Source organism: Lucilia sericata, unplaced genomic scaffold (assembly GCF_015586225.1).
Source record: "Lucilia sericata isolate MDLA Ls3-8-SP2 unplaced genomic scaffold, ASM1558622v1 Contig000093F_arrow, whole genome shotgun sequence".
Classification (NCBI taxonomy): domain Eukaryota; kingdom Metazoa; phylum Arthropoda; class Insecta; order Diptera; family Calliphoridae; genus Lucilia; species Lucilia sericata.
Window position 1 is genome coordinate 509,863 of NW_023994125.1, and position 144,179 is coordinate 654,041.

A 144,179-nucleotide genomic window follows, 5' to 3' on the forward strand; every position below is an offset into this window, starting at 1 on the left:
GGCAATTTAAACAATTTTGGTACAATTTTTCTCTGAAAAGCACCAGTTTTTCATATTCATCGTTCCAATTTAAAATATAAATTTGCCACTACTGAAATGTTATGTATTGTTAAAATCAATGTTAACACTTGAAAACTAATAAAAATGGGAGTGTGAGGAGGAGGATAAACTATAGGTTATACGCCTGTAGGTGTTTCTAATTTAATAATTACCAAATTGTTTAATACTTTTTTCACATTCTGTCCCCATGTTTACTTCAGTTTGTTTTCATTTATTTTCCATTTTTGAGGACATAGTTTAGGGTTTAAAAACGTGTTTGTTAATTTTTAATTTACCCAAAAAAAATTCCATAAAATTATTTAAATTGATACAAAATGTTTTGGAAACTACATGTTTGCTGTATACTATGTATATTTTATGAAACGATGTGCTAATTACATATTGTGTGTGAAAGAAAGTTTTGAAGCACGTATTTGTAATTTTTGAAATTAAGAGTTTATTTTTACTATTGATTGAATTCTAAAATTATGTAATAAGTGTTAAAGTTTGGAAATTGTTTAATTTATTAAAAAAAGTTTTGTTTAGGCTGAAAATTTTAGTAATCGAGCTGCTTTATTAGAGGTTATATCAATTTAAAATAGAATTTAGATATTTTTGGAACCAAATATGGTAAACAGCCTCGAAAGTTCTATATCTGCGAATTGAAATAAAAATTCCTAACAATATTTCTCATCGATTTCTAATTTAATCTTCAATACTTGTTAACAATTGTATACAATATGTTATCATCTAACAAATTTCCAATCTTAACACTTGTTTTTAAAACCTTAATTTGAAAAATATCTTATCTCCTCCAGGGATTTGTTTAAAATAGCATGGTCATTTCATGCCTAGAGACTTTTTACTACCATAACATTCATTATAAAAATTGTGTGATTTTCTGACACTATTCAATGAACTCAAACAGTAGGAAAATATCTTTTTTGTACTTAGTAGACATTTCCTGGAAAAAAGTTTAATAATAATTTTAATCATTGTTTGAACTAATTTAATATAGTCATTGTTAAGTTGGTAAACTTTTCGGTTTATCTCTATTCTTTCCCCTTAGAGCTGAGGATACAATATACATATCTTTAATTTTTTTGTTCGAAGAGAAAAAAGGACTTTTGTTGGAATTGTTTCTTGTGTTGTCTTTTAAACCATTATATAGTTAAACCGGCACGTGATGAATTAGAGAAAGAGGCAGATGTTTGGAATATTGGATTCTTTTTGAAAGTGTTTTTTCATCATAAATTGAGTTTTTTCAAAAAACACAGATATCGATTTTTGGAGTAAAAACACTCTAAAACCCTCTTTCTATAAGAAAGCTTTTCTAAAAAACACGTATTTAATAAGTATATAAAGCTTTACTATAAAAAAAACTTATAAAATTTTTCTTTTCTTTCTATAAAAAGCTTGTAAAGTTTTTCTACAAAAGGGTTATAATACTTTTCTATGAAAACAATTATAAAGCTTTACTACACAGAAAAAAATATGCACAATTTTTTTCTTAACAATCGTTTGCTTAAATTTAATTTCGATTTTTATAAATATTTTTATTTGGGTTTATAACGAATTTGTTTGATGTTCACACAGAAGGAAAATATTTTCTAACAAACACTTTATTGAAATAAATTTAACTTTCAGTAAATATTTTTACTGATTCAATAAATGTTTTTGTTTGAGTTTTATTTTTATGTCAGCATATGGAATACAACAATAAAACCAGTTTTGGAATGTACTAAAATGAATTGATATAATTCTTATTTGGTTTATAACATTTAATGTATAAGTGTTTCAGTTTTCACAGTACAAAATAATAGTTTCTAGAATTAGAAACGTTTTCTTAAAAATGTTGTAAGTATATATGTAATTTTTTTTACTACTTTTAGTTTTAAATATTTTTTGTAAAATTTTTGTTAAAATTTAGTATATATTTTTTAACAAAATTTTTATAGATTCAATAAAAAATTTTGCTTATTATTATTGCCAAAATACAATAAATAATTTAACTGTTTCAGATAACATATTTGCTTGAATTTCAGTACAAATACTAATAACTTGTGTTATTGTTTCAGTAAAATAATTGTTTGGAAATGTTGCGATTATTTATTAATGTTTTTCGTAAATAGTATATTATTTTAATAAGAAAAATCCTGAAATTTTTTCAATAAAGAATTTACGAATTTGAGTACTTGATTTTACGAATTTCGTGATAGGTCCTATTTTAGTAAAAAAAATACTTGGCTTTATGAATTTTTTGTTTGATTTTGAATTCCATTTTTTTCTGTGTATATTTAGAAAATTTTCGAGAATGTTTATTAAGCATTTCAATAAAGAAGCATATAAAGCTTTTCTTTTTTAAGAAATGTTCGATAAATTTTCTTTTTATAGAAAACTTTCTGTGTATAGAAAATTTTCGATACATTTTCTTTTCATAGACAATTTTTGATACATTTTCTTTTTATAGAAAATTTTCGATACATTTTCTTTTTATAGAAAATTTTCGATGCATTTTCTTTTTATGGAAAATTTTCGATACATTTTCTTTTTATAGAAAATTTTCGATACATTTTCTTTTTATAGAAAATTTTCGATACATTTTCTTTTTATAGAAAATTTTCGATACATTTTCTTTTTATAGAAAATTTTCGATACATTTTGTTTTTATAGAAAATTTTCGATACATTTTCTTTTTATAGAAAATTTTCGATACATTTTCTTTTTATAGAAAATTTTCTTTTTATAGAAAATTTTCGATACATTTTCTTTTTATAGAAAATTTTCAATACATTTTCTTTTTATAGAAAATTTTCGATACATTTTCTTTTTATACACAGAAAAAAATGGAATTCAAAATCAAACAAAAAATTCATAAAGCCAAGTATTTATTTTACTAAAATAGGACCTATCACGAAATTCGTAAAATCAAGTACTCAAATTCGTAAATTCTTTATTGAAAAAATTTCAGGATTTTTCTTATTAAAATAATATACTATTTACGAAAAACATTAATAAATAATCGCAACATTTCCAAACAATTATTTTACTGAAACAATAACACAAGTTATTAGTATTTGTACTGAAATTCAAGCAAATATGATATCTGAAACAGTTAAATTATTTATTGTATTTTGGCAATAATAATAAGAAAATTTTTTATTGAATCTATAAAAATTTTGTTAAAAAATATATACTAAATTTTAACAAAAATTTTACAAAAAATATTTAAAACTAAAAGTAGTAAAAAAATTACATATATACTTACAACATTTTTAAGAAAACGTTTCTAATTCTAGCAACTATTATTTTGTACTGTGAAAACTGAAACACTTATACATTAAATGTTATAAACCAAATAAGAATTATATCAATTCATTTTAGTACATTCCAAAACTGGTTTTATTGTTGTATTCCATATGCTGACATAAAAATAAAACTCAAACAAAAACATTTATTGAATCAGTAAAAATATTTACTGAAAGTTAAATTTATTTCAATAAAGTGTTTGTTAGAAAATATTTTCCTTCTGTGTGAACATCAAACAAATTCGTTATAAACCCAAATAAAAATATTTATAAAAATCGAAATTAAATTTAAGCAAACGATTGTTAAGAAAAAAATTGTGCATATTTTTTTCTGTGTAGAAAGTTTTCGATACATTTTCTTTTTATAGAAAGTTTTCGATACATTTTCTTTTTATAGAAAATTTTCGATACATTTTCTTTTTATAGAAAATTTTCGATACATTTTCTTTTTATAGAAAATTTTCGATACATTTTCTTTTTATAGAAAATTTTCGATACATTTTCTTTTTATAGAAAATTCTCGATACATTTTCTTTTTATAGTAAATGTTCGATAAATTTTCTTTTTATAGAAACTTTTCGATAAATTTTCTTTTTGTAGAAAATTTTCGATAAATTTTCTTTTTGTAGAAAATTTTCGATAAATTTTCTTTTTGCAGAAAATTTTCGAATACATTTTCTTTTTATAGAAAATTTTCGAATAAATTTTCTTTTTATAGAAAATTTTCGAATAATTTTTTTTTATAGAAAATTTTCGATAAATTTTCTTTTTATAGAAACTTTTCGATAAATTTTTTTATAGAAACTTTACGATACATTTTATTTATATAGAAAATTTTTCGTAAATTTTTCTTTTATAATAAACTTTTCATAAAATTTTCTTTTTATAGAAAATTTTTCATAAAATTTTCTTTTTATAGAAAATTTTTCATGAAATTTTCTTTTTATAGAAAATTTTTCATGAAATTTTCTTTTTATAGAAAATTTTTCATGAAATTTTCTTTTTATAGATAATTTTTCATAAAATTTTCTTTTTATAGATAATTTTTCATAAAAATTTCTTTTTATAGAACATTTTTCATAAAATTTTCATTTTATGGAGCATTTTCCTAAAATTTTCTTTTTATAGAAAATTTTCGATAAAATTTTTTTTATAGAACATTTTCGACAAATTTTTTTTTGAACATTTTCGATAAATTTTCTTTCTATAGAATATTTTCGATAAATTTTCTTTCAATAGAACATTTTCGATAAATTTTCTTTCTATAGAACATTTTCGATAAGTTATTTTTTAAAGAAAGAATATTTTTCATAAATTCTATTTTTATATAAAATTCCATTCATTTCCAACTCTGTTTTAAAATATTTTCAAATTAAAAATACGCTGACACTTTATATTCTTTTATTTGTGGTTTTTCATTGTGTGTTCTTTATCTAAAGTCTGTGTGTTCGGAACAAAAAATCGCTCAGTTGTCTCGAAGGCATGAATTTAGTCTTAAAAGAAAATAATGAAGAAAAAACACACATTTTTTATGCAAATATTTGTTTGCGGCTTCATCTTCTTATTATAATCATTGGGGTTAATAAACAGTTGAAAGAAAATTATTATTTTCAGCAGCCACGATGAGAGAAGGTCGATACCAGCTGTTACACCAAAGGTGTAATAATGAAGGCAGAAAAAAAATAACAAAACTCCTTTGTGTTTTATATAAAAAAGTAAAATTTATTGATAACTTATTTACTAACAAAGTTGACACGGAATTTTTTGTTTAACTTTTACACTTTAAGTTTCATTTCTTTACTTTGCTTAAAAACTAGTTTACATCTTTTTCACAAGAAATTAAAAATTGACACAAAACTAAAAAAATGTTTAAACAAAAATTAAAATTAAAACTTTTAGGTAAACAAAAAAAAAAAAAAAATAAAACAGTAGAAAGACAGTATTGCAAATAATAAAACAAAAAAATAGTTTAACAAAAAAATATAATCCTGGCACATTTTTTTTTGTGTTGCAGCAAATAAATATATGCCTCATTGGATATAAATCTTCTACTTGTTTACATTTACAAGAAAAGTCTGTGCGAGTGTGTATGTTTAGTTTTCATCGACACTTTCACCATCGGCTTCTTGTACGGGTCCTGAGAAGATATAACTGTCACGTCCTTGAATGCCAGTACCAGCAGCATCACCCAACCAAGGATAAACATTGGGACATTCGCGACATGTCTCCATGTAACGGGTATCGGTAATATTTTGTTCGGGAATTTTGAAGGACAAAGCACAGGTATTCCAAATGTTGCAGGGTTTAGGGGCAACAGCTACACTCTTGTCACACTTCCAGGATTCAATGGTGTTGACTTCACGCAATTCCTTGGGATCGGTCATGTATTGCAACATTTGAGTGACGGTCAAGACATAAACGTCGGGACTGTAAAGAGTTAGTAAAAGAAAAAAAAAAAATTAAAAAATTAGTTAAATTGCTATTAAAATTAAATAATTTGCTAAATTAGGTTTTAATTTAAATGTTTAGAAAAAGTTGTTTGGTTATTCTTCCTTTCCATAGCTTGTTGGTCTTTTTCCACTCTAACTCTTTCCAAGTTTTATTTCCTTATTTTTTGCATTACTTTGCTTTGTGTTACCTCTGAAAGGATTTGTTTTACATTTAATTTCCTCTACTACAGCTGTCAATAATGTTTGCCCCGGAACAATGGCGATGGCAAAGGATCTGTCTTTTGTTTTTACTTCCAACTTGTACGAGTATGTCCAAAAGTTTTCTTTAACATTTTTTTCTATATGTTTTTCTGCACTAATTAAAAATTCCAACGAAAAATTGAACTTTGTTTTCTATTCTTCATATAGAAACTACTTAAAACGCTAATACTTCGTCCAACTTCCACTTCTTTGTATAACTTCTATTTTCCCTTATTCTTTTTTTGCTCTTTAGATTCTATGACAATTGAAAGACTGATGACTGCGTTTTAGTTATTCAAATTCTTATTTGTTGTCTTAGGAGAAGAAAAAAGCCAAAGAAATTACAATCAATATAGAAAAAAGGAAGAAAAACAAAAGCATCAAGGATATAAAAAGGAGACTTTAAGTAATATAATATAAATTTATTCAAGCATTCGATTATTTTTTGGTTTCCTCCTTAGTGGCTATATGTTAGAGGATATTGTGGAGTACAGCGCTATTGGTTTGGCTTTTAATGCGATTGACACAGATGAATTTACCTTAAAAATTACTTTATATTAGTTTGTAGTTTGTGTATAGTTTGGAGGTTTCCTTTTAATGTGAAAATTGCATTAAATTAGTTTAATTTGAATGAAATCTGTTTAACATTCAAAGCTCCATTGGGAGCAGTATGCTGGAAGCTGGAAGGATTATATATTTAGTTTTTTTACTTATTTTCTTTTTCCCCATTTTTACATTTTGTATGAAAAATTTTCGGTTTTGGAGGAGGCGGCTTAAATTTCCCTTTTTCCCCCTGTGGCTCCTCGCCTGTTGTATGTATATATTTTTCCCCACAAAACTCCTACATTTTTAAAGTTTTAAAGATATTTCGTAAAAAGCTTAGAATGATTTTCTATGTAAAGCTTTGAAAGTTTATTTATATAAAGCTCTACAAACTATCTATAAAAAGCCTTCAAATGTTTCCATAAAAAGATCGTACATCTTTTTATAAAAAAATTATGAAGCTTTTTTTAAAAATTATTATAAAGCTTTTGTGTATATATATGTAAATTTAAAGATATTTCGTAAGAAGCTTAGAATGATTTTCTATGTAAAGCTTTGAAAGTTTATCTGTATAAAGCTCTAGAAGCTATCTATAAAAAGCCTTTAAATGTTTCCATAAAGAGATCGTACAGCTTTTTATATAATAATTATGAAGCTTTTTCAAAAATGATTATAAAGCCTTTGTGTAAATATATCGCAAAGCTTTTCTATAAAAAAGCTTGTAAAGCTTTCCAATAAAAAGCTTATATAAATACTTTCTATAAAAAGCTTTTATATAGCTTTTCTATAAAAAGCTTTTATATAGCTTTTCTATAAAAAGCTTTTATAGAGCTTTTCTATAAAAAGCTTTTATAGAGCTTTTCTATAAAAAGCTTTTATAGAGCTCTTCTATCAAAAGCTTTTATAGAGCTTTTCTATAAAAAGCTTAAAAAAGACTTGTCTATAACAATTGTATATAGCATTTCTATTGAATGCTTATAAAGCTTTTCTAGAATAACCTTATATATGTACAATTACTATAAAAAGCTTCTAAAGCTTTTAAAATCTTGTCTACATAAATACAATCCTGTCTACGTAAATATTAAAGCTCTTCCATTAAAACATTACAAAAGTTTTACTATAAAAATCATTCAAAAGCTTTTCTACTAAAAGTTTTTCTACTAAAAGCTTACAAAAATGTTGTTAAAAAACTAATAGCGTTTCTGTTAAAAGCTTACAAAAATTCTGAAAATCCACAATTGCGTTACATACATATGAATTTGAAAAGCTTTTAAAGCTTTTTTAAAATAGTTTTAGGTATTGAAATAAAGTAAATGTCAAAAACAAAAAGTGTCCTGAAAATTTGTCTCTTTATGTAGTTCCCTGATTATGTACATTACAACCCAAAATAAACAAATTAAATACTTGTTTTTTATTAAAAAATAGAAAAACTAAATAAAAAGTTAAATTTTTAACTTCCACAACTTAAAGGACAAAAAAACGTCAAAAACAAAAAAAAATTAAAATGAACTTTTAAATTTTTCTACCCGACAAATGTTAAAACATGAAAACACAATAAGTTGTTTTGTTGCATGATTATAAAATTAGTTTCATTAACATTTCATACTCTTATTATAGCTTTTAGTATTTGTTTTAACAAAGATTTAATTTGTTTAATCTTTTGACTTTTTTCAATTAGTCAAAAACATCATGTTAAAAAATTAACATTAAAATATTCCAGATTTAATTTATTTACTTGCTGTCTCATCATTTCATTGTCACCCCATATCCAAAGTTTTCTTGTTTTGTTTGCCCTCCCAATTTTAACAGCAAATTATAAAGTTTTCAACTATTGTTACTGATATTTTCATTTCATTAAGAATTACACTGTCTAGAGTAGAGTTTGGCAGGAGAAAATCCAAAATTGAAATGAAAACATATACAGCAAAACAGTGTCCGAGAGAATGTTTTTTTAAGAGTTTTAAAAAAATATTGTTAATTTTCTATATAGTCAAGCTGTCATTTGAAAGGAAAAAAAAGAACAGTAAAGGTAAAATTATTTGAAATATTTGCAAAACGGGGAAGTATTGCTAATTTAAAGATATCAATCGGAAAAAACTTTTTAATAAAGCTTTTAGAAGCTTAATGGAAAATTTTTATAGCTACATTAAAAGCTTCAAAAGATACAAATTATTTTAAATTTTAAATAATGATTTTTGTTATTTTATATTTCTGATAGCTTTTTTACAAAAGTTTTCACATGCAAAACTTACAGAAGCTTTTATAGCAAAAGGTTACAAAAGCTTTTATAAAATGCTTCCAAAGCTTTCACACGTAAAACTTACAGGAGCTTTTATACCAAAAGGTTACAAAAGCTTTTAGAAATAGTCTTAAAAGATTTCGTTTAAAAAAGCTTTAGGAGCATATTAATTTTTTCTATCGTCTTTTAGTTAAATAAGAATTCGTTTTTCTAATAAAAAGCACTTATTATACATACTCAATTATTAGCAAAAGCTTTGAAACGACATCTTGTATAAAGGTTACAAAAGCTTTTATAAAATGCTTCCAAAGCTTTCACACGTAAAACTTACAGGAGCTTTTATACCAAAAGGTTACAAAAGCTTTTAGAAATAGTCTTAAAAGATTTCTTTTAAAAAAGCTTTAGGAGCATATTCATTTTTTCTATCGTCTTTTAGTTAAATAAGAATTCGTTTTTCTAATAAAAAGCACTTATTATACATGCTCAATTATTAGCAAAAGCTTTGAAACGACATCTTGTATATGGCATTCATCACCCTTATAGTGATTAAACAAATGAGTAAAAAAAAACATAGTTAATTTTCTTCCATGTCCATCACTGTTGCCAATTTAGCTATTTTCTCGTCAAATCTAGCGATTTTTAATCCCATTTTGCGGGGGAAAATATGATTTAGCTATTAGCGGGAAATCTAGCGATTTTTCTTTAGATTTTAAGGCATTTTTTATTCATTTATATGTTGATAATATCGCTTAAAAGTTGCTACGAATGACGATTTACATATATGTATGTATAAGTATAAAAATATGCATTCAATGTAAATTATTTGAGTTTTAGCTGTGTGTATTATACTTATTTTGAATGTTCTGAAGAACATAATTAGGAGCAAATATTTGTGCGTACAGGTAAAGTTATACGAAAAATTTTAAAAGGGGTATATTTTGTTGTACTCAAAAAACGAATATTTAATTATTCTAGTCTTTTAGTAAATGAGTGATATGATAATAAAATTTACCATAATTCTAAAAATTAGTGAACATTGGAAATAAGTGACGAAAGGATCGATCCATAAAGTCCTAAAAATTTACAACATTTCTAAGGCGTATAGGGCCGCATATCGATATTGCAGATAAACTTCCCACAAAAGGAGTGTATAATAATAATCTTGGGTGCCCCGGTAGGCTGTTGGTAGTGTGCTAGCCTGTTCGTCTGAGGGTTGTGGGTTCGATTCCCAGCAGAGATCCTGGTCTGCTACACTACAACGGTCGTATGGTTATCGTCACCCTGCTCGGTAAATTAGGTAAGAATATAATTTGTAATTGTATTGTAATGGAAAAATAAATAATACTCTTATGCTGAAAATAAAGGATCGATCCATAAAGGCCAGCATTTCGAAATTCAATTTATCTTTACAACATTTCTAAAGCAATCTGTATAGGGTCGCATATCGAAATTAACCTCAACTTGACATTTTTCCTAACCCAAAGTGAAAATATTTAACATAAAAAAAGATTATCTTATGTGTTTGTTATAAGATGTGTTTGTATCACTATCCCATTCCTACGTATGTATATAGATTTTAGCGATAAATCGCTGACTTTTTAGAATAATATAAAAAATCTGAAAAATTTTGCTATTTGTTTTCAGAATCATATAATAAATATTATTTTGACGATTTATCGCTAAATTTTTCAAAATGTCTTGAATTTAGCTATTTTCTAGCTATTTTTCAGTCGACTTTAGCGATATTTTTGGGAAAAAAGTTGGCAACAGTGATGTCCATAATACAATTGTTTTAAATCTCATATACAAAACATTTTTCAGTTTTTTATTTAATTTTTTTTTTGTTATTTAAAAAATGAGATTATTTTTTCAACACTTTTTTTTCTACTCCTCTACCGCTCATTCTCATTTCATTTAAACTTTTTTTTTGTTACGAGTAAACCATTCATTACCTCAACCAATTTTGTTGGTAAGATGATGACGATGGTGATGATGAGAATAAGGATGATGATGATGACGATGATAAAGTAAAAGCAGGAGAAAATGAGAATTCGTATAGGAAAAAAAGGCGATATTATCTGAGCATAACTTTATTACGGAAGTTTGCTTGGCAAACACCATTTTAACATGGCGGCTTTTGGTCGCTATATCCGTTATAAGCTATATGTACAATTTTCGTATCACTCCCCCTCCTGGTTTTTCCAATTTCTTATATAGACATCCTTACAATATTTAACTACATGATTTTTTATATTTTTTCTTCTCTACTTGCAGGTGGTGGTTTCATTTCATTTTATTTCGCTTTTTTCCTGCGAATTGGTAAGTTTTCAGTTTTTTATTTTTATTTAAAAAAATTAAACTTTTCTCATTAAAACGTGCGAGTTGGAGTTTACATAGGATGTAGTATATTTTCATCTTGTTTTTTTTTTTTACTTTTTCAAGTAAAATTAAACTGGTCAGTTATTTACACAATTTAGCTAGGGTTTTGTTTACCAAACAAGAGTTTGTAAAATGTTATATGTATATATTTTTTAATCAAAATTGAGTATTATGTTGAATTATTTTCGTCATTAAAAGATACTTACAGTTCTAAAGCCCAATCCAAGAATTTGTGTAAACCATTTTCCAAGGGTTTCGTTTGGAACCAATTTGTATGGAATGGCATCATGTAGGGAGCCTTATTTTGTTCATAGTAACGTGAGAAATCTTCTTGCAACCATTCGAATACTTCATTTTCATCCAAGTTGTGCAAGACACATTGATCCAAGTAGGGGCAGTGACCACCTTCGAAACCTTCTACGTAGTGAGTGTTAAGGGGTACTTCCCAAACACCGGGGAAAGTTTTTGAGGGACAGGTACCACTCTTGCATTCGTGAGAGATTTTGTAGTCCAAAGTATAGGGCCAGACGGGTACAGGTACTGGGGGCACAGTGATGGAACTGTCATAAATGTAACCGAAATCTTCCAAAACCTGAAATACAAGAATAAAATGAAATTTTAATAAATTTCTAAAAAAAAGTATAAAAACAAGTTTTTTAGGCTTTAAAAGCTTTAGAGTTTAAAAGCTTTTTAAGACCTTAAAAGCTTTAGACTTTGAAAACTTTAAAAAACTACTAAAGGTTTTAGAGAAACTTTTGTATGCGGTGTAAGATCTCTAACCCGAAAAACTTTAATGGAATATAAAGATGCTTTAAATGTTTTAAAGCTTTCGAATCTTTCTTTCGAAACTTTTTAAAAGCTTTAGAGAAAAAATTCAACATTTTCTTTTACAAATATTTTTTTTATAATTATATAGATCTTCTTAATAATTATGAAACAATTTCGCTTTTTTTTGGTAAAAAAAAACTTTTTTTTAACTTTTCTGAACTAATTTTCGTAAGTTTTATAGAAGCCCTTAAATATTTCAATTTTCAACTTAATTATAATTATTGAACTTTTGACTTCAACTGCATATTTTGTATTTGCTGTTAACAAATACACTTGTGTTTATGTTTAAACAACGTCCAAAGTTTGTTGTTGATTTTAATTTCTTTGTTTATTAACTTAAATGCATACAGACACAAAAAACACACACTCCTACATATTGATATTGACTCGACATGTATGGCTCCTTTGCCTGCAACTGGCGACAATAATGATGATGTTAATCAGGTGAAAATATAACGTAATGTTCATATACAATTTTATATGAAACAGGACAGTGGGTTAAAAAAAGAAACCCTCTAACAGTGGAATCTTGGAAGCTCAACACACAATAGAAAAACACAATTTTCTATATGTTGTCTAACAGGAAGTTTTAGTGTAGTCAATTAAATGTTATATATAATGAATATCAGCCAGTTAAAATTTGTTCTATTTTTCCTTCATAATCGTTTCCCAAATGTTGTTATTTACAGGGCAAATGTTCATTTTGCAAACATTTTACTCGTGTCATTTTTTCTGTTCTTTATTTCTCCATAAAATTAAAAATATTTATTCTTATTTACGCATACTATTTTTACATTATTCTCTCCTTGTTATAATTTCCTCCTTGCGTCATTTAATGTATTTTTAATTATCGATGAAAGTGTTACCTACTGCCATGACAGTACAGGTTGTTTTTGTTGAACGTGTGACCAATGTATGACAATGAAATGGGTGAATGAATTGCAGAGTTTTAAGGAATCAGTTCTCAGTTTAGTGCAGTCTATAGGCCAAGCTATAGACTGATTCAGTCTATACCATAGTGTAATCTAGACTATAGATTTTAGTGTGAAATATAGACTTTCCCATAGTTCAGATTATAGACCAGACTATGATCTGATCTATAATCCAGCACTGATCTAAAGTTCAGACTATATATTGATTTATAGTCCAGATTATACTGATCCATAGTTCAGAGTATTGACTAATCCATCCAGATTATAAACTATCTTATAGTTAAGACTATATACTGATCCAAAGTCCAGACTATAGACTGATCGAAAACCCAGACTATAGGTTAATCTATAGTCCAAACTATAGACTGATCTATAAATCAGACTTAAAGACTTTCAGACATAAAGGCTTGTCTATAGATCAGAACAAAGACTGATCTGTAGTCTAAAATGTAGAATGATGACTTTAGACTATAGATTTATCTATAGTTCTGGCTATAGTGTGATCAATATTACACACTATAGACAGATGTGGTATCCAGAATGGAGATTGATCTATATTCCAGACTATAGACTGATCTATAGTCCAGACTATAATCTGATCTATAGTCCAGACTATAGACTGATCTATAGTCCAGACTATAGACTGATCTACAGTCCAGACTATAGATTGATCTACAGTCCAGACTATAGAATAATCTATAGTCCAGACTATAGACTTATCTGTAGTCCAGACTATAGACTGATCTATAGTCCAGACTGATCTATAGTCTAGACTGATCTATAGTCCAGACTGATCTATAGTCCAGACTGATCTATAGTCCAGACTATAGACTGATCTATGGTCCAGTCTATAGACTCATCTATAGTCCAGACCAGAAATATCAATTTTCTAAGTACATTTGTTTTGGAATATTTAAAATAGAACAATGATTTTTTCAAATAAATATATTCTTTGTCTGATCTTCTGCCTAGACACGCCTGTCATTGGTTATAGTGTTTTTTCGCATAAAAAAGGTGAAAACATTCTTCATTAAACACATTAATTAAATACAAATGTACATTAAATACGCTAGTATAAAAAATCTGATCTGCTTCATATTTAAAATCGATTACTGGTTTTTAAACACATAATAGTATATTAAATCAAATTGAGTATGAAGAGAAATTTAAGAAAATTAATTTGAAATTAAAAAATAATTTAAAAGTTTTGAATGTCTTTATGAAAGCTATTGATAAAGATGGATTTATAAGTATGTTATTAAAAAAAATTCAATTGACCCATTTTTATCCTGCAATCAACGGGATTATTGATATCCTATTTTTTCTCTATGTGTATGTTTAAGGTCAATATGATATAACAATAATGCTTTTATTTTTCTTTTTGCAACAAGCAACAAAAAATTTTTATTCTTTACTGGTTTAAATTGCTGCAATGTAAGTTCAAAATTTTTTAAACAAATATTTTTCTATAACCCAATTACACATTGATAAATAATAATTGACAACTTGCATTTTAATAACGAAATTTCTATTTCACAAAAATTACTTTACATTCTAAGTAAACTTATTGTTGTATTATTCAGTATTATTTGCTTAAATTTTACATTTAAATCATCATCACTTTATAGGTTTACAATGAATGCATGTAATAATTGGTTAATGTCAAAAAAGTACTATGAAAGCAATATACAGAGATTTACAAAAGAAGAGTTTTTTAAATAACTTGATTACTTATGTGTTATCTATTCTTTCTTTCTATCTATCTACATAAATATCTGTAATGATAATTAAGTTAGATTTTTGAATGACATAAGGGCAACAATACATTACTGAACATGAAAATTGTATATGTAGGTATGTAACTATCTCTAAGTAAGTACATGCTACATGCATACATTAATTTTTTGTATACAATGTATCCATTGTAACACACACACATCAGATATGTATGTATATATATTTGCTTACAATATGGAATTGTGTTACTGACAAAAACATACCATCATAATAAATGCTGAAGTAAATTGTTTGTATATGTGGGTTTTAAAATGTGAGGGTATCTGGGTAAACTGGGTAGGGAAATCAGTTGATATCCTTTTTACCGAAATTTCGATTCTACAGTTTTGTGTTTGCATTACTTATTTACGCATGTCTTTACATTGAATATATATCAACTTATTTGTAATTGGTTTAGTAAGTGATTATTAATCACATTAATCTAAAGATTCAATAAGTTCAAATCTTAATCTGTTCACTTTATTTTTCTAAATCCATAAAGCTATCCTCAGAATTGTTCCAATCTTTAAAGAAGTGTCGAATGTTTGTAAATCTCTATAAACAAGAGATTGTTCCTCTCCGTCATATATAATACGATGACATACGTAATATGGATTATAAAACAACTATAATTAAACACATAAATTCACATGATTACCCAATATCATTTGTGAATTAATGATTTCGCTATTGATTTTGGATTAAGAGGTGCTTCGATATATTTCTCAGTAGATAGAATATTACATCTTAATCTAGATCTGATTCATTGTGAAATTTTTTTTTTAGTTCAATCAAAGGCTTCTGAAATGGTTTTACTTTTTTAATAAGGTAAAACTGTATACCTTATACCAGACTACGGACGATACTATAGTTTAGACTGTAGATGATACCATGTACCAGACTACGGACGATACTATAGTTTAGATTATAGAGGAGAATATAATTATGGCTACAAATAGACGAGACTGTAGTCCAGAGTATAGTCCAGACCATAGACAAGACTATAATCCATACTCTGGAACAGATTGTAGTTCAGATAATAGACAAGACTGTAGTCCAGAGTATAATCCTGACCATTGACTATAGTCTAGACCCTGGACAAGATTGTATTCCAGATAATAGACGAGAATATAGTACAGCCATTGGCTAGTCCACACTACAGACACGATTATAGTTCAGACTCTAAACAAGATTGTAGTCCACATATAAACGAAACTGTAGACAAGGATATAGTCCATACTGAAGACATGACTATAGGCGACTGTAGGTCCAGAATGTAGGCGATTTTATCGTACTTTATTGCAGACTATACTATAATCCAAACTATAGACGACAACATAGAAAATGCAGTAGTCTAGAGTTCAGATAATGCTTTAATGCAGACTATAGACTAGACTATATATAAGATTATGTTGCAGACTGTAGGCAAGATTATGGTCCAGACTGTAGATGAGTTTATCGTGCAAACTAAAGTCCAGATTATAGCGGAGACTTTAGTGCAAACTGTAGTCCAGATTATAACCCAGACTATAGTCTATATAGTCTATTAGTCTAAGGACGAGAATTTAGTGCTGACTATATATAAAACTGTATATAATCCAGACTGTAGACTACAGCAGGCTGTAGACGGCACTATTGTGCATTTTTATGTTTGCTGGGTTAAATATTCAAAATTTACATGATGAGTTTTAAACAATATATCACCATGTTTGAGAGCTTGTTCACACAAAAACAGAAAAACAACCAATTGACACTTTTACCACAATGATACATTTAAACATTTTTTTGGATAAAGTCAAAAAATAAAGGCAAAAAGTGCATTCAATTCTATATGAAAATGTTGGTAGAAATATCCACAATTTTTTTAGTTATTTATTTGATTTATACATACGCCATAATAACACTGCAAAGTGCAAAAAGAATAATGAACATTCTACACACACACACACTCACCTTGTATTGTGTATTACGGCCAGGTTTCAAAAATGGTGCACGCATACCAACAACATCATTAACAGAAACATTGGCGAAATGACGTAAAATTTCACGCATACCAATCATTTCACCAACCCATTCCTCGTAACCCTTATCCTGAAGACCCTGTTGTTGTGAAATACTTTCGGTGGCAATTTCATGACCGGCATAGCCAAGATGTTGGATCTGTTGGTAGTTGCTAAAAAGATAAAAAATACAATCGAAATTAATTATAAAAAAGAATATAATTAAGAAAAGTATTGCTGTTGTATTGTTTATAAAGAGAAGAAAACGAAAAAAGGATAATCATGGCAAATTTTATTTAATTGTTGTTTATTGCAATAAATAAAATGAATTTTCTTTTTTGGTAGCTGTTTTCCGATATAAAATAAAGCGAAAATAAATTGTCATCTTATTAAAAACTACATGTTTTTTATATGTACAAAGAAAAATTAATTAATTTTTTTATAAACAATTGGAAAATGTATGTGTTATAAGTATTGTTTTTAATGCAATATAGTATGTCTTGACATTAAGTGGTTTTTGAAGAATATACTTTTTTGATTTAATAAGGCAAAGGAGAGAGATTTTTTCTGTTGTTTATATGAAAAGATTTCTCTAAAGGTTTGTATATTAAAGTGTGTAATGTATACGTAATAGCAATTAATACATTTTTATTAAATTTATTAAAGTGTTTCTATTATCCTTTTCTGTAATAAGGATTATGTATTTAGCAACTTCCAACATTTTATTTAGAATTTTTTTATTAAGTGATAAATTTTTTCAAAGATTAATAAATAAGTATATTGTTTATAAAATCTATAAAAATTATTCAATTCCAATGAAATTTGAAAAATAAATGAGAAAGATTATCTATAATCTATGAGCCAAAATTCATATCATTTGATCAAGCGTTGCAAAAGTTGTCCATATATCCTTTTTTCATAATAATGAAAATTTACAAAGAAAATTGTTCTGGGAAGATTTCTTTTAATTATTTTGCTTAAACTAAGAAATATTATTAGTAAACATTAGCTAAAAATAAAACATTTGCAAAAGAAAAGTTTTCCATATATATATTTTTTTTTGCAATAGCGAAAAAATTGTGAAAATTTTTGGTAAAATTTAATAAAATTATTCAATACTATTGAAATTAATAGAATGAATGATTAATATTATAAGCCAGTTATAACCCAAAATTCATAGCATTTGGCCAAGTAATACAATACCTTCCCATATATCCTTTTTTTCAAAAAAGTATAAATATAATTATTTTCAACCCCTTTCATACTTATTTTTTAAACTAAGATAATATTTTATACTTAAATACCATAATACCCTATTTATCTAAATGAAGATTCTCCTTAAATTGCTATTATCATTATAAATTTAGCTTGTTTTTACACTAACTTACATGTTCGTGCAAGACTTTCTATCCATGGTAAGTTTTTTTCATAATATTTTTACTTACTTTAATTGGTGTTGATTTGCCCACAAAACACACACACACACCAGTTATCCTTGCTGTTATAATTTCTATGATTTCATAAGGAATTTTTGTAAGAATGTATGAAAAAAGATTAAATAATTTTTTTATTCTTGCCAAAATGTTGACATGTTAACTGACAATGGTAGCAGAAGAAAAAAAAAAAAAAAAACTAACTAAAACTGAGGGCAGGAAGTAAAACTGAAATGAAATCATAAAGTCAGACAAACAAACAATGGCTCAAAAACAATAAATAGCCAAAAATAAGCAAAATAGAAATAAAAAATAAATGAAGAAAACAAGTGGTGGCCAGGAAGTCAGGACGTTCAGAGATGATGATGATGACGATGTTGTTGTGTTCAACGTCATTATCAAACAGTAAAGTAAAAGTAAGAAATGCCAGGAGAGCTAAACAAAAAGGCAAAATAATAGCAACAGCAATATTAACAGGAATTATAGCAATAGAAACTAACAATACAAAAATTGTAACTACAACAATGATGATGACAATGATGAAATGATTATACTGGTTACAAAAAAGAATAAACTAAAACAATATACAGGAACAGGGTAAGACTTCAAACAAGAGGAAATTAGGAATAAATTGTTATAATTGTCAATTAAAATTTCAATTGATTGTGACACTTAAATCTTCAATTAATATTTTAATTGTTATTAAAGTATGAGGGGGAACATAAGCCACTATTCAGTGTCATTTATTTTGAAATACTCCTGGCTAAAAACCCTGTAGAATATAGAAATAAATTAAAATGTATATAATAGGCTATAGCCGACCGATTTGACACTAGTCAGAAGTATATTTTAGTGATTTACAGAATATGGTTCATTTTGAAATTTACGGTTCTAAAAATGTAATATCTCCGCTATTATTAGATAAACTTAGAATTAAAATACGTGCGCCTCTGAGGCACAATTGCCACCATTTTTGTCAGGAATACCACTAAAGAATAGAGACTAGAATGGAATCAAAAGTCACTGAAGCATATGCTTTTTCATCCATTAATGGAAAATTATAGTCTAAAGGGGTTCAAGAGCCTCTGGGGCACTTAAACCATCTTCTGTGGACAAGCTATTAGGTCTAGAGATACACAAGTTTACTATAAATAAATTATTGATTTTATAAATTGTATGCAAAGATATTTTCGCCCATAATAGAATAGATATTATAAGGGGATCAAAAGCCACTGTTCTTTTCCTTGATGTTCCACTCAAAAGCCATGTTATTAGAAATAGAAATTCGTGTCATAATTAAAAAAATAGTGGAGACTAAAAAGCCACTGGGACTCATGCACTTCTACTTGAAAAATTTGAATTGGAGAGAAGTGAAATGTTTAATAAAATTCGTCCTTTGTGTCAAACTTTATGGAGTTATTTGCAATTTATACTTGATGTTGGTGCGTATAGAACTATAATTTTTGAGTGTTATAAACATTAGTCACCGCTATAGGCGTGTAGGGTATAACAATGGTAATCAACTATACTAAAAGCCAGCTTGTAAGAGAACCTTTCCCTACATCTCATATTAACATGCAAAACAATCATAAGACTAAAACACAAACACAGACAAACATATACATAAAGAGGCACATTTACCCACATCCTTGTACACGTACATAAGTATATGCGTGCCCTTCTGCCTAATGCTAGTGCCCCACTATGGCTTACTTTATGCTTTAAGTTGTCTGTTTGTAAATTTCAAAAATGCCTGTATGTGAGTCCGGTGCGTGCATGTGTATACAAGAAATAAACAAATATTTCCAAATAAAAACACAAGAATTGTTATTTTTTTCTTTTTCTGATTTTGTAATTTTCAGCAAAAACTTTATTGTTGGTTGAATGCATCTAAGTTCTTCTCATCATGTTCATCATGTTGTCCTTAGGGGCCTTTGGATGGCTAAAACAAAAAACCCACAAAACTACAACAAACGTTAAACATAGAAAGTGAAAGAGGGAGTGAGGGGAAATAAAAGAACTTTAACTACCCAGCGGTAAATGAAACAAAGTACTTAGATAATATTCGATGACATCAGTATGACGTTCTAAGCGAGCAATCTAAGTACTTAGAGTGCAATGCATGCGTAATCCAACATATCATGCACTTTAATTATAACATAGATTACGATTTAAGCAGAGAGTTAGCTGCCTTTTTCATGTTGTTTTTTGTTTTTATATCTTTTAAAAAAACAGAACTAAAGTACCGTTTTATTTTTCTTTTGTATGTATAGGTACTACATGAAAAGAATAATATTTTTGTTTCAGTTTAAAGTTGATCTTTTGTAAGTGACGTTGTGTTTTGTTAAAAAAGTTATTTTTTTGTAAAAATTTAAAATAATTGTGGTGATCTAAATGGCAGAAACGGACTTAAAAATTGGGGTAAATTTACTTCATATATTCTAGTTTTAATACTGACAATTTCCTCTTGATTATTTATTGGTTCTCTAAAGGAAGATGACCGAAAGTTTCAAAAGAAAATTAAGATTCATTTCATTTATCTTCGTTAAAATTGTTTAATTATATTTTAATTGAATTAACTATAATACATGTTTATTATTTGATGATCATTTTTAAATAAACTTTCATAAGTTTAAAATAAATATAAAAAATATATATTTTTTCTATAACAAAATCGGAAGACATGGTACTTTAACTTACAAATGCAAATAGGATTGTAATCTACATACATTACATTCTTATTTGCAAGCGTTTATAGGCGTCTCATTAACTTCGCTTAGAACTCCACACATTATGTAAGTGAAATTTTAATTTGTCTTAATGAAACTGTGGCTTACATTCTAAGCGAGAGCACATCGATGAGGCAGCCTAGGACACTTTTATGTTAAATCTAAGTGGAAGAATAAGTGAAAGCATCACCACTGACTGCCACGAAATATCACTTAGATAAGCGAGTACATAATGTGTATTTTTACCGCTGGGTATTTGACATTTAGGAGAATTGTTAAATCCAAACAACACACATACGCATTCACACACACACACGCAACAACACATTAACTCATTTACTTTCACCAACTGAATCACAGAAAAACTTATGAACCCATCCATGTGTGCTCAAAGGGTGGCTATTGTTGCTATGGTTTTCGACTAAAGGCCTTCCTTATGTTGACTCCCAAAACTATGATAATAAAAGGTTAAGTATTTAATGGATCTTTCTGTAGGTTTCAGTTTTTCTCAGAAACATTTATGTGTAAATGATTATAGTTTTAAAAGGCTTTTTTGTTTTCTTTTTAATGAAAGACAGACAGACAGACAGACAGGCAGAAGCTAGAAGTAAGCTGGTAGTATGAATGAAATGCAATTTTCTTGTTTAAAACAAATTAAAATCTTAATATTTTTTGGGCTTTTACTACTATTAGGAGCAGCAGTGTGTAGTTTTGTATGATATATTTATTGTTTTATTTACAAATTTTTGTGTAAATTTCTATAAATTTATTTAATTAGAAGTTGTTTTTCAAACTAATGATGATTTCTTTAGACATAAGATTTTTATGACTTTTATATGGAACATTTATAATTAAAATATTGTAGACAAAAGTTGTTGTTTTGACTACAAAATGATCCATGTGTTTTTCAAGAATGTTAAAAAATTGTTTATTTCTTATAGAAGAGACAAAGAAACTACTAAAATTTCAGAATCTTTTGATAACTTCTTAAAGTTTAGTAAAACATAATTATATTCATTGGTTTTTCACCTCCTATATTATTGACGTGAAAGATTACAGGATTGAACAGTTTGTACAACTTAAGCGTAGGTGCCCTAGAGGCTTTTGACCCCCTCTTAGAGAATATATTTTCAGTTAGAGCCTTTTTTGGAGACAAGACAGTGATTTAGAATAAATTAATTCTGTTAAAGCTATGATCAACACCAAACTTTTCTGTCCTTCGCTCTAGGCCTTATTGGGTTAAAAAGATATACCGAGGGAAAGTGTGTTTTATAAGAAACCAGAAAACATATATCATGAGTTAGACTTTAAAGAGTCCGTTTCTGGTAAGAAAAAATATCATGTAAAATATTAAACTGCAAACACATTAGATTACATAGATACAAATTTTACACAATTGATCCTTTTATATATTACCTAGGACGTACAAAGTAGTCAACTGATATAAATTTAAGTTCCAAAATAATCCCAGAAATATTTATATTATACACAGTGGGAAAAGGAAATATACACGCTTGGTACCAAATTTACATTAAAGAGTTTATAATTTTTCAATAACATCCGTTGTCAAAATAACGCAAATGACAACGGATTGTTTGTCAATAGTGAGCTTACCACGTTTGTTAACATTTAGATAACGGATGTGTATAAAATTTAGATTTCGACAACGAATTGTTGCAATGTTGTCAACATTACATAGTGTTGTCGTTCGTATGTGTATACTTTGACAACGGATGGTATTGAAAAATTATAAACAGTTTGGTGTCAATCTTTTTCCCTCTGTGTAGTTTCAAAGGTATCAAGCCATGAATAAAACTTTTAAAAAGTTTTATTTGCTGTTGTTCATTTCTAATGTTTAGTCTCATGATATGACAGATTTTTCTGTGGCTTTAAAGAACTTCTAATTCCAGTCTCACTTATGAGATTTGAAAATGACACTGTGTTATTTTGATTATGTTTGCTTGTCTGTCAATTGTAGTTGGGTTGATAAGTTTAAATGTTTAATTAAAATAAACAAATGAAAGTAGATATATTGAACTAAGTATGAAAATGTAATTAAAAATTAAATTCTCGAAATTTAATTTTTTTTATAAAGAGATGACTTTAATAATCTTAAGTACAAAGGATCTTACAAAATAACAAATGTTAACTTTAAATTTCTTTCTACCTAAACATTAACAATTTTCAATTTGTTGCATTTGTTTTATAGCCAGCCACCTTTTCTTAATCTCTTTTTCTTAACCACTGCCAAAACCCTTCAAAACAAGCTGTTTTACATTAATTGAAATGTGTATTTTTTTTGGTGTGTTTATGTGAATTTTCATTTTCTCCAACTGCAGTTGCTAGTTGCACTTGCTACCAAACCCGAACTTAATTTGCTTTGAAAAGTTTTGTTAACACTACTTTGTTGGTTTTACAACATTGTTGTACGGCTTTCAATATGAGCATTATGTGGCTTTTGGCTGCCAGCAATAAAAACAACAAGTTTTCATTCAATACTTATTTTTACGAGAGTCTTAACAGCAATCACTAACAGCAACAGCAGCAGCAGGAATAGTTGTTGTCTTAATGACATTTTGAAACCTTTTAATCCTGAACAATGTTGTGTGAGAGAGAGAAACATGTTATCAGAAGGATTTAAAATTTAAAATATTTGAGGACTATTTTGTTTTAAGGTTGTAAATGGGTTTTAGGGTGTTATGTTTATTTTTGCTTAAATGGGTCTAATAAGAATAAATGAAGAATAAAATTTGAATTATCATTAAGAAGGTTCAGGTATTATTTTTTAAAGGACCTATTGGGAGGAGGAGTATTGTTAAGAATATCCCAAGTCTTCTTTGAGGTGAATTTAATGTTGAGCCAAGAATTGATCTAAAATTGTGAAACTGGCCACTCTCTGATAGTAGGAGACAACTTCTTTTACAAATTTCATATAAAAAAGCTTTACGCATGACCTGTATTTCTTTTTCTTGTCCACCTTTTTTAATATAAATTACCCGTGTTTTCATTAGAAAAGTTGTTAGTTTAAATTGCAGTCTGTTTGGAAAAAAGGCGCAATGTAGTAAATAACTCAAAGAAAATCGAAGTAAACTTCAACTAAGATTTATAACTTTTCTATGTTGTTTCTAAAGGACAACTATTACACTCAGAGAAAAATATTCGTATTATACCAAAAATTACAAAAAATCATTTAATAAGTACTTTTTTACAGAAAGCTCTTTTAAGACTAGTTTTTAAAGTTTTTTTTTTGTAAGAAGAAGAGCTTTTTGTTACAAAATAGCTTTTTCATTAAAAAAGCTTTAGGCTTATGAATTTTTAACTAAAAAAGCTTTAGGCTTATGAATTTTTAACTAAAAAAGCTTTATGAAAATGAATTTTTAGAAAATATTTGTAAAAAATATGAAAATTTTTTGGTGATATAAAACCCAAACTTTTAAACAAAAAGCTACACATTTTTTTTCAAAAATTATGAAATTATATTTTTCTTTTTTTACAAAAAGCTCTTACAAACAATTATTGTTCTAACAGAAAGCTCTTTCTATGACAAAAAAGCTCTCTTGCGAACAAAAAGCTAGTTTTGTAATAAAAAGCTATTTTTAATAAGATGTTTTTTGTGAAGCTCTTTTTCTTATAAAAAACAGTTTTTACACGAAAAAGCGATATTCCAACCGGAAACTTTTTCTGCAGTTTTTTTCCAACCAAATGTACTTTTACTCCACAAAAAGCTCTTTAGGTACTTAAAATTATTAAATCACGGTTTTTTTTATCAAATTTCCTAAAATATTTTAGTTTTAGAAAAAAGCTCTTTTTCGAATACATACTTTATCCCAAAGTAATAACTCTAATTTTTCTCTGAGCGTAGGTATCTTTACTCTTGTAATCTTATGTAGTCCATTGTAAGAATTTCTAGCTGTTAAATAGTTTTAAAATTAACAATTTAGTACAACATACTATTTGCGCATTAACTTGTTTTATTACGCCAAAATTAAAAAGTGCAAATAACAGCAAACTTTTGTTATTAAAACTTTTTTGTTGTATTTTCTTTAATTAGGCTTAAAAACCTTTTTACCATTCCATCTCCCAAAACAACATTTCCAGACAAAAGGTTTTTATTATGTTTATCCTTCCTTTTTGTACAAAAAAAATTTATTTAAAAATGTTCAAATCATTTTCACACTTCCGGTATTAAAGTTGTCGGAGAAAAAAATACAATAATTTTTCAGCAATTTGACAAGGGAGTGATGATAATGATGATTTTTCTGAAAGGTTGGTTTTACATTTTTTTACTTTATTTTCTATCTTTTTTCTATAACAAATTGTTTAACTTTATATTTCCTTAGTTGTTTTCATTGGCAGAGATTTAAATGTAGAAAAATCAAAAAAAATTTAGAAAACGTATTCAAAACGGATGTATGCGTAGCAGTAGATTTTTGGGTTAGAAAAAAGTTCTTATTTTGAGGGAAAATGTTTTTTACGTATAAAAACATAACTAAGTAGATATGTAAATATGAAAATCTGGGGTGGTTCTATTAACCCATGAGAGAATGAGGCAGTTTAAAGGAAATAGAAGGCATTAGCTGCTTGCTGTTGTTCTGTTTGGTTCTTTATATGGAGTCTATATGACACCTGTGTTGTTTAAATGGTTAAACATATGAAGAGCTTAAAAATACCATTTATTTGTACCGGAAAATGTTTAACAAAATCTAAAAACATTTTAAACTTTTGTAATGACCTCTCATTCTCTATGTAGCTTTGCTAAAAATAAAGCTACTCCAGAACAGCTGTTGTTTTTGGTAAGACTTACTGCCTCCTTCTAAACTCCCTCCCCATCACTTTCTATCATTTTTACAGTTACCTAAAGTTTATCAGAAAAAAAAAAACATAAAAACGAACATTCATCTCATAATGATGTTTGGCCACAACAACATGAATCCTTGTACAATAGGCTGATCCAAGAAAAAATTCAATATTTTTCAAAACTTCCATTTAAACATACTTATCAATGAAAGAAACGGGATAATAAACATATATTATAATTTTATGAATTTAGGACATTGAAAACAAAAATTTTTTATTAATCTTAAAAAAGGATATATGGGGAACTTCTGCAAGGATAAACCGATTGAACTGAATTTTGGTGAACAATGAGTCCACACAGTTACCTGTTCATATACCTAATTTTAAGTCATTTAAATAATTATGTAAGATTTTATAAAAAAAAATAAAAATTACAAACTAAATTTTTTAATAATAAGTTTGAAATCTAAAAAAAATCCTATTTTCTGGTTTAGACTAGTATTTTTACTCCTTCTACTGCATTTAACCACTCGTATAATGTTGTTATTAATTTAACATAATTTGAAAATTGTTGTAACTTCTGTTTTTGTTGCTCTTGATGTCAGAATTGGTGAACATATTGCGACGTGTTTTGCCATTTTAAATTATTCACCAAAAATTTAGTAAAAAGTAGGAAAAAAAAAAAACACAAACATAAAAACTAAAAACAAATTTAATTGTGTTTCGTTTTTTTTTCTCTACTAATATTTTGATTTCATTTAACATGTTGGTTATCAGGTTGATGTTGCAGTTGTTAACAAATTTCCGGCCACTAAGGATATTCATGCTGGTGTGCGTGTGTGTGCATACCAAAGCGTTCATGTGTACTCTTAAAGCATGTGTATTTGTGGTTTTCTCATCATCATGCAAAACTTTATTTTTAAACTTTTTAACTTGTTTCAAAATAAGAGATAAAAAAAATCCTAATGATTTTTGTTTGTGGTTGGTGTGTCTTGCATTAGTACTTATCCTTATGCTTCACATATAGTGGTTGAAATAGATAGAAATAAAACTCTAATTAGATTTTTTAAAGTAAATTATCAGATTTTTTCTTTCCTTTTGTGACATACTACACCGCACTGATTTCATGTTGAGGGATTGCATTATTTAAGTGACCATTAGGTGAGACTGTGTGTGTGTGACAAAGTATTTGCAACGTGTGTTTAAACTTTTAAAGTGAGTGACTGATGGACTAACTGTTGGTATGTGATGTTTATTAGGTGAGACAAAGATTGTTTTTTAAAGTTCGTCAACTAAATTAAGTATAAAAATAAATTAGATTTGGAATATACATTAAGTTAAGGAATTTGAAAGGAAGTTTTTTCTCGAAAGATTATGGAATTTAGTTCTAAATTTTGTATATTTTAAAACAAATTTTCATAATTAAAACATTTGAAAATTTTCGATTTCAAAAGTGTATAATATAGTCTAGTCTATAGTCTAGTCTATAGTCTAGTCTATAGTCTAGTCTATAGTCTAGTCTATAGTCTAGTCTATAGTCTAGTGTATAGTCTAGTCTATAGTCTAGTCTATAGTCTAGTCTATAGTCTAGTCTATAGTCTAGTCTATAGTCTAGTCTATAGTCTAGTCTATAGTCTAGTCTATAGTCTAGTCTATAGTCTAGTCTATAGTCTAGTATATAGTCTAGTATATAGTCTGGTCTATAGTCTAGTCTATAGTCTAGTCTATAGTCTAGTCTATAGTCTAGTCTATAGTCTAGTCTATAGTCTAGTCTATAGTCTAGTATATAGTCTAGTATATAGTCTAGTCTATAGTCTAGTCTATAGTCTAGTCTATAGTCTAGTCTATAGTCTAGTCTATAGTCTAGTCTATAGTCTAGTCTATAGTCTAGTCTATAGTCTAGTCTATAGTCTAGTCTGTGGTCTATTCTATAGTCTAGCCTATAGTCTAGTATATACTCTTATCTTATCTATAGTCTAGTCTGTACACTTATCTATAGTCAAGTCTAGAATCGTGGCAATAGTCTGGTATATGGTGTAGTCTATGGTCTAGTTAAAAGCACAGGCAGTAGCCTGTACTCTGGGCAAAAGTATGGACTAAAGTTTTCATTGCATTTAATTGCAAAGAACATTTTTTTTAATTTCTCTATTAAATCAACTTGCAAAAATTATTTAAGAAATTTCAATTAGATTTCTACTAAAATAATACCATTCAAATGTAATTTTCATATATTTCCCTTATTTTGTTTATTATTCTGGTTTATAATTCAATTTTAATTAAACTTATCGATTTACATACACACTCCTCCCACACACATACAACATATTTTGCTTTCACAAGAGCGCTCCACAAAGTATGCAAGAGTTTAAATTTATTTCTATAGTTAATTTTACATTTAGATGTTACGAACGCGATAATAATTGTTTATAAGCTTATTTATGTGTGTGTGTGTGTGTGAATAAACTTTTGTTTAACACTACTACCAACTAACGAAGCCAACCACCACCAAATATTCTTTATGTGTTGTGATCAGTTTTATAATCAAATTACAAAATCTTTTTCTATTCAAATGTTTTTAAATAAATATTCCTCTCTCTATTGTGTAGGAGCCATATTCCTGTATTTTACAAGGTTTTCATAGAATTTTACACATAAATGCTTCGCTTTTGTTTTATGATTGGATTTCAGTTTTCTGCGTTTTATTTTTTTTTTCATTTAAATTATCTGTTTAGTATCTGGATGTGGAAGAGAGAATATAATTTCTATATAGTGGTATTATTTTTAAGCTTGTATATTTTTATTTGTGTAGAAATGTTTGTAATATGCTTTTTTTTGTTGTTAACAACAATAGCATTAAGTTTGAAATTTTTTTTGAAAAAAACTGAAATGTTGTTAATTTGGTTTATGTTTTGTTTTTAAACAAAAACCACCTCCAACCACCTTTACAACCAACAATAACAACAGCAAGAACTTTATACAAATTTAATATTAGAAAAGTTTTGAGTTTATTTTTTTTTTATTTTGAACTTTACACGCGGTTTTTTATTTCTTACAGCTTTAGTTAAGTTTAACATATTTTTTGGCTTTTCCCTACAAAACACTTGTGATAAATGAGTGTGTCATAGTAATTGTAGCTTTAAGACATATTATATTGAGAATCCTTGTTAATTGTGTTTTGAAATCAAAGCGTTTTGAATTCGATAACTTTCTAAAGACCACAGATATCTTCAGGTATTTTTCCTTAGCAAATATTGCCCTGATGGTACGAACTTGCCCTTTAATATTCTCCATAGGTTTAGCATCATCTGAAGTAAGTTATGTTTATTTGTAAAATTTGAAATTCCCAAATGGTTCCAAATTATCAATTTTACTGAAATTTTTTTCTTTATCTTTTTTTATAATGATCAGATTTCTTTTTTCAAAAATATTAAAAAAAAATTATTTTCTACTGCATCACTGTGTTATTTGTAGTTTTTTTTCCAAATAAAGTTTTCTTTGTAAGAAAACTAATTTTATGCGGTTGTAGCCACAAATAATAAAAACAATTGTAGTTAATAAAAAAACTAAAACGAAATGACTTTTCTATTGAAACAAAAGAATATTTTTGAAAATTTTCTAAAGAAATAATTGAAAACTAATTTTACAATAAAACGGAAATTTAAATAAAACTAAAAAAGAAAACCAATACATATGTAAATTTTTACAATTATTTGCTACCAACAAATTTCACAGATAAAAAATCATTAAATCATCCCAAATTGTCTTAAATTAAAAAAAAAAGTTGTTTAAAACACTCTTGCGCCTTAAATACAAGTTCTTTAGAATAACTATGTTCTTCAAAATTAAATTATCATTAAATTAAGCTATTTTCAATTTTGTTAGTTATAAAGTGTCAGAAAAATTGTAATTAAAATTATTCGCGAATATTCGGCTAAAGTTTTCTTAAACAAGCACAATTTTAATATCATTAGTAACTATTTTACAACTATAAAAAATGTTTATTTGTAATTCCTTCAATCTATAGTATATTTTAATAATTTACATTAGTTTTTTTTTATTAAAAATATATTCTATGCTCTATTATTATTTATGAAATAAATTAAAAGATAAATATGAAGGCAATTTGTTATACTTAATAATATTTCATAACAAATCTACAATGCAAAGTCATTTTTCTTGAATGCACTCAATGGTTCTTTTTTTGAACATAAAAGGGAAGTAAACCACCATGAATAAAGAAATTCAAGAAAGTAAATAATTCACACGTTGTAATGAAAGGTAATCGAAGCCGTTCATCTTATACTTAACGACTAGCATACAATTTCTTGTTTTTTATATCTTTAAATAAGGATTATTTCTCCTTCACCACTATATTAAAATTTTTACTATAAACAAAAGAGTCATAGTGCAGTAAATCGGAAAAACAAACAAAATACATTACAAAATGCCATTAAATCATACATTTAAAGTTGGAGAAAAAAAACGAAAAAAATATTAACTACAAACCCATGATATATAAAAGAATTTTTCATAAATATCTTGCACTTAAAAATGTATTTAATCATTTCTTTCCCTCTCCTTTGTTTTTAAAAGACTTTCAAACAGTTTTGATTTTTTTTTTGCCTGACAAAAGAAACGTTTAAAAATTTTGTGTTTGTGGCACAAAGAAATCTTAAATAAAGACATAAATATTTGCTTCATTTTATTTTTCTTTTTTTTTCTAGAGTGAGTGTTATCACTAAAAGTTAGCAGATATTATTTATAGCAGTTATAAATTTTAAACAATTGCTGGCAATTTTTTTTTCCTGGAATTTAAAAGCACTTGCAAAATTTTTGCAAAAATATTTTGTTTGGTGTGGGTTTGTACGCTTTGAAATTAAGTTTTTAGAGTAGCTAACTTAATAAGAATAACACTGTGCTATATGGAGAAAAATTATAGATTAATATAAAGATCTGATTATAGACTAAAGTATAGCATAAACAATGGATTTATCTATAGTCACAGCTACAGACTAAACTATAGTCTAGACTTTAGACTAATAGTCCAGTCTAAACTATACTCCAGGCTGTAGACTGCAGACTGTAGAGCAGACTACACAATAAACTATAGTCAAGTCTATAGACTAAACTATAGTTTATACTATTGGCTATATACTAAACTATAGTTTAAAATATAGTATGTAGGATAGGCTAAACTATAGTCTTCATTATAGAATAAATTACAGTCTATACTTAGGACTTAGCTGTAGTCTAAACTATAGTCTCTTCTATAACCTTACCTATACTCTAAACTAAAGTCTATACTTTAGACTAAACTATAGTCTATACTTTAGACTAAACTATAGTCTATACTATAGACTTTACTATAGTCTATACTATAGTCTAAACTATAGTCTATACTATTGACTAAACTATAGTCTATACTATAGACTTTACTATAGTCTATACTATAGTCTAAAGAATAGTCTATACTATAGACTAAACTACAGTCTATACTAAAGACTAAACTATAGTCTATACTATAGACTAAACTATAGTCTATACTATAGACTACTAAACTATAGTCTATACCATAGACCATAGACTTTACTATAGTCGATACTATAGTCTAAACTATAGTCTATACTATAGACTAAACTATAGTCTATTCTATAGACTAAACTATTGTCTATACTATAGACTAAACTATAGTTTATACTATAGACTTTACTACAGTCTATACTTTAGTCTAAACTATAGTCTATACTATAGCCTAAACTATAGTCTATACTATAGCCTAAACTATAGTCTATACTATAGACTAAACTATAGTCTATACTATAGACTAAACTATAGTCTATACTATAGACTTTACTATAGTCTATACTATAGTCTATACTATAGACTAAACTATAGTCTATACTATAGACTAAACTATAGTCTATACTATAGACTAAACTATAGTCTATACTATAGACTAAACTATAGTCTATACTATAGACTAAACTATAGTCTATACTATAGACTAAACTATAGTCTATACTATAGACTAAACTATAGTCTATACTATAGACTAAACTATAGTCTAGTCTATACTATAGACTAAACTATAGTCTATACTATAGACTAAACTATAGTCTATACTATAGACTAAACTATAGTCTATACTATAGACTAAACTATAGTATATACTATAGACTAAACTATACTATACTATAGACTATACTATAGTCTATACTATAGACTAAACTATAGTTTAGACTAAGGTCTAAACTATGGTCTATATTAAGGCCTATATTATTGGCTTAACTGTGGGCTATAGTCCATGCAAGCAACTGAACTATAGTCTAGATCAAGACCCAACTATAAACCAAACTATAAACCTAACTATAGTACTGACTAGAGACTATAGTATAGTCCTGACCATAGCTATAGTCCTGATTATAGAATAATCTGACTCTGATCGGTATAACAAAGAATAGTTATGTTATGCAATAACCTGTATCTTGTTGCGCAGTGTAAATCATATACAAGACGTATGAGTAATTTACTAAGATTTATTATTGAAACGCATACATGTCGTATGAGTGATATTTATTTATACATATTTTTAACTCCAAATATACATATATATTGTGGTCTAATTTATGCAATATTATTAAAATTTACTTATTTTTTATAACAAGCAAATAAAAAACTTCAACTAATTAAAATAGAAATTTCTACAATAAGCAATCTCTAGACAATTGCATATCTTCAGCTATAATATTTTCTTCTCTTTTTTATTTAACATATATTTTTTTTTTTTTGGCAATTTTCTTGACTTACCTGTATTCATGTGACATAAAGAATGTACCGCGTATATTACAACCATTGGGATTTTTACGTTTACCATTGAAGATTTTATTATAATGATCATAATTATTCAAATTGACAGCACCATCAAATGTCAACATAATAATTTGGGGAACCTACAATAAACAGATAAATAAGAAAACAATCAAATTAGTAAGGAATTTTAAGTGGGTAAGATATAGATAGATACTTGTAAGTATAATTTTCTAGTACATAAATTGTAGGTACGCTTGAGTTATTTTGACAATTTTTTTTTATTGATACTATATATTTTAATTTTGTTTTAGTTTTTTGCAAAACCAATACAATGGTTTATTAATTCCATTTCAAACTTTTCTACTTCAATCTCTTTTCTATTATTTCCATTTTATCCATTAACTAAGCTAAGAAAATAAAATAACAATAATCTTAGTAATAATATTTGCGTTCATTACTTAAATGATCCATTACAGAAGTGCCATTGAATCAATATAAAAATGGTGAATGAAAGAGCCTCAACGACGTATAACCCCTTGAAAACAAATAGACAAATAAATTTTTATAAATTTTATTTGAAAACGCATTTCAATATAAAAGTAAAAAAAGAAAGAAAAAAATAAGCCAGGCATACAATTTGAATAAGTGAAAAAAATAAAAATAATATTTGCATTTCTATTATTGGAAGAAAATAAAAAAGTAACCTTTTTTTTCTTTATAGAACAAAATGCAAGTTAGTATAAAAAACCTTAAACTGGGCCGTATACATATTTACGTTGAATAGTGTCAGTGAAGAATGAAAGAAAAAATAAAATAACACAGATCCTGTCAATGGATGCTCAATAACATTTCATCACCATCATCATTTTGGTGAACTATAAAATGCAAAAAGAAAAAAATATATAAAATAAAAAGAAAAAGAAAAACAACCTACTCTTATTGTAAGTGTTCTGCTTTCAGTCGCAGTTTTGCGTTGTTTTTCATTATATTTTCGTTTTAAGCGATTTATATGCGCTTAAAGTAAATGAAGTCTATTCGGCGGTTTAAAATGGGTTTGTTTTATAATCTGCGGTGATTTTAAGTACTCTACACTGGGTGTTTAAAGTTTTTAATATAATAATATAAATAATTAAAGGCTTGATATCTTAGTTTGAGCTTCTTATGGGATGTTTTAACAAAATGCTATAAAAATACAAATTTACAAAAATATATTTTATGAAAGAACTTTTGTTAAAAAAGCTTTTTTTATATGTATCATCATTAGCAACGATTTTTAATTTTTATATAAAAATCTCAAAAAAAACTTATTAATATATTTTTCTATTTAATTTTTAATATTTTTTAAAAAATTTTAAGAAAGCTTTTTTTATAAAAATCTTGTAAAAGCTTTTTTTATAAAATCGTGAAAAAGATGTTTTAACAAAACATCTTGAAAAAGCTTTCTTATCTAAGATCTGAAAAAGCTTTTTTATAAATATCTAGAAAAAGCTTTTGTTTTAATTTTTAATAGTTTTTTTTTAACTTTTTTAAAGAAAGCTTTAAAAAGTAAAAATAGCTTTTTCATGATTTTTAAAGCTTTCTTATACAAAAAAATTTTAAAAGAATTTTTTAAAAAAGATTTCTCGGTATAGCAGTTTTATAAGAATTTTTCAACAGAAAATTTTCTGTATAACAGTATTTTTCTATGTATACGCATTTTTTTGTATTACAGATATTTATAAATTGTTTAAGGACAATTTGTTGTATAACAGTATTTTCTCAAAAAATTCTCAAAATCTTTATAAAAGGTTTTCTTTATAAAATTTTTTCTTAGGAAAATATCTAAAATTTAAGTATAACAGTTTTTTTTGTTTTACATGAAACTCCTTTATAATCTACTTATTAAAGAAAATTTATTATTTAACTTAACTTAACTTTTAACCAAAAGTTCGATTGTAGAAGTTTTGCATAGAAACTTGTTTTCTATTCAAAAGGTTCTTTTTAATTGTTTTTTTTTTTTTGGTGTACAATTTCCTGTATAAGTTTTTTTAAGAAAAACTTTTTCGTATAACAGTTTTTTTATAGAAAATTTCCTACATAAAGAATTTTATGTTTTTATAACAGTTTTCGAAATAATTTCTTGAGTAATAGTTTGACACTAGGAAATTTTTTGTATAACAGTTTTTCCTAAAGAAAATTTCCTGTTTAAATACTTTGCCTTATGTTGTCTTAAGAAAATTGTCTGTATAACACATATTTTCTTAAAATATTTTCTCTAAAAGAACTTCTAAAACAATAGTTGTATATAGAAAATATTCTTTATAACAGTATTCTTTAGGAAATAATTTTAATAATACATTTTTTCCTGTTAACTGTTTACTTTAATGAAAACATAGATCATTTTTTGTATAACAGTTTTTCTATAAAAATATTTGTGTAAGAATTCTATAGAAGAGTTTTTTCTAATTAAATACATATTAGATATTTACTAAAGAAAGTTTTCTTTACAAATATTTTTTATACAAGTATAACTGTTATACTTTTATACATTATAAGACATTTTATATATAAGAGCGCAGGTAGTACGACAGTAAAAATAGTGATTTCTTCTGATTATAGTGTTCTTCAAATTCGCTAACTTTACGCCTCAATATTCTCTTCTCTACGATTTTCTTATACATTTTTCTAGTAAACAACAATTTTTTTACTGCTGGCCATTTCTTGAAAACTCCTTGTTATAATAACCTTTAAGTGCAGTTGAATGATTTTGATTTTAACGTTTTTGCCCTTTTTATTACAAATATTTTTTTCACTCTACTTTTACTTGTACTTCTATGAAGAATTCTTCGCTTTTTTTATTTTATAACTTGACACTTTCCATGGATTTGTTGATGTTTTTTGGTTGGCAGTTGTTATTGAGCCGTATAGTAACAACTCGAGTATATGAATAATATGAATGGGTTTCTCTGTTTTTCTTACTCTTTTTTTTTTCTTTAAAATAAAAAAAACTATTTAATACTTATGAAAGTATATTTAAGCCTGTTACCGTAAAAGTGCATTAATCTTTTGTTTTTCTCTTTTGCGTTTTTTTCACATTTTATTTGGCTTGTTTTGTGGTTTTATTCAGAAAATTAAAATGAGAGTAATCTGCAATATTGGGGTCATTTTTATAAGATTTTTTTTTCGGAAGTTTGTTATTTCGTCCTCAAAGTGCAACAGTATTGATATTTGTTGCCATTAAGAATAATTGAAAGGAAATAGGAAAAAAATGAATAGTGTTTTGATTTAAAAGAAAAGAGATTTAGTTCAAAATTAAAACTTAAGAAAGTATATGTTCATGTTTCGTATGTGCACCTTAATATCGTAGCAAACAAAAAGCTCTTTAACAAATTTTTTACTACAATTAATTTTTAAAAGCTTTTCACGTACAATAAAAAAACTATTGTATAAATATCTTAAGAAATGTTGTTTTCGGATTCGTTCAAAATTCTTGACAAAACATTTTTCTCATAGAACTTTTTATATAAAAGCCTTCGGATAGAAAAGCTTTTTATTAAATTTTTTTTTAAAAAAATATTTTTTTTTTAATATTTTTATGACACCTGATTTTCTTATTTTTTAAGTTTCATACAAAAACTTGTTTTCTTAGAAATTTAAAAGCTTTTTCTTTGATTTTTTTTGAATTAAAAAGGAATTTTTAGACAAACTTCTGTAATATGTATATTTTTAGGACCAAAAATCTTTTTCTTATAGAAATCTTTAACGAAGATAAATTATAAAAATCTTAAAAAAAGCTTTTTCTAAACAAATTAAAAAAAAATTATACAAAAATGTCTTTGAAAAACTTATTTATGAAAATCTTTAAAAAGCTTTTTTTTAAATGTTTAAAAAGCTTTTTTATAAAAATCTTTAAAAAGGTTTTTTTTTAATCTTAAAGAAACGTTCTTTAGAATCAAAAACAATTTGTATTAAGCTCTTTCATAAAAAGCTTGAAAAACTCTTATTTAAAAATGTTAAAAAGCTCTTTTGAAATAAAAATCTAAAAAATATATTTTTTATTAAAATCTTAAAAAAGCTCTTTATTTTAAAAATCTTAAAAGAGCTCTTTTTATAAAAACCTTTAAAATATGTCTGATAAAAATCTGAAATGAACTTTTTTATAAAAATCTTAAAAAAGATTTAGTATAAAAAATCTTAGTCTTTTATAAAAAGTTTCATATAAAAAGTTTGAGCTTTTTAATAAACATTTAAAAAAATATTTCTTATAAAAATCTTAAATTTTGTTTAGTGTTTTTTATAAAAATCTTAGAAAAGCATTTTTATAAAAATCTTAAAAAAGCTTTTTCATAAAAATCTTAAAAATTCAAATTTTAAATATTCTTATATAGAATGTTGTTTTTAAATAAAAAAAGCTTTTTAAACTCTTAAAAAGCTTTTTCATAAAAATCTTAAAAAAGCTTTTTTTATTAAAATTTAATAAGCTTGTGTTTTTTATAAAAATCTTAGAAAAGCATTTTTACAAAAATCTTAAAAATGCTTTTTCATAAATGTCTTAAAATTTAAAATTTTAAATATTCTTTAATAAGTTGCTTTTAAATAAAAAAAGCTTTTTAAACTCTTAAAAAGCTTTTTCATAAAAATCCCAAACAAACTTTTTTTTTTAAATTTTAAAGTTTTAGGATAACAAATCTTTATAAAAAAGTCGTTTATCTATAAGAAAGCTTTCTTATACATATTTTGAGATTATGTTTCGTAAAAAAGCTTTTTCAAAAAAAATCTTTAAAAAGCTTTTTTAAATAAATTCTGTATTTTTATTCAATCCTTAATAATATATATTTTTTATTCTTTTCAGCTACATTTCTTGCATTTAGGTAAGTTTTTTATGTTTTCATAAATTATACATTTCATATCTTCTTTGTTTTAATTAAATATGTATTTACTACAAAACATTTTTGTTTCACTGGAAAACATACAATTTGCTTTGAAATGCAATTGACATGCTATTTAAAAGTGATTTTTTTTTACATTTAACATGACATTTGAAATTAATTTTATTAATCAGTCGAACATGTCAATATTTTGTAATTGTAAATGTACAAAAATGTACAATTGTGTAATTGTTATTTGTAAATTTGATAATAGTTTGATACAATATCTGATAACATCATTATAATTGAATAAACTCAAAATACAAATGTTTCCAACATACAGATGTATGTAAGTACTGATTAATCAATTTCTTCGAAACGTACATGAATGAATGTAAAGTAAATTAATGAAGCGTAACTTGTTGCAAAACATGCACAGGATAATGAAAAAATTAAGTTAAATTTACTTAAGGACAATTACTTATATGTTAAACAAATATTTTGATTAACTCAAACCTTAATTATGGGGAGTTGGTTGGAGTAAAAACTCAGTATACTCAAGTGCTTAGTTATCTTTTAACATTACTTAATGTTAGGTACTTGTTCAGTCAAAAAGGAATAATGCAAATGCCTTCTATTTTGGACTATGTTCATTAAATATTTATAATATTTATAATATACACATCCTTTTTTATTTATTTTTTCCACATTATACTCTATTACAAAAATTACACCACTTATGTTGATATTTATATCTAAAAATTTATATACCAAATTAACCACTCATTTGTGGTTAATTTAAATGCAAAATATTATTATATTTCATGCAATAAATATGAGTTATTTTCTATGTAAAATATACAAAATGTATTTTCATAAAAGTATATGTAAAATATCTAAAATAAGTAAATTTTATTTTTAACAACAAATTCTATATACATATCTAGGTATGTTTATGTATTTATATAATAACATTTTTGCTGACTGAAAAATCAACAATTTTGCATTAGAAATACATACACATATGTACATATGTTTGTACATATGTAGGTTTTTCTCTACCGCACATTTTCTCCTTCAGCAGTTTTAACCACAACTTGTGTACTAAATTTTTGAATGCCTGTCATTAGTGTAATTTTAAAACCATAATTTCCCGAAAAACAGCTTAAAACATTAATTTGTGTAAAATATTATAAAAGGTTGTGTGAGGGAGGGGCAGGCTGTAGTGACGAAAAGTAAATTTGATGCGTGAATGAACATATAATATAGTATTTTTGTTTTTAAATATGTACGTGGGTTAAATTAAAAGTTTTTACTTTAAATTAATTTGAGCTTTTTTAAAATTTGCATGTAAATTTGCTTTACAATTTTAATGAAATTAATATAAAAGCAGAAATCTCCCTTAGAGATGGTTAATTTATTGTAAAAGTGTAATAGAAAATCAAGGTTGAGTTAGTTTAGCTTCGACTATTTCAAAGAAATTTTTTAATTTTATTTTATTTATTTGAATTTTTGTAAAAAAGCTTTTTCTAAAATTATTTGCAATGAATATTTTTTAGAAATAATTTCGGTGATTAAAAATAAAATCTCTTTAAATTAAGTTTTTCAAGATATTTGTAACTTTTTAATGTATAAAAAAGCTTTATTTAAGCTTCTTATAAAAAAATTATAAAAAATAAAAATTTCGATATTTTTTTTTCAGATTTCTAAATATGTTATATACGATTTTTAAAAAGAAGTTATTTTTACAACATTATTATAAAAGATCTTTATATGTATATATTGTATGTATTGGAAGCTTTATAAAAGCTTAGTTTTCAATTAATTTTTTATATTTTTATAGGTATGTTTTAAGAATCGTAACAAAAAGCATTTTTTTTAAAACCTGAGTTTTACGAAATAAAACTTTAAATTCATGATTTTTATGAAATTCACTTTCATAAGCTTTTTGAAAGTTTTGTCAAAAAGGCTTTTGTTTTACGGAAAAAAGTTTTTAATTCACGCCTTTTATAATACCCCTTTTAAGCTTCTGTAAAAATTTGTATAAAAAGCTTTTTCAAGTTTTTTTTTTTAAAGTTTTGCCAAAAAAGCTTTTGTTTTACGAAAAAAAGTTTTTAATTCATGACTTTTATAAAAACGCTTTTTAAGCTTCTTTAAAAATTTTTATAAAAAGCTTTTTCAAGTTTTTCAAAAAGCTTTTAACAATTTTTAAAAGGCTTTTATTTTTATTTCATTTAACGACATTTATAAAAAGCTTTTTAATGATTGTATAAAAAAGTTTTTATTTTACCAATTTTATGAAAAATATAATTTAATTCTCTTAATTTATTTAAAAAACTTAAAAATATAGAAAAAATTATTTTTAAAGCTTTTTAAGTTTATTTTTAAAGTTTTTTAAGTTTATTATTAAAAGCTTTTTTTGATTTTTATTTTAGGATTTCAATAAAAAAGCTTTTTTAGAATTTTAATAAAAGAGCTTTCAAAGGAAATTATATATTTATAAATTTGTAGAATTTAACTTATTGAATTTTTTTTAATATTTATGTTTGAAATTTTTTTTTAAGATTTATGTAAATAAATTTTTAATTAAAAATCTTTTATGCAAAAATTTACAAAATTCATTAGAAAGGATATTTTCAAGGAAGTTTTCTAATAGAAAATTTTTTGCAATTTATAAAATATTGTTGGCATGGATGCCAATCAAAGTTCATTGCTGAAAGCCCCTTTTTCCTATTTAAATAATAATTTTTGTTACAACTTTTCTTTCTCAGTGTTTTCATGTTTATTTTACCAAAATAAATATTTATTACAACACAAACTCATCTGCACAAACACATATGAGCCTGAAATGATTTTTAATTATTTTTTTAGCTTAAAATTTTTTTTATTTTTCCTCTAGCGCAGAGAGATTATTACAAAATCAGTCAATTGTAAATTTAACTTTTAATATTTTTTTCAATTATGGTTTGAAAACAAGTAAATTAAATTTTCTGGCAAAAAAAAAACTTATGTAAATAGTTGCTAGTTTTATGCTGCTAAACTAAAATTACAGAAAAATGAGAATTTTTAATAAATTTGAGATTTGCAGCAATAAAATAATTTAGAGCGAAACTCAGCTAAGGTCATAATTTTGATTCTTATAAAATGCTTAATATTCTCATGTTTAAAATGTAAATTGAAATTAAACAAATTTAAAATGTATTGTGCTAGGTAGTTAGATAATGAAAAACCAACAAAATCAATTCAGTAAAAAATGGTTTTTAAATTGTTTGTATAATTTAACTTTGTTTAATTTCCATTTTACATATTTTTTTTTGCTTAAATTTATTTACCAACTTCTTTGGCTACCTCTGCAACTGCTAAATATACTATATTTGTTCATTTCCGTTTGAATTTAACAAAAGAAATGCTGCATTTATCCAAACAGCAAAAGAAGAATAATGGCCAAAAAACATTTTTAGCATATTTTTCAATTTAGTCTTAAGCAAAAGAAAACTAAAACCTAATGGTATTTAGTTTGTATTTCTTAAAAGATACAATATACAAAACAAAAAGAAATAGTACAAGGGAAAAACTGTCACTACAAGTATTAACAGGATGTAAAGTGACACAAAAATAATGTTGCAAATACAAATGTAAACTCTCTTTTTCGCTCTCTAGGTTGCAAACTATATTTTTAATAGCATAAAATGAAATTTTAGTAACAATTCATTTGCTACAACTATTAGTTGTTAATAGTATTTTATACCCTACAATACTAAGTATAGGGTGGAGGGTATAATGCGTTTTTTTTATGAGCCAAGAACCTATGGGGCCTACAGCCCCCTACAATTGTACCCATCTAACACAAAAGTTGTTCAAATTCGATTCATAATGGACTCAAGAGCGTTTTCTATCAGGATTGACATGCAAATCGAAACAAACACATACTAGTCCCCCTATATTATACCCTGTGACAATCTTTGGTGTAGGGTATAATCAGATCATTAAGTTATTCAAAATAAAATATCCCTTTTATTTTGTTATGTTTGGGAATGTTTGTGTGTATGTGTAAATTTTAAACTCTGAATAAAAACATACTGAAATAAATATATTTCCTTTTAGCAAAAGATTGTTGCTTAAAACTAACAAATAAATAAAGCGAATCAATAAAATACAAATGGATAAAAATGGATAATAGATAGAAGAGAAAATAAATATGCAATTGTGTAAATTAGGGAGGTGCAGTGAAAAGGTTTCTACGACTTCTAACAAAGTAACAACTTCATAAAGATTATAATATAACGGTAATGTTACAAATGAGCTTAGTATAGGTATAGAAACGGATTTAATGGTTCAAAAACTTATGAGGTGGTTACTCCTTGATCTACTTGTAAGAAGACTTCATGAACATTTCCTGATTACGAATCGATGATTCGTGGCGCTAGAGAACTACTATTTGCATGACTTGACGTACATATTTATCTGAACAAAAGGTTTTCTTCGCGTGACTCACTACACACTTCAACTTCCTGTTTTGTGCTTCAGGTAGCCGTTCTTTGGTGGTTGATAGCTTCGCTATATTGCTTCACTATGCTCTATACTTTATTGCTGTACCCTACACCACTATAATGGGTTCATGCGTTTGTGCTGACGTTTGTAGCATCCAAAAATATTGGTCCTACACCTTAAAGTATACCAATCGTCTCAGAATCACTTTCTGAGTCGATTAATCGAGGACGATTAATAAGGACGAGGCCTCTTAAAAATGGTTAAAATTATGTCCATTATTTCACCTAGCCTCCATAAAACAGTATTCGCTGATAGTTTTAAAAATATTATAATTTTGGTCCATCCTATTATACACATATGGCGGCAGTAGTTAGTTCCAGTTGTTATTACTTACTTAGTTAACATTATGGGTATTGTTAAATAAAAGAACTCTAAAAGAATTAACACATGCAACTGATATAAAATTAAAAGTTATTAACAAACTTAATATCGACTATACTCTCGAATATTCCATGAGTCGTGTTAATATATTTTCCCTCAATATAGCATACTTTTAGGCTAATATAAAAAATGTCTTAAAACGGCTAAACATTTTAAAGAAAGGAAAATAACTGAACTAGAACTGAACTAGAACTGAACTAGAACTGAACTAGAACTGAACTAGAACTGAACTAGAACTGAACTAGAACTGAACTAGAACTGAACTAGAACTGAACTAGAAGTGAACTAGAACTGAACTAGAACTGAACTAGAACTGAACTAGAACTGAACTAGAACTGAACTAGAACTGAACTAGAACTGAACTAGAACTGAACTAGAACTGAACTAGAACTGAACTAGAACTGAACTAGAACTGAACTAGAACTGAACTAGAACTGAACTAGAACTGAACTAGAACTGAACTAGAACTGAACTAGAACTGAACTAGAACTGAACTAGAACTGAACTAGAACTGAACTAGAACTGAACTAGAACTGAACTAGAACCTGAACTAGAACTGAACTAGAACTGAACTAGAACTGAACATGACCTAGACCTGACTATAACTGAGCTAGAACTGAACTATAATACGAGAACTGAACTAGAACTCACAGAACTGAACTAGAAATGAACTAGAACTGAACTGAACTAACTAGAACTGAACTAAACTGACAGAAACTGATGAACTGAACTAGAACTGAACTAAGGAACTAGAAGTAACTGGACTGAACTAAGAACTGAATTAGGATATAAACTAGAACTCAAACTAGAACTTACTATAACTGACTAGAACTAACTAGACTAACAGAACTGAACTAGAACTGAACTAGAACTGAACTAGAACTGAAACTAGACTGAACTAGACTGACTAGAATGAACTATGAACTGACTAGAACTGAACTAGAACTAAACTGAACTAGAACTGAACTAGAACTGAACTAGAACTGAACTAGAACTGAACTAGAACTGAACTAGAACTGAACTAGAACTGAACTAGAACTGAACTAGAACTGAACTAGAACTGAACTAGAACTGAACTAGAACTGAACTAGAACTGAACTAGAACTGAACTAGAACTGAACTAGAACTGAACTAGAACTGAACTAGAACTGAAATAGAACTGAAGAGACTCAAATTTCTTTGAAGAGGAAACATTGTATGTGGTCACCACAACGTATGACTATTATTTTGATACTCATACGCCACCGTAAACACAATTCAAATAAATCATGTTTTTTGTAAACCTAAAAAATTTTTTAGTTTTGTTTGGTGGTATGTTAAGTGCATTTATTTAACTTAATAATGTTTGGTCTTCATGAGGAAGTATAAGGAAAATTAGAAAATTGTTGTCAGTAATTGTGGATTTACAATTTTCGATTGGGTCCGTTTGATTATGGAATAAGTGAATTCTTCGGTTCATTCTTTTAAATTACTTCTTCCCTACAATACAAACATGTTGACACTATTTCCAAACATTCTAACGTTTGAGAGATATTGTACCCCCCCCCCCCCCCCAAAAAAAAAAGAAAAAAAAAGAATCCAACTATTTGTAACATATTTGCAAACATATTGTAGTAAATCTTGGAATGAATAAATGCGCTAGTATCATCATTATCCATACATTAAATTTTCTGTGACTTGAGAATTTACTACTAGTATTTGTATTTCCATTTTTGGTTTATAAATAAAGGGATGATACCACCACCACACTTTGTATTAGTTTGTTATACAACTTACCTTATCAGCTTCTAAGCCACCGGGAATTTGTGTACCATCCTTTGAGCAGTAACAGTATGGCAGTTGACATTCTTCGGTATTACACTTTTGTGCTTTATCAGCAGGTGCTTCGGTTATTGTAGCTGGTGCTGGAAGAAAAAAGAAGAAATAAATTTTATAAATACAAACAAATTCTATTTTTGCAATTGTTAAACGTGAAACAGGAAGTAAGGAAGGTGCAGTATGGTGGAACATTTTTTCTTGGGAATTATACTTAAAAGAATTTGTTAAAACGGAAGTTGGTTTATTTTGAAAAAAAAAAATATTTTAAATTTTCTAAAGTAAATAGATCTACTTTAATAGGATAAGAAATATTTATTTCAAGACTTTTAATTTAATATTAATTAATTTGTTTGGTTGTTACAATTAAAAAAAAAAAATTAATCTATGTCACTATTTGTTTTTTTAAAAGAAATCAAACAAATCAATAGTAATAGGGGCACAAATACAAAACAGTTTACAAAAACACACTTAAAATTGAAGCTAGATTCCCATTAGGGAATTATTTTGGGAACTAACTATGCAATAATTTCATTTAAATAATTATTAAAAACTAATATTTGTAACTCCAAATTATTGTAGTCCCATGCTGTTATGCTGCTTCTATTAAAATCATGTTAAATCTCTAAACTTTTTCCACAAAGTAATTAAGCGTATTTTACTGAATATTTGTTTAATGTGAACACACATTAAGTAAACAAATAAAAACATGTTTAAAGAATTAAAACAATCATTATTTAAAGTGTATACATTTATAAACATACATTTATATGGGTTCATCTAACTTAAGCAGGATACTCATACCCATATCCTTTTACAAATAAACACATACATATACATTTGTGGAAGGGGCCGAGACAATAAAGAGAAAACATAAACAAAGTTGTATCATTTCTAATCGAATGTTTTTGTCTTTTATAAGGATTTACATGACTTTACACTCAAAAAATCAAATCAAAATAACCCAGCAAACATAAATTCAAAAAATTTCCAATATTAATTTGCTGTCCAAATAAAAAATCATTCAGTTTTCCAAACAATTTAGAGCTATTCTTGGTTTTTAAAATTTCTTATACCTTTTTGTTTGCTGGGTTACTTGTCTGTTTGCCTAAGTGTGTCTGTGTAATTGTATTAGTATTTATTGTATCAATGTGCATGTATGCATGTAAGTCTATCGATATTTTTGTGAAAATGTTGACATTTTAAGAAAATCAAAATGCATTTTATACTTCAGTAATTTCAATCAATTGAATCAAATGTTTTTTCTCTTCATCTTCATCTTCTTCGACTTCATTTTCACATTGTAATAGCTTTTGTCCATGTTGTTGTTGCTGTTGATGTTTTTGATTTTCAAACGTCTTGTCTTTTAGTGTCATTTGCTGTTAAGTGAACAAAAATAACAATAACAACAAACTAGCATACACATACTTTGTTCATATTATATATGAAAATTTGTCTGATATATACTATTTTCTTAAGACTAGGACACGGAGAAATGTATACTATAATCACACATACACACATTTTAGAGCATACAGCTGCATATGTCTCGTATATTGAAATCTACAGTATATTCTGAAAGTAAGGATTTACGGATTGAAAACGGAATTTGGTTTGACTAGTTTTACGATACCAAATTATAGAAATATTGAAATTATTCTGCCTGCGAAATGGATTAAAAAAGGGACATAATTTTAAAATTTCAAATATTTTCAAGAATATTTCAGGAATTTTTAGACACATCACACAGAAATATATCATACTTCTAGGCGACGACGATTTCATTTTGTTATATTTTTTTTATATAGTTTGATTAATATTTTTCGAAGCTCCTAAAAGTATGCTGTATGTCTCAGCAGTTAACCTTAACATTCCGAGAATTTTCTCGAAAATATTTGGAAATACATAGTTTTATTAAGAAAATGATCTGTTTTATCTTAGAAGTGCTATTTCTAATTTCTTTTTAAATTTTTAGATCCACACTTTTTCCTCAAATTGTAAAAATGTATTTTTATTGTATGTATGACGATACCGTGTCATGACACTTTGTTTAATGGTGTTAGTAGAAATTGTTACTCTTACAAAAACACTAAAAACTGATTGTATTTCAATTTTAGATAAATATCATTTATACTGGTACAGAAAAAATTACACTCAAAGAAATTAAATATGGAATTTAATAATATGCCCCTCGCCATCAAAATCGTGTTCTATATGGATATTAATATAAGCATCACGATATTCAATTATGAGTTTTCACAATGTTTGAAAACATCTTATAAAATTCTCAAATTTCAATTTTATTCGAGAATATTCCAAGAATTTAGATGATCATTGCTTGAAAATACAGCATACTTTCAGGTGCACACTAAAAATATTGTAGCGACTTGGGTTAATGAACGAACTATTTAGAAACTTGTTTTGATGTACAATGTTTAAACTAATTATAAAGGCTAAAATCACTTTCTGATCGGGGCCTTATATGGGGGGTGGTGGTTGTACCATCCAACCCAAGATGTTAATATCTAATTCGATGTGATATAACAATCAGACTTTTCTAAGTGTAGGTCACCTAAATACAGACAAGTTTTGTTTTTAAAACAAATGTATATATAAACTAAAATTGCTGTTATACTGTTTCTCTTGGTTGTTTTTATTGTGTTGTAGTATCAAAAAGTCATTTGATGTAATGCGTGAATAGCACCTGTATGCTAACACACATCTTCTACTACAAACTCCTTCACTATACTATATAATCGAAAACTGATGGAATTACACTTGTGTGTATACTTCTCGAAAAAAGCTCACTTTTTTCTTTTAAATCAAATTGCTAAAGTATCAATATATGAGTAAGTGAAACTATAAGTCAAATGCAATAGTGTTGGCATCTTTGTATATTGAAGCGCTAGTAAGTGTAAATAGATTTTTATATCCTGTTTATTTTTATAGGATTATATATTTTTTTTTCTCTACAGCATATACTTGCTATTGTTTTCTCTTTATTGTATTTTTATTATATTTTTTTCTCTGATAAATGATTATTTATGCTAATGATACTAATTTACGTTATTATTTTTTGTATTTTTTTTCTGCAATTGTTGATGTTCTTTTCAAGGTACAGTTGTGTATGTATGATTTTTTTAACTGTAATTTATTCATTGTTTATTGAAAGACAATAAAATACGTTTTATTTGATTTTATTTTATTTAATTTTACTTCACTTGTAATGTAATAAAAATTCCCATAAATGTCACATTATCGTTTAAGTGAAATTATTTATGAGTGCAAAGATATTGTTTTATGTCAAATGTACATATATTTTTAAAGAATTTATGGGAGATATTTGTGATATTTATGCATTCCACTTGTATGCTTTACGATAATACTGTGAGTAAAAATTTTGAAAAATTTGGACTCATGAAAATAAGGACTTTTTGATTAAAGGTATATTTGATGTTTTTATTTTTTTAAAATTTTTCAATTTTATCTTTACTGTGCGTTTTTCATTAATTTCTCTAGTTTTTCTTGAAAATTTAAAACAAAAATAAATTTTCTTTTAAATTTCAAATTTTAAAATAATAGTTTTATTAATTTTTATTGTTGTTTCCCATTTTAAGTTATTTATTTAAAATCTCAAGCTGATTGAAAATGTACAAATCTATATAGAATATAGAATGTACCACAATTTTCAATTCTTTTTATTTTTTCTGTTTGATTGCAACAATTTTATTTGTTTAAATTAACCCTTTTGTTAACATTGACTATTAAAAAAGCTTCTTTATCGAAAAAGCTTAAACAAGTTAAATTTAAATTAATGCTCTTCTTTTACGCAAAAGTGGTTAGTTAGGTTTGTATGCAAAAAAGCTCTTGAGAAAAGCTTTTGTTTAAAAGTGGCGATCTTAACAAAACTTTTTAACTGCGAAAAGCTTTCTTAAGTTGAGCTTATTATAGTTCTTTTTGATTTAGTTTTTGTCAAAAAAATAAAATCTAAAAATTTGTTTAAGCTTTTATACAAAAAAGCTTTTTTAGCAAAAGCTTTTTTTTAATTTCTTTCACAAAAGCCATTTCAGCTTATTTAACAAAAAGTTGTTTAAGTAAGTAGTGATTAAAAGGTTTTTATTTTTGTAAAAAAAGCTTTTCAATGAAAAAAAGACATTTTGTGTTTTTTACTTCTTCTTAATAATAGTTGTTACAAAAGCCTTAAGAGCTTCTTTTTGAGTTTTTTAGTTTAATAATTTTTTAAGCAGAATAAACATTTTGCGTAGAAAGTATTAAATAGGCTTTAAAAGCTTTTTGTTTAAGTAAGATTTAAAAGCTTAACAAAGATTTAAAAAGCTTGCTAAATAAGCTGAAAAAGGTTTTGTTAAAAAGGCTTTAAAATATTTTGTTAAAAATGCTTAAAAGCTTTTTGAAAAATTTTCTTAATAATATTTTTGTTGAAAAAGCTTTTTATATTAGTTACACTAGAGATTCCCGTTCTTAAATGTTTAAGCTTTTACACCAAAAAGCTTGTGTTTTTTACTTCTTCTTTTTTTAGCTTGGAAAGTCTTAAATTAAGCTTGAAAAAGCTTAAATTAATCCTAGAAGTTTAAAAACTTAAAAAAAACTCAAAAACTTTTTGTTTAAAAAAGCATTAAAAACTTGTGGTTGAACAAAGCTTAAATAGCTTTTTATTAAATAAAGTGTAAAACCTTTTTTGTTAAAAAAAAGTTTGTTAATAGCTTTTAAAAGCTTTTTGATAAAAAAAACTCTTGTTTTGAATTTGTGAAAAGAGTTTATTTTTTTGGTACAATAAGAGTTGTTTCAAGCTTTTTTACGTTTTTTTAGCTTAAAAATTTTAGCTTAGAAAGCCTTAAATAGGCTTTAAACACTTTTTGCTTAAGTAAGCTTTTTAACAAAGATTTAAAAAGTTTGTTAAAAAAGAAGAAAAAGGTTTTGTTAAAAAAACTTTTTTGTTTACAAAAGTTTTGTTAATAGCTTTAAAAGCTTTTTGGTAAAAAACTCTTGTTTTGAATTTGTGAAAAGAGTTTCATTTTTTGTGGTACGATAAGAGTTGTTAGAAAAGCCTTAAAAGCTTTTTTAAGTTTTGTTGAAAAGCTTTTTATATTAGTTACACTAGAGTTTCTCGTTCTTAAACTTTAATAAGAGAGACTTTAAGAGAGACCACTTTAGACTCCCACAACCACTAAAGGGTTAAAGCTCCTCCTAACACATGCATACATACATCTATATAGTATATTTGCCTAGAATACACAACATATTTGTACACACATTTTCCTTGTATGTGTATTTTGGTATTTTGGCTTGTTAGAGTTAGGTGTTGTGGGGTGGCGTGTGATTTCTTTATTTTTTTTTGATTGAATTGTTCTGAAAAATAAACATTTTCAATTGTATTTTGATTTGTTAGTCTTAGTGTTAAAAATTGTAGTGTATTGTACATATATTGGATGTTAATACTAGAGACTCGTTTAAGGGAGATAACCATCAGCATCATTGGCAGCAACATCTACTAGACTTTCCCCTTTTTATTTTGTTATTTATTTTTATTTAAGAAAAATCTTAAAATCCTTTTAAAATACTTGTACATAAAATCTGTGGTATATACATATTTTATATGTCAATGTGTTTTGTAATTTTCTACATGCACTTAATGTTAATTTTATTGACAATCTTTTTTTTTTGGTTGAGGTAAGAATGACAATAAAATTGTTACACTTTTGATAATACAAAACAATAAAAATTTAAACAAAGGAATGTGATTGGAAAAATTGTAAAGGTTTATTTTGTATACTTGTAGGCGTTTCAGTTATAGGAGCGGAGGGAAGTGATTATGCCAATGTTTTAATCAGAAACCATTGAATTTTTTTTAATTAGTTAGTAAATGTTATCAACTTTTAAAATATACATAAATATTTAAATCTTTTAAAACTAAATTTTGTTTTTAATGTTTAAGAACTTTCCAAAAAAAAAATCCATTTAAATTTTCATTGTTTTTCTTTACATTTCTGCTTTTATTTCATTAGAAAATGTTTATAAAATATAATTAGATTAATATTTTTAGTTAGATTTAAATATTAAAATATACTTTAAAACTTTTTATCTGCTTAAGTAAGTTTAAGCAAAAATTTTTAATCTGCTTTGTTAAAAAAGAAAATTACATTCTTCATCACTGTATGTAAGCAAATACAAGTAAATAATGTAAAAATGTTTGTATGTAACTAACACATAAATACTTATAACAAAATCCAAACAAAGGCTGACCAAAACATTAATTGGCTTAAGGTTGGACATTTTTGTTTCTATAAATATAGAAAATCTCTTTAACTTTTGTATATATTGAATAGGTAAACAACAATATGTGTTAAATCTATAATATGGATTCTCATGAATTTTTATGGCTTTTGTCTTTATAAATAATATGGTAAAAAGAAAATAAATCTTAAAATATTTCTATACACACTATTTAGGTATGTAAATGTGTATATGTTTGATTACATATTTGATTTTCTTCTGGAATGTCCATAAATGTTTAATAGGGAGGTCTTTGGCAAATTATTTTTTTATTTGAAAAAGTATGAGGAGTTCTAGTTATCAAGGTATTGAAAACTATTAGAGTATCAGATGGAAATCGAAACTATAACCCCCATATTGATAGAACCAGTACACTTCCTTGGTAAAATAACCCACTATTTCAAACTTTTTTTTGTTAAACAGAGGTTTTCAAAAATTTTCTTTAAATAATAAAAGGAAATTTGATAAATTTTCCATATAAAGGAGGAAAATTAAAAATAAAAATCTATAATATTTTTCACTGGAAAGTTATCTAAAAAAAAGAGAATTTTTTGGAAATTTTTCTATAAAGAAAAAAATTTTGGAGATATTTTTCTGTAAGAAAATACATTTTTCATAAGAAAATAAATTTTTACAAAATTTTCTCTATAAAGGAGAGAACTATTTAGAACATTTTCTATAAGGAATAGAAATTTTTGGAAATTTTTTTCTGTAAGAAAAGACATTTTTCTATAAGAAGAGAATTTTTCCTAAAACTTTCTATAAGACGAGAATTTTTCAAAAAATTTTCTATAAGAAGAAAAATTTTTTGAAAATTTTCTATAAGAAGAGGCATTTTCAGAAAATTTTCCTTAAGAAGAGAAATTTTCAAAAAAATTTCTTTTAGAAGAAAAATTTTCATTAAGAAAATAAATTTTCAGAAAATTTTCTAAAAGAAGAGAAATGGACAGAACATTTTTCTATAAGAAGGGAAATTTTTTAAAAATTGCTTTAAGTAGAGAAATTTTCAAAAAATTTTCTTTCAAAACACAAATATTTAAAAAATATTTTTTGAAGAAGACAAATTTTCAAAAAATTTATTTAAGAGTAATTTTTAAAAAAAATTTCCTTAAGAATGAAATTTTCAGAAATTTTTCTATAAGAAAAGAAATTTTCAGATAAAGGAAGAGAAATTTTCAGAAATTTTTTTATAAGAGAAATTTTTTAATAAGAGAAATTTTTAAAATATTTTCAGAAAATTTTCTTTAGGAGAAATTTCCAGAAAATTTCTTTAGGAGAAATTTTCAGAAAAATTTCTTTAGGAGAAATTTTCAGAAAAATTTCTTTAGGAGAAATTTTCAGAAAAATTTCTTTAGGAGAAATTTTCAGAAAAATTTCTTTAGGAGAAATTTTCACAATATTTTTTATAAGATAAATTTTCAGAAAATTTTCTATAAGATAAATTTTCAGAAAATTTTCTATAAGATAAATTTTCAGAAAATTTTCTATAAGATAAATTTTCAGAAAATTTTCAATAAGAGAAATTTTCAGAAAATTTTCTATAAACAGAGACATTTTCAGAAAATTTTCTATAAAAAAGAGAAATTTTCAGAAAATTTTCTATAAGAAGAGAAATTTTCAGAAAATTTTCTATAAGAAGAGAAATTTTCAAACAATTTTCTATATGAAAAGAAATTTTCAGAAAATTTTCTTTAGGAGAAATTTTCAGAAAAATTTTCAAACAATTTTCTATATGAAAAGAAATTTTCAGAAAAATTTCTTTAGGAGAAATTTTCAGAAAAATTTCTTTAGGAATTTTCTATAAGAAGTGAAATTTTTAAAAATTTTCTTTAAGAAGAGAAATTTTTAGAAAATGTTCAATAAGAAAAGAAATTTTTCAGCAAATTTTCTATAATAAGTGAAATTTTCATCAAATTTTCTATAAGAGAAAAAATTTTCTATAAAAAGTGAAATCTTCTATAAAAAGACAAATTTTCAGAAAATTCTCTGTAAGAAAGAGAAATTTTCAGAAAATTTTTTAAAAGATATATTTTCAGAAAATTCTCTGTAAGAAAGATAAATTTCAGAAAATTTTCTATAAGAAAAACAATTTTTTATAAGAAAAATTTTCAGAAAATTTAAAATAACAAGATAAATTTTAAGAAGATTTTCTATAAAAGGGAAATTTTCAAAAAATTTCCATAAAATACATTTTAAGAAAATTTTCAATAAGAAGATAAATTTTCAGAAAATTTTCTATAAAAAGAAAAATGTTCACAAAATTTTCTATAAGAAAAGAATTCGTCGAAAATGTTCTTCTTTCAACAGCAATTAAATCCTTTTTAATTTTTGTAAATTTATCTAAAATACAGCATCGATTCTTCTTAAACCTTTTGCTGATTATTAAAAATCAACCCTAATATTTACATATTTGTATTTTTCAAGTAAATAAATATTAAATAATTCTTGAAATATTTTAAAACAATTGTTTTGTTATTACTCCTTTCACTTTATAGTTATTATATTTTCTTATTTAATATTTTTGTTCAAGAAAATTAGCAATAGTTTACCATAGACAATAATCATTGTGTATGTGTTGTTTGAAAAGATTTACATATCTTTAACAGCAACATTTTAGTTTTAAAGAAAATTTTCCACAAATATTGTGCATTGTAGAAAATTTACTCAATGGAAATTCTTTTGTGAAAGCATAATTAAAATATTGTTGTTTTTTTAAGGATTTTTTCAATATAACAATCAACAAATTGTTTAAAATTTTAAAAAATAAACTACATATGTAATAATACACTATTTTTAAAGATAAAATAAATTGCAATTTAAAAATCTTAAGTGTTTCGACTTAAAGTATTTAGGGATTAAATATAAAAGGTATTAATGAATGCAAAATACGCTACATTTTCTTTTTTTTTTTAAACAATTTTATGAAATTTTTAAAATTTTCAAGAATATTCCGGGAACTTCTTTTATCCATCAAATGCGATGCATACTTTTAGGCTTACATATAATATAAGAATACAATATGTTTCAATTAAGGTTTAATCAAGTGTTATGTGAGGCTTATTTAAAGCCTCAAATTATTATACAAACTAATGAACAGTTCCTGGAATATTCTCGACATATTAAGATTATCACCTGCTATAGCTCAACATAAAATTATTCTAAATTTCCAATTACTATTTAAAACTAACAAATTACTAGTATTTTAAAGTTATTTCTAAAATTGTATAATCTTCATTCTAAACTTTAATATAAATTGCACTTTTCTTTAAATTACTAGTGTTTTTTTTAATACAACAAAAAAAAACATAACAAATCTTTTCATTTTATAGATTTTTTATTATTATTTTTGTTTTTTTTTTTTTTTGTTGCTTTTTTCTTGATCAAAAACTTTTTTGTGGCATCTTCCTGCAAACAGTTCATCATTTTGTAATGCAACTTGTGTGACAGTTGAATGCTATAAACTTGACAAATTATATCGAATTTTATAGGAAAACTTTTTTCCTTCGTTAAAGTTATTAAAGTCTTCTTCTGTGGTTTATTGAGAGTTAAAAGCAGGACTAAGATTTTGCCATTTTTTTCTAGGTTTACTTTTAACAAATGTTTACTAAAAAGTTTGTCATTTAAAGTTGAAAATATTTTTTTTTTTTTTTAATTTTAAATATTGAAGTTGTGGGAAGAATTTAAGTGGTAGGATTTGAAGAAGATTTCTTTTTGCAAGGCTTTTATTTGATGGCATTGAAAAATGTAATTGATGAGTTTTTGTTTAAAGAAAAAGAAATGCAATTTATTATTAAAGGTGTTCGTGGGTTTCAAACAAGAAAATAAAAAGCTAAGAAAGAGAAGAGAAATACTTTTTAGAAACAATATTTTATAGCAAGAGCTAGAAAGTAATCCTTTCTTTAAAGATATATATTTAAACATTTTTTATAAGAAGCAAAATTTTTATAAAATTTTATATATGAAGAGAAACTTTTGAAAAATTTTCTATATGAAAAGAAACTTTTGAAAAATTTTCTATAAGAAGAGAAATTTTTGGAAAATTTTCTATATGAAGAGAATTTTTTGAAGAGATTTCTATAAGAGAAATGTTTTAAAATTTTCTATTAGAGAAATTTTTAAATTTTCTATGAGAGAAATTTTTGAAAATTTTTCTATGACAAGACACATTGTGAAACATTTTCTATAAGAAGTGAAATTTTTTAAAAATTTTCTATTAGAGAAGAAATTTTTTAAAAATTTTCTATAAAAAGAAATTTTTTTTGAAATTTGTTTTTAGAAAAAGAGAAATTTTTAAAATATATTCTAAAAGAAGAGAAATTTTTGAAAATTTTTCTAAAAGAAGAAAAATTTTTGGAAACATATTTTATAAGAGAAATTTTTGAAAAAGTTTTTATGAGGAGAGAAATTTTTGTAAAATTTTTAATAGATTAAAAATTTGTCAAAAATTTTTTGTTAGAAGATAAATTTTTGACAATTTTTCTATAAGAAGAGAAATTTATAAAAGGAAATTTTTAAAAAAAATTATATGTAGATAAATTTTTGAAAAGGTTTCTATAAGAGAACTGTTTTTAAAATTTTCTATAAGGGAATATTTTTAAATATTCTATAAGAGACATTTAAAAAAATTTTTAAAATTTTAAAAAATTTTAAAAATTTTAAAAAATTTTAAAAAATTTTAAAAATTTGAAAAAATTTTAAAAATTTGAAAAAAAATTGAATTTGAAAATTTTTTTTATAACAAGAGACATTTGTGAAACATTTTCTATAAGAAGAGAAATTTCTAAAAATTTTCTATAAGAAGTGAAATTTTTTAAACTTTTTCTATTGGAGAAGAAATTTTTGTAAAATTTTCTATAAAAAGAGATATTTTTGAAAAAATTTTTAGAAAAAGAGAAATTTTTAAAAAATGTTCTATAAGAAGAAAAATTTTTGAAAAATTTTCCATAAGAAATTGCTCAGAGAAATTTTCAGAATATTTTCTTTAAGAAGAGAAATTTTCAGAAAGTTTTCTTTAAGAAGAGAAAATTTGAAATAGGGGGAAAAATTTTCAGAAAATTTTCTATAAAAAGAAAAATTTTTAGAAAGAAGAGAAACTTTTAGAATATTTTCTTTAAGAAGAGAAATTTTTAGAATATTTTCTTTAAGAAGAGAAATTTTCGGAATATTTTTTTTTAAAAAGCGATTTTATGAAAATTTTCTTTAAGAAAAAAGGTTTTCAGAAAATTTTCTATAAGAAGGGAAAATGTTAAATAAAATAAATTATCAGAAGATTTTCAATAAGATAAATTTTCAGAAAATTTTCTATAAGAAGGGAAATTTTTGGAAAATTATTATATCAAGTAATTTTTTTGAAAAGATTGCTATAAAAGAAATGTTTATAAAATTTTCTATTAGAGAATTTTTTAAAATTTTCTATTAGAGAATTTTTTTAAAATTTTCTTAAGAGAAATTTTTTTTAAATTTTCCAATAGAATTTTTTTTAAATTTTTCTATAACAAGAGACATTTGTGAAACATTTTCTATAAGAAGAGCAATTTCTAAAAATTTTCTATAAGAAGAGAAAATTTTTAAACATTTTCTATTGGAGAAGACATTTTTGTAAAATTTTCTATAAAAAAGAGATAATTTTGAAATTTTTTTTAGAAAAAGAGAAATTTTTAAAAAATATTCTATAAGTGAAATTTTTGAACAATTTTGTATATGAGAAATTTTTGAAAAAATTTCTAAAAGAGAAATTTTTGGAAAAATTTTTTATAAGAAGAGAATTTTTTGAAAAAGTTTTTAGGAGAAAAAAATTTTTTGTAAAATTTTATATAAGAGAAATTTATGAAAAATTTTCTATAAGAATGAAAATTTTCTATAAAGAAATTTAATATAATGAAGAGATATTTTCTAAAATTTTCTATATAGAAAAAAATTTTTAGAGTATTATATAGAAGAGAATTTCTATATAGAAGAGAAGTTTTCGAAAATTTTCTATAAAAAAAGAAATTTTCGACCAATTTTTCTAAAATTTTTTTATAAGAAACAAATTTTTTTAAAATTTTTTATAATAAAAATAAATTTTCGAAAGTTTTTTGTTTTCTTTTCAAAAATCCTTCTTTTTCTTAACACTTACAACAACTAATGAATCCTTTTCACTTTTGATAATTTTACCAAAAATACTGCATCAAATTATTTTTTATACAAAATTCTTTTTTCCAATTTTTGCTGATTTGTTAAAATATTTTTCATTTTCTTTTCTATTTCCAATAAAACTTGACTTTTATTTTTACTACCATTACCTTTAAAACAAAGTATGTGTGTGCGTGTGTATGTATGGCTGTATTAGAGTATACTTCCGGGTTTTGTCTGTTGGTTTAAAATATGCTCTATTTCCTGTTTTATTTATGCTTGAACACTTTTATTTCTCTAAAATGAAGCGCATATAGACAGTAAGGATTAAATGATGATAAAGATTGTGCTTTCTTTTTTAAGGAAAAAATAAAAATTATTTTTTCTAGACATTTTACATACTCCTCTAGGAAAAAAATATACAATGTATTGTAAGGTTTAGTTTGTTTTTTTGAAGAGAAGAAAATGTAAAGGCAGAGTTAGAAAGTGTATGCATGTGTTTTATATCATTTACTTAGAAAAATATTAAAGATTTTTTGTAATATACTACAACTGCAAGGTTTGCTGTTGTTTTTATTTCTTTTTCATTTATAGCAGTTTTTTATTTTGTTGTTTTTGAATCCTTTTTGTGCTTTGTATATTAAGGCATGTCCCATAAATGAATTATGCGACATTTGTTGGAAATTGCTTCCTAATCTCTAACATCCTTTTGCTTTTCATACACAATTCACTTGCATACATTTCAAAGAAGAAACTTCTATATATGTGTGTGTATATCCTGCTTTTCATATGAGTAGTGAGTATGTGTGCATCAGTAGTAGTTGGTAAGATCTAGTTAAAATGTATGAGTAGTATTTCCTTTTATTTTAACAAACGACATTTATATGAATTTAAAATGTATTTATTTGTATGTGTCTGTATTTACTTGTGTTGTTTTTTTAGTTTGTGTTTGTATATTTGCCTTAGTCTATTTCCAAAATGCATTAGTTGGCCTTGCAGTTCAATTTGTCTTTTAATGCCTTTTATTTCTTCAATTGCACTATGGGTGAGAAAATTTAGATGAATGTCTTAAAATATGTTTGATAGAAGTTTTTAGAGTTAGTTTGAATCCAGGAAATATTTTCGAAATTTTTCTGCAAAAAAAATATATTTTAGAAAATTTTCTATAAAAAAATATATTTTAGAAAATTTTCTATAAAAAAGAAATTTTAGAAAATTTTCTATAAAAAGAGAAATTTTAGAAAATTTTCTATAAAAAGAGAAATTTTAGAAAATTTTCTATAAAAAGAGAAATTTTAGAAAATTTTCTATAAAAAGAGAAATTTTAGAAAATTTTCTATAAAAAGAGAAATTTTAGAAAATTTTCTATAAAAAGAGAAATTTTAGAAAATTTTCTATAAAAAGAGAAATTTTAGAAAATTTTCTATAAAAAGAGAAATTTTAGAAAATTTTCTATAAAAAGAGAAATTTTAGAAAATTTTCTATAAAAAGAGAAATTTTAGAAAATTTTCTATAAAAAGAGAAATTTTAGAAAATTTTCTATAAAAAGAGAAATTTTAGAAAATTTTCTATAAAAAGAGAAATTTTAGAAAATTTTCTATAAAAAGAGAAATTTTAGAAAATTTTCAGTAAAAAGAGAAATTTTAGAAAATTTTCTATAAAAAGAGAAATTTTAGAAAATTTTCTATAAAGAGAAATTTCAGAAAATTTTCTATAAAAAAAGAGAAATTTCAGAAAATTTTCTATAAAAAAGTGAAATTTTAGATAATTTTCTATAAAGAGAAATTTTAGAAATTTTTCCATAGAGAGAAATTTCAGAAAATTTTCTATAAAAAAGAGAAATTTCAGAAAATTTTCTATAAAAAAGAGAAATTTTAGAAATTTTTCTATAAAGAGAAATTTTAGAATATTTTCTATAAAGAGAAAATTTCAAAAATTTTCTATAAAGAGAAAATATCGAAAAATTTTTATAAAGAGAAAATTTCAAAAATTTTCTATAAAGAGAAAATATCGAAAAATTTTTATAAAGAGAAAATTTCTAAAATTTTCTATAAAGAGAAAATTTCTAAAATTTTCTATAAAGAGAAAATTTCGAAAATTTTCCATAAAAGAATATTTCAAAATTTTTTCCATAAGAGAATATTTCAAAAATGTTTCCATAAGAGAAAATTTTCTATAAGAGAAAATTTCGAAAATTTTCTATAAATATTCTATAAATATTCTATAAAGAGAAATTTTCAAAAATTTTCTATAAAGAGACAATTTCGAAAATTTTCTATAATGGGAAATTTTAGGAAATATTAAATAAAGAGAAAATTTTAAAAATTTTCTATAATGAGGAAATTTCGAAAATTTTCTATAATGAGGAAATTTTCTATAAAGAGGAAATTTCGAAAATTTTCTATAAAGAGGAAATTTCGAAAATTTTCTATAAAGAGGAAATTTCGAAAATTTTGTATAAATAGAAAATTTCGAGAATTTTCTATTAAAAAAGAGATTTTTTTTTAATTTTCTATAAAAAAGAGAAATTTTAGAAAAAAAATTCTGTAAAGTGAAAATTTTGTATAAAAATAGAAATTCGTTAATATTCTATTGGCGGTAAAAGTTTGCTATAAGAGAGAGTTGAAAATTTTCTGAACCATAGTGCAGTATTACTTAGGTTTCTTTCAAATATCAAACTACTAAATATGTATATGGGTGGTAAGAGAAATAGCATAAATGTTCAATTTAATATTTTTTTCTTTAAATTCACTCCCACCCTAATGTTTTTCCTTCACACATTTGCTCACCTTAAAATTCTGTATGCCATAAAACCTTTACCTTAAAACCTATAGACATTATATATTACTTATTCTATATGAATATCTTTACATTTACTCCTTCATCTTTGTAATTTCTTTTTATTCCTGTTTTACCTCTAACACACGTATTCTATAGGGTTTCAAAATATTGTTGCATTAAGTATTTAATATACAATAAAAAAAAGTTATATCTTTAGATCTAAATAAAAGAGTATTTCTATTTTCTATGTATTTGGTTTATGTGGTCTAACCATATTTTTATGTGGATGGGTTTTAAATAAAAAGTGCCAGGACTTTCTCACTAAATACATACACACATACATACTACTGGGTTTTAATACAAGTATTTTATACTTTTAAAATTTGTTCAAAGGTTTGTGTCTTCTAACATGTTTAGATACATGTTATATTAAATATTTCACATATTTCTTGTTTTTACATATAATAGCATTCCCTTCTGCTATGGACAGTATTATATTGCGTATATCACTTTTATTAATTTGTAGATTTGTTGCATATTTTTCTTCTTTTAATGTTTTTGATGTAAAACTTTGAATACAAATTTATTTATGTATTTAGAACTTACTTGTTGCTAATGGTCCACATTTGGCTTCATCTTTGAAGGTACAGTATTTTTGTAAATCATCAAAATAGAGACCAGAAGGACAACGATTTAGATAAGGGTAACCATCAACACACTAAAAGAAAAGAGACATAAAGAGATAATTGTAATTATTTGGAATAAAACAAAAATTCATTAAAATTTCTAAAGAGAAATTTTGCAATTTTTATACCTTTCTTCACCTTCGTGGGAAAGGTATATACATATACGTTTGTCATTCCTTTTTCACAATATAATTTCCCGACCTTATAAAGTATATATTATGGATCCTTATAGATAACTATGTCTGTCTGTTTGTCTGTCTGTATGTCTGTATGTCTTTCTGTCTGTCTGTCTGTATGTCTTTCTGTATGTCTGTCTGTCTGTCTGTATGTTTGTATGTTTGTTACAATCAGTCTTTAAAATACCCCGGATATCTTCGAGGTCCAATTCCAATTTTTTTCATGCTTTGCAAAATAAAAGCAACAACAACATTGCTTATTGGAAAAAATACGTATGTTTGGATGTGTTGGTTTTAATGATTTGCGTATTTTGGTTTTGTGTTTTGTTTCGTTTGGCGTTAGTTGTTGTTGTTTTGTTATGAAATAAATTGAAATTTTATAAAATTAATCTTTATTTAAACACACTATTTTTGATAATTTTCCATAAATAAAGAAATTTTAAGAAAATTTTCTATAAAAAGTGAAATTTAAAGAGATATGATATCAAATGAGCTATTTTTAAAGATTTTTTTTTATAAAAATAGACATTTTTAGAGAATTTTCCATAAAAAGGAAAATTTTGAGAAGAGTTTCTATAGAAAGTGAAATTATTTTAGAATGTTTTTTTTTTTATAAAAAGATAAATGTTTAGAGAATTTTGTATACGAAAGAAACATATTTAGAACATTTTCGATAAAATGGAAATTTTTAGAATATTTTATTAAAATTTAATTTTTTTGGTAATAAAAGAAAGAAGTTTTTAGATAATTTTCTATATAAAAACTAAATTTTTGAGAATTTTTTACAAAAAAGAAAAATTTTAGAGAATTTTCTTTGGAAAGGAAAATTTTGAAAAAATTTTCTATAAAAATGAAATTATTGTAGAATATATTTTTTTTGAAAGATTTTTCTATAAAACGATAAATGTTTAGAGAATTTTCTATAAAAAAGGAAAATTTTTAGAAAAATTTCGAAAAAAAGGAAATTTTTAGAAAAATTTCGAAAAAAAGGAAATTTTTAGAAAATTTTCTATAGAAAAGGAAAATTTTAGAATATTTTATTAAAATTGAATTTTTTGGTAATAAAAAAGAAGTTTTTAAAGAATTTTCTATAAAAAAAAATTTGAAAATTTTTTAAAAAAAAGATAAATTTTTAGAGAATTTTCCATCAAAAGGATAATTTTCTATAAAAAGTGATATTATTGTAGAACATACTTTTTTTTTTAAAAAGAGAAAGATTTTTCTATAAAAAGAGAATTTTCCATCAAAAGGATAATTTTCTATAAAAAGTGATATTATTGTAGAACATACTTTTTTTCTTAAAAAGAGAAAGATTTTTCTATAAAAAGAGAATTTTCCATAAAAAAGAAAAATTTTTAGAAAATTTTTAATAAAGAGGGAAATTTTCAGAAAATTTTCTATAAAAAGGCTTTAAAAAAATTTCGTTAAAAAACAAAATGTTTGAGAAGGAAAATTTTTAGAGAATTTTTTATAGAAAAGAAAAATTTTGAGAAAATTTTCTATAAAAAGTGAAATCATTGTAGAACATAATTTTTTTCTTAAAAGAGAAAGGTTTTTCTGTAAAAAGATAAATGTTAGAGAATTTTCTAAAAAAAAGAAACATTTTTATAAAAATTTCTATAAAAAGGAAATTTTTTAGAAAATTTTTTATAAAAGAAGGAAATTTTTAGAATATTTTCTAAAAAGAAGAAATTTACGAAAAATATTCTAAAAAAATAAAATTTTTCTATATTTTTTGTGATTTTTTCTTCTTTTCTCATTCATTACTCACCTGATAGAAACGACGACAAGTAACAGGATCTGCATAATTGCCATTTGCAACTTGTGAAGGACATTGGAATTCTTCCTTTTGTGCTATAATTTCATAAAAAAGAAAATAAAATATAAATAAATATTTAAAAACATTTTAAAATTCATATGCAAAAAAAGCTTCTAAATAGTAGTAATTAAAAATAAATTGTTTAACATTGTTCCTTTATAATTTACATTCATACAACTTAAATCATTTTATTTAACTATACAACTTTCAAATGTTACAGAAAAACAAAAACTTTTTCTTACAATCTTTTTTTTATACAAAATAAGTACTTACTTGAAAAAAAACGTACATAAGAAAAACTTGCCTTAAACAAAGTAAAACGTATGTACTTTTCATGTATTTATTTCCTGTTTTGTTAAAAGGGGGCTAAAGTTTTTACTATTTTTTTTTTTCATCATACATATAATGAAAGCATGCGTTGTATTTTGTATGTCGTTTTGAAAACCAACATGTATAGAATTAAGTTTTGTAATTTTTTTTCTTTGTATAGCCTTGAGAATATATGTATAAAAAAACTAAAGTCTGTTTGCTTTTGTTTCCTAAATTACATTCATTCACTTCATACAGACATACAGGCTTTTATGTATACTATAGAATGAATGTAATATTAGTTACTTTTTAACTACAAGTTGCAATTTTATAGCAAAAAGAAAAAAAAAAACTGAAAAAGGAAAACTGCATTTAGTCATTTATGCTATAACTAAATACAATTTTTGTATACATTGTAGCTTTTACATTTAAAGTAACACTGAAAGAAGTTTTTGGTTTAGAAAATTTAAGAATATGATGGTTTCGAAGAGTTATTAAAAACCAGTAAGAATTTATAGTCGGGCATGCTATGGCATATGATACCCTACACCAGTGATTATGTAACAAATGTTGATTATTTTTTAATAATAAAGTATTTAATTTCATTTTTACTTTAATTCAGAAATATTTTAACAATTTGTTCACAAAAGAGGCATTTTCTTAAAAACATCAGTTATTTATGCAAAATATTATCTTGATATTAGTGTTTATAAGTGAATTTGGACCATCAAGTCATTTTCTGAAGGAGACTTAATATGGGGAATAGGGTAAAATGCAGCCCGATCATTACGAAGACAGACAGACAGACTGACTTACTGACAGACAGACAGACAGACAGATAGACAGACAGACAGACAGACAGACAGACAGACGGACTTAGAAAATGATTCTAAGCCGATTGATATACTTTCAGGTGGGTGTAGGACCAATATTTTTGGGTGTTACAAACATCAGCACAAACGCATAATACCCTCCCCACTACAGACTGACAGACAGAGAGACAGACAGACAGACAGACAGACAGACGGACGGACGAACGGACGGACGGACTTAGAAAGTGATTCTAAGCCAATTAATATACTTTCAGGTGGGTGTAGGACCAATATTTTTGGGTTTTACAAACATCAGCACAAACGCATAATACCCTCCCCACTACAGTGGTGTAGGGTATAATGATGTATATTAAAATAATAAGTGGAAATTTGTTTCTTTTAATAGCTAATATGTATTGTGGTCTATCAGATGTTACAAAAATATTTAGCTTTTTATCTTAATTTTAGAAGTTGTGTAGCAGTTAGCAACTGACTGAGTTTTAGCAAAAAATAAAGAAAACTTAAATATTTCCTCTGCAATTTTTTCCAGTGTATTGCCACCCTCTTATAAAAATAATTTTCATAAAAAGTTACCTCTATATGTTATTTAAAAGAAAGTACACAAAATTTAACCTTTTTCTAGAATTAGAAATAATAAAATCCAGTAGTCTACATGTGTTTTTGTTAGAGAAAAATATATAATAGAAACAGAAAAAGCTAAAATTATTTTATACATCTATGAAATTTTTGTTAATAAAAACTAAACTTATGTTTTATGACCTCTAGGCTTATAATATGATAAAAAAGGAACAAAAACTCCTTTTATTCATTTATAGTTTTTTAACTTTTGTCTATAGAATAGTTAAGAGTAAGGGAAAATTGAATTATTTACAATAACTAAATAGAAAACTAAACTGTTTGTTTAAATTTTAAATTAATAATACATATTTTTTGTATTAAATATTCATAGAAAATTATGACTTTTTTGTAGAAAAAAATATAAAATCATTTTTATATAATTAGTATTTAAGCTTAATCTCTATAAATATTTATCTGTTAATAAGTGCAGAAAATTCAGGGAATATTTTAAATAATTTTTTGGAAATTTATCACAGGAGCTTTTAAATAAAAGGCCAAACAAATTTATGCCGCTAAACAAACAAAAAAAAAAAAATAACATCTTAACATCACTAAACTATTCCCTAGTAATGCAAAAGGTAGTTAGCTAGCATGATCAAGTATTCCAAATAGATTTTGTTACATAATAAGCTTTAAATACAAAGGCCCACTTTTTCTATCTCCTTGGATTTTAAAAAATTCTATTCCAAAAATTTATTTATCAATATTTTTACAAAATTAATTTTAATAAAACACTATATAAACATATTTATGTGTGTAAATATGTATATAAATATTAATTGCATTATAATATTTAATAATTATTTAAATATTTTTTTATTGCTCTTATATTGCTTTAATAATCACAATTAGTTGATTGTGCTTTTCCCAATTTTTTTCGTTTTTTTTAATTTTGCTTCAAAATCAAATAATTTATTCAGGCATGTGTAAATTATTCAGTGTTTGTTACGTTAAAACTTTTTCCCTGAAAAAAAAAAAAATATCTAGCCAATTAATTAAATTGATAAAAGGATTTAAAAGAATTAAAACAGTTAAAATTTTCAGTCCATAAAGTAGTCAATAGATATAAATTTACTCTTCTTTTGCTGCTCTAGAACAAATATCGACTGAGAGTAAATAATAATTGCTTTGATTGGTTTGTGTGAAAGCAAGAGAGTAAGATAGCTAAAGAGAGAGCTCCTGCCAATGACTGTTCTAGAGATCAGAAAGAACTAGTATATAGACTAGCGCATATTTTAGTTCGAAAAGTGGTCAATAGATTAGTTGATAGACTAATTCTCAGGTTTGTGTGGTAGACCAATTCTCAGGTTTGAGTGGTCAATAAACTAGTCCATAGTGTAGCATAGTCTAGTTTGCAAAATAGTTAATAAATATTACTAAATAGTCAATAGATTAATACATTGACTTGTAATTATAACTATCAATAGAATACACCACAGACTAGTCAAAAAACTGGTCCATAGACTAGACACTCACTAGCTTATAAATGCCGAAAACTAATTTAGTACTTTAAATCCTAAAAAGTACCTTTTGGGCAAAAAGTTGTTTGCTTATAAATCAAGTATTGAGAGAGAACGACAGATGAGCTCTTGGCTTATCTCTATTTTAACTTATAATTGAATATTAGTTAAATTCCAGCCTCTGTTTACGCTGGAGAAATTTTGAAGAGTATGAGAACTCTTAGCCGCTCTCTGTTCTGAATTGAACCCAATAATCGAATACAAATGTGAAATTATGTTGCCAATTTCAAAAGCTTTGATATTATTTTTTTTTCTTTAATTCCTTTACAATACTGTCCCGTTTGTATTTGTTGGCTTAACACATGCATAATTTGTTTAAATTGTATTTGTGTTTACAGATTTTATAATGTAATTAAATGCAAATATGTATATGAAGTGGAACATAATTAAATTAAAAAAACATATTACGATTTTTTTGTAACAATAACACCATGATTTAGGATAAATAATGAATGAAAGTTGAACGATGAAATTAACAAGAAAAAAATAATTTTTAAGAAAGGAACGTATTTCTAAAAAGAACTGAGACTAAAAAGACTTTGAGACTAGAGTGTATGTAGGAAATTGAACCCACAACCTCTAGACTTATAAGCTCGCACACTGTCAACTAGCCCACCGGGGCATCCATGCTCATTGGTGTTATGTTCTGTTATAACTGTTATACATATTTTAGTCAGGTCAGGTTTTTCTAAAACAAGGAATGACGGACAGGGCTACATTACAGACAATGCTTGAAAACGATTATATTTTTACCACTCTAATAAAGAGTGCTGAAAATCTCTCTCATATTTTTGTCAATTGTTTTTTTTTAACCAGTCACAAAGTCACCAATCACAGTTTGGCTCCTTATATATTTTTCATATAAAATTTTTATACGTTATTTATAAAACGTTCATATATCGTTTAAAATAATAAATTTCTTAAATGTTGTGAATTCTTTATATTGTGTATTTATGAGAGATTCAGATTTTTATGGGCAATATACTCTACGGAAAAAAATTGGCAGGCATTTTAAGTTTAACCTTACAAATGTTGTGTTTGAAATATAAAATTTAAAAAAAAATTTGTTGAATGAAGGAACTAGGATTAAACTTTTAAAATGTTTATTATATGTAAGGATAAACAATATTTCAGCTAAAACTTTTCACTACTTAATACTTTTAAAACATCGGTTACAAATAACGACTTAAATAAGTCATTAAAAAAAAAGTTATTTTGTATTAGGCACAACAAATTTGCCGACACAGAAAACGAACCGAATATCTCGAGTTCGTTACTCAGCTGTTATACTGTCTTGACACTAGAAGTACTTTTTTATATTACAAATGTTCATCTGTAGAGTAATTCATAAAAAATTCAATAGACCAGTATTTCATAGAATAGTCTATAAACTTATTAATAGACTTGTCGAAAAGTCAAATGAATAATCCATAAGCTAGCTAGTCTATAGTCTAGTCTAGTCTAGTCTAGTAGTCTAGTCTAGTCTATAGTCTAGTCTATAGTCTAGTCTATAGTCTAGTCTATAGTCTAGTCTATAGTCTAGTCTAGTAGTCTAGTCATAGTCTAGTCTAGTCTAGTCTAGTCTAGTCTAGTCTAGTCTAGTCTAGTCTAGTCTAGTCTAGTCTAGTTTAGTCTAGTCTAGTCTATAGTCTAGTCTATAGTCTAGTCTAGTCTATACTCTAGTCTATAGTCTATTCTATAGTCTAGTCTAGTCTAGTCTAGTCTAGTCTAGTCTAGTCTAGTCTAGTCTAGTCTAGTCTAGTCTAGTCTAGTCTAGTCTAGTCTAGTCTAGTCTAGTCTAGTCTAGTCTAGTCTAGTCTAGTCTAGTCTAGTCTAGTCTAGTCTATAGTCTAGTCTATAGTCTAGTCTATAGTCTAGTCTATAGTCTAGTCTATAGTCTAGTCTATGGTCTAGTCTATAGTCTAGTCTATAGTCTAGTCTATAGTCTAGTCTATAGTCTAGTCTATAGTCTAGTCTATAGTCTAGTCTATATTCTAGTCTATAGTCTAGTCTATAGTCTAGTCTATAGTCTAGTCTATTCTAGTCTATAGTCTAGTCTAGTCTAGGCTATAGTCTAGTCTATAGTCTAGTCTATAGTCTAGTCTATAGTCTGTCTATAGTCTAGTCTATAGTCTAGTCTATAGTCTAGTCTAGTCTATAGTCTGAGTCTATAGTCTAGTCTATAGTCTAGTCTTAGTCTAGTCTTAGTCTAGTCTATGTCTAGTCTATAGTCTAGTCTATAGTCTAGTCTATAGTCTAGTCTATAGTCTAGTCTATAGTCTAGTCTATAGTCTAGTCTATAGTCTAGTCTATAGTCTAGTCTATAGTCTAGTCTATAGTCTAGTCTATAGTCTAGTCTATCGTCTAGTCTATAGTCTAGTCTATAGTCTAGTCTATAGTCTAGTCTATAGTCTAGTTATAGTCTAGTCTACAGTCTAGTCTATAGTCTAGTCTATAGTCTAGTCTATGTCTATCTAGTCTAGCTATAGTCTAGTCTATAGGTCCTAGTCTATAGTCTATAGTCTAGTCTATAGTCTAGTCTATAGTCTAGTCTAGTCTATAGTCTATAGTCTAGTCTATAGTCTAGTCTAGTCTAGTCTAGTCTATAGTCTAGTCTATAGTCTAGTCTAGTCTATAGTCTAGTCATAGTCTAGTCTAGTCTAGTCTAGTCTAGTCTAGTATAGTCTAGTCTAGTCTAGTCTAGTCTAGTCTAGTCTATAGTCTAGTCTATAGTCTAGTATAGTCTATAGTCTAGTCTAGTCTATAGTCTAGTCTATAGTCTAGTCTATAGTCTAGTCTATAGTCTAGTCTATAGTCTAGTCTATAGTCTAGTCTATAGTCTAGTCTATAGTCTAGTCTATAGTCTAGTCTAGTCTAGTCTATAGTCTAGTCTAGTCTAGTCTATAGTCTAGTCTATAGTCTAGTCTATAGTCTAGTCTATAGTCTAGTCTATAGTCTAGTCTATAGTCTAGTCTATAGTCTAGTCTATAGTCTAGTCTATAGTCTAGTCTATAGTCTAGTCTATAGTCTAGTATAGTCTAGTCTATAGTCTAGTCTATAGTCTAGTCTATAGTCTAGTCTATAGTCTAGTCTATAGTCTAGTCTATAGTCTAGTCTATAGTCTAGTCTATAGTCTAGTCTATAGTCTAGTCTATAGTCTAGTCTATAGTCTAGTCTATAGTCTAGTCTATAGTCTAGTCTATAGTCTAGTCTATAGTCTAGTCTATAGTCTAGTCTAGTCTATAGTCTAGTCTATAGTCTAGTCTATAGTCTAGTCTATAGTCTAGTCTATAGTCTAGTCTATAGTCTAGTCTATAGTCTAGTCTATAGTCTAGTCTATAGTCTAGTCTATAGTCTAGTCTATAGTCTAGTCTATAGTCTAGTCTATAGTCTAGTCTATAGTCTAGTCTATAGTCTAGTCTATAGTCTAGTCTATAGTCTAGTCTATAGTCTAGTCTATAGTCTAGTCTATAGTCTAGTCTATAGTCTAGTCTATAGTCTAGTCTATAGTCTAGTCTATAGTCTAGTCTATAGTCTAGTCTATAGTCTAGTCTATAGTCTAGTCTATAGTCTAGTCTATAGTCTAGTCTATAGTCTAGTCAATAGTCTAGTCTATAGTCTAGTCTATAGTCTAGTCTATAGTCTAGTCTATAGTCTAGTCTATAGTCTAGTCTATAGTCTAGTCTATAGTCTAGTCTATAGTCTAGTCTATAGTCTAGTCTATAGTCTAGTCTATAGTCTAGTCTATAGTCTAGTCTAGTCTAGTCTATAGTCTAGTCTATAGTCTAGTCTATAGTCTAGTCTATAGTCTAGTCTATTTGTCTAGTCTATAGTCTAGCCTATAGTCTTGGCATAGGCTAGTCCAAGAGATTACTAGTCGAACTAGTGAATAGACTTTCTAAAGGGTTTAAAAAATTCGTCTCCACATATTATGCATCCTTTATAGACCTTAAATTTTTTTACAAATAAATTTTGTCTGGTTGTAATATGATAGTATGTGCATGGGTTTGGTTAAATTGCAGATAGTTATGCATGAAGTTAATGAATGTTTGCACGATTTATTAAAAAAGAAAAAACTCCATAAAAAACCTTTCACATATTTTTGGCCACTTTTTTTTGTTCACAGTAGTGATTCATTCCTTTTGCGTAATCGACAGCGTGAATAAGTTATTTCGTATTAAGTGTTTTAATGTCGAAGGAAAGGAAAAAACAACAAAATTACATAAATTTCGTTAAATGTATACGCAAAAAAAAAAAAAATAAATAAATACATACAACAATCTCTTGCATAATTTCACGCATTCTTTGGTGTAAAATAAAAACACAAGTAACGCAAAATTTTTATGAGCTTTAATCGCGCCTGCTGGTCTGATGCAGTAATGTTTCCTCTTTTTTTGTTGGGTTCTTTATTTGGGCTTTGGTTTTTCTCTTTTTTTTTTCTTGCAGGTTATATAGCGACTACTTTATTGTTAAACTTTAGCCCCCAGTTTCCTTTTAGTATCAATATTTATTTACCCACCAAAAATTATATGTGCTTTTCATATATCCTGGCGTGTGTCCTTTGGTAAAAAATTGCGATAAACCAATTAAAATTTTATGCTTTTTTTTCTGCTTCGAATTGTATTTATATATTTACTGTATGAAGAAAAATTACTATATAGTATTTACGGGTAATTTTTGTGTTAATTTTTTTTTGTTAATTTCTTGTGTGAATTTTAATTTTATTGTTACTACTTTTGGTATGGTAATTATTGTAATGTATTGTAAATCTCTACTTATTTTTTTTCAGTATTTTGTAGTACTTTAATAGTGGTTTAACATTTTTTATCAAATTTATGAGTAAATTATGTTAAGAAGTTTTAATTTGTAAGTAAAATGTAAAGTGATTGTGGAAAGTTTTAAAATTATTAATATTTTAAATTACAAAATCACTCAGAAAAAGTATTGCTAAGAATGCTGTTTAAAACTGATGTCGGTAAAAGGCTATATCCCACAAGCTCTCTTGTATTCTTGTAACAACTAAGCATTCGGACTTTTGTTTGTTTTTTTAACTTCTCCGAACTTTCTTGAGTGTGTAAGGAAGAAGAGAGATCTACCACTACAAGATTTATATTCTCATTATTGCCTGGGCAAGTACTAATCGCTTCCAAAAAGAGTGCTCTTTTGAATTAGAAGAACTTTCTGATTTTTTACATTGGCATCTATGCATTAGTCGATAAACTTGTCCGTGAGCTAGTCTATGCATTAGTCTCTAGGTTATTCTACTGACTAGTTTATGGATTAGTATATGTAGTTATTATATTGACTAGTCTATATACTAGCCAGCTGACTCGAAAGTGGACTTGTCTATATACTAAATATATACTCTATTGACTAGTCTATCGGCTTAGATTTGGACTAGTCTATTCCTTAGTGTATGGACTAGCCTATTGACTAGCTTATAAACTAGCCTACTGGCTAGTCTATTAGTGAATGTATGAACTATTTTAAGGATTATTCTATTGGCTAGTCTAGTTTCTAGACTAGTCTATAGAACTAGTCAATAGACTATTCCATAGACTAGTCAACAGTCCAGTGTTTGGATTAGTATATTATATTGACTTGTCTATATACTAGTCAACTGACTTGTAAGTTGACTAGCCTATATATTAACCTTCTAATCACTCCATTGACTAGTCTATCGACTTATGTAGAGACTAGTCCACTGCCTAGTGTGTGTACTAGCCTATTCGCTATACTATGGTCTGACCTATTGATTAGTCTATGGACTAGACTATTGACAAGTACACAGACTAGTCGAGTCTATTGTCCAATGACTAGTCTAAAAACCAGACTAGTAAAGTGACTAGTCTAGTATACTAGTCAATAATCAAGTCTATGGACTTGCCTATTTGACTATTTTTTTAGTCTAATAACTGGTTTGGCTATGAACTAGTCTTTGTTAGCAAGAAAAAAATCCATCAATTTAATTGCTTTTTCCTTAAATTAATTTGAAATAAAATTATTTTTATAAAAGTCCAATGATAAACACAAATTTAATCACATTTTTTTTTTAACTTTTTCTTTAATTGACAAATTGTTTCCCTATTTGTTAATGTTCTTTTTGTCAAACCTCAACATTTTGTAATTTAGTGGACAAAAGTTTAACAATTTATTTAAAAACAACTTTTTTACAATATGTTTTTCTTTTGAACATTTACAGATTTTTTTTTGCGATTTATGCAAATTTCTTTAAAAAGTATGTTATTATGTTTTTATTTTCTGTACAAAATAATAAATTTTAATTAGCGCATGTAATTGTATAAAAATTGTTATTGTTAAATGAACAACACCATCTATTATTCTTGTAAAATGTAATAAAAACGCAATAAACAGTGGCTGCTAGGGGTAAAGGGATTTGTGTATCAATAAGACATAATTGAGAATTTTTTAACTTTTTCTTGTTTTTTTGATATGTCCTACTTTTGGGGACAACTCTCTCCTTCTCCTAGTAGGATTAGAAGGTTTCAAATCATCACAAGCGTTTAGTTGGACATTTGCTAAAGTCCTGTGATAATAAAGTTATTCGTGGATTTGTTTGGTGAGCTTTTAATACTATTTCACTACTTATAATTGTCCTTATTTGGTAAGCATTTGTCCCCTAAGAGCAAGTAATGGTAAACCTCTTACTTAGTGATGGAAGTTTTGCTATTATTTACGAAAAATTTACAAAAATATAAACTTTTCCATTATTTTATTTAAAACTCCCTTTTAGCCAACAAGTCCCTTTTTTCTAGTTTTCACTGTTAAAGTGTTGAAGAAAAAATTACGACCTGTATATCACTTTACACTTTACCACAACATATTATTTTTTGTGATTTTGTTTTTGTTTTATTTTGTATCAAATATAGGTTGTATTAATTTTTTATACAATATTCCTGTTTTTCACATTTGTATGTTTTTTTCTTCGATAAACCATTTTTTCCAAAATTAACTGTGAATGGTAAACAACTACATACATACATATAACAATAAATAAATACAATAACAATAATAACAACAACACAAACAACATTTATTGTAAAAAATATATATTTGTACGTGTTTAAAAATATATGTTTAAAAAAAATGCAGCAGATCGTGGACAAAGTGTAAATAAAGTATCAATGTACAATTTTATTTTGTGTAAAAGTATTGAATTGAGTGAGAGAGAGTATATTATAAAATTTATAAAAATAACCACAACAACATATGCATAAACAAATTTACAAGGGTTTGTAAATCGAAATATAAAGAATTATTTTCAGATTTTATTATTTTATCACACATAAATATTCCTGGTACGTTTCATAAAATCAATTTTAATATTGTTTTTATACGACTTTGCAAGGAGGGAAGGGTATTAAGCATTTGTGTTGTTTTTAAAACCATTCAAAAATAGCGGTTTCAAGCTCATCACGTTTCAAAATTACATGTCAAATTTTTTTATTAAATATTATGTTTAAAACTGGTGTCGAACAAGAGCTCTTTAATAAAAAAAATAAAATTTATCGAAAATTTTTCAGAAAAAGAAAACTTATCGAAAATTTTCTAGAAAAGGGAAATTTATCGAATATTTTTTATAAAACGAGAATTTGTCGAATATTTTCTATATAAAGCGAATTTATCGAAAATTTTCTATAAGAAGTTAATTTATCGAAAATTCTCTATAAAAATATAATTTATCGAAAATTCTCCATAAAAAGAGAATTTATCGAAAATTCTCCATAAAAAGAGAATTTATCGAAAATTCTCCATAAAAAGAGAATTTATCGAAAATTCTCTATAAAAAGAGAATTTATCGAAAATTCTCTATAAAAAGAGAATTTATCGAAAATTCTCTATAAAAAGAGAATTTATCGAAAATTCTCCATAAAAATAGAATTTATCGAAAATTCTCTATAAAAAGCGAATTTATCGAAAATTTTCTATAAGAAGTTAATTTATCGAAAATTCTCTATAAAAATATAATTTATCGAAAATTCTCCATAAAAAGAGAATTTATCGAAAATTCTCTATAAAAAGAGAATTTATCGAAAATTCTCTATAAAAAGAGAATTTATCGAAAATTCTCTATAAAAAGAGAATTTATCGAAAATTCTCTATAAAAAGAGAATTTATCGAAAATTCTCTATAAAAAGAGAATTTATCGAAAATTCTCTATAAAAGAGAATTTATCGAAAATTCTCTATAAAAAGAGCATTTATCGAAATTTTTCTATAAAAAGAGAATTTATCGAAAATTCTCTATAAAAAGAGAATTTATCGAAAATTCTCTATAAAAAGTAAATTTATCGAAAATTCTCTATATAAAGAGAATTTATCGAAAATTCTCTATATAAAGAGAATTTATCGAGAATTTTCTATAAAAATTAACTGTGAATGGTAAACAACTACATACATACATATAACAATAAATAAATACAATAACAATAATAACAACAACACAAACAACATTTATTGTAAAAAATATATATTTGTACGTGTTTAAAAATATATGTTTAAAAAAAATGCAGCAGATCGTGGACAAAGTGTAAATAAAGTATCAATGTACAATTTTATTTTGTGTAAAAGTATTGAATTGAGTGAGAGAGAGTATATTATAAAATTTATAAAAATAACCACAACAACATATGCATAAACAAATTTACAAGGGTTTGTAAATCGAAATATAAAGAATTATTTTCAGATTTTATTATTTTATCACACATAAATATTCCTGGTACGTTTCATAAAATCAATTTTAATATTGTTTTTATACGACTTTGCAAGGAGGGAAGGGTATTAAGCATTTGTGTTGTTTTTAAAACCATTCAAAAATAGCGGTTTCAAGCTCATCACGTTTCAAAATTACATGTCAAATTTTTTTATTAAATATTATGTTTAAAACTGGTGTCGAACAAGAGCTCTTTAATAAAAAAAATAAAATTTATCGAAAATTTTTCAGAAAAAGAAAACTTATCGAAAATTTTCTAGAAAAGGGAAATTTATCGAATATTTTTTATAAAACGAGAATTTGTCGAATATTTTCTATATAAAGCGAATTTATCGAAAATTTTCTATAAGAAGTTAATTTATCGAAAATTCTCTATAAAAATATAATTTATCGAAAATTCTCCATAAAAAGAGAATTTATCGAAAATTCTCCATAAAAAGAGAATTTATCGAAAATTCTCCATAAAAAGAGAATTTATCGAAAATTCTCTATAAAAAGAGAATTTATCGAAAATTCTCTATAAAAAGAGAATTTATCGAAAATTCTCTATAAAAAGAGAATTTATCGAAAATTCTCCATAAAAATAGAATTTATCGAAAATTCTCTATAAAAAGCGAATTTATCGAAAATTTTCTATAAGAAGTTAATTTATCGAAAATTCTCTATAAAAATATAATTTATCGAAAATTCTCCATAAAAAGAGAATTTATCGAAAATTCTCTATAAAAAGAGAATTTATCGAAAATTCTCTATAAAAAGAGAATTTATCGAAAATTCTCTATAAAAAGAGAATTTATCGAAAATTCTCTATAAAAAGAGAATTTATCGAAAATTCTCTATAAAAAGAGAATTTATCGAAAATTCTCTATAAAAAGAGAATTTATCGAAAATTCTCTATAAAAAGAGCATTTATCGAAATTTTTCTATAAAAAGAGAATTTATCGAAAATTCTCTATAAAAAGAGAATTTATCGAAAATTCTCTATAAAAAGTAAATTTATCGAAAATTCTCTATATAAAGAGAATTTATCGAAAATTCTCTATATAAAGAGAATTTATCGAGAATTTTCTATAAAAAGAGAATTTATCGAAAATTCTCTATAAAAAGAGAATTTATCGAAAATTCTCTATAAAAAGAGAATTTATCGAAAATTCTCCATAAAAATAGAATTTATCGAAAATTCTCTATAAAAAGCGAATTTATCGAAAATTCTCTATAAAAAAATTTATCGAGAATTCTCTATAAAAAGAGAATTTATCGAGAATTCTCTATAAAAAGAGAATTTATCGAGAATTCTCTATAAAAAACGAATTTATCGAAAATTTTCTATAAAAAAATTTGTCGAGAATTCTCTATAAAAAGAGAATATATCAAGAATTCTCTATATAAAGAGAATTTACGGAAAATTATATATAAAAAGACAATTACCGAAAATTTTCTATAAAAAGAGAATTATCGAAAATTCTCTATAAAAAGAGAATTTATCGAAATCTATAAAAAAAAAGAATTTATCGAAAATTCTCTATAAAAAGAAAATTTATCGAAGTCTATAAAAAAAGAATTTATTGAAAATTCTATATAAAAAGAAAATTTATCGAAAATTCTCTATAAAAAGAGAATTTATCAAAAATTATGTATAAAAAGAGAATTTATCAAAAATTTCGTTTTAAAAAGAAAATTTATCAAAAATTTTGCGTAAAATGAAAATTTATGACAAATTTAAATAAAAGAGAGAATTTTTGTAATATTTTTCAGAAAATAGATTATTTAAATAGAGCTCTGTGCATATCCCTGGTTTGAAACTACAATTTTCATACAATTGTATATTACTAACAGGCCCACAGTTTACCTAAAGCTCTCTTACTAATTACACCAAACAATACAATCTAAATGTTTTCATGTTTTCCCCAAAATAATTTTTTAAGTCGTAACAAATTGAGTTAAAATTCAACAAAATATCACCCCTATAGTTTAAAGTCCCTGCAACCCTTTCATTTATTAATTTCAAAAAAAAAAAAAACAGGATATTAATATATATTTTGTCCTGAAATGTTATTTATTTAGTATAGTTTTCTTTCGTAAAAAACTGCGTAACATTTTAATGCTGTTTTGTAAAAAAACAAACTATGATTAAAAATATTTCATTATTTATATGGATATCTATCCATAAATAATTTTTTTTTTAATTTTTTACAATATGTTGTTGCCTTAATACATATCTATCATATTGAAATTAATATAAATGTTTATAGTAAAAAAATATACAAAAATATTATATAAATTTTTTAACCTTTTCCATTTTAAACTTGAACATTACACAAAAAAAAAAAACTTTATCACAAAGCAGAAAAAACTACTGCAGAATTTTATATTCATATATTTTTAATATTTAATCAAAATTTATAATTCATTAATTTAAAATGTTTTGTACGTGTATGTTTGTGTATTATGTTCATTTATTTATAACAATATTGATATTTATTAAAATAAATAGATTTTTTTTTTACATTTATAAATAATCTTTGTTTGTATGCATGTTATGCATACACAAACAAATTCAAATTAAATATTTAAATAATATAATAGTTATTGTATTTTTATTTAAATAATATTTATTTGCAAGGAATATGTGTATCTGTGTGTAAATAAAAATAATCAATTAATTGTTTAATTGAATTTGATAGATTTAATAAATTTTGTTGTACAGTTACGGGGTGGACAATTCAGTACTTTTTTACTACTTTTTTGGCATCAAAAAATACAGATAATAGGCTAAAGTTTAGACTAGACTATAGTCTAGACTACTTATTAAACTATTGTCTGGACTATCTGCAATCCAGACTTAAGTCTAATCTATGGCACAGACTAGACTACATAATAGTTTGACTATAGTCTTGACTATAAAATAGACTACAGTCTGGACTATAGAATAGACTATAGAAGAGACTATAGAAGAGACTATAGTATAGATTATAGTCTGGACTATAGAATAGACTATAGTCTGGACTATAGAATAGACTATAGCCTGGACTATAGAATAGACTATATTCTGGACTATAGAATAGACTATAGTCTGGACTATAGAATAGACTATAGTCTGGACTATATAATAGACTATAGTCTGGACTATAGAATAGACTATAGTCTGGACTATAGAATAGACTATAGTCTGGACTATAGAATAGACTATAGTCTGGACTATAGCTGGACCATAGTCTAAACTATAGTCTGGACTATAGAATAGACTATAGTCTGGACTATAGAATAGACTATAGTCTGGACTATAGAATGGACTATAGTCTGGACTATAGAATAGACTATAGTCTGGACTATAGAATAGACTATAGTCTGGACTATAGAATAGACTATAGTCTGGACTATAGAATAGACTATAGAATAGACTATAGTCTGGACTTTAGAATAGACTATAGTCTGGACTATAGAATAGACTGTAGTCTGGACTATAGAATAGACTACAGTCTGGACTTTAGAATATACTATAGTCTGGACTATAGAATATACTATAATCTGGGCTACAGAATAGACTATAGTCTGGACTATAGAATAGACTATAGTCTGGACTATAGAATAGACTATAGTCTGGACTATAGAATGGACTATAGTCTGGACTATAGAATAGACTATAGTCTGGACTATAGAATAGACTATAGTCTGAACAATGGAATAGACTATAGTCTGGACTATAGAATAGACTATAGTCTGGACTATAGAATAGACTATAGTCTGGACTATAGAATAGACTATAGTCTGGACTATAGAATAGACTGTAGTCTGGACTATAGTCTAGACTATAGAATAGACTATAGTCTGGACTATAGAATAGACTATAGTCTGGACTATAGAATAGACTATAGTCTGGACTATAGAATAGACTATAGAATGGACTATAGTCTGGACTATAGAATAGACTATAGAATGAACTATAGTCTGGACTATAGAATAGACTATAGTCTGGACTATAGAATAGACTATAGTCTGGACTATAGAATAGACTATAGTCTGGACTATAAAATAGACTATAGTCTGGACTATAGAATAGACTATAGTCTGGACTATAGAATAGACTATAGTCTGGACTATAGAATAGACTATAGTCTGGACTATAGAATAGACTATAGTCTGGACTATAGAATAGACTATACTCTGGACTATAGAATAGACTATAGTCTGGACTATAGAATAGACTATAGTCTGGACTATAGAATAGACTATAGTCTGGACTATAGAATAGACTATAGTCTGGACTATAGAATAGACTATAGTCTAGACCATAGAATAGACTAAAGTCTGGACTATAGAATAGACTATAGTCTGGGCTATAGACTAGATTAAATTATTCAGTGCTCCAGAAACAATTAAAAAACTGATCCATATGGTAGCCAGTAGATAAAAATGGTCAAAAGTACTCTAGCACTTTTAATTTGAAAAAGGTACTCTTAAATATATTAAGACTATAATATATTTAAGAGCTTAAATTTTGGTAACATAATTTATAAATTATTATGTATGTATCAATGTCGTTTCATTTATTAATTCCATACTTTACAAGTTTTGCCCTTTTTTCAAAATATTTTGTAATATTAAATATTTTTACATAACCATTTGATAATACATACATATGTATATAAATAATAATGTAACGTAATAAAAGAAATGAAAATAAAAGTGGAATTTTTAAAAACATCTACATAAACATCATCATTTTTGATAACAGCAAAAGTGCTACAAATACACGAGCCAAAACAAAATGCATAGCTACAGCAGCAAAGCAGCATCCACAAATCCCTAACAAAGAAAGTAATTTAAGCAACAAACAACTTAGACAAATATTTAAATATATAAATGAAAAAAAAAATCATATAAATATTAACCAGTTGTTGTTGTATTTGTTTAACCAAATAACTCGTTAACTTTTGCTAGAAAGGGGGGAAAATTGTCCAGAAACAAATCCATGAAATAAAAGTGCAGTCACTATAAACACTTACGCTTCACATGTTAGTTTGTGGAATTTATTATTTACTTGACGATTGCATAAAAGTTTATAAAAATATTCATTTTAAAATAATATTTTATTTTTAAGCCATGCTGTCAATTTTTTGGGGGGATTTTGTTTTTTTTCTGTTAAACCACATGATGTGTTTTTGTCCAGTTTTTTTTTGCAAAAAATTTCTTTAGTTGTCAGTTTCAGACATTGACCATGAAGTTGTGCTTTTTTTAAAGCTGGATGTCTGGTTTTTTCTGTTTTGCTTTTTAATTTAAAATTTTAATCAACCATTTTTTTCGGTTGAACGAGGTTATGTTAATAAGTCTTTTTAGAAAATGTTTTCAGCAGGTTTATTAAAATATTTTTAAATTGAAAAAGTTTAATGAGAAAAATTTTGATTAAATCAATTATTTTTTTTAGCTAGAATTGCATAAAATTAGAGTCATGAAAATATTTAACAACTTTGTTGTTAGTTTGATTAAAATTTTTGAAAAAAAAAAAAAATATGGATATTCGTCCATAAATACAGGTTTTACCTGAATTTTTCCATAAATAAAGAATTTATATATCAATCGATTTTTGAAATCGTGAAAAATTGATCGAAACTGAACATTAAAAAAAATTTATTAAAATTTTTTGAAATATTTTTAAAGAGAAATTTTGACAAAATTTTTATTTAAAATTATAATTTATTGACATTTTTTAAGGAGAAAATTTGTGAATTTTTTTAATTTTTCCCTAAAGACAAAATTTATCGAAATTTTTCTTGAAAGAGAAAATTTATCGATATGGTTTCTTAAAGAAAAAATTTATCGAAATTATTCCTCAAGGAGATAATTTATCGAAATTTTTCATTAAGAAAAAATTTAACGACTTTTTTCTTTAAAAAGAAAATTTATCGAAATTTTTTTTAAACCGAAAATTCAACGAAATTATTCTTTAAATAGAAAACTCATCGAAATGATTCTTTTAAGACAAAATTTATCTAAATGTTTCTTTAAAGATAAAATATATAGAAATGTTTCTTTCGATTTATCAAAATTTTCTTTAAAAGGAAACTTTAAAGAAATTTTTCTTCAAAGTTTATCAAAGTGTTTCTTTAAAAAGAAATTTTAACGAGAAAACTTATCAAAGTGTTTCTTTAAAAAGAAATTTTAACGAAATGTTTCTTTAAAGATAAAACTTATCGAAATGTTTCTTTGAAGAGGAAGCTTATCAAAAAATTTTTTTTAAATAAATATTCATCGAAATTTTTCTCTAAAAGGAATATTTATCGAAATTTTTCTATAAAAATAAAATTAATCGAAATTTTTTTATAAAAAGAAAATTAATCGAAATTTTTCTATAAAAAGAAAATTAATCGAAAAATTTTCTATAAAAAGAAAATTAATCGAAAAATTTTCTATAAAAAGAAAATTAATCGAAAAATTTTCTATAAAAAGAAAATTTATCGAAAAATTTTCTATAAAGAGAAAATTTATCGAAAATTTTCTATAAAGAGAAAATTTATCGAAAATTTTTTATAAAGAGAAAATTTATTGAAAATTTTCTATAAAGAGAAAATTTATTGAAAATGTTCTATAAAGAGAAAATTTATTAAAAATGTTCTATAAAGAGAAAATTTATTGCAAATGTTCTATAAAGAGAAAATTTATTGAAAATTTTCTATAAAGAGAAAATTTATTGAAAATTTTCTATAAAGAGAATATTTATTGAAAATTTTCTATAAAGAGAATATTTATTGAAAATTTTCTATAAAGAGAAATTTTATCGAAAATTTTCTATAAAGAGAAAATTTATCGAAAATTTTCTATAAAGAGAAAATTTATCGAAAATTTTCTATAAAGAGAAAATGTATCGAAAATTTTCTATAAAGAGAAAATGTATCGAAAATTTTCTATAAATAGAAAATTAATCGAACGTTTATATAAATAGAAAATTAATCGAAAATTTTCTATAAATAGAAAATTTATCGAAAATTTTCTATAAATAGAAAATTTATCAAAAATTTTCTATAAAAAGAAAAATGTATCAAACTTTTCTATAAAAAGAAAAATGTATCAAAAATTTCTATAAAAAATCGAAAATTTCTATAAAAAGAAAATTTATCAAGAATTTTCTATGCAAAGAAAATTTGGCGAAAATTTCCTATAGAAAGAAAATTTGCGAACATTTTTAAATTTTTTGAAAGTTTTCTATAAAAAGGGAATTTGTCGAAAATTTTCTATGTAAAGAAAATTTATTGAAAATTTTCTATAAAAAGAAACTCTAAATATATATTATTCTGAATATTTCATTACAATTGTAATTTGACCTTAAGTTATGCATTTCGATAACTTTTTAATTGGAGATGTGAAATCATAAACTTCACGTAGCAACTTATTGATTTGCCCTCGCATGTGATGTTAATTATATTTTTTTTTTCTCGAAATTTTTTTTTTTTTAATTTTGATGATTACAAATTGTTACTGCTTTTTTTCTTCTTATTGTTTTTAATCAAATTTACATAATATATGTTTAAATAATATTAAAAATTTTTTTGTCAATGAAATGCCTTAAAATTAATTGTCATGGAGGTCATGCTGTGAGCTGTTACTGCTGTTGATATTTGCTAAAAATTTTGCTTGTAAATATTGATGCGATCATTTGAGACAAGTTTTATGATTTTAATTATATTTATTAACATAACTTATTTATTTTGAGCTGTTAAAGCAACCGGTTTATATAAATATTTGTTATCACTTAGTTATTGGGAAATAAGTTAAAATTTTTGTTAAGAAGGGAGGGAACTTGCTTGACTTTGTTTTACTGAACAAATCATGAAAATAGAAGTCTCGAATGAAAATTTTGAAACCTATAATATAAAAAAAAATTATATGAAAATTTAACAAAATGTTATTTTAATGTAAATCTAACTGAGAAAACTTGTTGTTTACCAACAACCAGAAAGTTAAACCTCACATTGACTCAAACTGTTTTATGTAGCGAAATAAACTTGTTTCTTGTAAAGGATTTTTTTTGGTTTGGCGGTATGATGGACGGACGGGTGTGCCATATTTTCATAATTACTATTTGTCATAATAATCACTATGACGGTGAGTAGTGATGATAATGCCAATAATGTTGCTGTTCAAGTGACTTTTTTCTATAGTTTCTTTTTGTTATTTACCAATATCCGCATTTATTTAGTTTTGCTACTACCCCCTCCGGCAAAATGTTTAGTGACACAATTATTTAAAGGTGATGTGAATGAAATGTCTGCTGTTGATTTTTCTTTCAACATAAACTAAATTTGTAAATGTTACTTGTAGTTGTAATGTAAGTTTTAACATTTTACATATATTGCATCATTTTGAGAGATGTAATATTGACTGGTTGTGAAAAAGAATTGATAACAAACTTTCTTTTGGTATTGAAGTGGAAAATTTTTTGATTAAGAAATAAACTGTCAGGTTTTTAAATCTCTTTTTTAAGTTTTTAACACTTTTAGTAATCTATTAATTTTTTATTATTTTTTTCAAAATTGAGTAATATCTTTTAATTTAAATACTTCTCTATTAATAACTTAATTATAAAATACAAAAAAAAAAACTCCTCGCTCGTTAAATGCAAGACTATATGCAGTTTCTCACTAACACGTATTTATTCACATATACTCATGCCATATTGAGACATTAAAAAATGTTTAATGTCAAAAAAATTCCCGGCAAAATGTCAAAAGATATTAAAATATTATGAATTTACAGAAGAGCTAAAAGTATAAAAATAATAAAGATGAACAAAAATAAAATATAGAAAAAATTTTATATATATTTCACATAAAACAAATGAGCTGCCACTTCATAAACGAATATGAATATGAACTTCCAATGACACACTTGACATGTATATTATGAAAACTATTACGAGTCAGGGAGGTAATATAAAGGCTAAGGAAAATAGTACCTTTTTTTAAGATAAATAGTACTTCAAATTTAAATGCACTCTGCGGGATATATTTCAATTGCAGAGTTTCTATGGCGAAGATTAGTGACACGGAACTTTGTTACTTGACTAGTTCTAAGTGGTTAAGGACCGGTTTTACTTTCAACAGTTCATATGTTAAAAGGATCTGATGCAACCCAAAGTCCCGATTAAGAGAATAGTCAATTATAGATTCCCTAGACCACTTTGAACCAATCATGTAACCAGTACTGTGTTTATTTTCCTTTTTCCAAAGCAAACTTTACCTTGAACTAGTTTTTCTGACTCAAGTTTAAGTTCGTAGGAGACTAAGTATAAAAGAAAAAAAAAAAGGGGTAAAAATAAGTACCAAATGTGGTACTAAAGCACCACAAATTTACTTATGAACCTTTTACTTAATTGTAAATTCTTTTACTACTTAGTTGAAGCTTAAGTAATCTATGCTGTTTAAAATTTTCTTTGTGTTTTGTTAAAAAAATATCATAATTGGCCGCTCTCCGAAAAAAGTACCAAACTTTACATTATCAAACCATATTCATACTCATTTTCACACATTCTTTTTGAACATAAACTGAAAATATATTTAAGAATGTAATCTGCATACTGTAAATGACATACAGAGAGACATTAAAGGGTTTACCAAGTGAACGGGTTTCTGGGCCATTTTATATCTATATTATGGCAGACGTAGAGGACTTTCAAAGTTCAATGTTTGTCAAATACATGACCAGTTTTCAGAGAAATAATCATGGACGACAAACTCGAGTTCAAAGAGAATTAAACTTTTCATGAGAGGACCAGTAAGCGATTCTTTGTTGTCAATATGAATTCAGAATCTTAATTTAACAAGATGATTTATAAGCAATGAGAGAACCAATATGACCTCCAGAGAATATTGACATTTGCCCGTCCGTTAGATAGACTGACAAATTGAAAGAAAAAAAAAAAATGGATGTAAAATAAAATAGAAACTGATACACTAATGATAAGAGCAAAAGTCAATAAAAAAAGAGTATAATCACACACTGACATACACACATACTCACTCATATAGCCGTACTCACATTCATATAAATATTAATGTGTGAATGCATTATTACTCAATGCATGACAGACATAAAGGCACACGATACGTTTTTTCATTACTTTTTGTTCCTCTATTTTGGAAGCTGACGATGCTGCAGTATGCCTCTGATTGTGGTAGTATGAATTGGTATTTGGAGTGGCAAGAAAATGAAGACAAAAAAAAATTGTGTACAACCAGCTAACATAGCCGACAAATAATATGGGATGCAAATTATTTATAAGCCATCAGATTCATTCATTCCCTCGCTCATTTTAGACATACATATGAGTACTTTTATGTGTGTGCGTTTGTGGAGAGCGAGAAGTAGGGAGTAATAGAAAGAAATTAGTAATCGGTAGAAAAAAAAAACTAGTCACACCAGACCACACAACTCAACTGCAACACACTACTTTTTTTTCGTGAATAATTTTTTGTATTTGTGAGTTTTTTTTTTATAATTTTTGTATTATGATTTGCAACCAACAATATTAAAATAACAACAACAGCAGCATCAACAACTTTAAAAATACAGGTGTGGTGACACATATAGCAATTTGTTTGTTAAACCCTAAAGCTTTTTTTTAATGAAAGACAAGCCTCTGTATAGTTGAATTTCGTTGAACATTTTAAATCGTCTGCTTTATTGACATTTCTGAAGATAACACTTAAAGAAAAGTTTGACAATATGTTAATATTTGCTTATAAGAAATTTTTACATATTATGTATGTAGCTAGTTACATAACTAGTTCTTTGTGGTCAGGTGGACGGTGTTTTATCGAATAGTTCATATGTATATAGGAACTAGTTATTGTGTTAAAGGGGACTTAACTGAAACTTACTAGTTACAAAACTGGTTCTTTGTGAACAGATCTTGGTACTATTCTAATAGTTTATATGAAAGAGGGCCGTCATATTGACAGGACAACGTCTTAATAGGGAAAAGTTTTTGTAATGAGTGAAAGGCCTTTTTACCTTGGGGTTTTATTGGACATTAGGTGAAATTGAATATATTGGTTCGTAAGATAATTAATTTTTACTCATAACTAGGTATAAGTAAGATCAGAATATAATGTAAATTGCTGCGATCAAGTGCTTGAATCAAGAAATTTATTGTAGAGATTGGTGTTCTTTAGTTAGTTAGTTCGAGGGATCCGAAGAAATACACCTAGACCATTATTGCGCTTGATTTGAATTACTTGTAATGTCAAAATAACTTACTTTGCAATAACTACTAAATACCGTCTGCATTACACTTAAGTACTCTAATAATTACTTACATTATATGTAAGTATATACGTAAGTACTTATATTGAGTTTTGTCATTTTAGAAACTGTTTTATATTTAAATAAAATAAATTGGCAGTGGTATTGTGAATACGAATAGGACAGTGGACTAAGGAATACGATACCCTGGTTTATATATATTGTGTAGAAAATTTGTTTTTAACTATTTGTAATGACTTATTTAAGTACTAATTTATAAGCGAGCATGCTAAGTACATGACTCCAGTCAACCAATTTCCAGATCTACTTTAACAGTAATCAATGGATGAAATATTTCTCTAGTCATTTACTCTTTTACTCCTGAAAGTGTACAATTTTGACCATTGTAGTACTGTCTTGCACTAAGACTTTAAAATTTCCCAATATTTTTTTTTTACAAATACTGTATTTTTTACACTGTACTTTAACTATTCATACCACTGTACCATACAAACTAACGCTTAACAAATCTATTACAAAATCCATCAAATCCAACAAGTTTCTAAACAAATTTTAGAATGTTTATTAATATTACACAAACTATTAAGAGAATGTTATTAATAAATTTTTATTATTCTATTTAAAACTACTTCTACATATTCGCTCAATATTGTTGGTAAAAAAGTTGCTGCACTTTTTTTTTTAAACAAATAATAAATAAAAGGAAATATTAAAAAATACAAATTACAAAATATTTTCAAAGTTATTGCAACGTGTACACAATCCCAACTCTATATATGAAAAAAAAAAACAACAACAATTTTTTATTTACTTATAAAAACTCCATAAAATGCGGAAATTTTTTTTCAACAACAATATTAAACAATTTATTGATTTTCTAACACTTTGTAAAAAAATTTTCTTAAATCTTTAATTTTATTTTTATACAATAATTTCCAAAACTTACCAGTTGCTATTGACCCCACCACTAAAAGTATGGTAAATATTTTTATACTAACTGACATAATGACTATTTATATTTTTTCTTATTATGGTTTTATAATCCAAATTAAAGTTTATTTTGTTTTTATTTTTTTTTAATTTCTTTAACGAAAAAAGAAAAATCCAACAGTTTTTCTTTTTTACAAATAGAAAAAAAGTTGAATTTCCTTATTGGATCCGAACACTCTTATAAAATATAAAAAAAATCAGTCTTTCTTTCAGGGCTGAGAGTTTTAAGCGCAAATCACGTCTTGAACGTCGTAATAAAAACCGTCAACTGTTTGTGGTTCCACTTGAAGAAATTGCAAGAAGGTGAAAATCATGAAATAATATTAAAAAATTATATACCAAACAACAACAAATCTTAATTTGTTTTATAAAAATAAACTTGTATAAAAAAAATATCAAAACTACCTTGAGTTTCCAGTAGTGAGTTTTTGAGTTAAAAATTTTGAAAATTCTCCTTTTGTGTTAAGTTTCTCTCTTTGGCTCTGCTTTAGAGGGAGTATCAGCTGGTATTTCCATGCTCTTGCTCTTTTCCATATAAAATTCACTTTCAATTTGAGTTGTGTTGGATTTTTAAGATTATGTCTTATATGGAATAAATAATAAAAAATGGTAAAAAAATAACTCAAAAAGTTTATTTTAAGCCGGTTAATTTTTGTATATATGTTTGTTGGAGTGTGTGTGTGTGTTTGTCGTTTTGTCTGTCAGTCAGTTTTTGGGTTGGTTTTTTTTTAGTGTTTTTTCATCATATTAAAGCGCATGTGTGGCTGGCTGGCTTACTTGCCTTTAGCACTTGTTTTAAAACGGGCACGTCTTGTTTTATTGATTGTATGTCGTTGAGCAATGTTGCCATTTATTTTGAAAATGCTTATACCAATCCAATGATTTAATTATTCTTAAGACTCCCTGGGGTCATCTATAACATTTGATTGTAAATTGTTTTCAATTATTTTTTTTTTTTTTGAAATCTGTAGAAATAATAATAATAATTTAATAATTTCTTCTATAAATTTAACTTCAACCCTCCAAGAATCAAACTTCTTTCAGATCAATAGTTTAGACAATTTCAAAAACAGGTTATATGTACATGTGGACGACCAGACATAACTTTTACCATTAAAATCGTCTTATAATGACTGTTATTATCTCTCTAATGCTTATACTCTTTTACTATATTTTCAGAAATCTTGAGGTGTGGTGATCTTCTAAATGTGTCATACAACAACTCTAATGTTATTGAAAATGTAAGTAAAATATTATTATATTTATAAATCACTTATATATAGCTACGAACAAATTCTATTCCTCACTTAAAAAGACACTATCCTAAAAACCAAATGTCTTGAGAAGATAATGTTCTAAATAAAATTGTGTAGATAAATCTGATTTTTTAAAAAATATTTTAATATCAAAGATAGTGTAAACCACATTAAAAATTATTCTTTACTCAGAAGCACACAGTCAATTTAGCTATGTCTGTCTGTCTGTCTGTCTGTCTGTCTGTCCGTCTGTCTGTCCGTCTGTCCGTCTGTCTGTCCGTCTGTCTGTCCGTCTGTCTGTCTGTCTGTCTGTCCGTCTGTCTGTCTGTCTGTCTGTCTATCTGTCTTTCTGTCCGTCTGTGTGTCCATGTAAACCTTCAGAGTTTTCAATATAATTTGGTGAAATTTGGCACATACTCTTCTTTTGACAAGGATAAAGCCTACTGAATAATATTGCCAATTTTCATAATGATCTGGTCTCATTTCACCCTAGCCGCCACACAAAGTCCCCTTCAGAAAATGACTTAAAGGTCTAAATTTACATATTAACACTAATATCACTATGAAATTCTGCATAAATAACTTTATTATAGACGTAAATACCTCTTCCAAAATTTAAAAGGATAGACCCATATTTGCCCTTGCCTCCATATAACCCATATTTAGAAAATCTATAAAAATCGGTAAATTTTAGTTGTATATAAGTTTAAATGATACTGCCGATTTTCGTAATGATAGGGCCTTAGTAATGATCGTATGACCCTAGCCTTCATACAAAGTCGCCTTCAGAAAATTACTTGAAGATGAAAGTTAAACACTAGTATCAAGATGAAATTCTACACTAATAACTTTAATGTCTTCCTAAATCGAATTAAGTTAAAATGCTTTATTACTTAATCCACATTTTTAACATACACTCTTGTGTAGGGTATAATATGGTCCTACAGCATTATAAGTATGCCCGACTATCAGGCAGGGGGGGTAATGATTACACAAAGTAATTAATTACAAAGTCAATTACAATTACTTGTAATGTGTAATTGAACAATAACCAAGTTGTAATTGTAATATAAGTTTTTCCAATTACAATTACTTGTTATGTGTAATTGACCAATAACCAATTACAATTATTTGTAATTATAAGCAACAAAATTCACAATTACACGTAATTGTAATTGGAAATTCTTCATTTACAATTACAAGTAATTGTAATTGGCATAAAATCAATTACAATTACAAGTAATTGTAATTTGCAAAACTTCAATTATAATTACAAATAATTGTAATTAATTACATGTAATTATAATTGGTAATTACAATTACATGTAATTATAATTGGTATTGCTTCAATTACAATTACTTCAAATGTAATTGTAATTGAAAATGTAGTCATTGCCCCCCAAGCCTGTCGACTATACATTCTTACTAGTTTGTCTAATGTTTCAATCTTTGTGTTTAGGGTTTCCACCTTAAGTCAATTCCTAAGAATGATTTGTTTATCAGTCTTTGTGTTAGTGGTTTCAACTCCGAATTACTTCTTAAAACGATTCGGAGTCTAGTAATAGTGTTGGTTGATTCGACTCGGAATTAATACCTGAGGCAATTTTGTGTTAGTCTTCACTTAGCATTCGACTAATACATTTCTAAGAACTTCCTAACTTTTGTATCGTGGTTTTACCAAGAATCTCTTCCTAAGAGGATCTGTTCGCAAGTGATTCGTTTGTCAGTCATTGTGTTCAACTAAACGATTAACAATTAATTCGTAAAATGGATCTTCTATTTGCTTCTGTTTTGGGTGCTATGGATCAGATTCAAATGCTAAGACGAGCCGTACGTCAATTGGTCTGAGAATCAATTCCTGATTCCTGTTCAGACATCACTTCCTAAAACCAACAGTATTTGATTTATTTTTTATGCAACTAAAAATCTTTACAATGTTTAACGGATTGGTTTAGTAATACCTTTAACTACCTATGGCATTTCCCATTTCCCCAGTGGGCTTTCAAAATCTCGATTCATTTAACTTTAAAACACACAATATATCGGTGAGATAACAATTTATAGTTGTTATTGTATGCTAATTGGGAGTGATTTGTCTACAACTAGTTTTCTCATCATACGCAAACCGTTTAAATAATATGTTCAACAAACCAACATAACAAAAACAAAGAGAGAATGAATACCTTTCAATTGGAGGTACATATATGAGCGTAAGTACCACTAGATCAGTTATGTGGGACCAATACGAACGAGTATTTTTAACGTTTTTTTTTTGTTTTCAACTTCATATAAGCTTTATAATGGTCAATGTTAATTTTCTGTTTTTTTTTCTTAAATGCGGTATTTTTACGTTCATTCTTTTTCCGTAATTTCGTTGCTGTTGTTGTTGGAATTATATAATTCCAAACATGTTTCTTGGGTTAGGTGATCACGACAAAGACAACGAACGACAACAGCAACAACAGTATTATTATAATGTCTATAAAATCTAAGGAAATTAAAAATTCTATGCACATGTGCAGCTAAATGTGTGTGTTTAATAAAAATATTTTATTTATTTAAACAAATTATTATTACACATACTCTGGTTATTTTAGAATTTCTTTAGTACATTGACATTTTTTCTTATACATTTTTTTGTATGAGATTTTTTATTGGTTTTGGTATTTTTAACTTTATAAAAAAATGTCGAAATGTTAATTTTTTTTCTTAAATTTAATTATGAATTCATTTACTTTATCTTTTTTAAAAATTTTTTTTTAATTTCTGAGTATGTTCTTTGTATGAGTATTTTTTCGATTGTTTTTTGGTAACGTCTTTAAAAGCAGCGTGTTTTTAAGTTAATATTTTAATAATTAAAACCGGCTTATTTATTTTAAACTATTTTAATATATTCCATAAATAAATGGTATTGAAATAACATTATAATAATTTAAAAAAATTCTGCAGAATTTTTTAAAATTCTGTGAATTTTGTTAAGATTATAAAAAGCATAATTTGAAGTAAAATTATAAAAATCAGATATTTTCTAAGAAGATTTAGTAATTTTTAATATTTTATTGTAAATGACGTCGAATTCTTGAAAAAATTATTTTTCGTATAAATCTATAAAACTATTATATTAATCGATTAAAGTTAAGCGGTAAATCGATTTAAAATATTCGGTTATCGAATGAAAACTTGTATGAAATATAAAAAAATACTTTAATATGATAATTTAAAATTTAACTCAATATCATGTGATTAATCGATTAAAATTAATCGCTTATCCGATTAGAATAAACGATATAAAAGAGCGAATAATGCCTGAGCATTGAAATTATTCTGTTAATCGATTAAGAAAATACCTTAAAGTTATAAATTGTTGAAACTCAACTATAAACTATAAATTTAACTAATATTCGAATAATAACCGAATAAATTAATGAGTTTATTCGACTAAAATTTGCAAAACCGGTTAAATTTGTTTCTTTTTCTTTACGAAATAAATAAGGCGTGAAACAACATTCGATTAAAAGTAATCGGTTAACCGACTTACAAATGACAATAATAGTTAAAATCAAACAAATAAATTATTAAAGAAAACTATAAATTTAAACTCTAATAAATAATATTCGAATATCCGATTAAAATTTGTAAATTCGTTTTTTTATTTTGTTATGCTTTTTAAAATCAATGAGAAATATTCGTTCAAAATTAGTTGGATAATCTATAAAAATTATTATTGAAACTAAAGATTTAAGTAATATTCGAATATCTCACTAAAATTAACCATTTATTCGATTAAAATTGTTTAATTTATTTTCATTTCTTAATAAAACAAATAAATATAAATATTTATTTAATCGATTAAAGTTATTTTTTTCTAATGAAATTAATAACAAATTATTCGATTAATCTCTTAAAATTATTCGGTTAATCGATTACAAAATCATATGATTAAATTTATTCTTAATTTAAAAGTTTTAAATTATCGAATAAAAACCATGTATAAAAATATTATTCGAATAACCGACTAAATATACTAATAACCGATTAAAAATTTTCATTCTTAAAACCGTTTAATTTATTTATGGGTGATTTAATTAAAAAACAACAAATGTAAATTCAAATAATATTCGAATATGCGATTAAAATTAACGGTTTATTCGATTAAAACAGTAACTTAGTAAAATCGGTTAATTTATTATTTTTAATGAAATAAATCAGAGAATAGAATTTAGCAAGCGATTAAAATTATTCGGTTAGATTAATCGAATAAAATGATTTTTTAAAATGAAAAAATTTTAAAAAATTATAAAAACTTAAACTTTTATTTATATATTCGATTAAAATTAAGCGTTTATTCGATTAAATCTTAGATCTATATAAATAAAAGAATAATGTTTGTTCGTAACCGATAAACTCAAGACCGTCTGCACCTAGTGAGACAAAACATTGAATATATATTCAAGGGGTAGTGAGGAGTGTTTTTGTTAAGCTTTAAAACGTTCCGATAGATGGCGTTGTGGTATTAAATTATTTAAAAATTTGAGGGATTTCTATATTTACATGGAGACATGTCCATTCAAGGGTACCTTGGGTACAACTAGTATGAATAATGAATAAAAGTTATTCGAATAATCGATTAAAATTATTCGGTTAATCGATTAAAAATTATTCAACACCTTTAAAATAAAAAAAGTACATTAAGATTAAGTAATATTCGAATAATCGATCAAAATTAATCAGTTATCTAATTAAAAAGTTTTTAAATTTGATTATATTTTTTCTTATGCAATAAATAATGCGTAAATAAACGATTAATTAACATTTAATTATTCATTTAATCGATTACAAAATATACATTATTTTAATTGTATTAAAATTATTCATAATTTTTTAACCATCTTTTCTCAGCAGCTTTTTTACCTGTTAAATAATTGCTTTTCATACTCAATATCAATTAAAAGTTTTTTTTGTTTAAAAAGTTTTTTTTTCAATTCTTACTGTTTCTAATTTATACGCCTTGTGGATTCCCCCAATTATCGAGAGTATGTTTGTACAGACAGACACACACACACACCCTAACTACTCAAAAACTATTTAATAAAGTTTTTAATAAAATTTATATACAAGTTAGCTAAAGTTTATCTTGAAAACAAAAGCAGTAAAGATGCAGTAAAAAAGAAACTTTCTTAAATTCAAATCTATAAACAATGACAAACGAATAAAGTGCAACCACAAAAACCAGAATACAACAGAAGCCCCAGAAGAAGAAAAAAAAATAAGTTGGAAAAATTTTATATAGAGGAAAGTTATAATTTGTCATACTCTCTGTTTTAGTTAGTTGGATTTTAACAAATAATTTTAATAAAAGAAACATATTCTCATTTTTTGACAGAAAATATGCATGTGTGTGCATTCATGTTTGTCTTAATTGTATATATGTAGAAGTTATCTTGAATGTTATCCATTCATTCATCTATCCAAACAGCTAGTTAACCAACCAACCAGGCAGTCAGTCAGTCAACCAACCATCCATATAGTTATCTATCAAATGGGAGCATGTTTGTCATAGGAATCAGTTATAAGAAGGAATGTTGTGTTTCAGCAATTAATTACAAGGATGTATTTAAGTATAGTGTAACCTGGACTAGATCGTTTATATGATGATACTTACATAATTTTTTCGAATGATTTTCTATAAACATATTTTTACACTCTTTCACAATCTGTCTTGCAAACAAATGGTGGCATATGCAATACAAGTTTGTACGTTAGTTGTTATATTTATAACTAAAAGACAAATTAAAAACATTTGCCCTCTTGTTATCCTTTAGTAAAATTAGAAGAGGATACTACAATCCAAAAAATAAAAAAGTTGCATTTCCCCCTTTTTTATATCAACTTTTTTTTTTTGTAAAAATAACACAAGAATTTATTCTTGTGCTCTAGTTTAACTACCCAGCAAAAACTTATATTGAAAAGTGATGAATAAAAAAAGCTTTAAAAAAAACTATTTCTTTTTACTACATATTTTGTTTTAACACGGTGATGACACTGAAGTCAAGTACTTTGCGCGATCGCTTTGATGTAGTATACATCCTCCTATCAACCTAAACTAACCTAACATAGCGCGATCGCTTACAAATATGTACTTAAATAAGTCACTACATAGAGGTAATTAAATAGTTGTTTTGTTTTATGTAAAAAAAATAATGATTGCCGAGAGAGTACAAACCTGGATCGTCATCAGTGTATTCTTCGTAAATGAGAACGACGACAGTCGACATTTTGCTATAACCTATATAAACGAGAGCGAAGACATTCTTATTTTTGAAGGCACCTTCTATGTCTAAGAAGTTTCCCATAGTATACTGTTTAAACTCGACGGATCTTTCTATAAGTCAGACAACCTGATGAAGAGCTTTCTCTTTAGTTTGACTTTAATATGAAAGTCGACGAGTCTTCTCTGCGTTTTGAGTCGAAAAGATGAAAGACTAATTGGACCGAAGTCTTTCTCATTCCAATGACTTTTTTTTGGCAGCTTTGATAATAAAAATGACCTTTACCTTTCTCCAATTGAATGGAACATGGTTGAGAGAGATAGAGAGTGAATATTTTATGAAGCCAAGGGATATAGTCCTGTGCATTTTGTAACATCGTTAGTAAAATACCATCAGGTACTGGTGTACTGAATGGGGAAAAGCTATCAAGAAGCTTTTTATTATAAAAAACTTTTGCGATCGGGAAGCTTTTATGGTAAAGTAAAGTAAAGTTTTAGTGTACCTTTACTTTTCTCCAATTGAACGGAACATGGTTGAGAGAGGCAGAGAATGAGTATTCTATGAAGCCAAGGGATATAGTGCTTTGCATTTTGTAGCATCGTTGGTAAAATACCATCAGATCCTGGTGTATTGAATGGGGAAAAGCTATCAACAAGCTTTTTATCATAAAAAGCTTTTGCGATCGGGAAGCTTTTATGTTAAAGTAAAGTTTTAGTGTAAAAATGTTTTTATGGTAAAACTTGTTATTTTGATGTGAACTCTTTTATGGCTATATAGAGCTTTTTAGTGGAAAAGCTTTTTGACATTTTTGAATTATTAAGATACAATTTTTAAAATATCAAGTCCTAGTGTATTGAATGGGGAAAAGCTGTCAATCACCTAGTAAACCCTAGTAAACCGACTATTTCAAAATGAATGAAGCCAACCGTCACTCTCTCGATTACAAAGAAACAGTCAGAAATCACGTGGAAATGAATTTTTCGATCTATAGACTGCATGGGGACAATAAAGTGACGATTATATTCGCTCTTGCTTACAAAAGAGACGACAGTTTTCTCTCTCGTTTACAAAGAGCACATTCGTGATGAACGACGAATTAGAGCCAAAACTCAAAATAAGTATTTACTTATGTGAGGAATGTAAGTTGAAAAGTTAGTTGTTGTGTGAATACAAGTCATTACCAAGTTTTTGCTGGGTACATGTATGTAGTTAGTTTTTAACTAACAAAAAATATTGTGTTTTAACACAAAATATCTTTTAGTTTGGTCAAATTTGTTTTACATTAATACCCTCAAAAAAAAAAACTCGTCTAAAGTACTTGAAACTTTTCTAAATAATAGTGTAGCAAGTTGACTTTTTAACATTGTAACAACAGTGAGGGGACACATTCGAAGGGAAAAAAATAATCTTAAACAATTTAGTAGTAACAGTAACTTATTTTTAATTTTTTTATTTAAATCAGTAGAAAATTTTAAATGCCTTAAACAATACCTTAACGTATTTATATGAGAAATTATATCCGTTTAATTCTTCCTTTTTTTATTCGAGTTTTTTATAATTGCTTATATACTTTTCTTGTAAGCTCCAGTTTGAATCCTATGTGGGATCAGACATTTTAAAAAGTTTTAGTAGATTTTTAGAATACAGAAAAAAGTTTTTAAGAAACTAGCACCAGAATTGAAGGCACATTTGGGGCCTGCAGCAGCACCTCATCAGTATTCTTTGTGACATATATTTTGCTATCATAAGGAGGGTCCTTTCTCTATAGTGGTTTTTAGTGTTAGTTTCCATTACTTTTTGTTGTTGTTGTTGTAATTTTTCTATCAACAAAATTCAACAAACTGTAAGTTCTTTTGACAATGAAATCGTTAAACTTTTCTGGCATTTTCCCATTTGTTATAGAAGTGCTTGTACGTCTTCATACAGAATTTGTTATTTTAACTCGATTAATCGTTTTATGAATCAATGGAAAACTTCTTTTAAAAACACAACCTGGAATAAGCTTTTTAATATCAAAAAGCTTTTAAATTCAGAAAGCTTTCGATGTGTTCAAGTTTTGAAACAAGCTTTTATGGAACACAATCTTTTGAACGAGAAAATTATTGTGATGAGAATTCTTTTTTGGTATAAAGTGAATAAGTTTTTTGTATAAAAAAAACTGCGATATAATTGTAAAAAAAACTTTTGAAAAACATTTTAAAATATTGTATAAAGAATACCTATAAAATGATTTTTGTATTGTCTTTGAAAATTTTTCTCTTGAACAAGCTTTTTATCATAAAAAGCTTTTGCGATCGGGAAGCTTTTACGGTAAAGTGAAGTTTTGGCGTAAAAATGCTTTTATAGTAAAACTTGTTATTTTGATGTGAACTCTTCTATGGTTATATAGAGCTTTTTAGTGCTAAAGCTTTTTGTCATTTTTGAATTATTAAGATACAATTTTTAAAATATCTTCTACGTCCGTCTGCCTTTAACAGTAACTTTCAAAAAGATATTGTCCTATCAAATTTATAGAGTTCGGTCCGTTATTGACCTACGGCCATTACATATTAACCTTTCAATGGTTATCATGGTAGTTTACTTCATGCGAACAGTCAATTAGAGTTCAAGAGACTCAGTTTTTCAATACTCACGCCAGAAACATAACAATGTAAAAAATAATTTTTTATGGAACCTTGTTGTAATTAATTTCGTAAGTATTCGTCCTTCCCTTCCAATAAAATCTTTAAACTACTCATAGTTTATATTATGCATTATTATTATGTCAAACAAATCAGAATGTAACGTATCTCTTTATATGACTCGATTACTCAAGGGTACTACCAAGATATGCATATTTGAAACCATATCCCTCTGTTAATATATGGAACACACTTCCATGCAATTGTTGAGTTTAACTGAACTATTTTCTGCAAGAAAAATATGCAAAAAAAAACACTATTAAATGAAAACCAACAGCAGCTACCACATCAGCAGCACAACCTTTTAGCTCAACAGAGTAAAGTGACAAAGAAATCAAAAAAAAAAAAAAGAAAAAAAATGTTGCATCACACCTTTAAGCTGTTTCGATTTCAATGTTACTACATACTACCAAAGCCTGTTCGTTCAGTCGTTCATTCATTCGACCGATCATACATTTGAATATTGCAGCGTCCAACCCAATTATCTGTCTACAGCAGAGTGGTAGTGTCGCTATATATGTTTGGATTATGACAATGTTTTATTAAGGTTTTGAATTTAAATCGTTGTTGATATTCACGCCAAATATCAACAAAATATAGAGATGCAAGGCAGTAGCAGTAGTATGAAATCCATCACCTTCAAAATAAACCTATTTAAAGCACTGCAGAAAAGATGAAACACTTTTTTTTACGCTGATGCTTCAAACAACTATGAAAAATGTTTTTGTTTGATAGGATTTTTTTTTGGTATTTTAAATTTAAATCGAAATAAAGTTAAAAAACAAAAAAAAAAAAAAACTTTCACTGCCCTTTGATTGTTTGGCATTTTTAAGTAACATCATACGAACCCTCCTCGTGGGTAGGTGGGTTTGTTGATAAAAACACGTCTCTTTTGTCTTTTGTAAACATATTTTTAAGTAGATGTTATTTTTTTGGTTGCAGAGATGACAGTTTGTTTTATAGAGTTGTTGGTGGCTGTGGGGCTATAGTCGAATATTTGGTTGTGTGAATTAATTAAATTTTATTAATTTACATTTTGATTACTTTACAATGAAACAGCATAACGACGACAACAAAAAGTTAAAATCAGTTTAAGCATGTGTTTTGTTTGGTTGTAAAGACGTAATAGGTATTTATTTACATTTATTTCTTTGTTTGTCAAAATTTGTTTAAATCTACTATTTGTGGGAATTGTATTATGAATATTCATTACAACATTTGTAGATGAAATTAAGTTTGACAGTTTAAATGAAATTTTAAATTACTAAAAATTTTAATTGATTTTTTACTTAATGTACACCAATCGACAGAAAATCAGCTTCTAAGTCATGCCAATCCTTGTGTCATCTATGTTAACTTTTCAATTAAGATATATAATCGATGAAGGCACAGATTGAGTTTCAAAATCATGCAAATTCGTTGACTTCACTTGAGCTTTATTTATGGACAATATGCGTAATCACCCGAGTAATCCAAGGCATGCAAATGCATGTTTTTTATGGATCGTCGTATGGAATCAGGGACAAGATATTTATTTACACGTTTCGGTACAATTTTTTGAATTTTGGCAGTAATTTGTTAGCGCATATTTTGCATATTTTATCCATAAGAGCATAATCTAATGCTGATAAAACATGGACCGATTTCAACCATTTTTAATAGGCTTCGTCCTTGAAATTTCATCAAATTATCTTGAAAATTGCGACCTGTAGCGTGCGTACAAGGTTTACAAGGACACATAGACTGACGGACAGACGAACATATCTTAATCGACTCAGAGAGTGGTTCCGAGCTGATTGATATTCTTTAAGATAGATGTAGGACCAATATTTTTGGGTGTTAAAAACATCAGAACATTTTTCTATAAAAATACTTTTTGAATTGTTTATTGTCTGCTGTAAATGCTGAGATATTGAAACATTCTCAATATTTTTGAATCAAAACCATGAGCTTTCAAGCTTTAGGGGAAGATATCTCGAAAAAGAAATGTATCTTCTTTCAGATGTTAAGTCTATTTCTAATTTAAAGTTGACAGAATGGACTTTCAGATGCCATACAACAATTTTATAAATAAAGTTTTCCTGGCGTTAAAACGTCTCCTAAAAAGGTGCAAAAATGGCGTTTATTTTTAAACACGATATCTCAAATCCCAGATGTGATGGATTCAGAGCGCCTCAATCCTTTAGAAAAGTATAACATAATCTAGGGTTTTGACTTTTTTAAATTTTGTCGGCCTGTGTAAATGAAGTGATCACAGATTTTCTCAAGGGTGTTATTTAAGGATAATGATAATTGTTTAAACCAAATGGGAGTAAAATAAGGCGTGGCATTTGAGATAAAATGGATGAGAAGTTTGATTTTACTTTAAGATAATATATATGATCTTGTTCTGATTAGACCCATTCCATTTAGTCATCATTTTATTAAGCTACAGCTCAATTTTTGATAAGTCGTTTTCTAAGCTGTCCTCTCATCTCGATCGTAGCCGTCCTTGTGTTCTAGTACATTTGATAACGTAGTTTAGCATTAACTTTTGTGATATGCTGTCGTCCATTCTTAACACTTGTCGTGCCTATCCTAAGCTTTGGGCCTATTAAGCTGGCTGGTAGAATAACATGCAGGGTTTCATTATGTAAAATTAAGTACTTAATATTTGTTTTAATTCTAATTAAAGTTTCGTTTTTATTATCAAACTCTTCGCAAACAAAATGTAAATAATACTAAAATTAAAACTTAATTTAAATAAATTTTGTTTAAACAACTTAAATATTCACTCCTATTCGGCATAAATTTATACCAAATTTTATGTGGTCGTTCACAAGAAATCACATTTTTGTTTTATACCTACTAGTATTTTACATTATTAACGCTTTCGATTTCATTATAGACATGATCTGAAAAGAGGTAGATATGTTGATTTTAACATTCCCTTTGTAACACTTCGGAATATTGAATATATTCATAACTATGTACTACATATTCTGGTTAAATCCTTAGTAAGACGACATACTAGATGATTTTGGTTACATGACATGTCAAAATCAAAACCCGTATTAATAAAGTTACTCACTTTTAACACGTCTTATTTCTTGATGATGGGTATACAAGATTCTGCACAACCGACAATAGCATTCTTCATTACTTGTTTTGATATTATTTATGTATTTCGTTTTCATCTTGAGGAGGAACTAACAAACAACCCAAAGAACCACATTTAATCAGAACAACAGCCAACAGCCATAAAATCTTTAACTAGTTTGTAATCAGTAGGACAAGTATTAAAATCGAAAACTAACTTGACTGTGACGTCAAGTATAAACACACACTCGCATCCATAATCTGATACAATAAAATCTAGATGGAGACCGGACCAACATTACAATCAGCCACATCATTAAAATAATAAAATTAGTCCAAGATGAGAAGTAGAAGAAGAAGACGTAGACGTAGAGGAAAAAAAAAATCTTGAATTTGTTAATAAAATGAAAATGGAATAAGTAATGTAACTAAAATCTAATACTTGTACTGATTGAATTTGATGTGATGAATTTATTTGTGCATTTATCTATATATTCGTACATATGTGGTGGGTAATTTTACCAGTAGTTTTAAATTTTGGTCAATGTCTCACTAATACATATTTAATTATTATATAAATTATAGTAAGTCTATAAAATTTTGAGTTTATTAAACTAATTCATTGCCTTTATTGTTAACTTTAGCGGGCCTAAGTAAACTTAAGTGTAGACATATGTACCATTTATTGACATTTTCTAATATACATACATGGTAGAAGAACTAGCCACTTAATTAAGTTAGTGATCAAGTTACTAGTTCTTGTTCATCACCCAGAGCTGCTGGATTTTGATTAGAACTTATAAGTTAGCAGCAGTAAATAGTAATTTTATGATGCTACTATTACTACTACTCGTATTAACTTTATCTATATAAACAAGTTAACAAATATTATCTATATACTGACACCCATAACTACATACATATATTGATTTGTAGTAAAAACTTGTAGTTTATTGTTGTTTCACATTCATAGAGTTAACTTTATACCTCAACCATCCAACCCCACTAAACAACAACAGCAGCAGCAGCCACTTAAAATCTATTTATTTAGTTTTTATATTAAATATCACAACTAGTTTTAGAACAATAACTATAAAAAATGGTGGTGTATGACCATTAAGAAGTTAATGAATTCGATATTGCCAAGGACAATATTTTTTTAGATACCCTACAACTAGAATTTGGCAAAAAGAATTTAATTTTGGTTAATAATTCGACTTTGAATTTGTTATAAAAATTAGTACTACTCAAATATTGAAACCATATAGCAAATTTGGATGCTTCGTGACTAAAGTCTAGAGTATAATGAAAACTAAAGTTAAGATTATAGTCAATAGTATAATTCAGTATACATTACTTAGATTACTGTCCAGAATATAGTTTAGATTAAAGTCAGACCTATAGTCTATCCTATAGTTAAGAAGATAATGGTACAGAATATAGTATATAGTGAATACTATATTCAAAACTATAGTCTATGATACAACCAAGTCATCAGCCCATGATATAGTTTAAAGTAAAGTCCATGCTATAGTCTAAACTATAGTCTAGGCTATAGTCTAGGTTATAGTCTAAACTATAGTCCAGACTATAGTCTAAACTATAGGCTATAGTATAAACTATAGTCTAGGCTATAGAATAAACTACAGTCCAGGATATAGTATAAACTACTGTTAAGACTATAGTATAAACTGTTCTCAATACTATAGTCAAAACTACAGTCAAGACTATACTCAAAATTATAGTCTAGACTATTGTCTGAACTAAAGTCGAGACTATTGCTTTGTGTTGTTTAAAGTATAGTTCAGACTGTTGTCTAAACTATAGTCCAAACTGTATTCTAAACTATAGACAAGTCTATACCCTAAATCATGTTCAACGTCTATACTATACACACAACTATAGTCTAAACTCAAAACTGTAGTCTATACTATGATCAATACAATTGTCTAAACTATAGTCGATATTATTCTCGAAACTATAGTCAAGATAGTCTACACAATGGTCAATGCTTTAATCTAAACAAAGACCTCCTTAACCATATTAAAGACTATAATGAATATTATTGTCTATGATCAAGGCTATAGACTAAAGTATAGTCAAGACTACAGTCTAAACTATGGACAAGTTTCAAGATCAAGGCTATAGTCTAAACTATTAGTAGTCTATTCTACAGCCAAGATGACAGTCTAAACTATAGTCAAGACTAAATTACTTATTGTCGATACTATTCTCGAAACTGTAGTTAAAATAAAGTCAAGACTGAAGACTAAACAATACTCAAAACTATTGTCTAAACTATAGACTAAATTATAGTCAAGACTTTTGGCCAGACCTGGGATAAATGCATTAAATGTGTTAATGCATTAACAATTTTTTCTACATTAAAAAAAATTAATGTTAATGCAAGTTTATTGCATTAACATTAACATGGGTACATTTAATGCATTAAATTTGCATTAACATTAAATATTTTTAAATTTAATGCATTAATTTTACATTAACATTAAATATTTGTGAAATTAATGCATTAATTTTGCATTAACATTAAATATTTTTGAATTTAATGCATTAATTTTCCATTAACATTAAATAATAAATAATAAAATTAATGCATTAATTTTCCATTAACATTAATGTATAAAATAATTTATAAAAATAAGAATACAGCGCTAAAGACCTCGGTCTAACAAAATTCAAGTAAAATTGAATGTGTTAAAGTCCTTTCTAATAAGTCCTATACTCGATAATACATATTAGAAGAATAGTATCACTTCCCAGATATTCCATTTTTAGTTTATTTTGTTAAAGTTCTTTCTAATAAGTCCTATACTCGATAATACATATTAGAAGAATAATATCACTTCCCAGATATTCCTTTTTTAGTTTATTTTGTCTGTGGAATCTTATATAAATATCATATTTAAAACACACAAGTTTGAATGGAATATAAGAGTTATTAGAAAGGACTTTAACCTATTTAATTTTAGTTGTTTAGTTAGATCGAGGTCTTTTGAGCTGTATTTTTATTTATGTTTATCAATTTTTATATATATTAATGTTAATGGAATATTAATGCATTAATTTTATTGCTTATTTAATGTTAATGTAAAATTAATGCACTAAATTCAGATATATTTAATGTTAATGCAAAATTAATGCATTAATTTGAAAAATATTTAATGTTAATGTAAAATTAATGCATTAAATTCAAAAATATTTAATGTTAATGGAAATTTAATGCATTAAATTTTAAAAATTTAATGTTAATGCAATATTTTTATACCCACCATCAAAAAAGATGGGGGGTATATTGATTTTGTCATTCCGTTTGTAACACATAGAAATATTGGTCATAGACCCACAAAAGTATATATATTCTGGGTCCTCATTAAATTCTAAGACGATCTAGCCATGTCTGTCCGTCTGTCCGTCCGTCCGTCTGTCTGTCTGTCTGTCTGTCTGTTGAAAGCACGATAGAGTCCGAATGGAAAGAGCTAGAGGGTTGAAATTTCACATAAATATTTCTTATAGGTAAGGTTTGTTTGGTATTGAAAATGGGCAATATCGGTCCACGTTTTCGGATAGCCCCCATACAAGTGGCCCCTCGAAAAGCAGCTTTAACAGCCATAACTTGTTTAAAAATACGAATATAGCGATGAAATTCGACATAAGTAAGTTTCTTATGATCCAAAATCAATATGCGAAATTTTATGAGGATCGGTCCATAACTGACCCTACCCCCCATATAAGGTCCCCTTCAGAAAATGACTTTAACGCTCATTACTGGCTTAAAAATACTAGTATATAGATGAAATTCGACATAAGTAAGTTTCATACGAGTCAAAATCTATCTAAAAAATTTTATGAGGATCGGTCCATGATTGACCCTACCCCCCATATAAGGTCCCCTTCAGAAAATGACTGCAACGCTCATTAATGGTTTAAAAATACGAGTGTAGCGATGAAATTCGACACAAATAAATTTAATACGAACCAAATTCTATCTACCAAATTTTATGAGGATCGACCCATAATTGACCCTACCCCCCTATATATGGTCCCCTTCAGAAAATTACTTTAACGCTTATAACTGGCCTAAATATACGAGTATATAGATGAAATTCGACATAAGTAAGTTTCATTCGAGTCAAACGAGGTTTGATGGTGGGTATATAAGATTCGGCATAGCCGAATATAACACTCTTACTTGTTTACATTAAATTAATTTTTTTTTAATTTAATGTTAATGCAAAATTAATGGAAATCGCCCAGGTCTGCTTTTGGCTAAGCTCTAGTCTATAGTATAGTCTTAACTATAGTCCAGACAACCGTCTAAACTATAGTCACGACTAAAGACAAACTATAAGCAAAACTATAGTCTTATTTAAGTTTTTATTATTTATGTTTTTAGTTTAAACTATAGACTAAACTATAGTCTAATTTATATTCAACACTGTAGTCTCAACTATAACCAAAACTATAGTCAACATTATAGTCAAGACTATAGGCTAAACTATAGTCAAAACTATAGTCAAGACTATAGGCTGAACTATAGTCTACACTATAGTCAAGAGTATAGTCAAAATTATAGTCTAGACACTAGTAGAAACTATAGTCAAGACTGAGCGCAACCTAACAAAAATCGTAGTAATTAATACGGTCAAGACTATTTATAGATTATGATCGGAACTATACTCCAAACTATAGTTTGATCTATACTTCAGACTAGAGTCGGAACTATACACCAGACAATAGTCTAATCTATACTCCATACTATAGTCAGAATATTGTCTAGATTATATCTGACTATAGTTGTGATTATAGTCCAGAAAATAGTCATCACTATAGTCTTGTAATTTTTAATCACCCTTGTAAGTTATAGGGTATACACAACAAGTTTAAGACTATATTAAATAAAAATTCCACTTTAGAATAATGCATTTTTCATGAGATGCCATTGAAATGATTGGCAAAAAAAAATAATAAAACAAAAGTAAAAAATGTGGTTTAGACCCGTATTTGTTTGATCTTAAACTTTAGCGTGACAAAAATAATAACGTGTTTTTTTGCTTTGTTTAGTCTTCTCTGATATTTTCTATAAATAGTAATAGGGTATGTATAATATAAGATTAAATACTTATTATATTTGTTAAGGCTTCATTTTTTAAGGTAATAAAAATTTTGATTAAATATTTATTCTGATTTTTTATAAAAATGATAAACAAAAACTTGCTAAAAGAATCTATAGCGTAAAGAAAATAAATTAGAAAAGAGACAGGTTCTAAATTCTTTGAATTTGACGTCAATGTAGTTCTTTAAGAAGTATTTTACATACAAAAACAAACAGAAATAAAAAATTTATTTGTTATTCTAATATCTTCTATTACATAGCGTTTTAATTATGTTTAATTATCTTAACTCTAAACCACCCCCACAAAAAAAGCTTTATTAAGCTATTTGAACAATTAATTTGAATAGCTCTTTCCAAAAATCTCCACAACAATCATAAAATCAATAATTAACATTTAAACTCTATGCACAACATCTGTTTAACACATCATTGATTTTTGTGAAATTATTAAAACAAGAGCAACAACTTATAATAACTTAAACGAATTATAATTCATTTTAAAATTTTGACTTTAAACTGCTCTTATCATTGATACACGCATAAATGATTAAATGCCACATAATAGTTTAAGCTTCCGCTTATGATAAATAATAATTCAATAGACTTTGAAGTTTTAGTATAGACAGACGGACAGACAGACATACAGACACAGACGTAATCATATCAAAAACATACATTATTATATAAGTATGTGTGTATCTATGTAGATATATAAATGGGCGTAGTAGAATAGGCAGTATCTAGTTGAGTTTGTTAATAGATATTGGGTAACTTAATCAGATTAAATGGAATTTGAGTTTAACTAAACAAATTCATTTTGTTAAACGATATTTGAGACAATGATCCAATCAAGAGAATTAAAAATATCTGTGATCACTCGCATTTTCCATCAAAAATCAGTTTTTATATGAAAAATTTTAAATTTGTCTGTAGATATTAAAAAAAAGCTCCAAACGCGATAATTATAAACATCTGTGAGCAATTTTTTAATGATTAAAGATCCTTTAAAAAGCACCAACCAACGATCACTTATATTTTCCATTTTATGAAACGTCTTAAAACAGCTGTTGATCCTTAAGGATGTGAAAATGCGCGATCACTCATTTTTCTTAGGAAACATCATAAAACGTTTGTTAATCCACATTTATTCTACAATCAGACGTTTCATTAACGAATAAAGAATTTCAAACATGAATTCCCTAAAATCTTTTACGGTTACCCAATATCATTGGCAAATTGTTCATTAGACTCTTGTACATTTAAGGTAAATGAACCCAATTAATGCCACTAACGATACGTGTGCATCAAATGGATTTTACGTACTTGAGGTTTATAATGACAATGATAATGATCGTTAACATCATCATGACATAGCCATCATAATGATGATGATGACGACGATGAACCATGAACAATAATCTATTGTTCTTATTCCTCAAATACATGCATGAAGTAATATATGCATCAAACTAAATTAGAAAAAACATTAATAATATTTCATACTTATAGTGGTATTAGTAAAAAATAAAAAGTAAATATTCTAATTTGCCCTATTTTTTGTATGAGCATATTCAGATTTATGCAAAACTTTATGTTTGGAAAAAAACTGAAGCCAAACTAAAAAAAAATTATAAGGATAAATATGAAATGTAGGATTTTATTAGGGATACAAACAGAGCACATATACATAGATATGCATGTGTATTTGTGCATTCACATATACATTTGATTTTGTGAAAGAGAACCCTGCAGTTCTTGAAGACTATCCTGAACTACATTTACACTTTACTTCACTTCTAAATGGACAATTGACACTAAAATAGATTCCCTTTGGTTCCAAAAATGATTACATTCTAAAGGTGTGTTCATGAGAAATGTTTAAATGACTGCTCCCTAGATTACTCGAAAACACTAAGGAAATGATTGACTTCCTGCTAGATTACTTGGGGACACTAAAGTGATATTTCTATTATTCTCACTATTTATAAGATTACAACCAATTAAACAAACTTCCTTCCAGAATGACTGAATTACCTTATTAGGAAGTTGCTGGGGAATGACGGTAGTACCTACATACATAAGTAGTTTCATCATATTCTTGTTGTAGTAGTAACTTTGACCTAATTACAATGTGAACCACAAATACCACAACAAAATACCGCTTTTATGCTCTAAAAAAGCCACATATTAAAATATCAACATTTTACAAAATAACGATAATGCTGAAGTTGATGCTTCATGCCGAACAAGCCCCTCTTGTTGATGACTATGATAACGTAGTTGTAGGGAGGATAATGACGATAGATAATGATAATAATAATGATTATGTCTAAGGGATATAAATATATGGGATTGAATAATATTAGGGTAGGTTTCGAATTTTTTTTTTAGAAAACTAATTTTCGAAAATCGGGTCATCATTGAAAATTGCAATTACGAGAACTACCCAGCAAAAACATGGTAATTAATGCCTTGTACTTAACAACTTATTTTTTAATGACTTCTACGTATTGTCTGCATTACTTAGAAGGAGTTTTGACTTATAAATAATATATTATGTACGTACTTACTTTTTAGAATGGATATATTGTTTTCGAACTTTGTTTTTAACACAAACGAAAAAGTCCTACACTAGAGGAGCTGAAAATCAATCAATCTCAAATTTATAATTGTATTTACGAGAACTATTTGTACACAGAGTGAAAACCGGTATAAAAGTATCGAAATTGGTACAATCCGTTGTCAAAAGTGAGCTTACCACGTTTGTTAACTTTTAGACAAGGGATGTTTGTAAAATTTAAATAACAACCAGGTATTATTTTGACAACGAATTGTTATAATATTGATTACGGTTTGTGACATTTCGGAAATTAATTGTTGTGATTTCGACAACATATCGTTGTCATTTCGACAACGCAACGTTCTGTTTGTAGTTAGTCGCCGCCAGTTGTAGATCGAATCTGCGTTTATGATCTGGCAACGTTGTGTATTATTTTTTATATTTTCATTGTTGATTTGACAACTATCCGTACATACATTGATAACGGATGTTATTAAAAAATTATGGTGTCAATTTGGTACCAAGCGTGTATAATTTTAAAATTTATTTTTTTCCCTCTGTGTATATTGTGGACCCAAAAATATGTATTCTGGTTCTTTTTACGAATCTAAGGCGATCAACCTATATCTGTCCATCAAAAAGTCTCTTATAGTGTCGAAACTAGGGGAGCTATGGGTTGAAACACTTCATAAATGTTTCTGAGGATAAGGTTTGTTTACGAAATCGGTCTTAAACAAAACACCAAACTACAGATTCTAAAAAACTAGATTTTGGGAAACTACTTTTAAGAAATACTTATTACAGATCTTAAATTTTTCGTAATTAATATTTACGAAATCGTTTCCTCCGGAACAAATTATTAACATAAAATTCAATAAAGCCAAAATGGGAGAACTTTGCATGACAATAAAATTAAACAGATTTCGGACAATGAGTTATCGCCCTACTAGTATACATATATATGTACACATTTATGTGATAAATTATTAGTATGTATGTCATTTAGTTGTATTTGTGTGTGTCTGTTAGATGAGCGTATGCTAAATTGTCTGTTTATATTAGTTGTGAAGGTAAACAGGAGATTTTCAGTTATTGTAGTTAAGGGAATATAATATTCAAACATTCATACAGACCCAAACACATCCACTCTCACATCCATACCAATACACACTAGCAAATATCTAATATTTGTATGGCATCTAAATGAACGTAGAGTTTGGTGCTAAAGAAAACAGTCAAGGATTTTAGAATAGCATAAATTATATTTAAATCATTTTAAATTGTTAGTTTTAAGATAAAGCACTATAGTCATGTTTTTCACGAAGGGCTTAAATTGAGAATTTTACATACTCTCAACCTAATATGACAACTTCAACTTGTATTTGACAATTTAATTTCAATTTCATTCTGACATATATTTTATATACGGAATGCTTTACTTTGGCCCACTGTAACGCCGTTACTTCTTAACACATATAATTTTAAAGTTAATATTTGGAAATTCTAATATCTCTTCTATTAATGTTCTACATTTTAAATAAATCGGTCCAATAGGATAAAAATCATATACCATTTTATTTGTATGTTCAATGTAAGTATTTGTAGCAAGGAACTTCACCATTTTAACAGCAGCTTCAAGTTTCCTCAAAGTGATCTTAATTAAATGTTAATTTAACATAAACATAGTTGAACCATGACTTCGCTTAGTATGGACAAAAACTCTACATAAATAAAAGCGTAAATACCTTGATCAAATTATATACATTTCTATAGCATATTTTTAGGATGATTTCAATAGTAATGTAAATGAAATACTATAGTTAAGTCTTTCCTTTTTATACCCTACACCACTTAAGAGCCTTTCAGACGATCACACTTTACGTACGACAAGTCTAATGAAAAAGTAAAATGAAATTCCATCCGTATGACAAAAAAGATAATAAATGTCGTATGATTTATATTTTTTGTGCTCACACGATTGGTATAAAACAATAACAAAGTAAGATGGAAACAGTTGTTTCACTTTTTTTGTATGTGTTTACATAAAAATATATCCCTGATCTAATGCGACTTGCTTGTTTTTTGAATCATTTCAAAAAATCAGGAGAGCCATACGACTGTCAAATTTTCCATTCGTATTTTCTCTCAATGTGTGATGATTTCGTTACATATTGCGTTTAGACGATCCCATCCGATCTCCTCTACACAAAATTTTGACAGATCATATTACTTGTGTGCTCGTGTGAATGGGGCTTTAACCTTAAAGTATACTAATCGGCTTAGAATCATTTTCTGAGTTGATTTAGCTATGTCTGCCAATGTAAACCTTGCAATAAAACTACAGGTTGCAATTTTGAAGATAATTCAATTGATCTTCTATTATCCCAGGAACGAAGCCTATTGAAAATGGCTAAATGGTCCACTATTTTCAGTAGCCCCCATACAACAGAGCCTCCCGAATAAAGCGTTTGAGCTCATAATTATGTTTACTATACTCGTATCTCGCAAAAATATAAAATTTAGTAGTGCCGACTTGATGTCCATGTCGAAATTTGTAATTATCGGTCCTCACTTGAACCTGACCCCTTCGGGAGAAAGAAATTTTTTATGAGACGATTATCCCAACACATTTTCCTCCATACCCGATATACAGCCTCTTTCAGAAAATTTGTTTTTCATCAATAAATTGCTTAAATATGTACATCGGAGGAAAGGTATAATTTAATTTAAATGCTTTATCATGAAAATTTTTTTTGCGTATCATAATGTCTGTGCTCTTTTGTAACCCATTGCTGTACAGTATATTAGAAATTTATATTTATGTGTAAACTAACTGGTATTTGGCATCCAAATGCATGATGTGTCTCTTATTTTAGTAAAATGAGTTTCAATTCCAAAGAGACATGTTGGTTTTTTGTGCTTCTTTTGTTTTTTGGTCTCCGAGTTGTTTTTGTTTCAATAGTTTTGGTACTAAAAATGCATTTATATTAGGTTTTAAACTAAAATATATTAACGATATTTGTTTGGAGAACAGTGGAAATAAGTGGAAACTTTCTGTGAAAAAATAATTAAGAGAGAAGTAGAGAGATAACTGATTATTGAAACTTCTGGTAAGATATTTCAAAATCATTGGACCTTCATATTTGGATATACTAAATAATAAGTTATGCCGGCAGTACCGGGAACTTTCTACCAATGTTTCTATGTCTTGCAAAAAGTTTGTGGTTTAGTTTAAATCGAAAATTTTAACCCACTGTTCTTGTTTAACTAATGATAATTTTTATGTGTTTGTACTCTAACATTATTATCTTTTGTGTTTTTTTTTTTTTTGCTTTTTGTTTGTGCACATATTTTTTGTGTTGTTGTTTTTTTGCCAGTTTGTTACAAAATGTAAATGTTTCCGTTCACAAACTATTTCTACAAATAGACGACGAATAGTTTGCAAATGCTCGAGGTGTTCACTTGTTTTTGTTGTTGTTCCTTCTTTCTCCAACTCCCTAACATTTTGTGTTTGTTAGTGCATGTATGTGAGTTTGTGTATTTGTTGGTAACATGTACTAACAAACAATAAAGTTGTAAGGCTGATCGCTGAAGTATGAGATGTTGTAGGAAAACCCAGCGAATTAAATGTTTAAACGTTTGATGAATTTTCACTAGACTATAGACTAGACTATAGACTAGACTATAGACTAGACTATGGACTAGACTATAGACTAGACTATAGACTAGACTATAGACTAGACTATAGACTAGACTATAGACTAGACTATAGACTAGACTAGACTATAGACTAGACTATAGACTAGACTATAGACTAGACTATAGACTAGACTATAGACTAGACTATAGACTAGACTATAGACTAGACTATAGACTAGACTATAGACTAGACTATAGACTAGACTATAGACTAGACTATAGACTAGACTATAGACTAGACTATAGACTAGACTATAGACTAGACTAGACTAGACTATAGACTAGACTATAGACTAGACTATAGACTAGACTATAGACTAGACTATAGACTAGACTATAGACTAGACTATAGACTAGACTATAGACTAGACTATAGACTAGACTATAGACTAGACTATAGACTAGACTATAGACTAGACTATAGACTAGACTATAGACTAGACTATAGACTAGACTATAGACTAGACTATAGACTAGACTATAGACTAGACTATAGACTAGACTATAGACTAGACTATAGACTAGACTATAGACTAGACTATAGACTAGACTATAGACTAGACTATAGACTAGACTATAGACTAGACTATAGACTAGACTATAGACTAGACTATAGACTAGACTATAGACTAGACTATAGACTAGACTATAGACTAGACTATAGACTAGACTATAGACTAGACTATAGACTAGACTATAGACTAGACTATAGACTAGACTATAGACTAGACTATAGACTAGACTATAGACTAGACTATAGACTAGACTATAGACTAGACTATAGACTAGACTATAGACTAGACTATAGACTAGACTATAGACTAGACTATAGACTAGACTATAGGCTAGACTATAGACTAGACTATAGGCTAGACTATAGACTAGACTATAGACTAGACTATAGACTAGACTATAGACTAGACTATAGACTAGACTATAGACTAGACTATAGACTAGACTATAGACTAGACTATAGACTAGACTATAGACTAGACTATAGACTAGACTATAGACTAGACTATAGACTATACTATAGACTAGTCTGTTGACAAGAGTATAGTTTAGAATAAAGATTATAGTCGAGAGTATTTTAACTCTCGCTTGTACATTTGCTGGGACATTCGAGGATATGAACTCCTTCAGCTCAAACACACTCATACTTACAGTTGACTGCTTTCATTTGTGGGCTGGGTAAATGAGAATGTGTGTGTGGGTTTTTTTGCCTCAAAATGCCATTGAGAATTTTTTGTGGTATCGACAAATACAACAACGGCAACATAAAAAGGCATAAAGTTTTATATATTTTTTTATTTTTAGTTGTGCTCTTCGTTATTTTTTGTGTTTTAACTTTTAACACAAAAATTTTCCAATTAACTTATGAGTTGTTAGTAGTTACAGTTTTATTTTCATTTATTTGGTTTGTACGGAGAAGATGAATTAGTTTTTAGAAAAATAAATTTTAGTTTTTTTTTCACATTTTTTACGAAAAAAAAAAACGTAAGGTTGGGTATTAACTTTGCTGAAATATTTGTGGCATTGCCAGCGGTGGAGACAAAACAAAAAAACGAAAAGGAAGAGCAAGGTACTGTAAGGCATAGACTGAAAAAATTACTGCTAATAAACCACATTAACAGAAATATTTGTATTAGGGTTTTTGTGGTTAAAATATTTGTGTTCACACATTTGGCTTGCATAATTTTTTTTTTTTGCAAAGGGTAATAATTTTAATTAAATGTTAGCAAATTGAAAAAATCATTTAAATTTAATTTAAATTTTATATGTTTACAATAAAATTTTTTTTTTTACATAATTGACAACAATTAGTAATTTGTATAATCAAATACACATTTTAGTTAAAGTTGTTGACTTTAGAAGTATCATGTCATTTAGTTTGATAAACATATTATATTTATGCTCGTTTATCTTTGCATATAAGTTACTTTATCACTGCTCCTTTGAAAGCTTTTGGAAAATAAAATCATCAAAGCGTATGATTATTTGTTAACATTTCATCCACAAACATTTTAGTTCTTCTCTTGCTGTTTGCTTGCATGTTCTTTTGTTGTTCGTTCCTCTTTTTTGGTTAAGTTCATTTGTTAAAGTACAGCTCATTTTCAGAACGTTCGTCTGTCTGTCTCTCGTTCTACATATCTATTTCTCCCTCTTCCTTGGTTGGCATTGTGTGGATTATTAATGATTTTCAATTGAAATGCAAATCTGCCACTGCAAATAAAACTGATGATTGTAGTTGTTTGTGGGAAAATAGAAAAATAGTACATTTATACAACATTCGACTAATATGTTACGTAGTCGCATGTTATAGTTGGTTATTAGTGCAATATTTTTAGCATGACATGACAACAAAATGAACCCTTTTTGTTTTAAAGCAGAAAACAAAATACACTCAAAATTTTTTCAATTATTAACATAGAAAAAATATAGGTCGATGAACTAATTTTAAAATAGAACTAATACATAAATTGTTAGATTCTATCGGTATATGGAGCGGTTTATATAGACTGATCTATGGTCATGACTATAGAGTGGTCTATAAACAAGACTATAGAATGAGTCTATAGTCAAGACTGTAGTCAATACTATAGACTTATCTATAGTAAAGAATTTTCACTGATCTGTAGTAAAGACTATAGACTGATCTATAGTTAAGACTATACACAGATCTGTAGTCAATACTATAGACTTATCTATAGCAAAGAATTTTGACTGATCTATATCTATATCTATATTGACTGGTCTATAGTAAAGACTGTAGATTGATCTATAGTCAAGAATGTAGACTAGTCTATAGTCCAGACTATAGAACGATTCATATGAAAGATTATAGCCTAATCTATAATAAATAATATTGAGTGATCTTTATGAAAGATTATGGACTGATCTATAGTTAACAGTATCGACTGATCTATAGTCAGAACTATAGACTGATCTTTAGTCAAGACTCTATGGCCTACTCTACATTCAGTATTACTGATCTATAATCAGGATTATAGACTGATTTGTAGTCAAAACTATATACTGATCTATAGTTAGGACTGTTGACTGATCTATAGTAGGTAGGTAGGTAGGAAAGATTAAGGACTGATCTATAGTTAACAGTATCGACTGATATATTGTCAAAACTATAGACTGATCTTTAGTCAAGGCTCTATGACCTACTCTACATTCAGTATTAGTGATCTATAATCAGGACTATAGACTGATTTGTAGTCAAAACTATATACTGATCTATAGTTAGGACTGTTGACTGATCTATAGTTAAAATTATGGACTGATCTATAGTCAAAACTTAGATAGATATAGTCATGACTATAGACTGATCTATAAGAAAGATTATGGGCTGATCTATAGTCCAGACTGTAGATTGATCTGTAGTTAAGAATCTAGACTAATCAATAGTTCAGACTGTAGACCAATCTATAGTTCAGACTGTAGACCAATCTGTAGTCCAGACTATAGACCGATCTATATGAAAGATTATGGTCTGATCTATAATCAAGGATATAGACTGATCTTTATGAAAGATTATGGACTGATCTATAGTCTGATCTTTAGTCAGAACTATAGACTGATCTTTTGTCAAGACTATAGACTGCTCTATAGTCAGGACTATAGAATGATCTATAGTCAAAACTATAGATAGATATAGTCAAGACTGTAAACTGATCTACTATTACTATGTTTGATACTATGTACTGATCTATAATCAATACTATATACTGACATATATACAAAACAATAGACTGATTTGAATAATAATAAACTGTTCTATAGAATAATCAATACTCTGATCTATAGTTCATACTATAGTCTGATCTATAGTCCATACATGTCCATAGTTGTAATTGCTCCAATCCTCTTATTTATAACCACCATTAATTTCGTTGAGTGTATACATTCACATAAATTATGTTAACATTTGTTTGCTTTGAATTCTTGCTACAAAAATACAAAAACGAGAAATGGAAAAATCTAAAATGAAACAGTCAAAAATTTCCTATGAAACATTCATCAAGTAAAAACGCATTACTGATTTGCACTAAAAATCTTCATATTCAAATATGCGTTATCAAAAGCAAATATCGAACGGATGCAATAATTGCAAAAGAAACGTAAATGAACATGGATTTAGACATAGATGGATGTTTTAGCAAAACGGAACATCTAAGCAATACTACCAGTACTTAGTTCACAATAGAGAAAAGTAATTTTTGTGAATGTTAAATCGAGCATTTTGATATTTCCTTATGATTTCTTAACAATTACTTAATGCGTTAGGGAAAAATGGTGATGTAAAACATTTTCTGTACAATCACTTAATAATCCTCCAGAAGAGGCATTCATTGAAATCAATTAAAAGTGCAACTTTCAAAAATAACTTTCATACAAATTTATGATTCTAGTGTTCACATGTCATGACAGGTTATGTCATCATTATGTTCTTTTCCATTGTTATTAATGTTGTTGGGGGTTGGTTGAAAAATTCATTCAATGGCATAAATTCAATTGATAAATAACTTTACACAAGTGAATTGGACATAGATGTTGACGATGATGATGTATGTACCATAGATGTAGTTGTCCATTTTCAACAAACTCATAAAAAGGGTGTTTTCTATGGGAATTTTAAATTTGTCTCATGCTATAGAAATTTCATTATTGAATGCCCACTATATTCCAAAAATTTACTCAATTGAAAAATATTGAAGACATAATATTTTAACCATTTATATTATAAAATCAATGAAATTTCAAGTTTTACGCCTCTAAACGAAACACTCTATGCATTCTAAATCGGGTTTGATTTTTTTCTGCGCTTTGTATTATTGCGTTGTTCCTTACGTTCGTTTGGGAACTTTTTTTTCTCTTGCGACCAAAATTCTTTGAAATTCTATTAACATCTTCCGTGTATTCATCAATGTAACGTAATTTTTTTAAAAAGCTTTCACTTGTGATAGATACCATGGTGAATGCGAAAAAAGGTATGCAATTTCTTGAAAAATGTATTAGTAAGTAAGTTTTCTGAGTTTTGTTAGCTGACGGTATTAGTCCGAAATTTTATAAGGTATGATAGGTGGAATAAATGCTTTAATGTAGGTAAATTTTTCCATAAAAATAAAATTTTCGTAAATGTTTTATAAAACAACTATAGACTAATTTGTAGTCGAGACTTTAGACTTTAGTCTGATATGTAGTCAAGACTATGGACTGATCTATAGTCAAGAAATTCTATAGGCAAGACTTTAGACTATAGGTCTATAGTCCAGACTAAAGGCCTGTACAAGACAAAAACAATTTGTTATAAAATGTAGAGTGCGTCATCATAACATAACAGAGCATCAAATTTTGTTACCAGACATTTGTTTAACAAATTGATGTCTTTTAAATTGAGAATTTTTGAAAAACTTTCTACAAAAACAATTTTTATTGAAATTTTCTTTAAAAGGAGTAATATCTCGATAAAAAAAGATCTATAGCCAAGACTATGGACTGATTTTAGTTAATACTATGGACTGATCAATATTTAGGTTTGATTGAGAATTTTTCAAAAACTTTCTATAAAAAGACAATTTTTATTGAAAATTTTCTATAAAAAGAGTATTTTCTAGAAAAAGAGAATTTTGTAAAAAATGGAATTTTCTCAACAAATTTTTATAAAAAGTGAATTTTCCCGAAAATTTTGTAAAAAAACTGAATTTTCTAGAAAATTTTGTATATAAAGAGAATTTTCTATAAAAAGAGAATTTTCTATAAAAAGAGAATTTTCTATAAAAAGGGAATTTTCTATAAAAAGAGAATTTTCTATAAAAAGAGAATTTTTTCCTAAATTTTCTCGAAAATTTTCTAAAAAAAGAGAATTTTCTCGAAAATTTTTTAAAAAGAAGAATTTTTTCGAAAATTTTTTAAAAAGAAGAATTTTTTCGAAAATGTTCTAAAAAAGAGAATTTTATCGAAAATGTTCTAAAAAAGAGACTTTTATCGAAAATTTTCTAAAAAAGAGAATTTTCTCGAAAATTTTCTAAAAAAAAGAGAATTTTCTTGAAAATCTTCTAAAAAAAAGAGAATTTTCTCGAAAATCTTCTAAAAAAAAGAGAATTTTCTCGAAAATCTTCTAAAAAATAGAGAATTTTCTCGAAAGTTTTGTAAAAAAGAGATTTTTATCGAAAATTTTCTAAAAAAGAGAATTTTATCGAAAATTTTCTAAAAAAGAGAATTTTATCGAAAATTTTCTAAAAAAGAGAATTTTCTCGAAAATTTTCTAAAAGAAAGAGAATTTTCTCGAAAATTTTCTAAAAAAAAGAGAATTTTCTCGAATTTTTTTACAAAAATATATTTTACATAAAGAAAACAAAAAAAAAAAAAATTTCTATAATAAATAATTTTTTCTCACACTATATGAATTTAAACATGACTAAATTATACCTACGATTTATATATTTTTATTATGTATCATTATTTATTATTACTTCATACTTATGAAACTTTTCATTCTCGATTTGTTTTATACTTTCAACAAACCCAATAAAGAGATGTAGTTGATAATAGTATAGCTGCAGTATGCAATTACCATTCTGTTTTTTTTTTTGCTCTGGCATATTCAGAAAATGTGCTTCATTAATGTATCGTAGAACTCGACTTATTACGCATTGTTGCTGTTGTTGGCTTTTTCCACCTTCTTACCGTATTTATGTTCTCAACACAATCTGTATATTTACATAAATTAACGGATATGGGTACTTGTGTTGGCGCGAGCGTTAAATGTAACACATACCTGAGAACATGCTATTTCCGTTTCCGCCTTTTGCGTTTTCTTTACCAAACGGAAAAGCGAAGCTCTGATAGAATACTCTGGCACAAAAGCTGGAAACAAAAATACGGAGAAAAGAAAGCTAAGAAATATTAACAGTTAAGAAAATACAGAAAAAAAGAACAATGAACCTGTAAATCGAGTAGATTGTTAAGTTGAGATAAAGTCTTTATACTTTTATCAATTTATGCACAGAATGTGGTCATATTGCGAGAAATGCGTAAAGTTAATTTAAATTAGAAATTACTATGTTATTTTTTAAATCAAAATATTTAATATTTCATGTGCTTTTTGACCTTTTTTTCAAAATTCAAAATTTTAGTATTTTATTTCGGACACATTCCATCCTTCAATTATTTTTTTCAAAACAAACAATATTTGCTAATATTGTGTAGTTGGCGAGATAAACAAACTATCTAGCTGCGTAGAAAATTAAATGCATTTTCATATTAAAATCCAAAACGTTTTGTAATTTAATCGCTTAAAGTTGAGTAACTATATATTTCCGTTTATTGCAATTAGAAAAGTAGGCTGCTATCATTTTCAATATAATGATGTGAAATCGCTAAACATTAAGTGAATATTACGTAACTAGTTATTAGAAAATGATAATAAGCTGAATTTTAATTTGGTTGCAGTAAAAACTGCATACCAACTCTAAATAATTTTGCTTAATAAGTTTCATTATAATTTATAAAATCATTACGTTTAGTTATGCTTTACATAGTAAAAATGCAACTAATTAAAAGCAGTTGCAGTTATTATTGATTTTTTTTTTTGGTAAAGTAATTGTAAGGCTTTTTATTTTTCAAAATGTTCCACTGTACTGTATTTAGAGTTTAAAATAAAGCGTTACTGTCATTAGTCTTTCAAGTTAAAATACATACATAGAGAAAACATATTTTGAGTTTTCCGATATATATAGACTAGACTATAGACTAGAATATAGACTAGACTATAGACTAGACTATAGACTAGACTATAGACTAGACTATAGACTAGACTATAGACTAGACTATAGACTAGACTATAGACTAGACTATAGACTAGACTATAGACTAGACTATAGACTAGACTATAGACTAGACTATAGACTAGACTATAGACTAGACTATAGACTAGACTAGACTAGACTAGACTAGACTATAGACTAGACTATAGACTAGACTATAGACTAGACTATAGACTAGACTATAGACTAGACTATAGACTAGACTATAGACTACTATAGACTAGACTATAGACTAGACTATAGACTAGACTATAGACTAGACTATAGACTAGACTATAGACTAGACTATAGACTAGACTATAGACTAGACTATAGACTAGACTATAGACTAGACTATAGACTAGACTATAGACTAGACTATAGACTAGACTATAGACTAGACTATAGACTAGACTATAGACTAGACTATAGACTAGACTATAGACTAGACTATAGACTAGACTATAGACTAGACTATAGACTAGACTATAGACTAGACTATAGACTAGACTATAGACTAGACTATAGACTAGACTATAGACTAGACTATAGACTAGACTATAGACTAGACTATAGACTAGACTATAGACTAGACTATAGACTAGACTATAGACTAGACTATAGACTAGACTATAGACTAGACTATAGACTAGACTATAGACTAGACTATAGACTAGACTATAGACTAGACTATAGACTAGACTATAGACTAGACTATAGACTAGACTATAGACTAGACTATAGACTAGACTATAGACTAGACTATAGACTAGACTATAGACTAGACTAGACTATAGACTAGACTACTAGACTATAGACTTATCTATGGACTAGTGCAGACTATCGACATGTATAGACAATATTATCAGCTAGAGTTTAGACTGTAGACTTGTATATAGTCCATACTGTACAGGTATGGACTAGGGTAGGACGGTTAATTGTTGTTTGCATAACGTTAAATAAATTCGTTAATTGTTTTTTTAGTTTTTCTTTAATTATTTCTTTAACTTCTGTAGATGCAAACAGTATTTAATGCATTTGAAGAGTATGCTCAATTTATCACCTATATATAGTTCAAATTTGCCAACATGTCACAACTAAATATAAATTGCTAAATGTGCAGCTTTTTTAAATTGACTGTACATAATTCTTTAATTTCACTTCCGCATTTTTTTTAACTTGACCGACTACTGACATGAAAACACTTTTTCTGATTTTGTGTGCGGAATGTTTTTGTTAATGCGTCCGATTTCTTTTTTATTTTTTGTAAATATTTTTTAATATTATTTAAATGTATTTTACTGATGCTTTAATAAAAAAAAAAACAATATTATTTATATGACCAACGTCAGTGCGTCGTGACTGTAGGCTTAAAATCCATTATAATTGTTGTTATCATTTTATAGTGGCTGTTTTTGGATTTCTTTCTGTGTGCAAAACGTTGTGGTGTTTTTTTTGCAAAACTTTTTCTTTTTTTATTTAATACAGAAAAAGAGATAATTTACAATTTAATAACATTATTACACTCTGATGGAAAAACAGGTTGAATTTCAATTTTATTAATTTATTTATTTAACAAGATATAAAAAAAAAACACATACACACACTGTTATAAGCTCTATCATATGAAGTTGTGTATGAAAGCAAGGAGAAGTCTCCCAGCGAACATAAGAAGAATAAATTTAATTTCAAAGTTTTTTCATGAAACAAACAAAAACTGTGACAAAATTTACATTTTAGCCGTTCAAGTTTGGTAAAAGCTTTTGTTCTTTCTTGATTTGACTTTAATTGGTGGTATTTGCTGGGTTATGAATATTTCAGTCTCTGTGCTTGTATGTATTCAAAATATCTACTGCATACTACAAGCTCGTATGTGTGTGTATAGTGTAGTGTATATTTCGTATCAGATGTCCTTCTGTCTGCTAGATATTTTGATTTTGCAAATTTATCTTGCAGTTGGTTTTTTTCTGTAGATTTTTTTGCTGTTTATTGAACATTTCAATGTTTATTGGTTTTAAAGTTTTACGGCAAAAATTCTTTTAAATTTAATTTATTTATAGCAAATTTCTTAAATTTATGTTTTATTTTTACTTAAGCGTTTTAAATTTAAATTTCTACAGAGAAAAGAGAAATCTATGCCACTTAGTTTTGCTCTATTTTTTATATATTTAAAATAAATATTAGTTTTTTATATTTGTTGTAAGCGGAAGCTGTTATAATACTTTGAAGGAATATTATTTCAAAAAAAGAAAATTAAAAAAAAACTACCTAACAGCCTTGAGACACGAATACCATCACATCAAAAAGCATTGTCCATTTTAGAAAACAGTGGGTCAGAATCACTTTTGTTTTGATGATTTTAAGTAAATTATTAAATAAAATTTATAAAGTATAACTCGAGGGAAAAAGTAATATTACATTCTTTTTTATTTATTTTCTATAATTTTTTTTATTTCTTTTTTATAATTTAATTTAATTAATTAACGCGACTCATTTCAAATTGTTTGAAAGCATTCCATTTCTTAACACCTTTCGTCCCACTGTTACAAATATATTTTAAGTCCTTTTGCGTAGTTAAGTTATGTAAACAAATATTTACATTTACTTCAAATACGTTTTTTGTTTTCTTTTCAGTTTTTTTCTTCACTCATCTTTAGTCTTTTCTTTTTCCTACTATTTGTTGTTTACAACAACATTTTAAGCATTTTTAAAAGTCCTTCCGTCCATCCATCTACTACTACTACTACTTTTGTCTCAAATATTTTTACTTTTCTCTACATAGTTGTTGTATTTTACATATTTTCTTATTAAGAGTGTACTTTTAGTTTTTCTTCTAAAAGAATAATAAAGTGGAAAAAGAAAAGAAAAAAAGACTAGCAAAAATATAAAGACAATATTTAATGCAAAGGAATTTTTTCCATTATAAAAGATTGTTGGCCAATAAAATAAAAAAATGTTGTTGTTTCTCAGACGTATTTATCATTTTAACGTTAATATTGTTATAACGCCTACATTTAGATATTTTCTCGTTTTATTTTCAGACACACTTTAAAAAGGCTGGCAAGTTTTGTTGCTTATTTTCATACATTTATTATAAATTGGCTTTTTTCTGGTAAGTGTTATGTTACGAATTTAAAATTTTTTTTGTTTCTTTTATTTTGGAAGTAGTATCAAATGATTTGTGAAGAAAAATAATTTGTCATATTTTTTTTAACTTAGACGGAGACATATTTTTATGTATGTGATTGCTGAAAATTGTCTAAAATATTTTTGGTTTGTTTGCCAAGGGATATTAGTGTTAGATTACAGTAAACTATTTAAGGGTTGCCAACATTATAGTTGTGTTAAGGTTGTAAATCCAGTATTAATACTCGATTGAAAATTAATGACTTTTGAATCTTATAAATGATTATTATTTAAATTACCCATGCTCCTATATACATAGATTTATCATGGAAGTCTAGTCTACAGTCTAGAATATAGGCTAGTCTATAGTCTTGTCCATAGTCTAGTCTATAGTCTAGTCTATAGTCTAGTCTATAGTCTAGTCTATAGTCTAGTCTATAGTCTAGTCTATAGTCTAGTCTATAGTCTAGTCTATAGTCTAGTCTATAGTCTAGTCTATAGTCTAGTCTATAGTCTAGTCTATAGTCTAGTCGATAGTCAAGTCTATAGTCTAGTCTATAGTCTAGTCTATAGTCTAGTCTATAGTCTAGTCTATAGTATAGTCTATAGTCTAGTCTAGTCTAGTCTATAGTCTAGTCTAGTCTAGTCTATAGTCTAGTCTATAGTCTAGTCTAGTCTAGTCTAGTCTAGTCTAGTCTAGTCTAGTCTAGTCTAGTCTAGTCTAGTCTAGTCTAGTCTAGTCTAGTCTAGTCTAGTCTAGTCTAGTCTAGTCTAGTCTAGTCTAGTCTAGTCTAGTCTAGTCTAGTCTAGTCTAGTCTAGTCTAGTCTAGTCTAGTCTAGTCTAGTCTAGTCTAGTCTAGTCTAGTCTAGTCTAGTCTAGTCTAGTCTAGTCTAGTCTAGTCTAGTCTAGTCTAGTCTAGTCTAGTCTAGTCTAGTCTATAGTCTAGTCTAGTCTAGTCTATAGTCTAGTCTATAGTCTAGTCTAGTCTAGTCTATAGTCTAGTCTATAGTCTAGTCTATAGTCTAGTCTATAGTCTAGTCTATAGTCTAGTCTATAGTCTAGTCTATAGTCTAGTCTATAGTCTAGTCTATAGTCTAGTCTATAGTCTAGTCTATAGTCTAGTCTATAGTCTAGTCTATAGTCTAGTCTATAGTCTAGTCTATTAGTCTAGTCTAGTCTATAGTCTAGTCTATAGTCTAGTCTATAGTCTAGTCTATAGTCTAGTCTATAGTCTAGTCTATAGTCTAGTCTATAGTCTAGTCTATAGTCTAGTCTATAGTCTAGTCTATAGTCTAGTCTATAGTCTAGTCTATAGTCTAGTCTATAGTCTAGTCTATAGTCTAGTCTATAGTCTAGTCTATAGTCTAGTCTATAGTCTAGTCTATAGTCTAGTCTATAGTCTAGTCTAGTCTATAGTCTAGTCTAGTCTTAGTCTAGTCTATAGTATAGTCTAGTCTAGTCTATAGTCTAGTCTATAGTCCTAGTCTAATAGTCTAGTCTATAGTCTAGTCTATAGTCTAGTCTATAGTCTAGTCTATAGTCTAGTCTATAGTCTAGTCTATAGTCTAGTCTATAGTCTAGTCTATAGTCTAGTCTAGTCATAGTCTAGTCTATAGTCTAGTCTATAGTCTAGTCTATAGTCTAGTCTATAGTCTAGTCTATAGTCTAGTCTATAGTCTAGTCTATAGTCTAGTCTATAGTCTAGTCTATAGTCTAGTCTATAGTCTAGTCTATAGTCTAGTCTATAGTCTAGTCTATAGTCTAGTCTATAGTCTAGTCTATAGTCTAGTCTATAGTCTAGTCTATAGTCTAGTCTATAGTCTAGTCTATAGTCTAGTCTATAGTCTAGTCTATAGTCTAGTCTATAGTCTAGTCTATAGTCTAGTCTATAGTCTAGTCTATAGTCTAGTCTATAGTCTAGTCTATAGTCTAGTCTATAGTCTAGTCTATAGTCTAGTCTATAGTCTAGTCTATAGTCTAGTCTATAGTCTAGTCTATAGTCTAGTCTATAGTCTAGTCTATAGTCTAGTCTATAGTCTAGTCTATAGTCTAGTCTATAGTCTAGTCTATAGTCTAGTCTATAGTGTAGTCTATAGTCTAGTCTATAGTCTAGTCTATAGTCTAGTCTATAGTCTAGTCTATAGTCTAGTCTATAGTCTAGTCTATAGTCTAGTCTATAGTCTAGTCTATAGTCTAGTCTATAGTCTAGTCTATAGTCTAGTCTATAGTCTAGTCTATAGTCTAGTCTATAGTCTAGTCTATAGTCTAGTCTATAGTCTAGTCTATAGTCTAGTCTATAGTCTAGTCTATAGTCTAGTCTATAGTCTAGTCTATAGTCTAGTCTATAGTCTAGTCTATAGTCTAGTCTATAGTCTAGTCTATAGTCTAGTCTATAGTCTAGTCTATAGTCTAGTCTATAGTCTAGTCTATAGTCTAGTCTATAGTCTAGTCTATAGTCTAGTCTATAGTCTAGTCTATAGTCTAGTCTATAGTCTAGTCTATAGTCTAGTCTATAGTCTAGTCTATAGTCTAGTCTATAGTCTAGTCTATAGTCTAGTCTATAGTCTAGTCTATAGTCTAGTCTATAGTCTAGTCTATAGTCTATAGTCTATAGTCTAGTCTATAGTCTAGTCTATAGTCTAGTCTATAGTCTAGTCTATAGTCTAGTCTATAGTCTAGTCTATAGTCTAGTCTATAGTCTAGTCTATAGTCTAGTCTATAGTCTAGTCTATAGTCTAGTCTATAGTCTAGTCTATAGTCTAGTCTATAGTCTAGTCTATAGTCTAGTCTATAGTCTAGTCTATAGTCTAGTCTATAGTCTAGTCTATAGTATAGTCTATAGTCTAGTCTAGTCTATAGTCTAGTCTATAGTCTAGTCTATAGTCTAGTCTATAGTCTAGTCTATAGTCTAGTCTATAGTCTAGTCTATAGTCTAGTCTATAGTCTAGTCTATAGTCTAGTCTATAGTCTAGTTTATAGTCTAGTCTAGTCTATAGTGTAGTCTATAGTCTAGTCTATGGTCTCGTCTATAGTCTAATCTATAGTCTAATTTATATTCTAGTCTAGTCCGTAGTATAATCTATATTCTAATCTATATTCTAGTCTAGTCCATAGTCTAGTCTATAGTCTAATCTATATTCTAGTATAGTATGTAGTCTGATTTATAGTCTAGTCTATGGTCTAGTATATAGTCTAGTTTATGGTCTAGTCTATAGCCTATTCTACAGTCTAGTCTATAGATTAGTCTATAGTCTAGTATATAGTCTATAGTCTAGTCTATAGTCTAGTATATAGTCTAGTCTATAGTCTATTCTATAGATCACGGTATATTAAATTTCCATCAAAATTATTTGTTCCAATATTGAAAGCGTTTGCTGTTAATCTATTTTAATAAATTACCCAAATCTTTAGCATAAATTGGCTTATTAATCTTTTAAAGTGCAATAAAATTTTGAGAAAAACAATATATTTTAACAACTTTACCACCTCAGCGTATGAGTATTAAAAAATTTTATTCACATTAATCATACGACGTGTTATAGTTAAGCAGTCCATAACACATAAGGGAAAATGTAATACAAATGTTGTTATTATTGTTTCACTTATTAATGTTAATCATATGTCATGTTAATTGGTATTATTAACTAATATACATATGTAATTACAAACAAATAACATTTAATCTTTGGACACTTTAAACGACTACAAATACCGGAGGGAGTTTTTTAGTACTTCTATTCTAACCCTTTTTTTTAACATTTGTAAATTACATTAGAAATTTGTGACATTTATTTGTAACTAAATGAAAAAGTTATCGGTTAGCTAAATGTGTATTAGCCCTTCTCTCCCACAAGTTATTTTGTATTACAAAAACAAACTCTTTGATTGATTTGATTGATGATGTGCGATTAAAGAGAAGACCAAAGTCACTTCTGATTTATTGCTTTGAAATTGTTGTGATTTGTCGTCAATGCTTGTGTGTTGTCCTTGTTTTGGTCGTCATCAATACAACAATAATAATCAAGAATAAAACATAAGAAAAGTAAGTGTGTTAGTACTTTTCTATTTTTTCGTTTTTATGTCTTTCCTGTAAATCTTCTACGTGCGTCTTTGTTTTTTTATGTTTATACTAGTCTACTTTACCTTGTCAAGAAACTGTGGAGGATACAATAAGAAAAAAATGTGTCACTCACGTGGTCATTATTTATGTATGTTTTCTTTTTTTAGTTGTTTTAGTTTTTTTTTTATTTATGACACACTTCATTAAGGTGTTAATTTCGTTGTTACGTTTGTAATTTTTCGAGTGTTAATATCTCATAAGGTTTATTATGAATATTTATAAACAGATTTAATTTATCTTTCTGTTATTTGTTCGTCCTTCCGTCTGTCTGTCTGTCTGTCTGTCTGTATGTCTGTCTGTATGTCTGTCTGTATGTCTGTCTGTCTGTCTGTCTGTCTGTCTGTCTGTCTGTCTGTCTGTCTGTCTGTCTGTCTGTCTGTCTGTCTGTCTGTCTGTCTGTCTGTCTGTCTGTCTGTCTGTCTGTCTGTCTGTCTGTCTATCTGTCTGTCTGTCTGTCTGTCTGTTTATATGTATGTCCGCCAATCTGTACTTCAGTCTATCGATCTCTTTGTCTGTTGATCTATTCGTCTGTTGATCTATTTGTCTGTTGATCTATTTGTCTGTTATCTTCATGTCTGTCTATCCTGTTTGTCCTTCTGTCTATATGTCCGCCAATCTGTACGTCTGTCTATCTATCTGTTTGTCAGTTGATCTATTTGTCTGTTGATCTGTATGTCTGTCTATCCTGTTTTTCCACCTGTCTGTTTGTCTACGTGAGAGCTTATCAAATTACAGATGGTGTAGACAATCATGTGGTCGATTGTGTATTGTTTTACTTGTTAAGTTTCTTTATCCATTTGGTATATTATTTTCATCTATTGATTATAGTGAACACAAACTTCGCCTTAGCTGGATGTATCAATTCTTTTTTGTATTTTTTTTATTATTACACCAAAGATACTGTGCAGCTTTTTTTATTTAAATGTATTTTTGCAAGTACTACATCTTGAATGGAAGTTTCTTTCTTATTTCCCCTTTTTTGCTTCTTTCAGATGTTTTAGTATATTTCAGTTTTTTATGCTTATAATATAAAAAAGAAAAAATAAAAAGTTTTATTTAAATGATTTTATGTACAAAACAAGGTTAAATTTATCATCAATCTTGATGCAGCGTTTTAATGAAAATTTAATTTTCAAAATAAAAAATGCGCATAATTTTTTAAAAGTGGTTGGTTGGTTGGTTGCATTATATATTTGAAGAATGAAGGGAAAGTTTTTATCCTGCATAATGATTTTGTGAATGACTTGACAATATTTCAGTTTTCTTATTTTAACATTTTTTTTTTTGGAATTTTTGGAGCATTAAATAGATTAAAGTATTCGTAACAAGTATTTCAAAAAGAAATGAATTATGTCTGTGCTCAAGTCTAGTCTTTTGAAGGACCATCAAAAAAGTTGTACTTAATGAATGACATTATCGTTATTTGAAAAGTGAAAATAAGTACTTACTGAGTGATGTTTTAAAGCTTTAGAAAACTTTAATAAATATTTACTTGAAACTTAAAATGTATTAATAGGTTTATTTATTATATCTTTTAGTTCATGCCAGATAGTTTTTGGTGGTTAGATTTGCATTTGTTTGTTCCTAATTATCAAAAATATGGATTCAGTGAATATATTTAATTTAATAACCTTTCCAAATATATAAACATATTTACCTGATTGATGACTAAAGTGACTGAAATTATTCGCATTAACCATGGCCTGTCAAAGCATCAAAAACTTCTTAAAATTCATAAAATTTCATTCGACATAAATTTCAAGTATGAACATTGAAATTCAAATCATTGTCAATATCACAAACGTAACCAAAACTCAACTTAAACATCTAACCTCAATCGCATTTTGCATTAATTTCACAAAAACATCACCCTAAAATCATTTGAGCACGTCTAAACATTTCAAAAATTTATTGAATTTTAAATGAAGAACCTTCAGTTTTGTAACAATTAAAAACTAAAACGTCCAAAGGTCATCAACAAAACATCTTGAAGTTTAAAGGTTTTCTACCTCTTTAAAAACGGCAATGGGGGAAGGCACATGAAATTCATATCAAAATAATCCTTGCAACAATTTTTGCAGTAAAATAAACTCTGCTGCAATGTTTGAAATCTCGCTGTTTCTCTCACTTACATAATCTCTCTCTCGCTCTTTCTGTATATTCCTTATTTTTAACAGGATATTTTCTCTTTATGTTATTTGACACTCTCCTGCTGAATCTGTAATCAAGTCAGTGTGTTAAGGCAACATTTGTTTTGGTGTTGCTCTGTGTGTTTTTTTGGGGGTTGCAAAAGTGTCTTTTAAGTTTGTAAGTGGGTTTTGAAATATTGGTCTACTTTTTTCCAAACCGGCGAATTTTTTTTAATGTTTTGTTTTATGTTTTCTTCTACTTGTGGTTACCTTAATGTTATTTTGTGTTAATTAAAGTTATAGTTTGCAATAAACTAGTTTAAGACTCCAGCTGATTTCTAGACCTAGTCTGTCCTATTTAACCAGACCATTCATTCCTTTACAGAGAATTATAAAGTCTTTCCAGTGAATTTAACTAGAACTGAAACAATCACTTTGAACTCTGATTATTTTATGAGATGGACTTATTTTTGGGATGGTTGGACTACCCATTGTGCTATTAATATACAAAACTATATATTTAGAAATAATTGTACAATACAAATTTCTTTAAAGTTTTGGTCCTTGTTAGCTATTTCTTTTCCCCATTTTTCTGCCAACATATGGATGCCGTGCCAAAAGAACTGAGGCTAAGAACAATTTTAGATACCCTGTTCTGAAGTGAAGCGTATACCAAAGAGAGTGTTATGTTAAGATCCAAGTAAGTAATAGTTGGACAGGGCAAGTTCTGGACTATAAGGCGGCTGAGGAACATATTTCCACCCAAATCTTTCTTTTTGGTATTTTCTAAGTTGTAACGCATTTTTAATATTTTATCCACAGCTTTAATCTTTAGAAGGTGGAATAGATTCGATTAGATTATATTAGGTTAGATTAGAGAGGTTCCTAAGCACTGCGACCCTGTTTTGGATCTTTTATGCAGCGCTTGGGTTCACCATAACAGGTTTAATTCACGTATGAAATTAACGGGTTGGATTGGTGAGAGGTTGAATATATCCTTCGGGGCTAGTGATGCAGCACCTTAGATTCTTTCTCGAAGCGTCCTTAGGGTTGGACAATTGCACAATATGTGTTCAGAGGTTTCCTCCCGGCAGCCACAAAATCTGCAAAGCTTTGTCTGTCTAAGTCATGTTGTAGCTTCCCAGACGGCGTGAAAATTCAGATTCGACTCACGATTCGCATCTTTGTCTGACATATCCTTGTGGGATACCAAAGAATGCTTCAGGGCCGATAAGCAGGCGATGAGCGCCTCTATTTGCCAAGCATTCCGCCCGTTGGTTGTTAGAATGACCTTCATGGCCGGGTATCCAAAATAGTTTTAATTTGTTATATTTACCCAGTTCGTTCAATGATGTCACACAGTCCATTACAACACCCGACCTAACTTCATACGAGAGTAAGGTCTTGAGCGCTGCTTAGCTGTCTGACATTATGTAAATTCTCAAACCCTTTATCCTTCTTCTCAAGCACTTCCTATGAAGATGGCATAGATTTCCTCCTGAAAGATTGAAGGATATTTTCCCATCTATGTGTTTCGACTTATCAGTAAACCAAACTTGATCATCACTTTGCTGTCCCCACATTTGATTGGCAAATTGGTTCCTGTCAGGTCAAAAACCATTGTTAGTGGACCACAATCATGAACGTGGATATATGTGGATATATATGCCCTTCTAGTTCACCTGTTTTTAGTCTGGGGATTTCCGGTAGGCGAATTCACAGGCCAGATTTTTAATAAGAATATCCAAAGGTGGTTTGTGAAGAAAGTAGGACATGTTCTCATGGCCCCCGTTATGGAGACGCAGACGAGACGCAAAAGTTTGTCCAGAGAAGACCGAGTAGTGGCCTGCTCCATTTTTTTCCACCAGGCTAAGGCAGCATAAGTTGGAATGGGCTTTATTATGATATTAAAAGTCCATGAGATCATTTTCGGTTTTAAACCCCACATACTACCAAAAAGCCTTCGTACTGAATATATGTGAGTTTCAATTTACATTTTGTCGAGAATGACGTAACGCCCACATTAAACATATGTATTTCCGAAATTCAATTTAAAGCGCAGAAATCTTTCAAATATAGAAAACTTGATGCCACATTTCGGAATTTATTTAACAAATATGTTAATCGTTATCCAGAACCATAGTTGAGCATAATATCGTGCTTGTCGTAATTTTTGTTTGCAAACATAATTTCTAGAATTAAATAAATATTATTGCTCTTATTCTCTATGATCACAGAAAAGTGAAATTAATTATTAAGATGGAAAAAAACTAAACACAATGACTCTTAAGTGCAATATTTAATTTATAATTTGCCTCCAGTATGCAAATGTAATTTAGAACAAACTACTGCAGTTTGATGGAAGATATAATAAAACTCCATTTTTCTTTAGTGTGTGTGTGTGTGTGTGTATCTGTAAAGTAAATAATTTCCTTTAATTTTCCTTAAAAAGAAAAGCTCAATGGAACTGGGTGTGGGTGGCTACAATGGTTGAGTGTGTATAGTTTTTTCAAACAAACTTATGACTTCAAAAAACTATCACAAACTAGCAGACCAAATTCAAATTGGGTACAATAGAAGAATGTTAGCAATATGCTTAACTTTAGTTTAGTTTGTATGTTTTTTTTTTCTATTTAATTTTTTAGTTTATAGCAAAAAAAAAAACTTTATAAATTAATGATTTTTTCCTTGTGACCCAGTTTGATGTCGTCAAACAAAACACATTTCGGCAGTAATGTTGTGGTTGCTCTTGAGTTTAATGCTATTTTCTTGATGATAAGTTTGTGTTTCTCTGTGTGTGTGTATGAGTATCTGTGTGTTTATGTTGCACAATTGCTCTACTGCTGCTGCTTCTATGTACTTCTTCTGCTGTTTTTGCCGTTTTACAAAGCTGTGCATTTAAAGCTTTTGTTAATTTTGAAAAGATTTGTTGTTGTATTGCTGTGGTTGTTTTTGTGTATGTATTTAACAATTCTAACTTAGAATAATAAAAAAAAAAAAAACAAAAAAAATGAAGGAAGAATGAATCCTTATGGGTTTCTTACTTAAATATTAAACTGAAAACCATATACAAACATTCATGAACACACATACACAGAAATGTCTAATATAACTACTGCAGTAGCAAACACCCTCATCGAAATACGAGAGTAATCTTAAAAGTTTCTTTAAAGTTAATGGGGTTAAGAAATTGTCGATTAGACCCCAAAGAAGGACTTTTGATAAAAAATATAACTGAAAATTTTAACTATTTTCTTGATTAGAGTGTTTTTTAAGGATCTATAACTGATTTTATGTTTTCTATATAAAAATAGATTCTTGATGGAAAATATGAAGGTTCAGTGATTTTAATTATTTTATCGATTAGAAAGTTTTTTTTTAAGGATTTATCGCCGATTTTAGGGTTTTCATATCAACATCGACTTTTGGTGGAAAATATAACTGATCACAGATTTTCACTATTCCCTCGATTGCCGTGTTTTTAAAGGATCTAGAACAAATTTTAAGATTTCCATATAAAAACCGATATGAGTGTCTTCTTTGAGCGTTGCTTAAGGATCTCAGATTTTCACTATATTCTCAATTAGAGCCTTTCTTTAAGGATATAAACCCGGATTTAGGCTTTCCAAATCAAAAATATTTTCACTATTTCCTCGACTGCAGCATTTTTTTATGGACATATTTGGGGCTTTCCATTTAATAACCGATTTTTTATGGGAAATATGACTGATCTGAGATTTTCACATTTTTCCCTTTCTTTAAGGACATAAACCCGGGTTTAGGCTTTCCAAAAATATTTTCACAATTTTCTCGAATGAAGCATTTTTTATGGACATAAACTAAGGCTTTTCATTTAATAAGCGATTTTTATGGAAATTATGACTGATCTGAGATTTTCACATTTTTCTCGATTGGACCGTTCTACGGATCTTCAGATGGTTATGTTTTCATGTATTTGGATGATCAAAGATTTTAAATATTTTCTCGATTGGAGCGTAATTTAAGAATCGATGAGTGATCACTATTTCCTCACTTGGAGCGTTATTTAAGGATATACAGCCGATTTCTGATTTTTCATAAAAAATCGATTTTTGGTGAGAAATGGGCGATTTGGGCGTTTTTTACTGATCTTGAGACATCTTCTGTGAGTGTCATTTAAGGATTTATGAGTGATCGTAGATTTTACCATATTTTCGAACGACTTTTAAGGATCTATTCTTGATTTTAGGTTTTCATATGAAAATCGGGTTTGGATGAAAAATATGAGTAATCACAGATTTTCATTATTTTCAAAATTAGAGCAGTACTCGAAGATTTTAAAAATCTTGTCAATTGTAACGTTTTTTTAAAGATCCAAAACAGACTTTAGATTTTCCATATAAAAACCGATTTCTGATAGAAAATTTGTAAAATCACTTTTCCTTTTGACCTCGTTGAAATTACAAAATTTTTCATTTTAACTAGAAATAATGAATAATACGTATTTCTCCAACTTCCTTCCCATATATTCTTTATTTTCATCATTTCTCTTGTTTGTTGCTTTTACCGTTGTTGTTTTCAATATTCAGTGTGTACGTGTGTGTGTGTATGTTTTTCTTGTCAAAGTCTAAAGAATTTCGAAATGGGCCAAACCTATGATGATGATGATGTTGTTAATGTTTACCAAATGTTAATTGTGTTGATTTTTTGACTTGTGTATAATTAACAATAGATTTTTTTGGGACATTCTCTTTTTTTAAATGTTTGATGCATTCTGGTCTTCTTACATTACCATTTTTAGTTAAGTATTTAAAAGCAATATTTGCATACGAAATTTCTTTTGTAAAATGGGAAATTAAATATTTAGTTTTTTTTTTCTTCTCGGTAGGTAAATGTGTAAACCAGATCATATAAATAGTTTTACTATATTCAATAGAATTAAAGCTTTTTAATAGAATTATACTTAAACACACCTACAGAGATTTCAAGTAATTTGAATACTGGATAAATATTTGTAGGAATAAATTTGATCAGGTTTTTGTGGAGCAAAGTAAAAGTAGGTTTTATAAAGAAAGCTTCTTTTTAAATAAGATATTAGTTTTCATAACCTACATTACTACTTGCATGTTTAATGTATGTATATAGTAGGAGGTATTATGCGTTTCAAAAGGATCGTTTTACGATAAGAAAGTATTTTCCAATATAAAAAATCGATTTTTGTTGGAAAATATGAGTGAACACATAATTTCACTATTTTCTCAAGTGTAGCGTATTTAAGGATCTACAGCCGATTTTAGGTATTTTCATATAAAAATCGATTTTTGGTGAAAAACATGAGTGATCACATAATTTCACTATTTTCTCAATTTGAGCGTTATTTAAGGATATACAGCCGATTTTATTTTTCTCATATAAAAGTCGATTTTTAGTGAAAAATATACACAGATTCACAGATTTTCACTATTTTCTTAATTGGAGCGTTCTTTAAGGATCTACAACCGATTTTATATTTTTCATAAAAAATTAGGTAGGAATTTAAGGAAAAGCAATTTAATTAATTTTTAACAAGCTCTTCATTTTAGCCTATGACCAAACAACAAAATATTTACAAATTGAGAATCTAAACCAACACACAAACACATACTATTAAATATAATTAAGTTTCATAAAATGTTTATCCTGTCCTGTTTTTATTTCCTTTCCCAATTAATAAATAATACCCCAGAGTACAATATGCCCAAAAATGTTCAAATCAAATTAGAAAATATAAAACAACAATAACAACAAAAATATGCTAACAACTATAATTTTTATTTTTCAACTTTTCTCAAGTTATTGAACATTGAGCAATTAATGTATGATAGACACACATACAAACATACATACATTAATATTTGTATCAATTTGACCTAGAAATTTGTGAAAACAAACTATAGAAAAAAAAAATGTTAAAAAACCCCTTTTCTGAAAAGATATAGCAAAAATATCAAAACAAATAGGAAAATATGTTTAAGTAATAAATAGAAATGGACAGAAATAAACATATTTGGGGCCCAAACAATAATTAAGGAGAAAAATACAAAAACTAATAATATGTAGTAAAACATAGAGTTTAAAGAAAATATGAACATATGTAATTAAAAAGAATTTGAAATAAAAAGGAACAAATTGATGAGAAAAGGAATCAAAAAGAAATAGAGCAAAAAAGCGTTATTTTATAATCATACCCAAATATCTTTAGATTGACTGATTTCTCTGTTTTTATTTCTGAAAGACTTTCTTTCTATACTTCTACTATCTAAACTCATAACTGTGTCTTTGTATCCTTTTATAATGCTCCGTACTCAGTGTTCTATAGAAGTCCTAAGTACTCCCGTTACCGTAATTGTAACCATTTTGTTGGATATTTTCCTGTAATTCCTGTAAAGGAAGTTCAAGTTCACTTATTTATTTCTGAAAATAATTCTGTTGGATCAAGAACAAACACTTTGTTTTAGTGTTCAAGCTTATTAATCTCTTGCTGTAGTACTCCGACAAAGAAATTACAAAGTTAAGTCAATAGAACCCCAACGATTACACTTGATGCTTCACTATGCAGAGGTCAATGGTGTCAAGACCGACCATTAAAGTAAATGATGTCAAGAGACGTATTTAGCCATGGCAGCACGGTATACCAATTAGCATAAAGTCAACCAAACCCAATAATTTCTATAACAGAAAGAGGTTAACCTTAGATTGTCGAGATACAACAAGTATTGAGATGGCAACAGCACTGAAGACTTTCCTGAAATATGACGGCATACTTAATCATCCCGAATACACCTTGGCTACAAAAATGCCAAAGAGAACCGAAATTTCATGAAATTATATCAGTTCTATCATCTGGTATAAATATCAAAGTATTGAACTGACATTGGAAGAGGCATTCTGCAGAAGCATTCACATACTACAGAAGGGACACGCAATTGTTTAAGTGCATTGACCGACATTAGATGAGCAGCTATATCATCCAGTGTCATCTTTTGCACTGACAACAGTAATGAAAGACTTATCAATCCTGTAACTAACGTTCTTTTTCCGCTTCAACCAGCAGTCACCAGGGGGGTAGATGTGGTTCAGGCTATGTCATGGGGGTAACTGACTCTCAATGTAAGGCGCCGTCTATGGATGGCGAAGCAGATTTTATACATACTTCAGAGAAGAGGACCGTCGAAAACATCGATCGTTAATATCTAGTAGACAGTCTTGCATTTTATTTCAGGACATGAGGGCATTCAGAATTGCTTATAAAAGAGATCGTTCTTAGTTGGAACTCTTTTGAAAAATAATCCTATTATATTGACTGCGGTATCGAACATGACTGAAGGATTTGAAATCATTTTCGACCAATTTGCTTGGCACTTGAACACTCTTGGTCCTTGAAAGAAATTTATTGAAATTTCTTACCGACATACTTACCGGGCATTGTATGATTGAACTAATGTTGTGAACTACCCAAATAAGTATTAGTTATTACCTATACAAAAGCGTAGACTGAGTTATCTTTTGGTTTAAACTGTATTTTATGATTTCAGAGTAGAGGTGAGTCTTGTATATATTAAGGCTCTCAACTCCAGCGTAATAAGTTAGAAATATATTCTCAATTGAATTAACTTCCTATGCTAAATAAGACCATACTTTTTCGACTTTACAAAGGATTCCAAGAAATGAGGGCATTTTGGAAAATTTCCAATTAATGGATCTATGTTGCTCGAAATTCTTTCAAAAAAGGATACGCCCTGGCTGCGGCATCAAATATGATTAATGAATGGACGATAGAAGGATTATAACTCAAGAAGTCAACTATTCCTCTTAGACCTTGAAAGGAATTCGTTAATACTTGTTATGTGCATACTTACCGGTCACTATATGATTGGACTCATAGTATGGACTATGAGTCCATATTAGTTTCTAAAGAAGTTGTTTAGATAGAGAAAATGTATGGGTACATTACAGAGTATGTGAATGACTCACTCTGCAAGAACGTATTCTAAGACATCTTTTGGTATCATAGTTCACGATTTGGACTGTTTTAAATAGTAATTCTTTTAGAATTATTAGCTGTTTCTATCGAGAACCACAGAATTCACAAGATGGGCCAATATTCCTGCTAAAGCTGACTTTCAAAAGAATGTACTCTAATAAAGGTCGACTTTGCAGAAATTATTTATATATTTTGTCTTAATTTTTTTTTCTAATTTTTCGTTTTAAATAATTTTTATTAATTTTTGGAATTTTTCTTGTTTGCGATTATTAAATGGACTGAAATTCAATAGTCTAGTAAAAATTGAAGTTGGAATATTTCTTTAATAAAAATTTATTTTTATTTGTATCACCCTGCATATAATAATGATAATTATAATATGATTAATAACATCATTATCATCACCACAAAAGAAAAAAAAAACAAAAATAAAACACAAACAATATTGTAGCTAAAGAGATTTACACAAATATTCCTTCATCCATACAATACGACACTGACCTAACCTACTATGAACAAAATTAAATTTAGAACAAACAGGCTAAAAATGAAAAGAAAATAGCAAAAATAACAACAACAACACGAATAAAAATAAAAATAGGGAAAATATTAAAATGTAAAAAAAAAACAAGAAAAATTCATAAATTTTATATGAAGAAGGAAATAATGAAAACAAAAGAAAAACAAACAAAAACATAAATACTCCAATAAATATAGCGGTATATGAAGAGAATAATAGAGAGACATTTTATTTAGAGAGAAATAACTGTAATAGTTTTTTTATAAAAACACGTGCTGGAAAGAGTTTGAGAGAAAAATTCCCTTTTTTGTAACAAACAAATGGATGCTGTTTTGGGGAAGCTAAGTTATAAAATGAGTTGGAGCTAAGAAAGAGAAAGAGAGAGAATTGATGAGTGATAAGTAGCAGCTGGTTTTGCAGAAATACTTATGTTGAAATGTGTGATAGTTTTATGTTGGAGTAAGCTTCATTGTTGAGGTTGTGCAGATTTTTCTTTAGAGGATGCTGTGTGGATTGTATTCTTTTGGACTGTAAATGATGCTTACTGTAAAAATATATATGTTTAGGAATGTGTGTGTGTGTGAATGCTGAACTTTTGTATACATTATGGAAAAAAGTGTTACGATGCTGTGAAAGACGAAGCTTATGTTAGTCTTCGCGTGAATTCTACACGTAACGGTTGCCAATAACGCAAGAATTTTACGCAAATTTCAAATTTCGTTTAATATACTATAAGTAAAGTGTGTAAAAGTTTTTTCAACCAAAAAGCAAAAAATATTGAGTCCTTTCTTTTTTTCCTTCTTAAAGCCTATCATATTAAAGATTTATATATAATTTCGTGCGTGTGTTTAAGAATTTAAGTTTTATTAAAAAAAAAAAAACGAAAACAAACCGTGAGTGGTAATAAGCGTTTTATAGAAAAAAAAAATCATTGATTCGCCATTAAAATTATTTCACAAAAGAAAGTAAAATAAGATAAAATAAAGCGATTAATACAGTCATTATATCAGTTTAATCCTTTTGTAATTAAATCATTATTTTTTCATATAAAAGTGAAAAAAACAACAGCTTAATTTGCAAAGTTTATCCATGAAACGAAGATAGTTAAAGTAGCGTGATGTGAAAAGGGTTTAAATCAAAATAAAATTTTAAACAAGAAAATTTATGCAAGAAAAAATGAAAAGCATACAAATAAAAAATTATACTATAAAAAAGTTTTAAACAGGAATTACATACAAAAATATTTGTAGAAGAAATTAAGAAATTTGAAAATTTTTATTAAAAATATTTTTAAAATTGAAAAAAAAGTGTTTAAGTGATTTGTTAGTGTTTTAAAGTGCTAAAATATACTGTTGTAGAAAATTTTTAAAAACAAACTAAACAAAAGGTGAGCTTCTTTCTCCTATACAATGTGAAAACTTTCGCTTATTTTTATTGATTTTTTTCTAAAAACTATGGAATTTTTAAAAATAAACTAAAATTTATAAAATTTTTCTTAAATAATTTTCCTTTTAAATAATATTTAGTTATTTTAACCTAAATTTTTAAGCTGCCAAAAATGTTGCTTATCAATTTCTTTCATTTTCTAAATAAAAATTACTTTTATATCTTTTAATGAATCACTTACATTTCGAGTGCATTTGATGAGTTCAATGCCGCCATATATATCTGCTGCAGAAAACCTCCTTCATAACCCTTGTTCCTTGTCTTAATGGCATTGCTATGGCCTGCTTTTTCTTGCTAAAACATGTTTCAAACAATTTTTTTTGTAACTTTTTTCCGCGCTTTTTTTATGTTTCTACGAAAGACTCTCAGGACGAGTAAATAATTTATTTTATTTTCTATTTTCATGTTTTTTTTTTATTCTATATACAAAGCTATACAGCAACAACAAAAAAATATAATGAAGACATAACTCTAAACACACAAGACCGAAAAAACCTGATAAATTGCCAACATATGGTTTTCTAGACTTGTATGTCAGTTTTGACATACAACAACAAATGAAATCCTTTTTTTTTAACTTCTATTAGGCTTTACTAGGAAATTTTTATATAAAATTTTTAGCTCTATAATTTTTTTCTTTTTTTCTAGTTTAAAGTTTGTCCTGATTTCCTAAAAGTTTTTTAGAGCATATTATTGTTAATTTGTCAAAATATTATGAAAGTGTGCCTGTGAAAAGTAGCAGAAATTTTAAGTACCGTGTTTAGTTTTTTTTTTTTTTTTTTTTTTTGCTGAAAGAAGACAGCAAACTAAATAGAAATTTTTTGAGCAACTAGTTTTTTTGTTTGTCATACCCACAGAGTTTGCTTGCTGCTAGTAAGAATTTCATTTTTTTTTGGCAAACAAATAGTTTCGCTTCAGCTAACGAATCTTATAGTTTATTTTAAGGGAATTTTTTTTGTTATTGCTGGAAATGAATATACTCTCGGGATGGGAATGGCAACAGAGTCTTTAATATTGTTAGTGTTTTGGAAATAAATTTAAAATTTATTGATTTTTTTAAATGATTTTGCAGGTAAAATGAATTTTATTTAATATTTTAAATGTTTGGTGTGATTTTGAAGGTGTAGTTAAATTTTAGCCTTTTTTATCATATCATAAGTAATTATGATGATTGTGACAAGTGCAAAATTAAAGAAGATTTCTACAAATTTGTACTTTATGATTTAAAAGTTTTGGAGAAATGTTTTCATAAAATTTCTTTAGGTAAATGAAATAAATTAAATTGTACTAGATGTCTTGTTCGATATCGAATTCTTATCCCTGCAAAAAGAAAAACTACGGTCAATTTCATTCAATCAAGAGTGTTTTAATTTCGTCCCAGATTTGTAATAGTGATGTCTGTCCATATATTTACACGTTTTAATTTGGAATCGATATATTGTTTTTGGGATTAAATTTAGATATCTTTTACTTTAAATTTTTTCAATATTTTGAATTTTGTGTGCAAGTTTGGTCTTGAATTTTTGCAGGTGTACAACCTTAAATGACATTAAAGAAATATATTTAGGAGTAAGGTCGGTGAAATAGGGTTAATGCAAAAATTTAAATATTTCATATACTCGACGTAATAGAAAAAAATGAAAAACAGATGTAGGTTTTATATATTAATATCTTCAATTATAGTTTTTCTTAAATTATAATTTCGTTCCAAACCAGTGTTGCTTATGGCCAGGAAAATAAATAAATGCAAATGAGCGTCATATGGATTCATAGAAAAAATATTTCCACGTTGCAGAAAAATTCAGAATTTTGCCATCGATTTATTAGCGCATATTTTGTTATTTATTACCCATAAGAGCATAATTTAGCATGATCTGATTTAAGGCATATTTTGAGTTTTTTTTTAGAATATTGTTTTATTTTTTTAAATTTTTTCGATTTTTTTTTTTCACAATTTTACTACGTGTTTCTTAATTTTTCGTTTAAAATGTGGTTATTATTTATGTTAATTATTGGTTATAAGAACGTAAAATGTAATCTTATTACCCCCTTATTCACAAACAACATTTTTATTTTATAAAAGGTTTATAAAACAAAATTTCCATACAAAATCTAATTTATAAACCGTTTAGAAAATAAAAATTTGGTTTGTGAATAACAAATAATTTGGTTTGTGAATAACAAATTAATTCCAAACTAACATTATTTATTTAAACATTTTATACTTCAAAAAATGGGACATGAAAAAAATCATTGAAATTTTGACAAAACATTTTTGGTTTTCCTGCTTGAATTATAGATCTTTATATTGATATTGCATTTAAGAATTTTGCTATTGTAAATTTACTAAGTCGTTGCATAAACAGCAGAGCTATGTTTAACACTTGTCTTGGAAAACCTTACATCTGTCTGTCTGTCTGCCTGTCTGCCTGTCTGTCTGTCTATCTGTCTGTTTGTTTGTTTGTTTGTCTGTCTGTCTGTCTGTGTGTCTGTCTGTGTGTCTGTCTGTCTGTCTGTCTGCCTGTCCGTCTGTGTGTTTGTTGAAATCAGTTTTCTGAAGATCTCGGATATCTTCGTGATCCAAATCTTCAATAATTCTGTCAGACATGCTTTCGGGAAGTTTCCTATTTAAAATCAGCAAAATTCGTCCATAAATAACCGAGATATAAGCAAAAATTCGAGATAACCTCTGAAAATTTTATCAAAAAAAGATAATATTTTGCATGCTTTGATAAATAAGCAACAACGACATTGCTTATTGGGAGAAGATGTATGTTTGGATGTATGTTGGTTGCATTGCGTTGTGTATTTTGTTTTTGTTTGGTATGTTTGTTGGTTTCATTGCGTTGTGTATATTGTTTGGTATGTTTGGATGTCTGTTGGTTTCATTACATCAATTAATAATAATGAATTTAAAGTTGCTTCTTACATAATTCAAAAATCCATTCATTCGCATTCTAGCGTATAATTCTCATTAAGTTAAGAATATTTTTGCAATATATAGTTGATAGTTTATACAAATGGTGTCATAATATTTATACCATACTCCACTATAGTGAGGAGGGTATTATGTGTTTGTGCTGATGTTTGTAACACCCAAAAATATTAGTCCTACACCCACCTTAAAGTATACCAATCGGCTGAAAATCACTGTCTGTCTGTCTGTCTGTCCATGTAAACCTTGTGCGCACTCTATCGGTCGCAATTTGCAAGACAATTAGATGAATTAGATGAAATTTGGTACTTACTCTTCTTTTGAGCCAAGGACGAAGCCTATTGAATTTGTATGGGTATGAGTTCATATACGTGAAACAGTTAATTAAAATTTTTGGGTAATTTGATAATAAAAAATTCATGTTCAATATGTCAACTGAACTTTATTTTCTAATGACCTTTCTTCCTTTCATGCTTAGTTGCATCATGATTAACAATTTGAAATTATTCTCTTTTGGTAAAAATATGATAAATGCTAATAAATCACAAAAATATTCTATGACCTCTTCAACAGAATTTTCAACCTAAACTGTGAATGGCCTTGCTTTCTTGCTCTTTAGTAACTATTTGTGTCATAATATTTTAATTGCAAAATTATGTATTAAAAGTAAATTTCATAGTGTTTTTTTCTTCATCTTCTGACAGCAAAAGTAAACTTTGCTGAAAAAAAAAGTTTCATCATATTAACTTTCTAAATTCCTTAGCTTTTAAAAATATTCTCTTCATCTTTTTTTCCCTCAAAGCTTGAATGACCTTGTGTGGAGGTAGAGAAATAAAAAGAACAACCTTTTATTTCTCATTATTTGCTGCAAAAGAAAAAGAAAGTTTCCATAATAAAATTTTCGGTCAAAATATTTGACATTTACATACAACAATGAACAAAAAAAAAAAAGGAAAAAATTTAAAATATTTTTAACTTTGTTGAAGAAACAAAAAAATTGTTTTTACAGGAAAAATTAAATTTTAAGCCTTTTGTGTTGCTGGAATTTTAAGCCCCCTTTAGACAAATGGAATTTAATAAAACTTTGAAATTTACTTTTTCGCTACTCGTTTTTTTTTTATTTTTAGAAAATTATGCTAAATAACACTTAAAAATTATACGTATATGTATGTGTGTATTTTTGGAAAATCCTCAATGTTTATTGATCTCTTTTTAAAACCTTTTGTTGTTTTTTTTTGGGTAACAATATAGAGGAGAGGAAAGGTGAAGCTTAAACACGGTATTATCCTTTTGTAAAAATTATTCAAATTATATTATTTTATACCTTAATTTCGTTTATTCGTTAAGAGAAATATAAACTTTTTTTATTTCTTCTTATGGTTTTATGGTTTTATTTGTATTCGCAGCAAAATTTTTATATGGATTTTTTTGGCCCTTTTTTTCATTTTGGCTGTAAGTAAATTCACCTGAGATTTTTGTTTTAACTTTTTTCTCTTCCCCCTCATTGGGTGAGTGTATGTTGGTATTTGGTAGCTGACCCAATAGATCGTGGAGGGTGTAGGGCTTTTGAAATAACAAACAACTATTCTTTTCTACTTTGGTTACAAATTGGAAATAAGCTCTATAAGTAATTGAATTGATTACTCTCTAGATTACTAAGGGATACTTAAGTGATCTCTGACGTCTTCTCTCTATTAGAAAAAGTCCATATGCGACAATTAACCCAATTCTATAATTAATTTACATCTTGAGGTAGACTTTGACACCTTGCAATACCCAACTCTACTGGGCAATGTTTCGCGTGTGTTTTGTCTTTTGTCCTTCTGTCATAAAATGATTGATATCTTCAATCAGATAAATTCATTTATTATTGCATTTCAATTTCATACAAAAGCAGCTTAATACCGTTCTTCTTCTTCTTTACTTTTTGTTTTTATTATATCGGTAATTTGTTTACCAAAAAGTACGCTCTGTATAGTTTGTATAAATATTAAAATTGTTGTGAAAACCTAAAGACAGAAAAAAAGCTGTAAAAACAAAAGTCTCCTTTCAAAAAGGAATTGTAAATACTTGTGAAGGATATATTGAGAATCAATTAAGTTCTCTTTTGGATGAATGTTATAAGGATGTGCACTTTAAATGATTAATTTATATAAGTATTTACATGAAAAAAATGTAAAAGTAACAAAGAAAGGTTATTGCAGTTAAACAAAAATTAATTAATTAATTTGGCAATGAAAGTTGTTTATTAAGATGAGAAGGAAAACTTAAAGTTTATACGTATTATGGAAAATATTGAATTGCTGATCATATTTTTTGAATCCATTATGAAAAAGGTCGAAAGATTGATCGTATTTTGGATTTTGACAGTATGTTTTTCTTTTGTTTGTTTGTCCATCCGTCCGTCCGTCCATCCGTTTGTCCGTCTGTCCGTCCATCCGTCTGTCTTAAGGGCTAAAATTAAAACTATTTTTTGTTCGATTTCGCTAAATTGAAATAGAATTTTTATATAAATATGTTTTAAGAAATCTTTCTTAGATCGTAGATATTTCGATCAAATAAAATGTGTAAAACTCAAAATAAATACTTACATGTGTAATTATAGTATGTAAGTCATTATTAGAGTACTTAAAGAAATGCAGACAGTATGTAAAAGTCATGGAAAAATAAATTATTATACAGAGAAAAAAATCTCATACAAAATTCGACTTTGTTTTACGTACTCAAGGGATTCTTACTTGAATCAAGTATCTTGTACTTGATCTAAGGAAAACAGTATTTACCGAATTACTCAAATCTACCCGGATTTATTTGAGTACTGATTACTCGATTTATTTTTTAATGTAGAAATGTGGCAAAATTAATTAATTCTAAAATAATTATTATCCTCTGAAATTCTGCAGTGTTTGGCCTATAATTGACCTAAGCCTTAAATGCATGAAAAAACCTTTGCTATGGATTTGTTTAATCAATCCCGATGTTTAATTATTTAAATTAATTGTTTTAAGTAATTAAATTGTTCTCTAATTGCTTAAGAACGTTTTAGGGTTTTAGTTGAGAAAAATATTGTTAAATTTTTCTTTCTGTGTATTAAATTCATAACAAATCTAAAATAAAGAAAAAAATCCATATTTATTAATATAATATCAATTGTTTTCTATATTTATACCCTACACCACT

General features: G+C 27.0%; 1 protein-coding gene across 1 annotated transcript; it reads right to left on the minus strand.

Moving 5' to 3' along the window:
• Positions 1 to 5,046: 5,046 nt before the first annotated feature.
• On the minus strand, positions 5,047 to 86,521 carry LOC119599851 (chitin deacetylase 1). Its single transcript, XM_037949761.1, has 8 exons — positions 86,183 to 86,521; positions 61,917 to 61,999; positions 59,890 to 60,001; positions 44,059 to 44,186; positions 32,501 to 32,643; positions 16,688 to 16,907; positions 11,405 to 11,790; positions 5,047 to 5,774 (listed from the first exon to the last, which is right to left on the minus strand). Exons 1-8 carry the CDS (start codon positions 86,238 to 86,240, stop codon positions 5,441 to 5,443), a joined length of 1,464 nt encoding a protein of 487 aa, XP_037805689.1. The 5' UTR covers positions 86,241 to 86,521; the 3' UTR covers positions 5,047 to 5,440.
• Between the last annotated feature and the right edge of the window lie 57,658 nt (positions 86,522 to 144,179).

Bases quoted from the DNA above. Each gene is read 5' to 3' on its own strand.
- LOC119599851 (XM_037949761.1), bottom strand. From the start codon at position 86,240: ATGTCAGTTAGTATAAAAATATTTACCATACTTTTAGTGGTGGGGTCA. The intron at 32,644-44,058 runs GTAAGTTGTATA...TGTTTATTGTAG, and splicing joins GTGGCTTAGAAGCTGATAAG to GTTCCCCAAATTATTATGTT. The intron at 16,908-32,500 runs GTAAGTCAAGAA...TTATCTTTTTAG, and splicing joins TTTATGTCACATGAATACAG to CAACTACCAACAGATCCAAC.